A 144,179-nucleotide genomic window follows, 5' to 3' on the forward strand; every position below is an offset into this window, starting at 1 on the left:
GTTAATTCTGGGATGGGAGCAGACCTTGACAATTTTTTGTGAACTACTCCAGTTCATCAGCTTCATAGCCTAAATAAACTCTAATGTGAAAACAATCTTAATTATTATCCAACCCTGGCTTCTAGGCCATTGTCTAAACATTTATCATAAGCCATGTTTAGACAGCAGCAATAGCTGGCTCTATCTGCTGTACAGCCAAGGAACAAAATGAAGCAGAAATAAAATATTACTGAAGGTCATGAGTCTACATTACATTTATAATTTGGCAGAGTTCTCAAATACATCCTAGTATTTCAATTCCCTACATTCTAAAGGATTTATTAGTTTAGACCTATCAATTAACTGTAGAATAATTTTGTTTGTTGTCTGGAATTAATCACTCAAACTACTTAATTACTATTAATTACTACAAACTACTACCAGGGTTACGGAGCTGTTAAAAAAGTTTCCAAATTTTCTCTTACACATGGGCTTAAAAATTTAAAGAAAATATGACTCATAGACCACTCATAAGCACATCAAGTATAAAAATGAAAAATGAAATATGATGGAGAATATTTTGTGGAGGAAAAATCTGGAGAAAAATAACAAGTTAACTGTTCTTTGTAAATGTGGGAAGGGCCTACTAAAGTGCTTTAGTTAAAAGTCCAACACTTCAAAATCCACTGCTGAATGAAGAGCTGCTTGAAATATTTTGTGACTATTAATGCGTTTTCTCAACTCATTTCCAGATTTAACCAGAAATTTTAAAGATTTGTATATATGTATTCCCCTTCCCAAATCCTGCCTAGATATTCAGACTGGGTTTGAAATAGAAACTTATCAGTATGACAGTGTCTTCAGTGGATCTATTAGTTTAACTGCTTTTGTAGTCTTTATATACAGGAAGTGATCTAAAATGAAGTATGACAACTGTAAAGTTCTTTGGTTGGAATAATTTATTTCCTTAAGGGGATTTGCATAATATATATTACTAAACCTTGCCTATTATCAAAATGTTCATAGTGAAATCATGAAATAATTTTGATTGGAAGTGATCTTTGGAGCCCTCCTAGGCCAGCTTCCTGGACTAATAATATGAGGCCTTAACTTAGATCACTCAGAAACCAGAAATTCTCCAGATGCCTCTTCCAGATTTCCACCAGCCATTGTGAATACTATTTTTTTGTCATATTTACAACCAAGACTTCCCTCTCTGTATTTGGTGACCATTGCCTCTGAGAGGAGTTCAGCTGTGTCCTCTCACAACCTCCCCCCTTGCCATCAAGTGGAAGACAGTAATTCAGTTCATCCCTCTACCTCCTGTTTTTCCACTAAACAAGCTTGGAGATCCCTTAGAAACCCCCATTACAGGTTCACGACCCCCATCTGGCCTTCCATCCATTTGCACATCTCTCTGAGATCTCAGGAGACACAAAGCTTGACACAACACTGCAGAAGTACCATTGTAAACACCACCTCAACAGCCATTATCACTTCTCTTGACTTGCAGCCCAGTGTGCCATTAGTCTTTCTCCTGTAATCACATTTTAAGACCAGTGCATAAGAATATAGAAATCACTTTGAATATTAAAGAATTAACTAACAAATTATTGAAAATATCTCAAAGTTATACCTTTTCCTCTGAGAATCCGGTTTGGGAATGTCTCTATATTGTGGGAGTGTAAAGGTCTGTACTCTTTCCTCAGAGTAGTTTCATCCCTGTCAATGCACCAAAGTTTAATGTAAAATGAAAGTACTTCAGAAAGAATTCAGGGTTACCTCATCATATTTCTACAGAAATCACTGAGTGTTTTCTTATGTTTATTTTGTTATAATTTTGCTTTATTTTAAATCCGAGAATTTTAGAAATACTGAATAAGATGAACATTCTTCTGTTAGCTTTGTTTTAAATTGAACATATTTCACATTCTATTTTAAATTATTTTCAACGGCCATATCCACAGGAAAAAAAAAAAAAAAAAAAGAGGAAATTAGTCTGTTTATCCCACCAGGTATGAAACTTCCTCTCAGACGGAGGTTGAGTCCCTCCCTTCCAGAAACACCTGAGGGAATGCAGCTGAACTGCTTTGCTTAATTAGTCAGTATATCTGAATTTAGGATGGAGTAGCTGAGGACAAGCAGTATAAAAGAGAGTTGGCATTACTTAGGAGGAAAGACTGATGTACTGGAAGATTGTGTAGGGGAATGGATGAGCATCAGCCTAAATTAAGGACATAGTAAGTAAAAGACTATATTTAATATTGTAGATTTTTTTGAATCTCTATACATTTGCTTACAAGCTGAGGTATTGAATTGAGGCATACTGACTTAATCTGTGAAGGGTATGTGTAGATGACTTTTCTGTGCTCTTTTTCAGTCTTACAAGCATACAGCATGCTGGCATGGGTTGTGATCTATATAGAACTCAGATGGCCAGACTTCTTACATTCTGACTTATACTTTTTCTTTATAATGGTTAAACTATCTCTACATGTACATATACATATATACACACACACACACACACACACATAAATATATATATTTGTTTTACAGTTCAAAGATTTAATGTATGTGATTCTTTTTGATCATATCTACTACAATTGTCTTGAATTACAACAGATTCTAGGATTTACTTCCATTTGTGTGTTAAGGTAGACATATCTTAATATCCAGTACTCAAATTCATCAGGATATGCTTTCTAGATCGGAAAAGAAACATAGCTAAGAAATTATAAACACTTTCAAAGCTTATACATATAATATACACTAATGCTAGAAAATATTTATTATCCTTTATGTACTAACAGTCCATTAAATTCTGCCTTATGGAGAATAAGTCTATATGGCTGAACTGCTTGTATACTTGAGTGTATACTAAAGTTCATAGATTTTCTTTCATTATTTCAATAGGTGAAACATCCAAGTTTTAGTTCCTGGATTAAACCCTCAAGCTATTCCTCAGAGAAGCCCTCCAGGTATAGGAGGCATCAGCACTGTCTCTTGTGGTCAAAGATTAACTGAATACTTATGCTGTCTTCATCTGCAGCCTGCATCCTCCCAGCCTTTATCTAACCTCAGTTTAACTTATTCAGGGTGGATTTAACAACTTGCTAAACTTAGCTTGTTATCTTATCATAGTCAGTTTTCTGTCAGTGTTCACAGGAAAACTCTCCCTAAGATGTATTGTGGTGTAATCTATACATAGTCTATTTTTTCTTGACTGTGCATACTTCTACAGGGACTGCAGGAGCACAGTGCTGAGACTCCTGCACCAGTGTGGAAGGTGAGGTCTGAAGCTTGGTCTCTGTGCTGCGCCTTTCCTCTACCTGCAGCTCTACGGCCACTAAACTGATGTGCACAGGTGTGGCTAAATCTGCCTCATGTCCCTGAGCCAGCTTGGAGAACTCTCTGCTCTTATCTCCTATAAAACCAGCCCCAGGCTGGTGAAATGGTCACTAGGTGATTGCAGATTAGTGGGATTATATGGAGTTTATTTGGCCTATTAGGTTTAATTCACTGCAGGGTTTAGATGGAATTGGAATATTCAAAACTGATCTTATGAAAGCAGAGCTAACTTTGATTTTTAACTTCTTTCATGTTTTAGAATAGCCCTTCAGCATGGTGGCTCAGAGCGTCCCACAGGATGCGGTTTAATTTTGTCTTGTGACTAAGTGGGACTTCTCCCATTTATTGTTCTCACCGTATGTTCTTCACTCAAAATGTCTTGCACTCCCTACCAAGAAACTACTTATCTTCTGGATAGCGAAGCAGAGTTCTAATCCTGGGGCTTGTAGGCACTACTATGTAAATATTTAATATCAATTATAATGGCTCTTTGGGGGGAAAAGGGTGTATAATGCATAAGACTTACTGGCACTGCTATTACTGTGCCCTGGACCCAAGCCAGAAGATATGGTAGATGTTAGAGGAAGCACACTTAGACCCTTGCGACACTAATGTGAATACAGCATGTTCCCTATCAGTCTCTCTTCAAGTAGCGTGTAGTCATTTTGTTTGGATTGCACCACCTCAGTGGAAGTTGTCAGTCTCTGATGGTCAAATCCAAGGCTGAGCTGCAGGTAGGTGATTTGAAAGTAACTTGGAAGAGCCAACTGGATTCAGAATTCAAATTCGATTTTAATTTATTACCATCCACGTGACTGAAGCTATAAAATGCAAGATTACTTAGGTGAACTTATTCTTCAGGTACTCAGCTTGTTTCTCCTGCACAGCTCTCTGCAAGGTAAGGTCAAATTAAAAAAAATAAATAAAATAAGACAACTACAGAACAGGATATACATAGATAATAAAATAAAATATATACATGTATATTTTTATTAGTGTTTTAATGTCTATCATGGGGAATTCTTCTATATTTACTAGCTGAAAGACCTTCTAAGACAAGTGCTGTTGTCTTTCTGAGGCTTTAATTGAAGTAAAATTAATCTATTGACAGGAAAACTAATAAACAGAAAAAGTATGCATTTATTTTCTTTAAAGAATGATCTTTTTTTCTCTCATGTAATATACTACATTTAAGTGGTTAATATTAAGCCAGCTTAGGTGCTGTAAATTTCTCATTGCCTGCTGACTATGTTATTTCTTAGTTACCACTCAGCTCCTTCCGTTTCTTAGAAACTCAGTGCTAAGGTCTTGTCCTTGTGTGGGAATTAAATGGAAGTGCTGGAGAGAGGAAGACATTTCTTGAGGAACCAAGATGCATTTTATAGGGTATTTGGCTACTGTGCTTGAGGCTTTAGCATCTTTCAGCCAGTGGAGAAAGTTGGCATGCATTCCCCACCTCCATCAGCAATGCACTGACTGAAAGTTGACTTGCAGGCAGGGGTTGCTGTCTTTCCTAATCTCATCCTTTTTGCTGACTTGACCAAAGGTTTGTTTTTAAGGGAAATCTGATTCTGAGAGAAAGCTATGCGTGTAATACACCTTTTATTCAAAAGGCATTGTTCTAAAACCACTAAGCTTCTCAGAGGCAGAAGACTCTAATGCTTTTTTTTAATTGCTGCAAACATCATATCATACGATAACTTGATTTGTGGTTCTGTTGCAAATTTCTTCTGTCTCCAAGTAGAGCAAAATACTCATTATTTAAAAAAAAAAAAAAGTCAGAGGAAGTTTCACATCTTTGGCACAAAATCTGAGTCTTCATCTTGTGGTTTGGAATAAGCCTTCTAATTATTATACAGAGAAATAATCTTACAATAATATAATCTGAAGAGGAGCCAGTATGGTGATTCCTTAACGTATGTAGTAATGTGTGTAGAAATGTGCGATGCACGAACAACTCTTGTATCCTTTCTCTATTGCACTTAAGAGTGGTTTGTGTAAGTTAATGAGAATCTCTCCACTGGATCTTACGGGGTATGGTTTAAATCAAAATACATTCTTAAAACTGTGAAAGATGTTTTCTCAACTAGAAGGCAGGGTTGAACGTCTTGGTACAATATAGCCCTGACAAAGTAATTAAGACATGTCTTAGTCACAGGATCTAATTCTGTATATTTTATTGTACATATGATGAGACATTTCTTAACCAATGGGCCCAGTTCTCTATTATGTATTCTACATATGTTGAGGCTAGAAGGCGGCTTTCACAGAAGAAAGATTTTCTTGCAGATTTAAGCTGTTCTCCTTTTAGTTTAGCTTTAAAAAAAAAAAAAAAAGACTACTGAAGAGTATTGAAGGCTTAAGTTAAGGATCTGATCTTGTATTTCTTATTTGTTATCTCCTGAGTCCCATGATAGAAGAAAAACAAAGGAAGCTGCATAAAACAGCCCTTTACTTATGTACCCAGTGTATAAAGCAGGCAATGATCATTAACTGCCTGATGTCTGCCAAGAAGATCAGAAAAACAAACCCATCTTCTCAATAAATTTTGTTAATTTGCAGTAAGTTTTCATTTCAAGATTTTTAAGATGAACAGTACCCCTAGGCTATAATATGCCTTACTTCTGCAAGGGCCCTTTCTCTTCAGAGGTAGGAAGCAGTAACTCTCTACTCCAGAAGAGGAGACAGTAGGCTTGCTTATGGGCTTATTTTCAACTTCTTCTGTATTTGTTTCTACATACCTGTTTAGAAACAATCTCACCTGCTGTCCCCAGTGTTTTGGAATTCTGCATAACAGCTTCATTCCCAAAATGTTCCATTTGGAATATGTAGAAATTCCATGTGCACTCAGTCATGAAGTGCAAAGAAAGAAGGCAGGTGAAGCCCCTTAATTTAGCAGTGAGTACTTTTCCTTTCATGTTGCTAGACTGTCATAGTGAGTGTAGTTATGTGTAATAAAGTATGTGTAAAAATGTGTTTAAAATCCAAACATTTACATTAGTCTCCGACATTTGAGATGGTTGCCTGCCTTGTTCTGTACCACTGAAGCAGGACAGCCAGCTTCTGCATGCAGCTCTGTTTGCTCCTTCAGCAACAAGACCTGATGCTTTTCAGCTACCTAGTCCAGTGTTAGTTTTCCCAGTAACACCCATGTGAAGGCAACCACATTCCTTATTCACCCGTTCCTTTTCTCCCTGAATTGAAGAATAATATCGGTCTTCAGGCTATGGGTAATTTGTTCCATTCCTCCTGGCAATGAAGGAGGAGAGAAGAAAAGGAAGAAGGTGGCTGTAAGGAGAAAACCAAAGAACTGGAGAATCTGCTGCTCAGTTCTGATGATCTGGATTTGTTTGTTTTTCAAAATAAAACTCCCACAAGCAGTGCTGTGCAGAAGCATGAGATGGTTGCTCCCACCCATTGCCAGAGGATTATACCTCAGGGGTGTATGTTTCCCAGTGAGTCCTTAAAGACTGAAATCGCTTCATAGTTTATAAAACTGTAAATCAAATTGCTGAATATAAATATTCAGTCCCTCCCTATTGTAAAAACAGTGATAAATTTGAAATAGAAATGAACTCCCTACTTCTGATCCCAGGCTGTATTTCAAACTGCTTGAAAAGAATGTATTATTACTGCTGGCTTTTAACTCAAACTGAACTGGCCCATGAGCAGGAGAGGAAAGTGGACAAGTAATGAATCATTTTATCCCTTGTAGAGAAATCTTACCAAGGGGCACTGGTTCTTCTCATGGCTTTGTGTTAGTAGCCAGAAGTTGTTCCTCATTCCTAACCCCAGGGCTAAAGTGTGTGTACCAAGGAAGCTTTTGACTCATCCTTGACTTTTATTGATAATAAACTTTTTGAACAAATAATGCATACAATGGGAAGGAGGAAAAGTCGTAAAGATTTGTTTAGTTAGGGAGTAGTCAAATCCCCTTCCTATAATTGTAGACAGACTTTCAGTTGCACCATGGAGTGTGAGGAAGAAACATTCATTATTTTAATCCTGCTGCTTAATTTACAACTTGCCAAGATATAGGATTTGAGGTTTTTGTGGTCATAAAACTATTTTGCATAATTAATTTTAAATGGAAGTATAAATAGGAAATACTGGGCAACATCTGGATTTTCAGCTGAAAAATCTTCATTCTATAATAGAAAGCTGTTCCAGTACAAACTTCAACAGATAGCAAAATGTTTTACAGAAGAGCAAAGAAGTAATTTATTGGAACTCCTGAGCAAATGAAGCAGATATAGTGAGAACATAACACAGAACTCGTATTGCCAGAGTTCAGTATCAACTTCTACACTTAACAAAGGTTTGGAGTAATCTCAGACTGTTACAGATATGGAGTGGTTCTATTTCATGCAAAAACACCTAACAGTAACCTTGAGGAGGAGAATAAAATATATTAAAAACATTTTGTCTGCTGAGCTGTTGGTGTTTCAAGGTAATTCCTGTAAACATGAAAGAACGTGTAGATAAAAAAACTTAAAAGGAAGTACCAGTCAGATTCCTCCCTCCTTAGCTACTGGAAGAAGAGGTGAAGCAGTATGTGATTAATAGCTGTAAGGTCTTTTCTCAGTCTCTGTAGTTACTTGAAGCTGTCGCATTATGCCTTTCACTACTCACATCTGTAGAGTCCCTACTCTAATCACCAAGAATTTTTTAGGAACAACCTGTATTGCTAAGCAAAATAACATTAGTTTAGAAATGGTAGTGAATTAAGATGGGTTTTGATGTTCAGTGTCTAAATGCAGAGTTTTGTCTAAGTTTTTGCATACAGCCAGCTGTAACAGAGAAGTGTTGATATGGGGAATAGCACCGTATTTTATCTGCTGTCCTAGAAATCCACTGTTAGCCAAGAACTTGCATAATACAGACAAGTCTTGATTTGGGCAGAGAGAGCTGTGGCTCCTGTGGGACTTTGCGCAGGTGTGAGTCAGAACAAAGATGTGAATGTAAATTTGCTGCAATCTAACCTCATCCGAGAGATTATCTTGTCTTTGCATCTCTTATCCCACAGAGGATCTTAAGCTTTAATCAATCATTGTAGGTCAGGATAGAGGTCACTTGATGAGGTTTGAATGCCATGGAGTCTGATGTGATTAATAGTGTTTGGCATTAGTATTTCCTGTTCTAGATTTTGGGGTGAAGTGTGAGCACAGGTGATGTCTCTAAAAAAGAAATGTGAAGAACGACACGCTGTGTTCTTTACTACAACTAGGGCAGTATTTCCTATTCACAAAAAGGAACTGAAGGGTTAAAACCAGTTAAAGCTTTGAACAAAATCAAGTCTGCAACAATTGCATGCCATGGGTTGTTGTGCTTTTTCTTTGTATGTAAAGGAAAATAAGTATTAATCAAAATGACTAAATGACAAAGTCATGGAGATGTGGGGGCTGTGGGCAGAACTGAGCATCATGGCCAGTCCTGCAGAGAGGTAAGAGAAGCTGAGACTGGGTTAGCAGCTTCAGGAATGAGCTCTGTGGTTTGAGTTCAAATGGTGTGAGAGGTTGAATGGGGAAAGGCAGTAGTAGAACAGCAGCTGGAGACGAAATGGAAGAAATAACATCTTCCAAATTTCTGTTTCAAAAGAAGTATGAAATCTATCAAATCTGCAAGATAGAACATTTATGCACTGAACTACCTCAAGGAGTTACACTTATGCAGAGTATTCCACATGAAGAACATATATATACCTATGGCATCTGACATGTGTGCTCTCCTAAAGCATAAGCATTTATGATGGCAGGTATAATTTTCTTTGACACAGTAAGAATTCATACAGGTGAAACAGTGGCTACATTAAATTCTGTCCATGTTATTCTGGCATGCTAGATAGCTGTTCCTGGCAGGCTATCTAGAAGCTACATGTCTCTTTTGAAACAATGATTATTAGACAATTTAGTTTTCTACTGTTCAGGCTTGCCTGAGTTATGCTTTACAGCCCAGTGAAATAGCCAGACAATTCTCCTGCTGCTGTTAACTGTTTGAGAATTGACTGAAGTTAGGATAAAATTTGGGGATAGAGAACACAGTTCATACTAAGTAGTGAAACATGATCTTGAAGTTCAGTTTAGACAAATTAGTGATGTTTCCCTCCTTTGTGTCTTTTCTCTCTACAGTTCTTAGGATCTTGAGTACAAAGTTGGAAAATATGATTGCTGTGACATTAACATGTTTGCTTGTAGATTATCATCTTGTTCTGGCACAGCTGATAAAACAGTCTTTGGTTCTGTTTAAATGTCATACTGTTTGTTGGTAATCAGTAATTAAAACATGGAGAGGGTATTTGTTATTGGTCTTTCTTTGAAACACTCTTGCACATTTTACACTGTTTGGTTTGAAGTTTAAACACCATGCAGACAACTCAGGGATAGAATTAATAAATTGTCTTCATCTCATCAGTTGATCCATAACATTATGGAAGATCACTAAGCAGTTTTACACTTCCACATCCATTGAGCTGATTTTTGTTATTTATCAGTCTTGCTGGGGACGTGTTCAGAATTTAACTAACAGTGGAGTGGGGATGACAAGGAGAAAATGAGCATAAGATCAGAGAAGTATTGACTGTATGTATTGCTTAAAATTTTCAGAAGTTCCTGCAAGACATTTGCCATATTTGGCTGCTTACATTTCCCTGACTGGCTGAGCTGTTTTTAGACCAGACCTATTCTCACTAATTGAGATTATTTTATTATATACATCTATTGCTCTCTATAACTACCTGAAGGGAGATTCAGCAGTGAGCTGGTGGTCGGCCTCTTCTCTCGTGTAACTAGTGATAGGACAAGAGGGAATGACTTCAGGCTGCACCAGGGGAGATTTGGGCTGGACGTTAGGAAATACTACTTTTCTGAAAGAGTGGTCAGGCAGTGGAATGGGCCGCCCAAGGAGGTGGTGGAGTCACCGACCCTGGAGGTGTTCAAAGAATGTTTGGATGTTGTGTTGAGGGACATGGTTTAGTGAGAACTGTTGGTGACCGGTGGACGGTTGGACTGGCTGATCTTGAGGGTCTTTTCCAACCTTGGTGATTCTATAATTCTATATATGTGTATATGCACTCTATGGGGCTCAGGAGCATGCCTTACACACCTGATGTGCCAAAGTCATTGTTGAGCAACGTCAATAAACAAAATTACTCTGAAAGTCAACTGTACATTCAGTTCTCTCAAAGGTTTTGTCTGGGGAGGAAAACAAAGCAGGCATGATGGACACATGATATTTAACACCCTGGGTGGTATTACTCCACTACAAAAGCAGGGTAGTAAAAGAATCTATAGACTTTCACATATTTAAAATACTTTCCGTTCCCAGACTTCAAGTATAGATAGCCAAGAACTGCCAGACTCCACCTATAGCTGTTGATGAACTGCTATAACTCAACTGAAGAAGAAACAGTGTAAGAAATTGTCAAACAAAATGGGAGTGAGAAGCGAGAACTTCAATTAAAACCGTTCTGAAAAGGAAGTAAATACTTAAACAAGAATCACGATTCTAGCAATTTTGGGAAGCTGGAGATAAAGGTGAGGAAAAATAAAGGGATTTGGACCTACTTTCTATGATGTGGAGGTTGGTGGCCCTGCACATGGCAGGGTGGTTGGAGTTTAATGATCCTTGAGGTCCCTTCCAACCTAAGCCATTATGATTCTGTGAGAGGAAATATCTAGAGTGGAACATATTGCTTACTGCAGTCTGGATCTGTAACAACACAGAGGCTCTTCTTAAGATTTATTCTAATGCTCTGCTTTTCTGCTTCAGGGAACCAGAGTAGATTCAATGTCTTCCCAAATTAAAATTTCTACCAGTCAGTTTGTCACAGTGTAAATGCTGAGATTTACTTTTCTACATTTATTTGTCTGCATGAACAAATGGGCTCATCTACCACGTAAAGCAGAAAGTGTCTTTCTACAACTGTCTGCAATCAGTATTAGGTTTGACTACCCAGAGGAGTCTGTTAAGCAAAAGCTGTTCTCACATCTGCTCCGCTTTTCAAAGTAACTCAGATTAGACTGAGCAATACATGTTGCAAATAATGGTGGCATTGTGTACTGCTTCAACGTGTGTTGAAATTAACTTTGCAGAAGTAATTAAAGTCAATAATATGACCAATGCCTAGTGTTTTAGCACTTGTGTAACTTGTATCTTGTTGTACCTTCTCTTGGTCTGGAAGTTTAAATTATGCTTCATAGATCTGGTCACATAAGAACCTTGGCTTTCTTTACAGCCATGAGTTAAGGCAATCTATACTAAAAACCCAGTTAACGATTACGTATCTCAGTACTTGGGAAATAAGTCCACCACTGCATACATTCTTCCTTAAGGACTAGTGTCTACTACTTGTAGATTCCTGTTTCTGTTCTCAGGTTTGTTTTATTAATTAACAGTGTAAGTCTTGTCATGAAAGTAATGTTGCTGGAAACAACAGTATACAGTATAGTAGCCTCCTTCCTGGGTTTTCAAAATATATGGCTTTAGTCACTCAGATATAAGTCAGTCACTGTCGCATCATTTTAGTATACTCGGCAATAAAATTTGAATCCTGTGAAATGATCTGGGTCTTTCTGATAATCTAGTGAAGAACACTGATATCAGTTGAGGCAAATCATTAAATAATATTTTTCTTTCATATTAGTTTACACATTTTATTAGATAATAATACTGTAGCTTGCTCAAACTGCAAATCTTTTGCAGCAAGATTGGGCAGAGATCAAGTCTGATTGAACTTAGAAGCCAGTATTTGAAGTCAACAGCCACTGTGGGAAATATTTGAGCGTGTGTGAGGCAGAAGAGACGAAAGGAACCTGATATGATAGCTGTCAGCATCAAGCCAAAAGGCAGTTGTGGGACTATCACAGGGTGCTGTGCAGATAATAACTTGATGATTTCTTTTATCTGAGAAGCTGTACATTGGAAGTTTATTCCATTAAAAGCCAAACAATTTTCTCTCTGAAAGAGATCCATTTGCCAAATGCATTAGACATTTCAGTGGAATTTAAGAACCTCCTCTGGTGCGCTTCCTTCAACATCAGTAATCAGTGTGTGTAACAGTGCAATCTGAAACACTGTAAAAGTCCTTCTGTAGGCTTTTTTTTTCTTTTATTTTCTTCCTCCCCTTAACTATGAAGTTGTAATCTAACCGCTGCAGTAAAAGTACCACGACAGGGAGAGCAAAAGAAATAGTATATAGGGACTATTTCACTGAGGATTTGAACTGGTGAGAAGTTATTCGTGAAAAGTTACACACAACCTTGTGTTCCACTGCTGCAGATATGCTCAGCTAAACCTTGCGTGAAATAGAGCCTGTCACAGATTACACTTCCTCTCTGCAGGATAAGTATGGATGCAAAATAATGGACTTAATTCAATCCTTGTTATTCCATAAGCTGAATACAAAGATGTCTTATTCATTTGAAGTCACTGTGAAATAAATTTCAAATGTCTTCCTAGAATATTTTATCCTGTTTAGGTAATTATTTGCACAAATTACACAAGAAGTTAAGTAAATTACTTAAGGTTAAGAAGTATTACTTACCATTTTGATTGAAAACTGACATTTAAGTTTACTGCAGAAAAATTTCATTGCAACTTGCTTGCAAATAGAAGCAAATCTTTTTATAGAGAATTCTTTCTGCCCATACTAGACTTAACCAGCCAATAGAATTCCACATATGACAAATAAAAACACTATTTTAAATGTCTGTATTGTCATCCACTTTCCTTTTTAGAGATTACAGTTCAAGTGACTCTGGAAATGAAAGCATGAAGTGAAAATATTGTTAGGCTCAAGATACTGCTTATGGGTGAAGAGGAAGAACAACTTAGATGTGCTAAGAATTTATTGTTAGTACAGAATTTATGAACAATTGCATGTTTATTGTTAGTATAATTGGGATTTTAAGAGCCTTACCTTTTCCCCCACTCCTCTGGGTCCTAAGGTTGATGGTTTTACCCTGACTGGGAGGGTGGAGGACAGTCATATACATCGCCAGTCCTTGGTTCTTCCTTTGTTGGTTTGCAGGTCTTCATGACATCTGAATTACTATATATGGTGCCTTTGATGTATGTTAGGTAATATAACTTTGTTTTCATTGTTATCTTTAAAACAAGCTTTGTCCTGCTGCTGTCTGTGTTTTTCAGTTAGCAGATGATAGCTGTAATGGGAGGCCTTAAAACAAGCTGCCTTCCAAATACATACAAGGCCTACAGGAAAGCTGTGGTGGAACACTTTGTTGAGAACTGTAGTAATAGGACAAGGGGTAATGGTTTTAAACTAAGAGAAAAGATATTTACATTAGAGAGTAGAAAGAAATTATTTACCCAGAGGTTGGATAGGCACTGGCATAGCTGCCTGGAGAAGTTGTGGATGCCTCATCTCTGGAAATATCCAGGTTAGATCGGATTTCAGCAGTCTGGTCTAGTGAGAGATGTTCTTGCCTATGGCAGGGGAATTGGAACTAGATTGTTTTCAAGGTCCCTTCCAGTCCAAACCATTCTAGGATTCTTCACTGGTGTTGGATTTGGGGAAACAACTATGGAGAAAGGCATTGTCAGGGTAGAAAGGGATGAGGGCACAGAATCATGGTCAGGAGGGCCAGTAGGTTAGACTCCAGCAGCCATGGGCTGTAGATAAAGGACAGCAAGGAGCACAGAGAGCAGAAACTATCTGATGGCAGTGGCTAGGTTCAGCCAAGAGCCCAGGACAGCAGACGCCTTCTGGTGAAGTGGCAGGCCTAAGAAACTGAAGTCAACAAGTCATCAACAGGCTGATGATCACAGCATCCAGGACCAGACACAGCCCAGCAATCTACAGATGACTGCATGGTTATGAGGCTGGTCTGTAGCTTAGCTGCAAGGTTAAAACTCGCTAGTGAAGACAACAGTTGGGGTCAGCTTATCCTGGACTGAGGACAATAGCTGTTCCCATGCCATCAGGAATCACCATGCCATCAGGAATGAAGGTGGAAGGGGGAATCTCCTGTGTGGCTTCTCACTACATATCAGTTCTCAGAGGTTCTCCTCATGGATGGGTGCCTACAATGCCTGCACCCATCAACCATGCTGGCCCTGAGCCCAGAACGTATTATGTGCTCAGAGCCCTGACGGAGAATGTTTGGAAATAGTAATAACTAACAGACTTTGACCCCACTTGCCTTTGAAATGCAAAGCAGGCACTTCACTCCTGAGTTTCTCCATAATTTCACAACACGTAGAAATGTAAGGGGCTTTCACATTCATGTAATTGAGACTTACTGAGTGTGACAAAATATTTTTGCAATGTTTTTAAAGCCGCAAAAAAAGATGCTTAAATGCCTCTGGAAATCAAAGTCAAAGATAGGAGGAGGAGTGTTGGGAGGGAAGTAGGACTCAACTCACTCATTCTATCACCCACTCATTTCTCAAAGTGAGACAAAAACACTATGTTCACAACATACTAAGTTGTACTATATTTACACACAAAGTTTTACTTACATAGAGGAGAGTAATAACACTTTGAAGCCAATTCCTATAGCACGCTGTCGTCCTCTTTTAGAAGGGAATGTTTTGGTAATTGGCAAAGAGAACAAATGTTGAGCTGCTGCTTGCCAGGTTTCATGAATTTGTGCAGAGACTAACTTGTTACACAAATATCCTTGCGTTGTTTTTAGTCTCTGGACAAGGAAAAGCTAGATATGAGGCCTAAAACTACAGCTAAACAAGCTGAAAAATCTGATCACTTAAAGCCAAACTGGGATTTGGGACTACTTAAAATAACTGGGCAGGTTGGATAGGGTGAAGGCTGGCAAAGTTTATTTTCCTAGCTTGATTTCCAGGACTGACTTTCACACAAAAGCAACACAAGTAGATATTTCTACTCTGGGCTTGCTCTGCCTCCTTTTATGCACATTCAGCAGTGCAAGGAATTCTTGGACTCGGCTCCAGTAGTGGCCTGTGGCTCCCAGAGGGCTGAAGAATGAGCCCTGCAATCCAAGTTCTGAACAAGCTGAAGACTGGCTGAGGATGCAATGCATGCAAAGACATTTTGCTTTATTTCCCCTTCCACAGAGGTCATGAGTGATATTTAAGGCTGGAAGAAGTCAATCAAAAAGGATGATTTTTTTTGTGTACGTCAGAACATGGAGCTTCATCTGGAAGGACCTTGTGTTTTAGAGTATTAGTAGTTTGAACAATCTTTCAAAAAAGATCATTAGCTCTCCTCCAAAGGTCTTAAGGGGAGTAGGAAACAATTCCTAAATGTAACAAGAATTTTTACATTCCTGGTTGGAAAACTCTTTTACATAGTTGTTTGCCTGCTCTTGGGTGACTATAACGAGGCCTCAATCAAAGATGTGTAAAGTCTTCCCCTGCCTATTGGACGCATATGCTACTGCTTCCTCAGAGAGGAGGGAAGCTCAAGCCTTCAGTGCTTTGCAGAGCAGAAGTTCCCTCACTTACAGCATCAATAAAGGTAAAATAAGCTGCTCAAACATTTCAGTTTTGGGAGTTCTGAAGATATGTTCTGAAATTTAATGGAAAAACCCTCAGATGAGGGGTATTCTGTCTTCTTTAGTACTGAGCTCCAAATTCCTACCCTAGAAAGACTTTATTTTGGAGCGTAGTCCTGATTTTTTAGCAAGAGCTACATTTAGGATATTTCCTATTCACCTGGAAAGAACATACACCCAGGAGCAACACTGGTCTTAACTCAGGGCATGACCTTACAGTAGAAAAGCTTCTACTTGTCAATATTTAATTTAACATTTACTAAATGGTAGGTGGAAGCCAGGCTGACCTCATTGGAAATAACTTGGCGAAGATTTAACTAGCTTTCATTTGCATGGAAGATAATGCTGGAAATAACCGTAATGTAACAATAACATTAAACCCACTGTTCATTAGATTTTTTTCCTAAATGATGCCATAAGAGATTTGCATGTGTGAATAAGAGAAAACTGTTAAAAGAAAGCTAATGACCAACATAGCCAAGGGAAATTATTAACCGCATTTTCCTTCAAAGAACTGAGAAATACTCTGCTGTAGCTGATCCAAGTCAGTAATATGGAATAATTAGTTCAGAATCTTTCAAACTACTCCATATGTTTATATATTTATTGTTGATTTTGTTGTTCTTGCAGTTGTTGTTGTTTTAGCTAAACTGTATTCTGCTCTTTGACACATCAAGGAGAAGGACTGAAATCTGAGCATCGGTTTGGTTTACTTATCTGAGACTGAATTTGTGAATAGGCTCACCTGCATGGAAATGAATCACATTTTTACGTCTGAACAAGTATTCACGTGTAGCTACAAATATGCTATATTCTCTAGTTATTTATTTTTTGACATTTCTATTTCTAAGTTCATAACATTGAAAAAATTCTTACTGAATGTGAAATTAAAATTTTACTTCCCAGAATATTCAGTTGGTGAGCTTCTCACTTAAGCTTGTTTGTAAAGATGTCTTTTTCTTTTGTTTATAATTTCAATTTAAAATAAAAATGCCTATTTTTTGTGTGCTATCTAACAAAGCAATTCTTGTTCATTTGTCCTGTTTCTTGGTTCTATCTGTATAAATTGCCCTTGAGTTGGTTTCTTTGTGTTCTTAGCCGAGTAGACATATGCCAAATTCATAAACTCGGACCTAAAACTTGGGAAAACTTGGATCAAGTAAGTAGTTTTGTTTAGTCTGACAGGATTAGTTCTAGCACAGTGGGCTGCTCTTCCATCATAATAAAACTCATGTTTTGTCAACTGGCACGCCTTTCCAAAGCTTATAAAGCCACATGAACTGCTTTTGTAGCGTAGCAGTGCCAGCTTTATGGCCTACTTATTTTACTGTCCTTATGTGAATCATGGGACATGCTGAGCAACGCGACCTTGCCACAAATGAGGGGTGCTATTAAGAAGTAGCACATCTGGACTGTATATTGTTAAACTGCTACAGCTTAACCACTTTGGATTAGTTTAAAAGTTAAGAAGATTTCGGTTAAAATATAGACAGCATAAACTGTAAATTAGGTGTGCATAAACCTGGATGGTATCTTCTGTCACTCATATCTAAGATACAAGAGTCATTCAAACCTCATTTGCTCCCTCATTCTCATTCCAGATACTGATGAAAGGAATCTCCTATTTCCTCATAATCATCATAACATCTATGTTACAAAAGGTTAAGTTACAAGACTTTTTTTTTCCTCTTAAAATTAAGATACTGGATGCCAAGATTAATGATACTTCTAGATAAAATCTGCTAGGAAATACTTCAAAGAACTTCTTTCCTCACCCCAAAAAAATGATGTTTTCACAACAGCATCTTGTAGCTGGAGAAGGACACCCATGTTTATCTGAAGCAAAATGAATGGCACTATCTTTTGAGAAAATGTTTTTATTCCTTTTATTGAGATTTACTCAACAGGGTCAAAAGAGATCTATGAAAGCAGCCAGAATAATGATAACTGAAATAGAAACCAGATACCACCAATAACAAATTGAACAACGTTACTTCCAATCCCATCCAGAGTTCACAATTTCAGCCAACTGGTGCCTCTCTGCCTAGTGCATCTTGGATAGTTTAGCATCCGCAAGCATACTGATAACCCAATTAAACTAGCTATCAATATCCTTGAGGAAATGCTGATGAGCCTAACGTAATGTGCATAGGATTTTCAGAGTAAGCAATACACATGCTAACATGGAAAAGCCAAAACGCAGCACACCTCCTCATACTTAACAGTGTTCTTATCTACACTTATCTTTGGGATATGCGGATCTGACAGCAAAGAGCAAACTGTTACAGCCTTGTTCTCACCCATGTTTTGTTTAGCACTTAAACCAACATTGATACAAAGTTCCTATCTGTGGCACAAAGCCAGAACAATAATAAAGTTAAATCTTTTTACAAGCTACTGTATTTTTTTGTTACTGTACAGTATGTTTTGTCTCCAACCTTTGAAAACCCTGTAAAGAGATGACTCCCAGCCAGTACTATGCACTCCTACATACATAAGTACTGACCCAACACATCGCTATTAAAAGCCATTTAGAGCACATGGAATGCTGTGGGTGTTCCTGAACCAGGCCATACGTAAATAAGCAAGAGTACACAAATGCAGGTCCTAGCCTCAGGCACTTGCATTTCAAATATCTATTGGTTCAAATGTGGGAAGTAAAGCTTTTTAACGTTATGCAGCAGCAGAAACAAAGACCTCTTGTGTAGTATTGCAGCCATAAAAGGCAGCTCATTTTCTACTGGTTAGAAAAGATTTATTGCACAAATTCCAGCTTAAGCATTTTACTATTTTTTTCTAATTACTGTTAATTATTTATTCATTCTGAAAAGGTATAAAAAAGCTAAAGCTGCCACTATGGATTGTTCAATAATTTAAGTGTCCTTATTTCAGAGAGGAGGACTGCTGTAACAACCTTCTGAACAGACTGAACGCTGGAGAGCACTGAGAGGGAAGAGTACTTTGGATAAGTGGTAAGTAATGCCTAGACGTTGAAGTGGGTAGCTTGGAGCAACTTCAGTTTGGCAACGGGTTTGATGTGGGCACAGAGGGATAGCTTTATCTGCACACAAACCAATTTCTTGAAATGTCTAAACAAATGGTTTCCTGTGTTAGACAAGTATTTAGCATCTGAATGAGCAGTCATTAACTCCACAATCTGTCTTCTCCTTGGTAATAGATTTCTACAGATCATAGCTTTAAATGTTCCATTAATTTATATATTAAAAAGCCAGACTTAATTTGAAATAGAAATTAAATTTTTCGTTTTCTCAATAAAGACCATCTTACGATTAGTCTGGAATGCTGAAACCGAGATATAGAAATAACCACATTGTAAACACTTCAGGACTGACAGGGATATTGGAGATGAAAGAGCTATACGAGCTTTGTAACACTGTATCAATTAATTACTTAAGAGAACAAGTATTTCTGGAAGCTGGCGTGTCTACAGTATCTGTCCTGCAGATTAACTCTTGCTAAATGGTTCAGTACCATAGGAATGCTCTGTGCCACGTTGAAGTCATGCCACGCCTGACTCCAGATGACTCTTTAATATTGAGACCATTTGACCTTTTATGCAAACAGTACGAGAAGCACGATCTCAGTTGCACAAGAATAGATCTATCTTAACAACACTACTTGAGAAAATAAACCCTCGTTATAAATGAAATTCCATAAACGTATTTTACTCAGATAGTTGGCAGCTATGAGAATCTAACACATAAATTGTTCCTGATTTGGGTGTCAAAACCTATCATTTACCCTTGTTAACCCCTGCTGTATTCAATCAACATTTTTGATAATCAGTGGTAGATTTCTTTTGTATGAGTACGTATGTGCAATTTTCAGTAGAAAAGGAACAGACTTGTAGAAGTAGATGTCATAGACCAGTGTTGGATATGCATAGCTGGGAGCACAGGGAAGTGCTGAGTTTAAGTCCATTACTTTGCAAGGATGGCTCCTTTCTTGAGAGGTGCAAGTGCTCAGCCATAGAGGATTCTGGCTGTAAGTTGCAAGGAAAAATTAGCACCAGTAGCTTTAAAGCACACAAGGTAGGTGAAGGAGTGAGATTTAAGCTTCTCCCCTCTATGCTCTTTTACAAGAGTTTTAGATCTGAATTAAATAATAATAATAATAATAAAAATTAGTCTTCTGAATCCTCCTCTTATATTCAGTAGAGTGCATAGGGAACAAAAGCACTCAAGTTGGGAAATTTTACCTTTCAAATAAGAGAACAAGCAAAGGGGGAAGAAGAAACCCTCACAAAAAGAGATGTTTGCAAAGTGAGATACAATCATTAGACACAGTCTATCATAGAATGGCTTAGGTTGGAGGGCACCTTAAAGATCTAGTTCCCACAACTGGATTGTTACATGGTACAATAGGAGTTACTAAGTCGATTAGTGTTATTTTTATACCAACATTTTATACCAAACCTTTATGATTGGCACTGTATTTCAGTGTTCTCTCTCTGAAAGAGCTTGTTCTCCCCATTTTTAAAAGAAATCAAGATATTCTGTTCTATACCTGAAAAAGGCTTACTCTAGGAAGTCTAAAAATTCATCAGCTGTAAGCAGCTCTTCTGACTTCCACATTTTCTCTGTGTGTGGCACTACAGTGTTGACTCACACATAATATTTTAATAGAGGTTGTCTATTTTGTGCGCAGGAGACAGATGTGGAAGTGATGCATGTCCATCAAGAGGAATTTTGTTACCATAACTTTCTAACTTGCAGATGAATTGCCTGAAGCTTGCTTCTGTTGTGCCTGAAACCTAGCTTAGAGTAAGCTTATTCATACCTCTCTCTGTTTAGTTTGCTCTGCCATCCATAATGCTCCCACTCTATGAGCTGCTGAGACATCCTAGGGTCTCAGCATTCAAGGCTAACAAATCACAGAAATCAGTTTGGATTTTAATTAACTCAACATATACTTTTGTAAATTAACTGCTGGATGTGTAGGCAAACAAAATGTAGCTCTGAAGGAGCTGCAAGACCTGATGTAAGTGCACTGTCCTGATTTTTTTGGTCACCTCTCAACTAACTATACAAACTGGGGGGAGGAGAGACCTATTGTTCCATACTCCACAACAAAAAAATAAGACAATGTTTCTGGATATATATCTTAAGTAATTTCTCCTGCACTAGCAACATGAACTGCCAGAGACAGAATGCATATTTCCCCCATCTGTTAAAGCATTTCAGTGAATGTCAATCGGCAGCAGCAGTGCAACCTCCAGATATTCATTTTCCCAAGCAGAATGTCACTCCTATAGATGCTGTGAGATGCTGCAGTCAGAAGATCTTGTTTCTACTTGCTCTAACCCCACATCTCTCCCCTGCAAACAAATCAGTGAGACTGCAGAAGGAACACTTGCAAACCCACAAAGGGTTTCAGTGATCTATACTCCCTCTCCAGTCTGGATTTCTTAATTTCTATATCACATTGGATGTGTCTCACAGGCCACTGGGTATTTATGGTAAGTTGTGAAACTAGAGGTACCTAAAATACAGGAGGGACAGTTTGATCTGAACACCTCTGCAAATGGAGCATAGTCAGCTATTGCTGGCTTTCTGACAAGCCAGAAATGTTATAAATGTTATAAAGATTACTCAGAGAACAGGAGGTTAAGACAATTCAGCCATATAAATATGTGGCCATGAAAAGAAGACACAAGTTATCTATCTTTGCTGGTGGTGTAGCTGTGAGATTAACATTTCTCCTTAGATGTTTACCCGACAGATTATGACTGAGCCCATGCTGTTCCTGTTTCAGTGTTATGCCCCATATACTCTCCATCCAGTAAGCTCTTAATTTCCAGTTAGATGATGCTCTGTTGGCACTCTGTCAGAAGTGTAACATTTAACACATCATCAACTTAATTATCTGCCTTAAATGTGAAAAAAATAAATAGCATGTGGGTGCTGCAGAGAGGAATACTGATGGATTACTTTTGGTATTCTTGTTAAACATGGCATGGAACATGTGAAATATCCAGTGGTAAGATTAAGTATATCTTTTATAAAGTGAAAAGTTTTCACCATGAAAACTCTCTTAAAAAAATTTAGCAGCAACTGACTAAAGCCCTATGCAGCAGAGGGGAAAGATTTGTTTGTAGGCTTTCAATATTGATTGCACTGGGAGGTGAAGAAGGAAGACAGTAATTTTTCTGGCTTCAGTGATTAGACAATGCAGACACTTTCCTATTTCCTCTTACCTTAAAACTCAGCCTGATTTCTTGGAACCATTCAGACATAATGGCCCCAGCACTGCCTATGGTATTTCTTCTGTTAGACAGGGTCTCTTCTTAGAAAACCTCCTGTATGCACGAGGATCTGAACATAACTTCTGCTTCAACCTCCTCTTTCTCTAAATTGACTGTTAGTCCTTGTGTATCATAGCTCACTGTCTTTTAAACTCCTGTCTAACAAACACCTTGCATTCAAGACAGGATCTATCATTACCATTTATATATACATTAATATTTGAAGATCAAAGATATCCTTGAGATGTTGATGCAGAAGAATCCATAATCCATATTCAGGACAAACTGAACAGATTGATGAACTGCCCAAGACCATGACATGAAGCACAGTGTAAATAACAGATAATCCACCCTACCTGAAACTACAGAAATCAGATTAGTTTATTAATAAGTGATTATTAAAATGCCTTTTAACACTGTTGAAGCACATGTGGTGATGAGTAGAGAGAAATTTTCTTGACAGGGCACTGAATAAATAGACCCATCCTTTGCAGAAGCATTCACACAGTTTTCCCTCTTTTCCTTCTCAGCTATCAGTTTACAAAGTAACAGAATGGAGAACAAGCAACAAAGCAATGGGGGGATGAAACAAAATGATGAGGTGAAGAAAAAAATGGTAAGTGAATGCCTCAACTCCTCTATCAGCGTATTTGCCATTATGTCAGCATGTTAAGGTGAGAAATAATGAACGTGTTACACACATAAAGCCATATTATTGGCATTTGAGTGTCAACTGCAGTGAGCTGCTCCCACTGTATTGTGTTAAATGAAACTATATAAAATACAGATACTGATTCATCTCAAATGCACTCCATACATTTTAGAGGCTCAGTTCTCCTAGTTTGCCTCTTTTACTGTTTGTGACCATTCAAAAAGGTTAGAAGTGTTGTTTGTGTTATCTGTCTGTGCAAATGTTTCTCAATATGAACAATTACTTCAGATATTAATAAGGACCACCTGGCTTTCTGTTCAAGTGCTGCTTTACTCGATGTGTGGTGAGGACAAAGGATGGACAAAGACTCAGGTTGGATATTGGGAACAATTTCTCCTCAGAAATTGGTGATGCATTGGCACAGGCTGCCCAGGAATGCAGAGGAGTCACTGTCCCTGGAGGTGTTCAAGAATTGTGTAGGTGTGGCACTGAGGGGCATGGATAGTGGGCACGGTGGGGATGGGATGGTGGTTGGACCAGGTGATCTTAGTGGTCATTTCCAGATGTAACGATTCTATGACACCTCCAAGTTTCTACATTACGGTCTGCCTTCAAACCTGCTGTGCTTTATGGTATTACTTGTGTCTTTGGGAGCTACGAGGTAGTTGTGAGGTAAGTGGCACGTTAGCAGTGGAGAGAGTGCAGATTTACACCACTACAGACTGCAGACATCTGGGAATAATTCCCAGACGTACTTAGTACTAGTCTGAGGCACACGCGTTGCCAACTGGAAGGCGCAGCTTAACTCTCAGCATTTCGATGCATGTTTGCAAATAGGCACCTGCGGAACGAAGAGCTGGAAGCGCTGACCTCCCTCTGGCAGCGCACCTGACCACGGCCCCCTAAGCAGCACAGAAACCCCCCGCCTCCCCGGGGCTCACGGCTATTCGCTTAAGTTATTCAGCAGCGCGCTCTGGACCACCCCATCCCTCCCTCCGCACAGGCCAATCCCTGCGGCCTCGGAGCGGGGCTCGGGCACGGCCGCGCTGCCCCTCGCTCCCTCCCGCCCCCCACGGCCGCGCCCCGCGCGCTGCCCGGCGGAGATGCGCGGCCGCTGCGCACGTGCGGAGGAGGCGGCATGGAGCCTGCGGCGGCGCCCGAGGCGGATACGCTGGTGGCGCGGGAAGCGGGCGGCCGCCGCGCGGGGAGAAGCGCAAGTAGCGTAAGGAGCCCGAGGGGAGAGGGGACGGCGGCGGAGGGGTGCGGACCCGGCGGGGTTCGGTCTCGGGGGGTGAAGGGGAGGATTTGTGACCTTTCTCAGCTGGATAGGGAAGGAGGAGAAGAGGGCTGGGGCTCGGCGGCCGTGGGAGCCGGAGTAAGTCCCTGAGTGAGGACGGGCTCAGGTTGCAGCGCGGAGCCGTCCCCGCTCGGTGCCGGCTGGGCTGAGCTAAAAATACCGTGGCCGCCCGAGTCGGGAGCGGAGGGCGGCGGTGGGGACGGGGCAGAGCCGACCACGCGGTGGGAGAGAGCCCGCTGGACGAGCAGCTCCTGCAAGCAGGGCGAGGAGAGTGGGGCTGCACTGCGGTCAGCTGGGGAGGGCAGGGAGCAGCCTGGGGGCCGCGGGTGGGCACGCACCTGTCCGCCCGCAGCCGCCCCAGCAGCGGTGTGCAGGGTCGGGTGCGAGAAAATCGGGTGCCTACGGTCAATAAGAAGCCTTAGCAGCGTCTATTGAAAGATCCTAAAACTTCCTTCGTGTGCCTGTGTGGTGTTTACTGTTTGCAACTGTGTTTGATTTTAACCTGGAAAGGGGGCTGTCACCCACTAGCCAAAAAGCAAAATCACGAATAGTGCTTGGAAAACTGAAATGCAAACCAGTGTACTTTTAAAACAAAAGCAACTGAAGGTTCATAGTACACGAGCATTGCACTGTGTGCTAAACGAAGACGTTGAGTTGGTAAAAACATTTCCAAAGATTATCGGAGCTCTGTGATCTGTGATAAGAGCAAAAAAACATGGACTCTTGAAGGTAAGCAGCTCTCTAATGCCCGGGGGTCTTTGCTTTGGTGCAATATGAAACTTCCTTACTGCACCTTTATGCAGGGTGACAGCCTGTGCTAACAGCAGCACGCTGATAGTGGTAAAGGAAAGGAGCACCTCTGGGGAAGGCGTGACCACTTTTTGTTTCCAAGCCACTATCAAACAGATTGCTGGAGGCTTAGCTTGCTTTGCTCATTTATTCACTTATTTATTTAAAATATTGCCACAGACTTAATATTATTTTGAGCAATTTTTTTTCTTTTTTTTTTTTCTTTTTGCCTTCTTGTTTCATTTTGCTTTTATTTGGCATTGCTGAAACTTGAGCAAATATTTGAAGTAGTGCACGAGGAGAGACAGGTCATGGTGAAATTGGAGCTCATGTTCCAAGATCGGTAAAGCTTTGTATGAGGTTCTGTGTGCCTTCTGCAGCAGGTCAAATATGAGAAAACTTCATGGTGCTGAAGTATGCTCTAAACCTTGCTGTCTATAGCACTTGAAAATGAAGTGGGCATTGGGTCTTCTAATTCAATAGCATTCCCATCATTTGTACTGCCTTATTTGCTACTTAACCCTGTGTGCATTTAATTTGCTTGCACTGAAAGTTTCAGTGTTCACTGGAGTTTTTAATAAGCATAGATTATGTAGTCCAAATCACCTTATTTGCAGGATTTTTCCAAGATGTTTAATGTTTTTGGAGCAGATCTTTTAGCAATAGTACCGCATGAGAACTTGCGCTTATCATTTATGAACCCTTTGGGAACACTCCCATGTATCTTCTCAGTGTTCTAAATTCATGGAATCACAGAATCGTTTGAGTTGGAAGAGACCCCAAAAGGCCATCTAGCCCAACTCCCCTGTAGTGAATAGGGATGCATACAGCTCCATCAGGTTGCTCAGAGTCCCATGCAGCCTGAGCTTGAGTGATTGCAGGGATGGGGCACCACCTCTCCAGGCAACCTGTTTCTGTGCTTTGCTACCCTTATAAAAAATGTTTTTTATATGCAGTCTAAATCTCCTCTCTTTTAGTTTAAAACCATTTATCCTTGTCCTGTCACAACAGACTCTGCTGAAGAATCTGTTCCCTTGTTTCGCATAGCCCCATTTTTAGATATGGAAAGGCCATTCAGGTCTCTCTGGAGCCTTCTCTTTTCCAGGGCCCCACTTCTAGAGCCTGTCTAGGTCTCTTTGAATGGCTTCCTTCCCTTGGGCATGTCAACTGCACCACGCAGCTTGGTGTCATCTGCAAACTTGCTGAGGGTGCACACAATCCCACTGTTGATGTCATTGATGAAGATAACAAAGAGCCTTGGACCCAGTACTGACCGCTGAGGGACACCACTCATCCCTCATTCAGAGTAGCAGTGATTCCTAGAAGTGAAGGGATGGCTGTTCAACTCAGAGAAATAATGGGCAAGGTTTTATCAACACCTAAATAAAACCTTATGTTGAAATTTCTGCTTCTTATTACTGGAGTAATGCTGCAAAGCTGTGTGTGTGGCAGGTTCATTTTAAGAAGCTGGCTAATAATAATAAATTGTACTTGGCTTATTTAATGAACTCAATGGGATATATTTCTTATGCAAGATTTTCTTCTCCTGCTGTACACTTCCTCCTGACCTGACTGAAAATAGAGCAGTTAATGAACTGTGTAATCTCTTCAAAGGCTACCATGCCATGTGGAAGAAGTTAACCACACTGGGCTGTCCCACAGGGCACGTTTGAGCCCTTCAGACCTGCAGCTGCAGAGTACAGCAGACCCATAAGTGCTGAGCTGTGCGCTGCAGCCCCTGCCTATCAGTGGATATCTCATCATTTCTCCGTGAACCCAAGTGATAGTGACCATATGGTGGCAACGTGAACCCCAGCATGTGGTCAAAAACCACACTGCAGCCACTTTCTGTACTTTACTTGTCCTGGAGGAACTTGCTCCTATTCATCACCACTGCTGTCATGCCATGTGCTACCTGCTCAAATGTAGTTGATGCTTCAGATCTTCATTTCCTAGAGGAAAAGTACAGCTTTGTGCCACTGTCAAAATGTATAGATTCATTAACCCGTTGTCTACTCTCTGTGATTCAGATAAAGCTGAGGTTACAAGGCCTGCTTACACAGCTTTTTCTTCTTTCAAAAGCATTGAGGCTTCAACGAGCAATCAGACTGTATGTAAACCAGTAGTCACTGCTCCTGAAATTTGAGATTCTTAGCAGAGTTTTTAAAAATAAAAAAAGATGCTTTAAAATGTCATCCACTTTAATGAAATTTCTTAAGTCAAGAAAGGTGAGCTGTCTTCCATGATGTACAAAACAATAGCCAAGCAGCCACCAAAACACAGATTTCTCTTAGGAAATCTATTGAGAATTAAATTAGGACTGGCATTGGTCGTGTGTGCAGCACTCCAAAATCCAGAAGCAGAACTGAGTCTCAGAAAGTAATGCTGGATGAAATGGAAAGGACCCTGAAATCTGGAAGCTTCAAATCAACTGACTGATACTCTGGTATCTGAGCAATGTTGCTTTTTGTATGGATGAAGAAATCAGTAGTAGAGGTTGGGGCTATGAGCTAAATACAGGAGGAGGGTAGGGAGTGGAAAGAGGAAAGTTGTAGAGGGTGAATTACTGGTACAGTGCTGGGGGAAAAGAGCAGATGGCATCTCTGTCTGAGAGCGTGTGTGCGAATGGCAGCAAATTGCTGTTGAAGTAACGTCTGGGTTACAATATCTAGTTTGTGGGCACCAGTTTGTTTGTTTGTTTGCTTGTTTATTTAATGCTCACTAATCCTTATGCTTATGGGACTGGGTGGGGGGCACACCAACTTCTTAGGCTACCCCCCAAGTCAGGTCTATCCCAAATCATGTTGCATCAAGTATATGTTACTGTGTGCTTTGTGATGTTATTGTACATTGCCAAAGTTTTCTTTGCTGAGGTATGCTTCTATAAGATTTTTTGTGTGTGTTTTGGGGGCCGATGGGGAGATTGAAGCAAGAATTTGTGAGATTGAAAGACATTTAAATGTTCATTTATGCCTTGGTAAATGCTAACTGATTTGCTGTCACTTCAGATTTACTGTTTCTTGGTCTGCAGAAATAGGAGTTGCTGCAGGCCATTACTCTGCATGAAGGAGATCTGCCTGCAGGAGCTATGCAAAACAGTACAAGCAGTGTTAAAGACTGTTTTCTATTTGAAGTATACTAACAATGGCTACATCTTTTCCTTGTTTTTCAGAATTGGTCTGGAAGTCTAATTGCAGCATCTTTAACTGGTGCTTTTGGGTCATCTTTTCTTTATGGTTACAATCTCTCTGTGGTGAACGCACCTGCAGTGGTAAGTTACTGACACAACTGGAGTTAAGTACCAGTAGAGGGCAACCTTGTCTATCTAATGTGCTCTTTCCAGCGTCCCGCTCTTACATCCTGCTGATACGGTGGAAGAGGTTAAATCTTCTATGTTAACCTTTCTGTGCTTGAACAACTGTTTCTGGTGTTTGTGAGGTTTTCAACTAAGTTCAGTATTGGTCAGGAAAACAAATGCTGCTGTCGAGATGAGGAGTTGTGCAGGGTTTCTTTTACAAAAAACTTCCCAAAACAAAGAATAATGCTAAATCTTGCGCAGTTTTGAGTGATAAAGCATTTTTAATAGCCTGTCTTTCTGACTAGAGAATATTTGGTAGCTGTAGGTGCATATTCAGCAGCTTTCGTTCATTCAGTTCTGGAGGCTGACACATTTCATTCCCACAGTTCCGCTACTATAAATGTCTCCTGCTGCCACTTAAATAATGGACCACTTCTGCATTTCTTTGGTTCTGATTTTGAAACTGCTGTGTCGACAATTTGTTGCAATGTATGGATTATGTCTGATGAGAAGAGTACTGTAAAATCAGTGTACAGTATTTGAGGGATTTCATTAATATATCAGCTATCACATGGAAATCTGAATGCTTTGTTTTCGTACTGGTAGCCTCCAGAGACACTTAATTCAATCAAGCAGCACATTAAGCAATTCAGTAGAGTTGCAAGAAACATTTTTTTTTTTTTAAATAAGTAACTAGTAATTTTTTTTCAGTGAGTTGTTGATACTCTGTTCTTAAAAATTTCCTTTTCAAAATTCAGTTCCTTCTTTTATGGAAATCTGTTATTAGAATGTGTGGCTAAGCTTCACCTGAGCAGCTCAGTCACATGAAAGATGGATACAATACTCATGCAAGTAATGGAAGAAGAAATTATGAAATTTACATTTTGCATTCATGTTGTATTTGATAAAGTGACGATGTGAAGGATTAGAAATTGCCTCACCCTGTAGGAAGCTTTCGTTGTTCCCTTGACAACTTCTGGGAATTTTCCTGAAGCTCCTGGTACCATTTGTACCAATAACACTGGTTTAGACAGATTAGATGTTTATTCTAGTATGGCATGTCTGTGCATCACCTCACCCTGCAATCTTCAGGAGATAAGTATGGCTTAGACAGAATCAGCAGGAAGCTGAAATTCTGTGAACAATGGTATTGATTGTAGCGGTGATAGGCATCTTTCCTGCACTGAGTCAGTGCTGTCAGAGGAGAAGCGTGAATTGTCTGACTTCTATACTTTTAAGTGCAGCATGAAAAATGGACTATCTGGTAATCAAAGCTCTCCTGCCACTTTCTGCTCGGGTAAAAGAAATAAAGGGTGATCAGAAATGCTGTTTGCCAGTGCTCAGATTGTTAGATTTGAGCCCTGTTATTGATTATAGTGGTGATCAGACAAGAATGAAGTTGGGGTGGCTGGAGTTGCAACTATACTATGAAGAATGCTAAATTTCAAGTATCATGGATAGTAGTACTTCCAGTATTGTCTGTTTTTCCTTGAAATCTTTATCTGTGGCTATTGGACAGAAAGTTGGCATCATGTTGGTTGTTCTGGTCATGCTGTTGATAGGTATGCATTAAATCTGCCCTTTTCCAGAGTGGTGTTGCAGTATTTGAGAATTTAGTATCTTCCTTATTTGTGTCAGACTGTGCAGTAGATGGGGCCCAGGAATAATCCTCTTTATACACTCCAGTGAAAAAGAATACGTAGTTGTGTGGTTCAAGAGCAGAATACTACTAGTGTGGCCCCTGGTCCTCTCTGTAACTCCCAGGTCAAGCTGTGTCATCCATTTGTCTGGGACAGGCCACCTTCCTGTCACCATCCTGCACTGGCCAGGCTGAAGAGAAGAGTCTGAGATTTGCTCACAGCCAAGGTGAGGAGGAATGAGCTGTACCAACACTGTGATTCCTGCAGCACCAGAATTGGAACCTTTGCACCATATGTCTTCACCTGTGTGGCTGTGTGTCACCAAATGAGGTGAAGTTGGGAGTGATATGAGGTAACTGAGGGGAATGGCTTTTGCCTGTAAATAAACAGCGCTCTTCCAAGAGATCATAATGGGAGTGCATTAACTCCTAAAAGTTGTAAGTTGAATTTAATTTATAAACTTGGTAAATCAAGTAATGTGATTTGGTTGTGCGCAGCTTACAGCCAAAATTGTGGAGGGCATCTGTGTAGGATTCTGAATATCTTTTGCTCCTATTTACTTCAGTACAATTCCTGTTGACCAACTTTAGAGAAATTGCTGTAATAATGCTTTTAGGGGTATTTAGAAAGTGCTTGATAATGACTGTTGACAAAAGTATGAGAAGTTTCCAGGAAACAGGATTTGAACACATTGTCACGATCACTGAATTGTACAGGGGAAGTTCATTTAAGGCTGAAACTATGAACTCTGTGTGCAAACCCTTGTGTATGTCTTCTTTCTTTGCTGAAAGTTGGCTAGCTCATCAAACCACAGGGAAATGCCCTTGCAGTTCTCAGCTGAGAACTTTACCACAAGCCATTTCATAAGGTCCGGTACTTGATCTGACTTGCTGCAAGGGGAAACAAACTGCACCAGATCTGCCCAATGCAAAGTTGTCTGTACTGACTACTCAGTCCCCCACCTTCCTGTGGGAAGGAATAATGACCCATTGCAGGTGTGCTTTCCCCCTGCCAATCACTTCTTGTCTTCTTCCTGCTGGAAGCTGTGTTTCTGCATTCTTTTTAGAGCTGGCACGGGGGTAGCTGCAGAAATGTACAGCTGACTTTCAGCCAGTTGGATAACTGTGCGTGACCCTCAAAACTCTGTGCCAGGTCATTTTTCTTCTTGAAAGACCATCTCTTATCTCCCCTTGATGTAAGTTATTTAAAGTTAGACAAGAAAAATCACCATATATGTGTGCGTGTATACATGTGCTTATATATGCTTTAACTCTGTACTGGTGCAGCCTTACCTTGAGTACTGTGTGCAGGTTTTGGCATTACGATATAAAAAGAACATAAAATGATTAGATAGAATCCAAAGGAGGGCTACCATAATGGGAAAAGTTCTAGAGGGCGAAACATGCAAGAAGAGGTTGAAGTCCCTCAGAGCAGGGCAGCTGAGGGGAGGCCTCATGGCAGCTACAGCTCCTCACAGTGGAGAGGCAACGCTGGGCTCTGCTATGACAGGGACAGGGCCCGAGGGAACGGTATGGAGCTGTGTCAGGAGAGGGGCAGCTGGGGGTTAGGGAAAGGGTCTGCACCAGAGGATGGTTGGTTGGGCACTGGTATAGGATATGCATAATGGATTTGTTGAATCAGATTTGTTTTTTGCTTTTGGTTTTCTTTTCCACGTGCAATACCTCAAAACCTGTATGTTAATACTTTCCCACTTAGTGTCAGTGGAAATCTAGGCACAAAAAAAAAAAAAAAAAAAAGCATGATGGCATGTTTGTCTCTTATTCTTAAATGTTGTAGTTTATACTTTATTTTCTTGAATATTTACACTTGCCTAATGTCTCATTATGAATAAGAAAATAGTGCTGAGAAAATTAGTCATGACAAGGGGAAAAAATTTACATACTATTTTTAGTTATTAGAATTAGCAAGAAATGCTAATAGTGTTCTAAAAATGCTTTCTCTTAGTATTCGTCACTATCAAAAATGAATCTCAAATAAACTAGATATCAAAATCTAAATATAATCTGAGTACTGATATGAGAGATAGAATTTATTACTTGATTTAGTGATGAATTTATTTGGATATTCACAATGAAATATAGTTTGCTGCAAATTTAACCATGTGCAATTGGACATTTTTTCATCTAATAATTTGTTTCTGTTTGTATGGGAACATATAAAATGGAATGGAAATAATGAGGTATGATTGTCTTTCTTTTAAAAGTCAGGGTACAATAATCCAGCCAGAAATTTAATAGAATGAAGACAGTACACGGTATGTTCATCCCTCACCTCTCTAATGTACTTGGCATGTGCAGAGATTCTGTTTCAAGCTAAATAAAGCCCTCAGGTTGAATAGCTCGTGCACACCAGGCTCGAATACCTAAGGTTGGAAGTTCCTAGCCTAAACAGGGAGAGCTTGGTGGAAGTCTTATCCTTCTGAGTTACCCCAAGATACTTTAGTGGCTGTGTCATGCCTGATGAAATCTGAGAGGAGCCTGATGAGACTTTGAGATACTGTAGAGCTTGTGAGAGATCGTATCACACAGGTGTGCAGAACTGTTCTGCAGGAGTGATCATGTGGTACCTCATGCTTTCTGGAATACCATAACCCCAGTGGCATCAGACCTTTTCTTGGTTTCTAAATGAGAGAGGAATAAAAGTGAAGAAGTTTGATGAAAAAGAAATCAAATACACAATGTCTGTGCAGGTGATACAAAGATTATGTAAAAAATGTCCTACTGGGGATATGAAGCCTTTACATTTTAGAAAGATGAGAAAATTAGGCATAACTGAACATTAGAGTAAGAGTAGTTGTTAAAGCCACCTAGCAGAAAATGACAACTGTGCTCATATGAGGAAAGCAGAAAAATAATATAAACTCTGGCTAAAACTGTGAGCTGGTCATGGGGTCTAAGTATTTTCAAAAGGGAGAAAAGACTTCCAGAGAGCTGAGGATATAAGGCTGATAGATCAAGCTGAAAAATGATGTTCCAGAAATACAAGGACAGAACAAGAAAACTGAATTTATGTTTTGGAATGGAAAAGTCTCTGAAGGTTCCATGTCAGAATGCTTTTTATAGAGGATGTATGGGATACATTTTAAAATCAGTAGGGATGTGGAATAAAATTAGTCATAATTTTCTATCCAACTGACAAAATGCCTTGCATAAGACTGAAACAAAATACCCAAAAATACAGGTTACATATCACTTCTTATAAATAACATGAATAACAGAGAAATTGAATGAACTAATGTGAAGGAAAAAGTGATTTTGAGGGACAGACTTGGAAGATACAAGTTAAGAATTAGATATTTGCACTTGACAAACTAGCAGAAACTGTTTGATACTTCTTCCATTACTGAAAATAAATTGCATGTTTAGCTGCCTGTACTTCATTCAAAAAATATCCTATGCAAATGTGAAGGTAAGAAGCTATAAAACAAAAATTAGCGGAGCTCAGTTATGTGCAGAAATATGCCAAGTGTTCTGTTGTTAATTTTGTACTGGCAACTTAAATCATAACATACCGTCTTTAGAGAAGTTTTTCTTTTATGTCTCTCTTCTATTCATATTGCTAATGTTTTCTTTCCACAATGAACTTAAAAGTATGTATGCTTTGACTGATTGAGTTAGTCTGTAGTACAGTTGCATCTATAGGTGGGTCCCCATTTTTTGGAGGAGGAAGGTAAAAATGCAAAAGTGGTTCCTGCAAGCAAGCTGCTGTTTATTCATCCAATTGCTGTGAGCTGCATCCTTAAAGAGGAATTTTTATATGTACAATTATGCATTTTCTTTCAGTATATCAAGAAGTTCTACAATGAAACTTGGGAACGAAGATATGGCTTCTCTGTGGATGAAAGCACCCTGACTCTCCTCTGGTCTGTAACTGTTTCCATTTTTGCCATCGGTGGCCTTGTGGGCGCAATTATTGTTACCCCGATTGTGAAGTTCTTTGGACGGTAAGTGCATTGGAAAACTACTGATTTCTAAAGCACTTTCTAACCTAGCTTATCTAAAGATCTTTACTTGTATTTTATCTTTTAAAACCCTGTTCATCTCTACCAGAATGTGAAGTTATGAAATCTTATCTCTAAGAGTCGTGAATTTCAAAGAGTAAAATTAATACCTTTTCATCTGACCATACTGTGCTATATTTGAGTCAATATAAACAATTTGCCCAGAATTGATATCATGTTGAGGTGTCATAAATGTTGAATAAGCAAGTGTGCAAAAGAAAAAACAAAACAAAACAAAACAAAAAAATAGGAAATATTTTAGGAAAGATTGACAGATTCTTGTCCCACAAGTCTCCTGGGTATTTTAAAGCTACACAAATAAAACATATTTCATTTATATCTCAACAACTTTCGTTATTACACGGTAGTAAAACTTTGTTCTTTTTTTTTTTCATCTCCTTGTGTGAACTTAAAATATGGTTTGAAGAAACAGACTACAGTGAAGTTTTTATTTCTTCTTCCACTTTCTTGGTGACACATTCACCACTCTGTTCAACAAAGTATTTGATCAAATCCTGACCATAGAAAATATTAATATTTTACAAATGTTTATGCTAGTGTACTTTGCATTTTTTGCAGTAGGTAATAGCTAGATATTTCTAGCTATTTCTAGCTAGATATTTCTACCATCTTCTAAAGAGTTCTAAAATTGATTAATAATTTCTCTATATTTGGAAGGAGTTGGATTAAAAAAAACTATAACATGCATCTTAACTACTAATTTGGCTTTTCCTTAATTATAAAATTTCGATTAATTAATTCTCAAATAAGAAATTACAAATTATAAGTGATTAAAAATAATTTTATAATCTCTGCTTGATTGAATCACCAAAGAAATTCATCCAAGAGGATCAAATATAAGTCTCCATCTTCACTGTTCTTACTTGTGTTCTACATTTTCACTATTTCTACCACATACTTTGCATGGTACTCTGATCCTATATATCATCCCTCTAAACTCCCCTGCTCTCAAATCATCTACTTAGATTTTTTTTCTTGGTTTTGGATTTTTTTTCCAACTCTTCTACATTCTTTTTCTTCTTTTTACTTCAAACAATGCAATTTCACATTTTTCCATTTTGTGCTTACAAGAAGTCACTATACTCTACTTTGTAAATCTGTTATACGCTTTTCATTAACATATTTTGTCCTGCCAATTCAACATTTGATTTTGTGTTCTTTTTTTCATAGTCACTTTTTTTTTTTTTTTTTCTGATTGTTGGCAATTCCTACTGCCTATCCATCAATTTGCCTTTTAACGCATTTATTGAATATATGAATGTCTCCTTGAGTCAGACTGTTTAATTTTCTGGAATTGCCACTGAATCATCTCTACTTTAATGAATTAAGTAAAAAATGAATTCAAAGAAGACTTGTTTTTTAGTGAAGAATAGAACAGGTTTGTGTGAAAGTTTGTTAGGTGGTGGCTGATGCCAATCATAAGCATACCTCTTTGGTGTGAGCATATTGTATTTCTGGAGTAGAGTTCTAAATCTTTGGAAGCTCTATCCCTGTTTATTATATTTATCCCTATTTAGTCATGAAAACAGCGCTCTCATCGATACAGTGTAAGAGTACTTGATTGGAGATTGGAAGCAACTGTATCTCTCAGAGACATTGGGTTGGCTGCTCATCAAAATGTGGTTCTTGAGTTTTCTGATCACATTGCAGTGTATTTGTCTGGTTTAGGAAGCCAGCCTGACATATCAGTACAGTAATTGAAGAGCACACTGTGAAGTGTTGACACAACAATAAAATACTTACTTTGTTAAAAGGTTCAAGTGTAGGTTGAAGAATTTTGTGTATGATGAAAGTGTGCTCTATTTATACTGACATCAAATAATGTATTAAGGGAATCAAAAGCATTAGTAATGTGAGACTTTTAAAAGAGAACTCTTGCCTCATGTAGCTGTAAGATTAATAACATAATTTTCAGAATACTGGATTTCTAAGCACTGCTATATTTCAAGAGATTTTCAGTGCAAGGTTTTCAAAGGGCCTTCATTGACATGAGGAGAAGTCCTATGTTCAAACAAAGCAATTAAAGTAATTTATCTAGATTGTCTTGGTAACTAGAATAGTGATCAGTATTCATTCTGTTACTGGCACTGACTGTTATTTAAACACCTAGATTTCTTCCTATACTTTTTATATAATGTATCGCATCTGCCCCCTAAGATGAGCTTCTAGAATCTTTATTGCTAATGAATTTTGAGACAGTGATAATTGTTTGAGGATACTTTAATTCAATAATTTTTATAGTTGTGCGTTTCATGCAAAAAGGTTATTAATTCAAATCCCTATTTAAAAAAAAATAATTAATTTTTGCAGCAGTGGAGGTCGTGTCGTTGGTTGGATTTTGTTCTGGCTTCTGGATTTCTCCATTATCATGAGGGCAAATGACAACTTCGAAATCACAAGAGAGATGAAATTTTGGAAAAAAAACAAATGCTGATGAGGAGATTCTCAAGTCTTTTATATATATATGTAATTTTATATATATATATACATATATATATATATATAAAAATAAATAAGTATATATATATATAAATAATCTGATGGGCACATAGCTCATCTTTTATTAATATTTCCAACCGAGTATAAAATTAGAAATTACATTTCTACAGCAGAACAGATATCCAATCTTAAGAGAGAACCAAATTTTGGTACTCAGTTGTAAAGCATATTGTTTCTCTTAGAATATAGCTGCTGGTGGAAAAAATGCTCTGTGCTCAGACAACCAAACATTTTTTGATTGCTTCTTTCTTTTATAATGTTTTGTTTCTTTGGACTGGAAAAAGTTCTGAATTATTTGAACAGAAAGGGGAACAAAGACATTTACATTTAAATGAACACTTGTCTAGTATTTGTAGTGCAATATGTGACACAGAGACAGTTTGTCGTGAATTATGTAGATAAATGTATTTAAATACCCTGTTTATTTATTTATTTATTTATTTATTTGTCTCATTTGGGTCATTTTAACAAACAATGACTGTCTGCATTCCTGTACGTCAGGATAGTGCAGTACATGGTGTGCACATCAGTCCAGGTTCCTTTTCCTAGATCTGACATGCTTTGCAAGTTAGCTTTAGATTGAGTTCAGTGTGCTCCCTATTTGCCTGCTTACCTAGTTACAAAAATAGGGATACTAAAACCTTCAGCAAGACTGAAATGAAATGTGCTATGTGAGAGCTTGGTGGGCTATTTACACTTTACTAAGTTTCATGTACCATTTGAGAATTGCTTCATCAGTTTGTTGCTTTGGATGCTAAATGTATGATTAGGTTGACCAATGAATCAGTATGTGTCTTTTATTATCATGAGTTAGCATGAAGTTTGTGCACTTACACTTTGTAAGTATGTGAGCATCTATCTGACCAGATTGGCTGGAGTTTCCCAAGTGGAAGTATCTGGTACAGTGTTCTATGAAATGTTGTTTCATTATGTTGCTTATATTGCACTTCTTTGGATAAGGAACTGGCTAGAGGGCCGTGCCCAACGGGTAGTGGTTAATGGAGTTAAGTCCAGCTGGTGACCTGTTATGAGTGGTGTCCCCCAGGGGTCAGTACTGGGGCCCATCTTGTTTAATATATTTATTGATGACCTAGATGAGGGGATTGAGTGCACCCTCAGTAAGTTTGCAGATGACACCAAGTTGGAAGGTGGTGTGGATCTGCCTGAGGGTAGGGAGGCCCTACAGAGGGATCTAGATAAGCTGGATCACTGGGCTGAGGTGAATGGGATGACGTTCAACAAGGCCAAGTGCGGGGTCCTGTACTTTGGCCACAATAACCCCATGCAGTATTATAGGCTTGGGGAAGAGTGGCTAGATGATTGTGAAGAAGAGCGAGCCCTGGGGGTGCTGGTTGATGCTTGGCTGAACATGAGCTGACAATGTGCCCGGGTGGCCAAGAGGGCCAACGGCATCCTGGCCTGCATTAGAAATAGCGTGGCCAGCAGGAGCAGGGAGGTGATCATCCCCCTCTACTCAGCACTGGTGAGGCCTCACCTTGAGTACTGTGTTCAGTTTTGGGCCCCTCACTACAGGAAAGGCGTTGAGGCCCTGGAGCGTGTTCAGAGAAGGGCAATGAAACTGGTGAGGGGTCTGGAGCACAAGTCTTATGAGGAGCGGCTGAGGGAGTTGGGTTTGTTTAGTCTGGAGAAGAGGAAGCTCAGGGGAGACCTCATTGCACTCTACAACTTCCTGAAGGAAGGTTGGGGTGAAGAGGGGTTTGGCCTCTTCTCCCAGGCGATGGACAGGACCCAGGAAAATGGCCACAAGTTGTATCAGAGGAGGTTTAGGTTAGACACGAGGAAAAACTTTTCTCTCAGAGTGGTCAGGCATTGGAATGGCCTGCCCAGAGAGTTTGTGGAGTCACCATCCCTGGAAGTGTTCAAGAGGCCTCTGGACAAGGAGATGCGAGATATGATTTAGTAGCTTGTGGTAGCAATGGTAATGAGAAGACGGTTGACTAGATGATCTTATAGGTCTTTTCCAACCTTGTGATTCTGTGATTCTATTCTATGATCTATGATTAGAGTTATATAAGCAGTATAAACAAGGTATTTGATGTGTTCCTTTTTTTTGTGCCTTGTTTCTAGGGTAATACGGTTTTGCCCTGTGTGATCAGGAGAGCATGGATAATTTATGATCATAGCAATTCTGAATATAACATGACCTGATTGAAACTAAATCAGGACAGTATGTGAAGTCTGGAAAGTTTTGCTGTGTTCTTTTTCCTAGGAGATATGATGAGTGGTTACCACTGCTGGTAGCTGTGGTGGGCTGCTCCAAGTGGCAGCCAAGGCCCTCTGAGTTGCTCATCACAACCCAAATTGCAAACAGGGAAACATAAGTGAGAATACACACAGGTTATATACAGGAAGGGAAATGACTTTCAAGTTACTAACATGGGCGAGCCAGACTTAACTTGAGGAGTTTAATTTAATTTGTTGGTTAAAATAAATAATTAATTACTGATCTAGTAGTAGGGAAAGAAGGAAGGCAAAAATTGAAAAAAACCTTTCCTCCTACTTTCCCAGACTGAATGTCACTCCAGAATCCACTCCTCACCCTTGATATCACCATGGGTCACTTCAGTGATCAGGGAGTCAGAGTCTATGCAGAGCAGCTTAATTTTGCCCATGCTTGCTTTTTTTCTGTGCTCCAGCATGCTGCTCAGAATAAGTGGTCACTGGCTAATTTTTTAGAGAAGGATGCATGTTTTGTAAGCTCTTTTATTTGTTTTTATTTTTTGTTGAAAAATATAACAATAATAACTTCAGATAAATGTATAGCACTCATTTGAGTTGACTCATTTCATTTTTGACATCATTTATTATCATACAAATTATATTACCCTCTAAGGTTATATCCATTTAAACATAACAAAATCAGCACTCTTGACAACTGCATTATATAAACACAAATTTAAAATTAACTGTTTTTCTTTCACTGTTTGATTTCAAACAATCTTATTCAAACAACGTTCCAACAGTCTTAAAAGAAAAAAATTATGGGAAATATGGAAAAGTAATTTAAATATAAGTATTCAGAATACTTCCTCTTAAAAATGCACTAATCTATTGTAACCAATTAGGTGATGGCTCAATGGTGGAGATGATGAAATGCTACATATTTTCTTTAATAAAGTGTTTTGTTCTGCAGAAGTTATGAGACTCGCGAGTCACTGCTCTATGAATGAGTCCTCAAATTTGAGCAGAAGATTCAGTAAAATGAAAACTCCAAGAAATACATCCATTGGCATAGTGTAAATGAGAAATGGGGAGCTTCTGGAATTTTTAAAATATATTTTCATGTATTTCTTTTTGCTTTCTTTTTTTTCATTTAATAATGCAAATATTTTTTCATAAAGAACTGCTTTTTTTCAGTTTGGCTACTATACAGTGAAATAACTCTCAAAATTTGGAAAAAAAAAAAAAAGATTTAAACCAAGAATTTGGTTAACTTCTAGACTTTGGGAAGAGATTGTTATTTTTTCACCACTGTTGAGTCCAAGTGTCTTTTTCTAGCACTATAAGTAGTGATTTTCCTCAGTGTATATTTATACAGTATGTACAAAGCACCATTTATTAGGCCCTTTTTGGATTTACTTATAGCTATTTAAGTAAAATAGCCTCATGCTTGGAATGTGACAAGACCTGTAATGGTGCTGATTCCTACATAAAGTATCTTCTCTTCTTAGGAAATGTACGCTGTTGCTTAACAACGTCTTTGCAGTGACAGCTGCAATACTGATGTCACTCTCTCAGCTGGCAGGATCATTTGAAATGCTCATACTGGGCCGCATTATAATGGGAGTTGATGCAGGTAAGCTTTTATCAAGCTGTACCTAACTGTAATGCCTGTACTGCATATAACCTTTCTCACTTCCATCACTTAGATCTTTCTTTGCATTAAGGAGGCATCTTGGGGACTAGACTCACTGGGACAAAACAGTAGAGCAAGGGTTGAAGTATCTGGCATTCAGTGAAGACACTGCAATTGCCCCTAGCTGCTGGTGTCCATCATGATTGTTTTTCCCAATTTCCTTCCTCAACTCCCACAGCATATGCAATGAAAGTCCTTTTGCTGTGAGGATGTAGCCTACTTATTAAAGCTTCTTGCTCCTGTGTGTTTGGAAGCTGTTGGATCTGATTCTAGTAGCAGGAGGTGTAAGAAGAAGGTTTAGGCATTGTCACTGACTCCTAGCAATATTGTTTTCTCAGTTTAAAAGTGACTCAGAAGCACCTCTGCACCAGAGTAGTCCTGCAGCTGGCAATCAAGGTCTCAGCAACTTTACAGGTTGTTAAATGGTCAAAAGTTTGCCTCATGCAGAGGCAGATATGATGAATTGATTAGATTCATCATGATTCAATGATTCTAAGACGGTTTCACCCTATCTGTATAATTACATGAACCTAAGCAATGGAAAGTGTTTTTGTATTGCTAAGCCTCAGTTCTAGCAAACTTTGGCTATGCTATCCATAAGCACAAACTATAGTTCTTAAAATGTGGATGTGTGTTTCACTTACAATGTGCAAATCATGGGTAATATTGATGCTAGCTGTTGACCTTTGTCTCATATTAGCAGCAGATGATTGAATGTTTGGAGCAATTTCAGTATGAGACAGTATGTATAACCAGGGTCATGCTTTTGTTTTCTCCTGGTTTTGAGCAGCATGCTCATCCTTGTTTCATCCCTGCTGTTAAAAGTTCTTTGCAGCAGTAAGCTTGCATTAAGAGGAACATCTGGTGACACTTTTTATGGTAAAAACGCTTCATTTGACACTGTCTGCTCGCTGGGCCTGATGTTTTTTCTTCCTTACCTGCAGCAGTGTAAACTGGAATTTCCTTCTTTTGTGATGAACAAATTGAAAACATAAAATCCACTTGTGGTGATTATTGCTCCTCAGAAATCTTTGCTACTTCTCTTCAAATATTGGCTTGTAGAGATAATAATTCCCATGGCTGCTAAATGGTGCAAGAGTAGTTAGACTCCTTTCAATAGATGTTCATTTTGTACTAGGTATACTGAAAATGTGGTATGACAATTTATGCTTTTTTTCTTCCCCTTCATTTGTAGGCATTTCCTTGAGTGCCCTTCCCATGTATCTGAGTGAAATATCTCCTAAGGAAATCCGTGGTTCATTGGGTCAGGTTACAGCAATTTTCATCTGTGTTGGTGTTTTCACGGGACAAGTCTTGGGGCTGCCAGAGATATTTGGGACAGTAAGTATTCAGCAGACTTCTTATCTCCAAGTATTCTTTGAAAATGCAAAACATTCTGTGAGAGAATGCAAGTGTATGTAAAGAGTGATATTTTGATATTTTGACAGAGTTCCTTTTAAAAGCAGAAAACAGCTCAGTTGCTTTTTTGTTCTGAAGTACTTTGGAAAGTGGTTTCTTCTATGTCTTTTAAAAGTGTGTGTGTAACTGAGTTTGGTAAATATGGCAAGAAATTTTAACAGCTTGTATGTACATACGCATGTTTTCCCACCCCATGCTCTTACTTGATATACATTTATTCATGCTTATTTCTGGTTTCTCTCAATATCATGGAAATGTTTGGGAGTTTTTGCATATTTTATTTACAATTCTTCAAAGTAATAACTGAAGCTATTTGATTAGAAGTTGTACAAAAACCTGACCCTCATCCAGTGATTACAGCACTTCTTTAATGCACTCATACTTAGGAAATGAAGGAGAAGAATTCACATATACTCATATGTAAAGAGGATATCTGTTCTGATACAGAAGAATAGCCTTGCTCATATAGGCTGAAATTAATTTAGTGGCCACTGGATGTCATCATTACTCTGAAAACAAGGTCAAGATTTATTCAGGGTGGCACTTGGAAATACTTTTGAACCACAGACGAGTTTTCAAGACAAGGTGGAAGAAATGTCTGCAGCAATCAACTTACAATGAAACCTGAAAAAAGAATCCCTTCTGACAGCCTGCAAAAGTAGTAAATAGTTGAAAAGTGAGGAGAGTTTTTCCTCCCATCTCCATTCAAATTCAACTCCTTTGTAAACACACCGTAGCATCCTCCCTGACATTTTTTTTTTTTTGGTCTGATCAGTTCTCCAATTCTGTCTTTTTATCCTTGGACTCATTTCTCTTGTTGAGCACTCCTGAAGGTGAATGTTTTGATTCAATCTGTACTTAAAAAGTAAGCTATTTTCTTCTCTGCTCCTTTAAGGCAACAGATCTTAGGTAAGAACTTTAACTGGCTTTTATTTCATTGCCTGTCTTCTACAATATCCTTTTTCTTGCTTTGAAAGCCAGAGTTTTACAAAAGAGCGCATTAAATGTCAAGATGCTGATTCAGCTGCTTACTGCCAGCTCTTAAGTGGTAAATTTTATTTAAAAACTAATCAAACAAACAAAATATGAATGCACTTCTAAAGTTAAGGTGTTGTGTGAAAATTCATACTTCCTTGCTAGATCGTTGAGATATTTTGAATAGAATTTACCTATTCCTTGTTTTCATATCACTCTTGCTTTTTTTGTTTCTGTTATGCTCCTCTCTCTCTCTCTCTTTATCCCTTCCAAATTAAGAAGATTTCAATTCTGCTTCTGCAAACTGTCTCAGTATACTAGTTGTTAGTATTACATCATTGAAGTTAACAATTAGTTTATGTAAGAGGAAATATACTTCATCTGTAAAATCATTCCTTTTCAGGATTAGTAACATCTATCTGTGAAAGGAGCAAAGTTTTGGCCTGTTTGAATTAGCATTGCTCCAATGAAATTATGGCAGTTAGCTTGATTTATCTAGTTAGGTATGTGGGTGTATTTTCCTTTTAATAGAGTAATAAAATTTAGCACTGGAGGTAGGGAACATCGAGCTGTTTGAAATGATTTCCCAGTGCAATCTTATCCCACTTTGAAGGCTCTATCTAATTTTCTGTTGGTTTCAGTCAAGCCAGGATTTTGTTCCATGGCTTTGTGTGATGTTCCCCTTGATATAAGATAGGAACAAACATTTGCCAGACACTTCTATTGAAGGTGGAAGGAATCAAATATGGTATCCTCTTCAGGATTCTTTAGCTCTTGCAACACTTTCCTCCTCCTCTCCATGGCAATTGCTCTCAAACTTCTGTCACTGTATTTAATTATATTTAAAGGTACATTCAAGATGCTTATTGGCTGCTTTCTAGATATCAGCTTCTTGCTGATTAATATTATGGCTTCTCTTCAGAAATGATATGAAAGCTTATGGAATTGTTTCCAGATCACTAAATTTTTTTCTCCTCTTTCTCTTGTTAGAGAAATCTCTTATACATTTGAAGTGAAGACAGTATTTTAGATGCACAGCCACTGTATTTCAGAGAGAGCTACATGTTCGGAGTGTCTTAATGATTTCAGTTGTCACTGTAAAACAAACTCTTCCTTTCCTCAGAATTCTGAAATGATTTTCATTACAACTTAGGCCAAGGCTGTAATGTGACATTCTGTGGTATAATTCTATGTTTCTGAAATTTGTACATTTTTTAAAGCAACTAGAGAAGGAAGCTCCAATCTGTCGGAGCTTGTCATCAGTGATAACGTTAAGTATAACTGCTGACATTAGTATCCAGAAAAACACCTTGGTTGTCTATCTAGCAATGACCTAATTTTTAATCTTGTTTTAAAACTTCACATAAACTTTTACTGTTTTTATGGTTGTGGTATTGATGATGTTAATCATAGCGTCTGAACTGTGATGCTTTTGAAGAAAGGAGGGACAAAACCTGATGTGGACATCTTGTTGGAAGAGGCTGTTTGGAAGAGGAATCGATGTGAGAAGGGCTGCAAAAATGGCCAACTTCCCCTCTTACAAGAGGAGGTGATAAGAACATTGCATGCTTGTCTGAGGAAATAGAGGGAAGGAAGAGGAACTGCACCTTGTTGATTTAGAAGGAAGAGCTAGAGAGGCTTGCATTATCTCAGAAATAACACTGCTAACAAGAAGCGTTCTCTGTGAGAAACTGCTTGCTGAAATTCAACAGAATGATGTTTGGAACAGAATCCTGGCTGAAGTAGCTTGAGCAGAAAATTTAACTTTTAAATTGGAGCTTGATGCATTTATTTGGATTATATGTGATTGTTGCCTTCAGTAGTTCTATAGAAGTCTTTCCACAGAAAAGGATTTACACAGGCTTTGGGGCATAGCCTTACAAGCATTTATTAACAACCTAATTGGTAACTTCCTCACTTACTGAATGAAACAGTGTTCATTTAAATGTAGAAAAGTGATGAAAATAGATCTGAAGCTCTGAGTATTACTTGAGGCAATTCAGAAAGTGCTTACTGCTCATTGTGTCAAGTAGGTTAAGCAGCCCCATAGTGATTTTTAACAAACTTTTATTTATAAAACTAGTGCAGGTGATGCAGGAGGCATGTCCACAGATCCAGACTTGGTGCGGGGGTAAATGGCCAGGATTCATTCCTTGGCCTTGTTACTTCAGTCCATGAATGCAACTCTGATCTCTGTTTCTGGTCTGATCTCTGTTTCCAAGATCATGCAGAAAATGTCTGAAGCACTGAAGTTAAAAAGTGAGGAAGAACTGCCCTGTGCCACACAGTCCAATTTCCTACTTTCTATACTGTTTATGTCATGATTTCTCCTTCAGAAAGATTATCAAGATTTGTATTAATTTCTTTTTTCCTATCACAGTAGCCTTCCAAAGCATTCTACTGAAGTGCTAATGGTTGAGAATCTCCTCATTTCCTTCTTTATTCATAACAAATTCTCAGTTTATTTTCATTGCTCTTTTGGTCAAATATTGTTAATCCCTTCATATCTTTGTTTTTTTCCTCACCTATAGAAATGGACTCCCCCCATCACTACTAATTTTTCTGTTCATAAAATATCCCAAATATCCCAAGTTGAAAGAAACTAACAAGGATCACTAAGTCCAGCTTCTGGCTCCACACAGGACCCATTCACCAAAATTGCAGCAATGCTATTCATTCAAGGTTTTGATTCTGATATGTCATAGCCTACGGTAAACCACAACAACTATATCTCTGTGGAGGCTTGGGAAATTATATTGTGGTAAAGCTGTCTGGTGATCAGAATACAGAATGCAGCTGCAACTATAAAACACAAGGAAAAGCAGCAACTTATTTGATACCTACTTAGGACACTTAGACAGAATTACTCATCATTCTCATGATTGAATATGGTCCTCTAATTAATTAAAGGAGCTATACTCTTCTTAGTCTGGGTTCTTTTATTGGCTTAAATGATATAATAGAGCTTTTTAGAACACAGATCACATATTATTCTCCTTTAATTGTCAAACAGCTAAAGAAGGTTTTTTAAAATTTCACTCAAGTTCACACATGACTGATTTCCAGACTGCATGGACTGCATGGAATTATGCTAAGTCCTTGAGACTATATCTGGATGTTTGTTCCCATTCAATTCTTTAGCAACACTTAACAACAGTTGTGTCTGTCTTCTGAAGAGGCCACATCTGTACAGTACAAGCAAGTACACTGAGATCCTCCTTGGAGAAATTTCGTAATCAATTGCTATAGGGAAGGAAAGCTGATATTTGGAGTTCTTGTTGAGCCACGTGACTGCCTGATGCATGAAGCATGGATATCAGGAAAGGTTCTTCACCTGAGGGTGGTCAGGCGCAGGAACTGGCTCCTCAGGGCAGTGGTTGTGGTACCAAGCTGCCAGAGTTCCAGAAGCATCTGGACAACATTCTCAGACAGAGGGTCTCATTTTGGGTGGTCCTGTGTGGAGCCAGGAGTTGGACTCGATGACCTTTGTGGGTGCCTTTCACCTTGGGATACTCTATGATTCTACTGTGAGGATAATATACTCGTTTTTATTTCCTAGCATCTCATTTTAGCCTTCTGTATTCTAGAGATGTTAATTCATCAGGAAGCCATGGCAACTGCAGATGACAACCTGGTGCTGGCCCACAGGAATGGAATCATGTTATCTGCCATAACATGAGTGCTGAATTTCTGCTACTGGCTACAAGATTATTTAATCTAGGACATTTTTTGCTTATATAGCGTGTGCAGCTTTCTGCATATTGAAGGAGAAAACAGACATTTACGATAAGCAGAAAGTGTTTCAGGCTTGTCATTTGTTAAAACACTGCCCTTCAGGTGTTTCCTCTTTCTTTCTGTGATTCTGAAATTAAATCAGCCAGAGAATTTTTTTGACAGATTGTTCCCTACAGATCCCTTGCCAGTGCATTGTCAGCCTCAGTTCTAAAAGTTCAAATGTGCACTTATGATCTTGAGGGAATATTCTCTGGCCTAATTCTGGCATATTCCACATATTTTCAGGTATTTCTGTAGCTATGTTTCTCCCGCATGTAAGTCTATGTTTCACTCCAAAGCTTTTCCTTAGTGTGTTAACATCTTTTAAATGCTGTAGACTGTAGATTCAGTGTCTTTTCCATTTTTGAATAGATATAAGAAAGCTATATAAAAATATATGTATGAAATCAGGACAGGTAAAACTGGAATTGTTGCTGCAATTTCCCCTGTGGCTGCCTGGCTCTGGCTGCTGCTCAGACCAGAACAGATGTCTGCTGTAGGTAGGCCAGTGGAAAAGTAGATTTTGTTTAATTCACAAACCCCTTTTTATACATCTGAAGTCTTTATAGATCATACTTGTCTAGATAGATTACACTGTTTCATAGTGGGTAGCATGTCAACCTAAGCACATTGCTTTGCTCATCTCCTAAGGCCTATTAGGGCAACACTTTCTGAGCAATTTCTATCGCTACTGTAGGTGTTTCCAGGGGGAGGAGATAGTTAAGCAAACAGGAAAATTCCTGATATGTCCATCTCTTGAATGAAGTTAGTTTTGGTCATCCCATTTTAACAAAAGAATAGAAGGTGCAGGAGAGAACAGCAGTGAACAAAGGTAGGAAGTGTCTTGCTGAGGAGAAGAGGCTGTGTGAAGATAATGGCTCTTATCGGCAATCCCAAATTGGGTAAGCAGAGGTAAACAGAGTTCGCCTTCTGAATAGACCTTAAGTGGTACACTGTCTTCTTCCAGATTTTATATACCAGAAGTAAATAAAGTGGAGTAAAGTCTTATTGGATGCTAGTAGTGGTATACTCCAGGGATGAACGCTAGTGTACCTTAGGTATCCCCATGGGACTGGCAGATGCACAAAACCCAGGAGATCTGCATCCTGGGGCTGCAGCAGGATGCTTCAAGGCAGCTAGAAATTATAGTAGATGTGATTCTTTTTGCATATGTGTGATTATATTTTGCCAAAATAAAGTCACAAAAGTTCCTGTGAGATGGCTGTTATGCTTTTAAAGTTATGATTTTAAAATAATTTTTAAAATTATTTGTCTATTGCGATAATAGAACCTATAGAAATTATATATTTCCTCACTCAATTTTTTTTTTGTTCCTATTATGCATCTTGTATTAGGAGACTTAACTGGTTTGACAATTTTTTTTTTTGCCAAAATCAGTAGATATTTATAGGGCAACACAGCCCATCTTCCCTCTTCTACTATACAACAGATAACAATTCAATTATCTCTTTTTTAATTTTTGTATGTATGTGTATATTTTTAGCCTTTCCTGTGTTGAAAGTGTCTTATCACTTTATCAATAAAAATTTTCTAATTAACAAATATTAAACACAACTGATAATTAAATAGGCCATTGAACTGCATACAGTCCAATAGTGCAACAGTCAGCAGGGCTTATTGACATTTTCCATATCCTAATTTGTTTTCCGCTTCTTAACTTGTTCCATTTTCTACATTTTAGCCAATAATTCTCTGACATAATAACATATTGTATTCTAATATAGTTTAATCTTGTTTAATTGACAAACCCTAGCCATGATTTACACACACACACACACACACACACACGTATTTACCACCACATAATTCTGCAGATTTGTTCTTTATTATATCAACCTTTGAGTATGTGGTTGTCAAACTTGCTACTCTACTTAGCTGTCTTTTGTAAATAGATCAAAGTTGGGTTTTCAGCCTAAGCAAATATTCACGATGTGACAGTTCAAAATTGAAATCGTACCATCTTGACATATTATTTGTACCAGTTCTAAGCAGGTGATGAGTCAAGTCCTCTGTAATTAAAATATTTAATGCTCTTCTAAGTTTTTTGTGAGATAAAATGTGATGGGGTTGTTTTCTTTCCTTTCAGTAATGCCCCTATTCTTCTCCTTAGTGACAACTGAGGCAAAGCACTGAAGTCGCTTCCAAGTCATGCCTAAAATATCTTGTGTCTTCATTTAATTATTGCTTCTGAGCATTGTCCCAGAACAGGTTCTGTTCCTACTTAAAAACATCAGGGTACCTTTCCTTCTCTTCTTTCTTTAATTCCTTTTATAATGTCTAATTCAGCTTGATTTTCTGCAGTTCATATTTATGCTTTCATCCCAACAAATATAGCTCTTCTAAACTCAGTTTAGTCCTAATACTTCTTTTCTGTATAGAGATGAAGAATACGAACGTAGATAATGTAAATAAATAGAAAAAGAAGTAGAATCCTTGTTCTGTAGTAGAATTGAATAGGCTCCATTTGAAACCTTTTGAAATGGATGGAAATATTTCCACTGATTTTAGTCGATTTCCAATGTGAGATTTTTTTCTATAATGTGCACACTCTGCTAAAAATAAAATAAATTTCTTAACTTTTCCTATCAAAATGAAATGTATACCCCATACCTAAAGGGCAAAACAGCAGTGTCATCACAGTCATACTAGTTCAATTAAATTACAAAATTCAGGGATGATCAAAATTCCTTTCAGAATGTGAAAGTATATTTGATTGTTTTATCTCAAGTTCTTTTTTGAAGTTAGCATAATAAAAAGTAAATAAAAAATCCTTCATGGAGGAAATAAAGGAAGCTCAGTGTTTTATGAGGTGAAAATTCTACTGTACTGTCAGAGTGTGTTATTTACTGTGGAGTGTAAGTTCAGAAGTTCAATCTTTTTCCTACTTATTTCAAAATAACACTTTCAGAAGAGTTACCTGAGAGAAAAGTGAAGTAGAAAATCATGCAGTCTGGGAGGCTTTAAAAAGGTAGAAATATTATTCCAAGCAAGTCCCAGTAGGGTGGCAGAATATTCATCCTAATAATGCACACTTTAGAAAGTGTCCTTGGCATTGTGGAAAAAAACCTACAGGAAATAAGATGTGACAACAAAGAACAAATATTATTATTATTATTATTATTATTATTATTATTGAGGTATTGAAAAAAGTTCTTAAGACTTATAAACTTACACAGTATGTAGTAAGAGTATTTATATTACAGGAAACGATAGTGATTAAACAGGATTTTTTTTATAACTGTCTAAAATAAATATCTGCTTACAGGCAGATTTAGAATACAACTTTAAGAAACAGTGCCTGTTTTCTTAAGTTTCTTAACATCAGGAGCCTGTTTTGCATATGTGATTTATTAATGATTCTTAAAGTTTTAATTTAATTTTCTCATTTTTAAAATAAGACTGATAATCGTTCAGTCTTGATGCTTGTATATTGGGTAGAGTTCTACACTCAACTGAATCTAAAATAATAAATTCAGAATGAAGGAACAGGATCTTGAAGTCCTCGTGGTAACAAAGGCTTTGAGAAGGACTGGTAAGATTGATGTTTGAATTCTTTGAAAAATTCCTTTCTCCAGTTTTTTTTTACTCTCATGAGAGATTAAAACAAAAACAACCTGTCACTGAAAGGACAACAGAAATGACCAATTAGGAGATACCCCTCTCATTCTGCCTGCAGCTGTTAAATTACTCCATATCCCAGCTCAGGTTCTCATGGTGTGCTGTGTGTTCTGTTTGAGAAATTGTACTGCTGAAGTGGGAGAACATAAGAAAAAAACTGTCAACAGAAATTAGCTGGAGGACTTCTGAATTTTGATTTGATTGTGGAAAATTATATTGAAATAAAATGTAGCCAGATCTGTTTAGGAAAATTTGGGGTCTGAATGGATAGATTCATTTTGAGGGAGAAACTGGATCCAAACTCCCTGTGCCTTTCAGAGTTCAATCAGAGAGGATGTGGTGCAATATGCTTTTGATTGCTTTTGATCTAGCCAAGCTTTTGAAAATGTGCTAGACATTATGCCTGAGCAGTAGGTGCACTGAAGTCTCAGCAGGCTTTTCAATTAAGGACCAACTCTCAGATTAGAAAGAATTGAGTTAAATAGATGAATGATGAACTTTAAGGGGAAAACTACTAAAGAAAAATGCATCTTGGTATTAGATAACTGAAAATAAAGGTATCTTAAGAACATGGACTGATAGCAGGCCACTTTGCTGCAGAAAATTATACTTCAGGCAACTTTCTTCTCCAGCTGCTTGTTAGCATCTTCTTTTCAGAGTAAGCCAAGGTAGATATAAGCTCTCCTTACTGCCTCTCCCAAACTCTTCCTCAAATAGCTTTCCTCAGACTGCTCTCTACAGCTAGTTTTAAATAATGAATATGTTTGAGGTTGACAACTTTGTTTTAGTTGATCTAAAAAAAAAACAGTGGAAGTCAAATACTATCTGAAAACTGCCAGTGGTTGAGCAGTTTCATATGATTTTGTTTGGACAGTGCAACTCCTTACACTTGTCACCTGCACTGAGGTGGGGCTTTGGCAGTCACGTGGGAGGGATTGTAGGAAACAAATCATGTGTGCTTTGTGTTGCTGGGTATGCTGCATGTTGCTCTTGTGCTTCAGCTCCTGGCTGGAGAGGTCCTGGAGAGCGCCTGCAAGGCAAGAGGGAAGTACTTCATTTTATGGATTTGGAAACAATACAAATTGAGCTGGGAGCTGGGCTAGCTAATTCAAACTGGGAAAGAGTATAACATGTTAGTCTTCATTACATGACTATGAAAGAGAGGACTTCTTCAAGGTTCTGTGATCAGAATACATGAAACCCATTTTTTTACACTTTAATTAGCATGGAAACCAGTTAAAGAAGTAGAATAATTGGCTGCAACTTACTGCAGATCAGCTGTTATCAAGATTTTACCCATGCTACAATTGGATCATTAAGCCATTTCTTTGTTTAATTGATGAGATTAGAGTAAGAGACAGCCTGCAGCTGTATCTAACTATGCAAAGATAGCACTCTACTATTATTTAAAGATAATCACAGAATCTTAGAATACCCTGAGTTGGAAAAGATACACGAGGATCATGGAGTCCAACTCCTGGCTCCACACAAGATCACCCAAAATTCAAACTTTCTGTTTTCTTGATGAATGTGTGATATTGGTGCAATTGAGGATGACTTGTAGAATATATATTTGAGTATATATAAATATGTGTATGGTTGTTAATGCCAAAGGAAAGGAAAAATGTTTGAAGTAATGCTGTTTTCTAGTTCCCTTGCCTATCTTTCCATGCTCAGTTAGTTGATGACCTAAATTCTGTACTCCTCATCCCTTGAGGAAGGAGATCTAAGATGAAAGTGTTCAGACTCCCTACTGAGCTCAGGCAGAAGATGTTACCCTGCTCATTGGCACAATATGTCAAATGATGAACTTACAGCACTTTCCATCAAAGCTATTTTTGTTCCTATTTCATTATGAGAGAATACTACTGACTGTCATATTTGCATCTGTCTGCAGGAATCTCGGTGGCCTTTTTTGTTTGGAGTAATTGTTGTTCCTGCATTGGTACAAATTGTGATTCTGCCTTTTCTTCCTGAAAGTCCTCGTTACCTCCTACTTGAAAAACATAATACCAGTAAGGCAGAAAAAGGTATGATGTGTTACTTGGATTCTTGTAAGAAAGCTTTTTTTTTTTTTTTCTTTTTTCTTTTTTTTTTGTAGGGATGCAGTCTGGAAAGAAATTTTTATATTAGTGAAAGCAAAATATTCCAAGTGTAAATATGCTCCTGGCAATTATTTTTCCCTTGCCTTTTCCATTTGTTTTTGTATGTCACTAAAAATCACTGTTGCTTTGTTGTTTTTTTTTTTTTCTATACATGAATTTCTCCAGCAAGCTAACTTATATAATGTTATGCTTGGTGATAGAAACTCAAATCATCCTCCTGTTATGTGTCAGACACTACATGCAATGTTCACTGGGGAGTGAAAGAAGATTTCAGCATTTATGGCTGTCCTTAATGTATAGTCTTTGCCATTTTCTTAATGAAAGCACTTTTTTCTTTTTTTTTGCTCCATAGTCACTTTGTTTACCGTGTGTTCTGTGACTCAACAACCTCTGTTAGTTTGATAAAAATAGCACACACCTATTTATCTGACAATGTTCAGTGCTCCCGTATTGCTTGTTTCAGTTTCACGGACACAGACCAGAATATTTTACTGTTAACTTACATTCTATGCATAAACTTTTTTTGATGTTATTACAGATTTTGCGTACTCTGCCCTTTGAAATAACTATGCCCAGTTACGGTTTCCAGTACACCATCACACTAAATCTATTTTTGTTATTGTAGTGATGTTGTGATCCAAAATAATAAAACAGGAGGCTTTACTTTCAGAGCAACCCTCTTAGGATCAGATAGTTTACTTGCTTGTTTGTTTTTTTTTTTATTGTAAAAGAAACTTAGATTTGAGAAGAATTCTGAGCTTTGCAGAGATTTGAGGAGGCAGAAAACAGCTTTTCCGGAGGGAAACCATGGCAAGCAGCTTAGGGCAGGCAGTTGAGTATCTCAGTTCTGTAGCACAATGCCTGGGCTTGGAGAAAATGCCTTTTGGTGCCAAACTTAAACCGTCTCTGTTCAACCTGATAAAATTGTAAATGTATTTCCAGAGCTATGGATGGCAAAGAGCCTGCATCTGCAATCATGTTGCATAATGTCAGACTTGTTTTAGAGATCTATTCACAATACTTCCACAGTGCTTGGAAACCTCACTAGTGACAGTAGAGCTGGTTCTTTTGCATGTAGAGCTTAGAAACTGTCATAATTTCTCATGAAAATAACCCCACCTTCTTGGAAATTCACACCACTTACTGTTGGTAACAGGCCAATCGCAGTCCGGGATGTTTTCAGCACACATGTTCTAAAAATGTTTGAAAATGAATCTAGAAGCATTGGAGGTGGATTTTGAAGTAGAAGACGTCAGAATAGCAAAGTTACCCACACCTTATTTCCAGTGATACGGTAATTGAGATGAGACGGTCTTCAGCCAGTAGCTTAATAAGGTTTCCTGCAGATGAGAAGGTGGATTTCATGAGCCACTGTGACAAGTATAGCTGTAAAATTAGGCACCAAAAGGCAAAGGAGTCTGATATCACTAAATTTTTAAAGTTGATGGATATGAATAGAAGCTTTTGGACCTGATTAATTCCAAAATCAAGATTTAACCCTGATATGCAGTGTAGTATGTATAGAAACTCTTTTTGAATGTAATCTGCAGAGATTTCAATTCAGCTGATAACTGGTGAATCTAGATAGATATGTGTAATGAGCCTAGGACAGTAATGTCGATATATTCCAATCAATTTCCTTCCCTTTCTTTACCTACTAATAAGTCATTTGTCCAAGATTAGACCACTTGCTTCCCAGGCAAGGCAGCCTGTTAGGATATCAGATGCAAAATAGGTACGGATGGTTGTTAAGTAGGATTTAGCTGTTCACAATCCATACAATCCCCTCTGTAAGTCAGTATAGATCAAATCATCTTATATCTCTCTGCTGTAAAGTATCTACACGGCTTATTGTAAAGCACGTTAGGGAAATAAGCAGTTTTCTTACCATTGCACATCCTTTATAATCTCCCTTCTCCTAACATAGATTTGCAAATGAAAGTATCTTTGTATGCTGAGTCACCATCCCTGGAGGTGCTTAAAAATCGTTTGGATGTGGTGCTCAGGGACATGATTTAGTGGAGGGTTGTTAGAGTTAGAGTAGTACGATTAGGTTGCAGTTGGACTTGATGATCTCAAAGGTCTTTTCCAACCTGAGCAATTCTATGATTCTATGTGTGTTTAGTATACAGATAGGTGGGGAAGATGCCTGTGTGATTCGTGGAATGCCTGGGTGAAAAATGACCAGAGAGACCTGCACTTTCAGCCTGATGGATGGGATTTGGAGACTTCCTCTTCACCAGGGCACACAGAGAAATCTAGATGAGACAAGAGCTGAGCCTCTGTAATGCAGTGAAATAATGAAAACTAGTGGGAGGGATTCACAAAATAGAGATGCGAATAACTGAATCAAAAATCAAGAAAAATGGTCTGCATTTTATTTTTATCTGTAGAACTGCATAAGGAAAAGCCTGTGTATTAGGGAGACCAGAGAATTATGAAAAAACTACTGATCATAAGCCATTAATGACAATGCAGTATTCTCCATTATAATGATGACTACAGTAATGCTCTTGAATTATTTGTCTTAGGTTGGATCTGCATATTAATATGAGAAATGTGCGAGTCTGTTCTGTGACTAAATCCTTTTCTCTTTCCCCTAATGGAACAAGGCTACTTGTGCAAATTTCATGCATTTCATTGTGGATTATGTCTTTTTGGAGAAATATAAAACCATTATTTGCAAAAGGTCCGCTGTATTTAAGGCAAATGACTACATTAGTCTTTTTATAACATACTCTGTGTAAAAGTTTCTAAAATGGAAATGACAACGTTAATCTTCCTAATTATTTTAGAGCAATAAAAATCCAATGGGATAATGTAGGTCACTGAGTTTCCACAGAGTTCTGTGCCTGCTTTAATCTCTCCTTTTTTTTTTTTTTTCTGCCCTCAGGAGATAACCACATTATAACTACCAAATTACAAGTGGCCTCATTCTCTTTTTTGGCAGCAACATAAAAGAGCATGATACCTTTAAGTGGCAAATAAGAGACACAAGGAGGAAAAAGGAGCAAAGAGGTGAAAAAGAGAAAAGATGAGGCAAGAGTAGGCAGGTGTCATGTCTGAGTGTAGAACACACCTCTATGAGACAAACTATTTCATGAGCACAGGGGTAAGGAGGGTCCAGATAACTTTTGTCCTTATGGATACTATGCTAAAAGCAATGCTAGGAGCTGAGCACTGCTGGTCTTCCTGGAGTCAATACCCTGCATCTGGCCCCCTGAGACCCCCACCAGTTGAACCAAATCCTGTATTCTTATTTCACTGCTGAATGTTGGAGAACTATCTGAGGGCAGAATGATTGACTGGACTCACAGCACAATCTATAATCCTGCTTCACTTAGTAAGTTAAAAGTCTGGTAATAGAGAGAGGGAAGAACCATCCCAAGTCCCCTCTCTTTAGAATAAAAGAAGGGAGAAAAATGCCTGACATTTATCTTGTATCATCTTAATGCTCACCAGATGATGGAGGAGAAATAGATATTCAAGTGATTGAAAGACTCTGGAAGGAGATCACCATTAAATTGTAAGGAAGCTGTGGGAGCAAAGGATAACAGGATAGGATTCAGGAAAAAGAAATCAGTGACTGTAATTATATCCAATTTATTCTCTTCATTTAAGACTCAAACTCTATGACGGTGAAACAGGAATTTGGTATTTGTTGAATATTTGTTGTATGCCAAATGAATCCCTGGCCTATGACTGTGGTTAGAAGATATGTAGCAATGCAAACAAGACCAGCAGTAGTATTGTGGTAAAACAGAATAATTCTGTGACTTACAGCATTGTTTACAAATATTTGAGGAGTTGATACATTTCTTCTGAAGAATACTGTTGCAAAGAGAAAATCTGTATTTTCGAGGCAGCTACAGTAACACGTCATGTAAACCAATAATGGAAGTCATTTGGCATCCTAGCTTCCCAGAGAACCATAACATTATTCTGTCTTAAGGGTCAAATAACTTGGATATAATGTCACAGTAACATCTGCTGGTGACGTACAAAATCTGTTCATCTGCTGTGTTCAGTCACACATTTAAATTCCCATGGTTATTGAAGAGCCATTGCACCTGGTGTAAAAATATAGTGTAGTTTTAAAACTCTTTAAAGGATGTAGTTTGAGTTGATACCTCTTGACGTGATAAAAGAGCAGGGCCATTTCTGATTTTAAAAAGTAAGTCATTATTCTTATTACAAAGCCCCTCATGGAGTCTACATGTACAGGAGACATTAAAATCAGAGTTACTGCAGGAAACAAAAAAAATGCTGCAAATCTAGTGATTTAGATGAAGTTGTTATTAGTATCAGGAAGGTCACTTATGATTTATTTCTGTTTATGTGTGCTTTTTGCATATGTCTCTAAGCATTACAAGCTATACTTGCTGGTTCATGGTATAAGCTCTACCACAATGGAGCTGGCTGCCAAAAGCTGGAATTGCTACAGTGCGTCTGCCTTGTTTGCAAGCTTTTCCTAAACCTCATGTCTTTTAGACAGTTTATTTGGTTTAATGGACTTTTGGTGCAGTTCAGTTTATCGATTATTGTGCTTATTGAAGGTGGTATGTTGTTATTTTGTTTCCTCTGAACATCTTGGCTAGTTTCAGGTGAATCTGAATAGGCAGCTGACGGTCTATAAAACCAGGTGTGAGAACAGGCATAGACATGATGCCAAACTAGATGCTAACTCACAGATGTGTCGTGAGTCGTTTGCTTGCAGCTGTATTTACTGAATTGGAATATCAACTTTGGAGTTTAGTATTAAATGTTGCTGTGCTACATGGTTGTAGTTAATTAATATTTTACTACATTTAAATAGCTGTTTAAAACTCTCTTAGCAAAATACTTCCAAATGATTCTTCTGGCTATTCAGTACTCTGATAAAATCAGTGGTATGAGGAAATAGTTTTTTTCATTTTATCAAATATTTTTATAATGTAAAGTTGCTGTGAGGAAATTACTGCACATCTGATTCAAAAACACTGAAGTCAGGTGGTTTTTCTGCAAGCACTGAGGCAGTGAGGCTCCCTGTATGTCCACCATTACCCAGAACAGAAGCCAGTGTTAATGGAAGATACTTCACTGGGTCCATCCAGACCAGTACTCTGTCTTTGACAGTAGCCAAAGAAGATGCTGTTTGAGGAGAGTTTAGACAAAGCTTAGTGTTAAACACCCCAGTTTTAGGGTACTTCATTATCAGTGAAAATGAACATATCACTGGGTAACACAGGGCAACATTATTCAAATAGCTTTGTATTGCTTCGTTTTTCAAGTTTTCAAAGGTGTAAGAGATATTACCCCAGCTACTAGCAGTTACCACACCTTTTTGTTTCATCATACAGGGGGCTGGCTATGTTCTGTAAGCCACAAAATAGCGTTTTCATCTTTTGAAATATCTTGAAGTCTGTATAGTAATATGGTTTCCTTTGCACAGTCTGGAAGTACTACAGTGGAAAAAGGATTAGGAATTCCACATATAGCTGAGTCCCTCTTATGCAGCTTCAGTTAAGGACAGCCTGGTCAGTTTTAAAGAGACACATTGATTTTATTCAGACCCTTGAACCACTTTCAAAGGTTTCATCTTCACGTAGCTGAGATGAATGAAAACTAGTAGTGTAAATGGTAAGGGTTCCTATTTCCTTTTCCCTTGACTGGAAACATTCACTTCTTTTGCTGTTTATAAAGGCAATGTATCTTAGTCTGCTGAATATCTAGATCTTCTGGTCTAAGAAAATTAAAAAGAAATCTGGAGAAGTTCTAAAGATTGCTAGAACTGTTACAAGCAGGGTACAGACATGAAAGCAAGGTATCCCTATGGAGGGAAGCAGGAAACAAGCCATTGCAGTGGGATATAGGAATGACTGCTGTGATTCTCAGTGCCAGTAATTCAGGAGTATAAAATGCAAAATGAATAGAATTCAAAATAACAAATTAAAAGACCTTTGATTTTTCCCGATTAGTGCAGTTTATTTCCACATTAATTATGTATAAAAGTGTGATTCTTACTGTACTGAAAAAGTGCTAATGAAAGAACTTTAAAGATGTATTGAGTAACTGGAAAATTTGTTACTGTTGTTTACTGAAAACTATGTGTGAGTAGCATAGCATTTTCCTAACATTTCTTGACTTGTTAATTTTATGCATCTGCCAAAGTTTCCTATTGACTTTTACATCTCTGGTCCTAATACCAAGGAGGGAAGAAAAAGAAAGCAGGTGTCTATATTTTTTCCTGCCTTGTGCTTGGTAATTTTTGGTAATTGCTCTTTTGTGTGTTTTTTTTTTTTTTTTTTTTTTTTTTAACTTCCTGGTCCCTCTCAAAATGCAGCAAGCTCCCTTGTGCAGAACAGACAGATTGCTTCCATTTTACTTGACTGCACCTATATTTTTTACTTGTGTGCCCTACAGGAATGCAGAGAATTCAAAGGACAGGAAAAGAATCAAGAAAATTGTGCACTGACCTAATTTAGACCAATAAACTAGATGCTTAAAAATCTATGAGAATCATTTCAAAGAAGAATATTGTAATTATGCTGGTTATTCTCACAGTTACCTGAATTTTTCTTTGTCAGTGCTCTAGCAGTACTGACAAAAGTGTAATTTAAGTATAAGATATCAACTGTAACATGCTACGGGTTGTTCCAATATTATACATCTTTCAATTTTACATTTCCTATCACAGCCTTTAAATACATCACATTCATTCTAACCAGTGCTTTGCAAGTCATTTAATAATTAGTGGGCAGTGACACAACAACAAAACTCAGCAGCTTAAATTCTTGATTCTAAGCCCTGAATTTGTTACTTCATTTCTGATTTATAAGATCTACGTGAAAGGACAGTGCTCATGCAGTCTTAGAGAATTTAAAAATTCTGATCTCTCCTTTCCCTAAAGAGAAACAGAATATCAGAATAAATGAATGTTATGAATAAAATCAGCACACAGAGGTGGTAAGCATTCATCCTTTGAAAAATGATGCCTTCTGTTAACTAGGGTCTGCCAACCCTAGATAGAAAAAATCATGTTGATTTAAGCCAGCTTATACATGTGGCCAACCCCTCACAGCATCAAATAGCCACTACTTGGCCTTTTTATCTACTGAGTGAAGTTAAAATTTTGTAACTTCGAAACTTAAATGGAGGCCAGGTGTTTTACTCTTGATTAGTCAATGCTTTTGGCTTTCTTGACCATCCAAGTCCTTTTTGTGATCCAAAAAGAATAGGCAGAAAATGTGAAGGTTACTGATTTATATGCAGTGCTGTGCAAAGCAGTGGATAAAATAAAAATGAGTTGGGCTCTTAGGATAAGTAAATCAACTTAGTCATTTAATAAAATAACTCATTATTTCCTTTAACAGGAGCAACATTAAGTGACCTGCTGTGTAAAGAATTGTTTTTAGATAAGCTTCCTACTGGGTCACAAAGCCTTGTTACAGGAATATGTTTAATGTAATTGTTTCTCTGCAGTCATTCCAAGAAGATGAACATTTTAAATATCTCTTAAAAAGCCAACCCCTGGGCTATGTTCATAAAATTGTGATGAAATAATCATTAATTTATACCGTATCTGTATTGCAAGTTTGGTGGAGATGCACCACCTCCACCAGGAGGTATTCACTTGTAGTACCTTTTGGAGGAGATGTGAGAGGAAAAGCTTTTATCATTCAAACTGGAAGGATATCTCAGTGAGTCAACAACACGCAATAATATAATACAAACCTGTTTTTTTTGGAGGAAGATACAGGGTTGTTTGCTTATATTTATCAGGTAAATTCACTCCTAAATGTAAATTGTCAACAGATAGAAAGTTTTGAACATCTTTGGATAATCCTTTCTAGTAATAAATACATTGAAGAAGTTAATTCTTATTTGTATGCTACTGAAAATTATATACTATGAAGACAAATAGCTATTCTTTTCAGATGTTTGCCTTTCTTGTTTCATCAGGCTCATGCACATTTTTACATATTATTACTTCTCTATCCAATCTATCTGCAACAATAAAATCTGCTATACAGTTTGGCCACAAAAGTAGCTAATTTAAATAATGTTAAGAACTGCTTTTATATTAAACTTTTCTTTCTCAGTTTATGCAGGGTTTTGACTCTGACTTTATGCTGTATTATATATGAAATAATATAGGGAAAGGTTTGATATGGTGCTAAATTATTTATATTCTTGTTGCAGTTCCAGAAATAAATTGCAAGGATTATACCCAGAATAGAATCATATTTTTGGCAGAAGAATAATTATGTTGGAGCCCAAGAATGTCTCCAGCTTGTCTTACGTATCATGCATCTGTTACAAATGATTAGTGTCTAGCTTAAAGTTTGTTCTCTGTTTGTAGCATTTCAGACCTTCCTTGGGAAAGACGACGTGTCTCAAGAAGTAGAAGAAGTTCTGGCAGAGAGTCGAGTCCAAAGAAACACCAAATTAGTGTCAGTGCTTCAGCTCCTTAGAACCCGTGCTGTACGGTGGCAAGTCATCACTGTGGTCGTCACCATGGGATGCTACCAGCTTTGTGGGCTAAATGCAGTAAGTGTCCTTCAGACCGTTGCATCTTATGGCGCATTTTTGCTGCTGAAATAAACTGCAAATGTGACTCCTCTCTGTGATTTTGTGCGTTAAGGGATAATTCAGCTAGGATTGTTTTGTTTTGTTTTTCTTTTTTTTCCCCCCACAGAGTTAATCAATGATGATAAGTGTAAACGCCCTTGATTACCAAGCTAGTAGTAGGTACTAGTTACTATTACTAGTTCAGACTTGTCTCAGGTGTCTGTATAGCTTTACAAACCTTAATACAAAGTATTTTTTTCCAAGATCATTAGAAAGATTGGAACTCTAATATCAAAACATTTTTTAAAATGTGCTATGAGAGAGCCAGATTTTTCATGCTTTAAGGTGAGCTATGAAAACATTTGTATAGGTAAAGTATGTTTGTTTTGTTTGGTTTCTCTAAATGAGATTTCAGTGCTAATAAGCTATTTTATTCCTCATCGTGGATACTTTTTTGAGAAGAGAAATGAAATTAACTTCTGGAGAAGAGGAGGCTCAGGGAAGACTTTTCATTCTCTACAACTGCCTGAAAGGAAGTTGTAGTGAGGTGGAAGTTGGCCTCCTCTCCCAGGTAGCAGTGGTAGGATGAGAAGGAATGGCTTCAAGTTGCACCAGTGTAGTTTCAGGTTGAATATTAGGAAAAATTTCTTCTCAGAAAGAGTGTTGAGGTGTTGGAATTTGCTGGCTGGGGAGAAGGTGGAGTCACTGTACCTGGGGGTGTCCAAGAAACATATAGACGTGGAACTGAAAGACATGGTTTAGTGGGCATGGTGTGGATGGCTGGTCACTGGACTCAATGATCTTAGTGGTCTTTTCCAGCCTTAATTATTCTGTGATTTTAATCCAGACTCTCTAATGTTATTGATCACATAAGCTAAATAAAACGACACAGCTAAATTTCCAGGAGAAGAAGGGTTTGGGGCATTTATGGATATTAAATAAGTGACAGGTTGTCTGGTATTCCATGGCAGAGCAGAACCACATTCTCATATCTTGTGCGTGTGTGTCAGCAGTCCAGACCAAAATGAAAGCTGGAGATGTTTTAAAGTATAATTTAGTGCCTCAGAAAAACTATTTTTGTTTTGACCTGTGTTTTGAGTCGGCTATTTCAAGCCTTATCTTTGTTTTACTTCTACTTTATTTCTCCAACCATGTTACACATGATAACGTTATTCACAGTGTATGGGGCTGCTGAATCACAGCCTGAACCTCTGATTAATCACCTGAGGCGAGCAATGAGTCAGCCACGGGAGCACAGGTGAAGGAAATTCACCTGTGCTGCAGGAAGGGGTGGAGCCTGGCTCCACTTCTCCTAGACCCATTTAAGAGCTGACTGCCAGTGGGGAAGGATCTCTCTCTGGAGATCCGCTCCATCAGGAGTTCATCTCGCGAGCCCAGGACAGGGTGAGTGACTTTCTCTTATTTCTCCAATATAAATTATATTAGCCAAGCTCCTGGATATATATCTATACTCTCTGTATATCCGTTGATTAAACACACATCAAATTTACATTCTGAAATTGATTGACTGGTTCACCCAGAAACAAAAAATGAACAGCACAAAAGTGAATGATGAAAGCATTAAGAGAAGTATTGGAATGCTTGAATACAAGCTCAGGATCGTTGTCTCTTCTGCTTGGCTTTCCTGACTGACCTTGACAAGTCACCCAAAGCTCAGAAAATAAAGGAGAGGTACAGATGTATCAACCTGGTACTCGGTTTATCTATATGTGTCTGAAATCACTTACTGGGTGTGAGTCACTGTCAGCAAGGTTTCACTAACTGCAAAAGCATCTCTTAAGTCATAGCTCTCACTCTTCACTTTGTCTGTAGAGCCCCATTAGTCAGTCTGATCTTTTCAATAACCACCATCTGGGCAGGCATATGGGAAAGCTGGACCTCTTTCAGGCAAGTCTCTCAGGTCCCTCTCAGGGGAAATTACCAAATGGCAGAATTCTGTAATAGTCCTGTTGGTATCTGTGTACATTTATTCAATTTTAAGGCTTCATTTTATAATTTAAAAAAAACAAACTTCTTCAAAAACGGTACAATCACCAGCTTCATGTAGAATAGAAATCATGGTGAAGCCTTGATCATATTAATCTATTTGATTATAACAGAATACCAGACAACACGACCTCAATTGACAGCAGTAAATGAATTCATATTAGTGTCTTTTCACCTGATAAAATGTATCTCTGATGCATAACATTCGTAACATTTATATTCCACCATTGTATCTTGGTTCTAAAGCAGAATAAAACCACAGAGAAGTTGTAATTCATTGGTAGACTTCAAATATTTTCATATAAAAAAATATATTGTACTGCATGTTACTTTGACAGAATATTTCCAAATGGGATCTTAGGCTTCCGGTGGGTCCCTCCTGCCACCAAAGGACTATATTACCAATGCCAAGAAATCTTGCTAGGGATGTAGGCCATGCAGCAATGTGTTTTCTGTAAGCAAAAGACCTACTGTAGTGTGCTCATCAAGCTTGCTATAGAAAAGACCTGTCATCAGGCAGCTGTAGGAAGAGACCTGTATGCATACAGCATGCAATGTAATATGCATTAATGTTGTTGCATCAATTGCCTTTTTGCTGCTTTCTTTTCACAGAATTATAGAATGTTTGGCATGAAAGGGATCTGTAAAGGTCACCTTCCCTGCAAGGGGCCAATTCCCTTGCAATGAACAGGGGTACCTACAGTTCAGTCAGGTGCTCAGAGCCCTGTCCAGCCCGACCTTGAAAGTCTCCAGGAACAGAGCAGCCACCACCTCTCTGGGCAACCTGTTGAAGAGAATTGTTGAAATTACTGGGAAGGAATATATTTAGAGTGCTGACAGGTGTTTGCAGTCCGTGATTCATTTCACCCTAAAAACTATTGTTGACTCTTCACCAAACAACCTTCAATCTAAAAGTATCCTTCTTCTCTGTTGTTAATAAACAAAGGTCAGGCCAGTTGTTTGGCTGCAGATTTCCACATTGCAGTGAAGTACAAGACAAATCTCACACCTTCTGTCCAGAAAGCAGCAGTTTATGTTGTGTCTCTCAGTGTCTTCTTTCTGGTCTTTCCTCTGTTGTTAAGAATCTCTGAAGTGTTCTCTAACACCATGTAAATTTGCTTTTTTAAGTGGTGTGACTCTGTATTCTTGTATCCTGTTGTTCAAAGTGAGTTTCTTTGATTTATTCCTAAAGTGAATTAAGGCAAATTGAGTTAGAGCTCCTTGAAATTTTGTCTGAGTCCAAGCAGAAGTGTAACGGTGTTGTGACAAATCCACTGAAATTCATACCTTCCCTTCACTTGCCATCCTGCCCAGCTCTCAATACCTCAGGAGCAGTGAGTATTTTAATATCTGGTGTCTGGCAGATGAGATACTTGAACTGAATGAGAAAGGCTTGTATTCCAAACTACAGTGATTAATAACTCATTCTCTTCTCTCCCATATAGATCTGGTACTACACGAACAACATCTTTAGTGAAGCTGGAATCAATAGCGAAACAATCCCATATGTTACTCTAAGCACTGGTGCTGTTGAGACCCTTGCTGCTGTTTCTTCTGTAAGTAAGGTTAAAGAATTAATTAACATGCTTAGCACTTAAATTACCGATTTTATTTCCTTATATAGGTTAAAACATGGCCAGAATAGTATATTGAAGATTAAGTATAGTAATTAATAAAAACAATTGAAAATGCTGTTTCTGGATTTAATTCTAAATCCAGTTGTCCTCTGTATGAGTGAAGAGAAGGAAGGTTGGAAGTGCAAGGCCTAAAGCACCATAAGTGAAACTCGTTACTGACTTGACCAGAGTGGCTGCTGTAGTAGTTTATCTTAGAGCCCTCCCATGTTCCTGCCGGAAAGGAGGCAGTGTTGTTGGTGAAGTCTTGTTCAAAATACAGGAGGATGCATCCAGTGTGGACTGCAGAAACAGAAGTATGTCTTCCTGGCATGTTTTAATGACACTTTTCCTATAGCAATTTATGAACTATGAGGGGAATTCTTCAGCCATTTAAAATAAGGGAATAAATGTTTGTCACTCAGACCATTGGAAAGAACAAAATTATTCCTGGTGTTAAATTCTGCTATATCACTTACTGGGAAGAAGCACCATACTTTCATAATAGATGAGCTCATCAAGAGGTAATGTAATTTTACTGTGTGCTGAACATAAAAGAAGGTGTTAATAGCTAAAATTACCCACAAATATTTGTTTTTTTCTTTCCTGTTTCAAAATGGGAGAGATAGTTAAGAAAACAGACTAAATGAGCAAATTAACACTGAAAATTTCACTAGGTGACAACACCACTAGTTGCTGAAGGAAATTCATTTCTGTTTACATTGCAATAAATAAGAAAAAAATAGGCAGGTATTCGGAATGGAAAGTTGCAAAGGAGCAAATATTCTTTCCTTTCCTTGTTAGATTTCTTTTTATCATCTTCATATATCTTACACCAAGTGTATTTGCAAAATATTGGACACAGCAGACAAGCATTTTTAAATGTCAGAAGGATGGCATTGGCAAAAATCCTTTCCAGTGGCACAGCAATTGTTTATGACCTACAAAATGTTAAACTAAATATATCTATCAAGTTTATTTTCTTGTAGTCACAAGGCTCTTTTTATTCTGATTTTTGTGAATTTCCACATTTTTTTTCATAAATCATCACTTATTTATGTGTGTGTGTGTTTGTTTGTTTAAGAGACATACTTTTTAATATGGGGAGATAGTACAATATGGAAATCTCTATCTCACACAAGTTCATGATACTCTGCTTTAAGATATGTATAAAAATTATTATTATTATTATTATTATTATTATGGCAGCCATTTGAGAGAAGAATATGTGGAAAGAGATGACAATTGAATGGGAATGATTTCACAATATTAAGACTGCTCTATTAATGGGGCCTATCATCTTCAGTTCCTCCTTGCTACCCGTTTGTGGGGCTCATGCAGAGCACAGAGCATGGCTCATTCAGAGGGAGGCTGTTGTGGTTGTCTACTTTGTTTCATTATATATTTAGTAACTTTATGTATGAGAGGAATACATTTAATACTTCTTTCTGTGCCTCTGGAAATGTTCATATATTGGTATCTCTACCTTCTTAAAATTTACTCTTTCAGCTCAAGAGAAATGCTGCTTTGAAGCCTTATCTTTATTTCAGCAATCTTTATAAATGTTCCACTGCTGCTGCTTAAAAGAACAAGAGCATGAATTCAGTGTTTTAACTGAAAGTTGTACTGCTTCTCGTTTCTATGAATAAATTCCTTTTTTTCATGCCTAGAAGAAAGAATGAGATATTTCCTTCTTCTTGCAATGTCTCAACTACAATTTTTGCTTTTCTTAAAAAGTGTATTTGGCAGTGTTAGATATGGATTCAGGTGCATACACCTTACAGACATTATTCAGAGGTGAAAAGGGAAGAAGCAGAAGAAAGCAAGGGGAGAACTTAACTTTCTTTGTATTTTTTTATGGTTCTTCTAGCAGAAACCAGACTTGCTAACAAATTCCAGGGTTTCAGTAAATATTCCTATAAGTAATAGAACCAGATCTCTTCAGTAAATGGTCCACAATGCAATCAGTACCACCTCTAATCATCATGCAGCTGCTAGATGTTCAAATGCATGGACTTTGAACCTCAGTGAGAATAATGGGGATTCATCTGTTGATGAATCTTTGTTGATATTTGATAGCCTTGATGGAATTTCGTTCTTTGAATTTGTCTAGTTACTTTTTGACTTTTAAATGTTTTTGGAATCCACAGCATCCTAAAACAATACATTTCACAATTTAAAAAGATAGTGTATGAGAAAGAACTTTGCATTGAGACTGTTGAATATAAGATACACCAGGTGTGGTTTATAAGAAATGGTATTAACTAATTGCAAAACTATTCTTAGAGAGATAGTTGTCCCTATGGATTTCTGTCTCTCTTTGTCTAGAGTCCATTGGTCCTAAAAAAAACTCATTAGGTAAGAAAGATCCTTTTTACAATCACCTGTGTCATCTAAACTTACTAAAGTTCAGAAACTCAAAAATATTTGCAGAACTGAAGATCTTAAAAAATTGGACTTGTGGCCTGAAATTCATAAGATGAAATTCAGTAATGAAAGGTTCCCAGTGCTGTACTTTAGGAACGAAAAGCTTCATATGCACAAATATAAAGTGTCGTGTGGAACTCTGTCAAAAGGCTTACTGAAGTCACAATCCATCATGTTTTTCATTTTCTTTCTATCTGCTTAGCTTTCTCCCCGACAGCAAAAGGAGTCGTACTGATCTGCACTGAACAAATCTGTTTTGACTGCTCTTATCACCTTACTATCTTCTAGCTGCTGTCAGACTGATTGGTTAATAATTTATCCTAGTGTCTAGGGAAGACAAGGGATTCTGCCTTCCTTCTCCATGTGCAATAAAAGATAGGTGCTCACTCTGCCTAGATCCAGTGCTCTCAGAAATTATCATTGACTCACAAGATTTTGGGGATTTTTGTGATTGTGAAAGCCTCATTTTTATTAATAAATTTAGAGGTAGAAAAAGGTAGTCTCTAATCAATATGCTACTGCATGCAGATTCGAGGGGAAAAAGTGACCCGGCAATGAAAATAGTTTCTTTTATCCAAGCAAAATATTTATGCAGCTCATCTTCTATAATTGTAGAAAGCCATAAATAGTTGCCTACATGAGCAAACTGTTGACTTCTAAAATTGCCTACTATGCTAATTTGTTTTGTCTGTATAAAATTTCAATTTGTGAATTTGTAAATGATTTACAGATGCTTTGCTCAGTCCCAAGAAACCATTACTAAGCATCTAAGAAGTGAAATAAAAAAAATACCTAGTGATTCATTTAGAATATAAAATACTGAATTATTTTAGATGCAACGAGACACTAATTACTTGTTACAAATTTCATCCTCATTTCACAGTTTCAAATGTAAATGTGTGGAATCTTTATAGAGCAAATCCATGAGACATGCTTAGATTTATATATCTGAGAAAAGTAATGAGAAAGAACAAGCAGTAGAAAAGAGATATTGACCAAGAAACTTCCCAGACATGCTGGAGTGCATGTGGGCATATTTTCACTGCAGGGTGAATTGCAAATTGTGATCCTGTTAATGCACGCTGCCTTAATCCACAAATGGTCAATGTGATCATTTTTAGGCAAGGACATTATTCCTTCTAAATTGTTGTATTACAGTAGAGTTTTAGGATGGACAAAATTACATGCAAGGAATTAATGATGTAATGCCCTCCAGGAAAAAAAAAATATCTTATGAAACACCACTTCGTAGATTTGAGCAACAGTCTGTTAGAGACTGCATTTCTTTAGAACAAATCTTTCTGGAGGATATATTCAGAAAATGAAAGTTCTGTAGACACAACTCCATGCTTTCAAGTATTAAAAATGTTTTTTGAGTTATTTGCGTTCCTTTTTTTTTTTTTTTCAGTCTGTTCTATCTTCAGGGTATTCAAAAGCTAACATTAGAAAATAACACACCAGCCATGATAGTCTATCATAGATCAAGGTCAATATCTAATCTATCTTTTATAATTGTGTGCCTGACACAAGACAGACATGATATTTTTAATAAATAAATCATCAGCACTAGGAACTTTGCTCCAAAAATACCACAGCTTATTGAAGTCACACAACAGGAATTAGATAGCGGGTTTTTTGTGTGCCCTAAGAGTTGATCCAGGCACTACCAAGATGAAGACTGGAACGAATGTGTGTGTGGGCTGCATCTTGGTCAGGCTAGCCCAGCAGACATTCAATATGGAAACCATATTCTTTGAGTGGAAAAGTTTCTCTATCAGGTGAGATTGATTATGGATAGTTTACTGCAAAATAGAAACTTAGAAATCAATTTCTTTGCTGATAGTAATCCCTACACTGGTAGCTACCAAGAGGGAGGCTTGGCATTCAAACAGGTTCTTCAGGGCAGTAGTAAAGGGCTGGATTGAAGGAGTGTTTGGACTTGCCCTCAGAAATATGGTTTGAATTTTGGGTGGTCCTGTGAGAGCCTAGAATTGGAGTCGATAATCCTTGTGGGTTGTTTCCAACTTGGGATATTCCGTGATTCTGTGATCTTATCCAGCCATGGCGTTAATACAGATTCAGGTGAACTGATATGCCCAGGAAGGCACTTAAGACTTGTACTTATGTGATCAAACGTAGTGCTGTATCTTTAAAGTCCAGTTTAGGTACTGTTTCTTTGTTTTGCAATTATATAATTCATACCAGAGTCAAAAGGATATAAAAATAGAAATCAAAAACCCATTTGTAACTCACAGTCTTCTGTTACTCTACTTTTCTTGAATGAGTGATACTACACATTATGTCATAAATAGACATGTCAGTGGTATAAATATGATTATCCACTTCAGCTATTTAAAATGGAAATAACATGGAGTTGGCATGTCACATTAAACCTGAATCTAGACATAAAGTCTTTCTCATATCTACTTGCAAAATACATGGAAAAGAAAGTATGGTTAACTCTCAGTGTTAACATATAGATCAGACTTCTGTATAGAGCTGAGAAATGAAAAAAATCTAATAGGGTTATTAGTACGATTTGGGGCCAGGAAGTGAGTAGGGAATAGTATTCATTGCCTTCCCATTTGGGCTACAGAACTTGCTTACATATTCATCTTTCTCCCCATCTTGTCTGATCTTTTATAACGTGATCTGCTTTCAACATGTCAGGCCCCCAATATCAGCAGCTGACTCAAGTGAAAAGATCGACATTTGCTTTTTAAGCTTTATTCACAGGTGTTTCCTGTCAGACAAAAGAAAGTATCAGTTGCCTTATTACCAACAAATGTTTTGGTTGGAAGGATTTTGGTTGTAATTTTTTTTTTAAAACACATTTTCAGTAATTTAAGCTATGTTAATCACAATGACTCAGGGCATAGGTTTCTACAAATGTGTGTTTATGATCACACTTACGTAAGTATCAACCTACTCAATTTGGCAAATAACTCAGTGTGTTATCACTCATAAAATTCATTTTATGACTTTACTACAGCATATGCTGAATTCTTTATTATTTCATTTACTCTGCCAAGTAGTATATTTTTGTTACAAGTCTTCAATAGGTAAGAATTGCCAGTGGAGCATGCAGACTTATAAATACTTGAAAACTGGTGAATCATTTTCAACTTCCTATGAGTCATGGGCCTCTTGGTGGGTTTTGCAAGTTAACAAGTTTTGGAGTTGTATAGTCATAACCAAAAATGAAATTATTGTCAGTTTACAGTCCTATTTATGGCATGTTTTATTTTTTTTGTTGTTTCTTTTTTTAACTAAGGAAACTTCAGATTTCATCTGAGGTTTTTTTTCCATCAAGAAATTGAGAACAAACAGCAGGGAAATTTGAAATATTGATGCTTTATCATAAGATTCCTTAAGAAATTCTAAAAAATAAATTAATTTATTTATTAAAATTTAGTGAAAAATGCTTGATGGAATGGCTGTTGAAGCATCTGTGTACTTAATTCAAACAATATTTTAAGCCCCAATAAAAAATAGGGCCTTCTGAGAGGCTTTTCTGATACGGACTGGTTTTTCATGTTTGAACAACTGTGACCTGTTAATATTTCGTGGGGTGGTTCTGCACCTGTCTGCCTGATCCCCACAAAGACATTGCTTTCCAAGCACACATGCTGCCTGCTACCACAGTCTTGTAATTTTTGACCAGATAGGGAGCATGCATCAAACTGTTGCTCTTGCCTTTCATGAGCCTGACTCAGTTTAGTATTCATTTCAGTTGAGACTGCTATGCCTCACTTGAATCTGTTCCACAAGTAGTTGTGTTTTGATGGGTTATGTGTATTTTGTTGGGTTAGAACTACTGATTCAAGAAGTATGATGTGCATTTGAGCAAAGTAGAAGAGTCCTTATCTTTAAACTGGAAATACAGTGCTTCTACCCATAATTGTTCAGGTTGATTATGTCTAACAGAGAAGCCTTCTGAGTCAGTATACAGCAGGTTTTGTAATGCTGTCAGTGTGATTTACTTAGTATCACGTAATGAGTTAACAATTCCCAGCAAGCTGGGTACATCATAGTGTCCCAGTGAGTAAGTACAAAAATTGCTTTTTACTTCCTCTAGGAGATGAAGTTGGTCCATTCCATAAATCACAAGACATACCACTAGGATTTGTAATGATAAATTCTTTGAGGCAAAAACTGTAGGAAGTGTCCAGAAGCTGAAACATTCAAGTTCCTAAGAGCCATTGTATTAAATAAATGACAGTGACTCTGAGCATGATGAATGCTTGGGAAGCTTGGCTTCAGCTCGGGGAAAATTACCTCTGAATGAGAAAAAAAAAAATAAAAATTAGAATTCATTAGAAAGTATTGTTCTCTTCTGCAGATAGCACATGCAGCCTGCTATAACTTTGTGCTTGGCTGCTCACAGTTAAAACTGGGAGCTCCTCAGACCCACCTAGATTTGCCTAAATGCGCCCAAAATACTTACTTCAACGTATGCAGGCATGAGTGTATGTACAAAACTCTTTGGAGTCTTCCGTTGCTGGGATTTGCTTTTCTTTGAGCTTGACAACCAGAAACTGTCTAGCACTTTTTTTTCTTCATTTTGCTTTGTACATGAATCCTCTGTGAACTATTTTTCCTCTGAGAGAAATGTTCAGCACTCACTCCTTTTTAATACAAAACTCCACCAGCTGGTGTAACACCAAGATTTTTTAATAGCAAACACCAATCTATAATTGAAAAAGGGAACGTCATTTTTATGCCAAATTGTCTGTGCATCATCTATTGCTGCACACACTGCAGAAGTCTCCATCTTCTGATGAACTCATCAGACCATTTCACGTCCTTCATTTTTATAAAAACTTTCTCTTGGTTACATTTATACGTGGTCACATGTATTTTCAGGATGGATTCATTAATCATAGTTGAAAATACTTGGCATCTTGTAGGATTTTGACAGTGCAGCAGTTGCAGTTTTAGAACATTTGGGCTCTGTGAGTGCAGTGTAAAATCTTAATAACATCAGAGGGAGTCTATTTTAAACACTGCTCGGAAATAAATTCTATTATGGAATCTGTGGAAACTGTCAAAATGAGTATATTTCCTCATTTAAGGAAATAATGCTAGAGCTGGCTGCTCACTGCGTTCTGCAGCATCACAATGCTCTGCGGTGTGGAAGACCACCTCTGTGGGGTGTGGGGGTGCCAAATCCTAAAGCTTTTTCTATCAACTGCTGCTAAGGCCGCCACTGTGAGAGAGGAATTTCTTCCCTGATTGACTGTGCTTCCCTATACCCTGTTTCTTCTAGATCTTCACAGTGTAATGGTGTGCGTTGTTACAATAAATAAATAAATAAATAGAAGGGTGTTGTTCCAGATTTCATTTTATTTACTCAATTTATCTTCTGCTTGAGAGATGTCTGAAAGTGGGATTTCAGTCTCCAGTACTTAACTGTGACAAACAGTTGTGAAATTCTAACTCTAGATTATTTGAAGTGAGAAATATTGGGCTTCATCAAATCATTTTATCATTTTCATTTTGTAATTTGTAATTATAGTAGTTGTCAGTGAAAGCAGTATATTAGAAAAATATTATGGTAGATATTAGTCTAATGACTTAGACTAAAAAAAAAAAAGTTTCATGTTGCAGCTTTTAAAAAATCTCTGTTTTCTTCTCTAACAGAAAAGTATTCAGATTTTGTGACTTTTTAAGAAGGGAATTTATTTTCAGGTGTTAAATTTAAATTCAGAATGTGAATAAAATGCCTCTTCTATAATCCCTTTTCTTTTATCTGGGTATTCAAATTAAAACTCCATCACAGCTAACTTCCTTTTTTAATTCAGACAAACCAGAAATTAAAAAACAAATTGTAGATGAAGGAAAAATGATTTAATCTGTGCTTAAGAATATGTTATTCTACAGACATATTTTAATACATAATTTTTAAACCATTAAAGTTCATTTTGAAAGACATATTGAATTCACCATTGAAATTAAGAAATAATTGTTATACAAAACTGAGATGCATTTTGTTTCAACGTTTTGATGTTTAGAAAACATTAAGAACACTATTATATGAATTTGGTGCAAATTTGTAGGTGATTCCATCAAAACAGAATGAGTTTTCTCCTAAAAATGTGAATAGTAAGAAAAAATTGAGCTTGACATCCTTATCATCATATTATTTTTATTTGGCTAAGGTACATCCTCTTTATTAAGAAATTGTTACACAATAAATAAAGGATAGTAGTAACTTTGAAATCTGCCAAACTAATAATACTAATGTGGAATTAACCTGTTGCATATTTTTCCATCTACGTGGTTACATTTGCTCAGTAGGAGAAATGCATTCGTAAAACTTTTATCAAGTTTCACTGTTTTTTTTTCTGACCTCTTAAAATGATGCCATGCTGATTTGTTTTTCCAAACAGGTAAGACTATGTAAACATAATTATGAAGACAATTATGAACACAGCATAGCTGATATGTACAAAATAATCTCTGTTGCTTTTATTTTTCATCTTCACATGTACTGGAACAGCATATTACATTCTCTGATTTCTCAGTGGCTTATCAAGAAACCCATATGCCTCTTGTTGCTTTCCAGGGCTTAGTTATTGAACGGCTCGGACGCAGGCCTCTTCTCATCGGGGGTTTTGGGTTGATGATTGTCTTCTTTGCGGTTCTTACTGTGTCTCTGACTTTGCAGGTACGGTTCCTATGTATTTTTTGCTCTCTTTTGTCTGTTTTAAACAGTATTCTTACATAAGCATTTTTAACTGTTTTGATGTAAGGACTTAAAGGTCTGTCTTTCACTTGGCTTTAAATTTGGTGGTTTCAAAATGCCGTGATCAGGTTTTGCATCAATTTGTATAATTCATTTCGTGGCATAACACAAACTACTCTGAAGACAGTTTTACCCATAGTTGAGAAATGTTATCTTCTGTTTTATTTTTATCTTGTAAAGCAGTCTTCTTCAAGTTTCCTTTCATACTGTGTATTTTAACCTTATTCTTCTGCTTGGATGATTTTTTTGTTGTTTTTGTTTTTCCAATTGTGAAAAGTTTCTACATTTAATCTTTTTATTAATTTACATTTCTGATATTTTCATTGAAAACATGAAGACCTAAGAGCAGATGTTCTGCAAAGGCTAAGTTTTCAGATGTTATTAGGAGTCATGTCCCTAAATATTTCAAATGGTCAAAGGAGGATTGATTAACCAATCTAAATTCATTTTCCACTGTTTATCTTCTACAATGCACTTAATATTAATGTCTTTTTTTCTACCAGAATAATGTGACTTGGCTTCCTTACCTCAGTATATTTTGCATTCTTGCAATTATTGCGTCTTTCTGCATTGGACCAGGTATGTGCATATTCTTTTGTGTTAATTTGTATATCAAAGCCCAGGTATTCTTGCACTGGTAGTTAGGTTTACATATTGCTTTTTGGAAACAGTAATTTATTCTTGTCTAAAGACATCAAGTAAAGGTAATAGCAATACAGAGTGTTAGTAACATTCTTATAAAAACCCATGCACATATACTTCTACTTAGCATTCAGCAGTCAGAAATAATCTGATGATCAGTCTGCAATCAGTACCAAGTTAAAATGTTGGCTATTACCGATCACCACTATTTTCTATTTTTCAATTTTCTATAGAAAAGCACTCAAACTAAAAGCTAGGAGTTTCATTTAATGCTTTGATTAACAGATCAGTGCCAGTAGGACACTGGCGGGGGGTGGAGGAGGCAGTTGTATGTAGTTCCTTTCTTTTCTGCCTTTCCATAGATGTGCAAGGGACTTTCCACATAGCCTCTTCAGTAAGATGATGGAAAAGTCCTGATGATAGAGCTGCCTCTTGTTTGGCAGTTCTCTAGTGGTTACACCCACTTCAAATCTGAGTCCCTTAGGTAACTATTTCTATAAATTATAATGAGTTTATCAAAGCTTTTTCCCCAGTCCATTTTGATTTCTTAGAAGAGTTGGATACCAATTTACAGACAATCCAGTATTCCCAGGCAGTAATATTTGTATTTTGTTTTCCTTAAAAAGAACATGTTTAAGGAATAAAAGAGTAATAAAACTAGACCATTCTCAGAAGTGGAGAATGAAAGAATAAGAGCAGCAGACACAAGTCTCAGGAGGAGCATTTCTTACTGGATAGAAGATTAAAAAACTTACACAGAGCATGATCATTATTGTCTAAGTGTAATACTGCCTTACATGATGTTGCTCTGGAGTTCAGTTATTTGATCAGATTTGGATCCTGCAGTTAACAAATAATGAAATGTTAACAGAAGTATTTTGCAGATAGATAGAAGAATTTAATCCAAACTCTGTTCACAGAATGTCAAAATATGATTAAATTTTCAAATTCTCCCTTACAAACTGTTCTCTACAAAAAGGGATTAAATCACCCCTGTTCATACGACTTTTTTTGCATCTTCTGCTGTAAACCTGAAAGACTTCTGTTCCTTTGAAATCTTGTTTTCTTGAACCATTTATTGGTGCCTCTTCCTTATAAAGAATGTGACATTAAACATTAATCAACTTCTTGTACATCTTCACCCCTGAAGTTATCTAATTAATTGATTATCATTTATTTGAGGGAAAAAATAGTTGCTGATATTTTTTTTGTAATTTTAATGAAAGATAGCTGTAATATTTTGGATCCTCATTTGGAAAAACTGAGAAAAAATTATGCTACATTAGTAGAAAAAATAAGCATTCTTTGTTTGTATTGATTAAACAGGTAATATTATCATGATATTGTTCATGCCTAGTATCTTATGAAATCCATCTGTAGTTATTTAGGGTATTTCAGCATTCTTCAGACTGACTCCCATATGGTTTGTAATGATTCTGCAGATACAAATCCTCATCAAGGATGAATTCTTTTTACAGTTGAGCTATTGGTAGTTGGAAGAATTATCACATCTGAAAAAAGTAAATAATGCGAAGAACTGAGCTCAGAAAACACTCGTAGAGCTTTCTAGATAATAAAATTGCCTTTCAAATACAGTATTTTCTCTCTTGTTAGAACATCTGATACTTGCTTAATAGCTTATATGTTGTGTGGTCTCTACTTTCAGAATAGCATATGGATGAGTACCATCTGCTCCTTACAGCTAGAATCAACTGTTACTATAAACTGCATCTTTTATTTGTTTCAATTTTCTGAACTCAAGTTTTCAGCTTACAGATGTTTTCTAGGCATATTGCTTAGCAGTGAAACATTAATGCTAACAGCAGGTACATTCAGGCACGTGAGAGATTTGGTATTTCATCATTTTTATCAGAAGATGATTAACAGAAGGCAATCTTTCATGTATTTGCTCAAAAATTAAAGGGGCTCTTGTGTTCCAAATAGACTACCTATTATCTGAAAGAGAGAAAAAAAACCTTCAAAAGTTGCTTAGTTCTACAAATTAGGGAACTGTGCTTTTTCAGACGTTTGGTTAATTATACACAAGTGAAGGCACTTGATTAAAGAGAAACATATTGCTTTCCAGTATTATTTTTGGTTTTGTGGACAAAATTGGTAAATAGTTTTATAGTTTTTACCTCAAAATGTGGAAGCTGCATGGAAATGTTTTTCTTGGCCATGTATTCAACCTGCCAGAAATATATGTTTCATTTGAGGAAGTGTCATCCAATAAAGAGTAAACAGAAAGGGACTGATCATAGGATCATAGAATCCTTAGAGTTGGAAGGGACCTCTGACAGCCACCTAATCCAGCTTCTCTGCAATAAGCAGGGACACCACAGCTAGATCAGATTATCCAGGGCCTGATCCAGCCTCACCTTGAAAGTCTCCAGGGACAGAGCATCAACCACATTGCTGGGCAACCCGTCCCAGTGCTTCACCACCCTCACTGTAAATCATAGAATCATAGAATCACAAGGTTGGAAACTACCTATAAGATCATCTAGACCAACTGTTTTCTCATTACCACTGCTACCACAAGCTACTAAACCATATCTCGCAGCTCCTCATCCAGATGCCTCTTGAACACGAAACACTTTTTTCTTATATCTAACCTAAGTCTCTGAATCTTAAGTACATAACAAGTAAAAACAAATAAAGAAAAATTAAAAACATAATTCAAAGAAATTTAATAAGAGTATGTATTCAAAGCATTCATGCCTTTGTTCAGGTTCAATGTCATGAAAAAATGCACTGATTAGAGATATTTTGACTGAGTAAATAATGTGCAACTTGTTGGAAATTTAGTTTGTGATAGATTGGCTTAGGTATACGCAAAGCATCTTCTATCTTTGACCTTGTGTTCGAGTGTCACTTTAAGGAAGTGAAAACGCTAACACCAGTTATCCTCGTGTTCTCGATTAACAGCTGCTTCTTCACAGATACAGAATTAATGTGTTGAACTATGCCTGCAGAATCTATGTAACTTTCTTAAGAACCACACTAAAATCTGACTCAAACAGGAGAAATGTAGGTTCTTCTTATTTGTATCTGTTTTGGTGAATTCCCAATCCACCCACTGTGCCTTTGCAACAGTTGTTGTGCAAGAAAATGATTTTTTATTTTGTTGGGTGAATTGAAAAATATTTATATGGTTGTGCATGCAGGGGGAATTTGAGGTAATTTTATGCAATGCTAAAAATTGAGCCCTTTTACCTGCTAGTCAAGTAATTAGAAAAAAAAGACAAGAAATCCTACAAAACAAACCCCCCAAAAAAACAACAACAAATTGAATGTCCCAGGATACATCCAATTCAGAGACAGTTTCCTGCAGAAATATAGCACCACCTGTCAGGGAGGTTGTCAGGTATGCTGGGATAAGGATCTTTCACTGCTTGTTTTTGATGCTGTTTCAGCTTGTATAAAATGCTTAAATACTCATTCTCTGAAACAGAGAATGACTCTTGTGCTATGTGTCAAGAGATTCACCCCAGATGGTGGGATGTGGTGGAAAAGAAAACCAACAGATTAGTTGAGGGTTACAGCAACACTGGTGTGGACTTCCAGGCAACTTTCCCAATAGAAAAAAGCATAACAAACTATAAGAACTTTCCATGCATCTTTGTATGAAGAGATTTATTAATTTTTTTATTTTATTTTTAGAATATTATTTTAAGTGTGGCATCCTACTTTCCATTTTTGAGAAACGGAGGAAGCAATGCTGCACTGAGATGTTGGTCTTAAGACCCACCTTTAAAAACTAGAGAGAAGAGCGGGAGGTGGATTGTTTAAAAATATTGCTAGCTTTGATGCAAACTTTCCGTTATTCTTTTGGAAACGGAAGAAGTATTGGCTCTTTCATATCAAAACTTTGCAAATTCAGTGATACTGGAGACATAGTAAACTGAAGCACTGGATTTATTTTAATCTTTGGTAATAGGTATTGTATAATCAATGGATTATATATATATATACACACACACATACACACACATACATACATACATATATATATATATATCTAGGAGCTTGGCTAATATAATTTATATTGGATTAACAAGAGAAAGTCACTCACCCTGTCCTGGGCTTGCAAGATGAACTCCAATGGAGCAGATCTCCAGAGAGATCCTTCCCCACTGGCAGTCAGCTCTTAAATGGGTCTAGGAGAGGTGGAGCCAGGCTCCACCCCTTCCTGCAGCACAGGTGATTTGCCTTCACCTGTGCTCCCGTGGCTGACTCATTGCTCGCCTCAGGTGATCAATCAAAGGTTCAGGCCGTGATTCAGCAGCCCCATACAAGTATAAATAACCCAAGATAGTTTTGTTGCAGTAAGAGCAACAAAAGCTGTTTGTGTTGTTCTTCCTTTGACATTCAGCTCATGGGGAAGTTAGTCACCTGTGGGCAGTGACATCTTTTCTTCCTTGGGACATTCCTCAAGATTTCCTTGGAGTGCTCTGAAAAGAAAAAAATCAGCTTTTATTGCCACAAACATTAGGGGAAGGTTCCTATATCTGAATAGTCTTTTTTTATATCCAATGCTCAAGCTATCTTTGTGCTTGGTTTGGTAGCCCTTCAAGTATACTGATATGGTTGAAGTCTCACTTCATCATCTTCATTTCTTGTAACAGATGATGCAGAAGTGTAGGCAGTTAGAGTGAAAAAGAGACTTAGAAACTAAGGAGCAGATTTAAGGATATCTGAAAATGTCCATGAGAATGATATCTCTAAGTGTCACATGGAAAGCTTCTCTGTAACTGATCCTATTTTATATGTAAGTCATTTGAAAGACAGTATTATATTAACACCTTTATGCATGTTCTTTTATGTCTTTTCCTAGAGACCTAATGCATCATATCGCTACATATAATCTCTCCACATTGCAATGTGAAAAATACTCACTGTATTGTCAAATGTGACATCATCGTTGTTGTGATGAAGGCTTAGAGCAGACTGTTAGAATACAGCGGTGCTCATTCAGCAGTTTACATAGGAAGGCTGCAAAGAAGGGCTGTTGCGAAGGTGAAGTAGAGTTTTACGAGAAAAGATGCAGAGTATCTTCTTAATGCCTAACAAAAGAGAAGATTTAGAGTATGTTTTCTGTTTCTAAATACATGTTCAAAAGGGAGAATAACACAGAAAAGAGAGCAAGTTGACAGCAAATGTCACTGCAGAAAATAACTACAAATCCCAAGTCTAAGTGCTAGGTAGCCTGGAATGAATTCAGAGTCAAAATTGGAAGTCAGCTCCTAATCACTGGAGTTTAGTTCTGTATTAGCTTCTCAGTGGAAAAAATGAAAGGAGAAACTAAGCAAACAACTCTTATAAATTTATGAAAGGACTGTATGAAATACTGCCTAAAGAGCTAAGGATGGGATTTGACCCAGATTCAGACTAATTCTGTGCTCCCTTATGTCCAAGTCCTGTGTTCTCCCTTTGTCCCCAAGTGAGATGCTAGATCTAAAGATTTTGTACAATCTGTGCTTCCATTTGTCAAAAAGCTCAAATGCCTGAAAAGACGAACATGTTCTTAGAGAGGAATTTCTAGCTGTCATTATATGTAGCATGTAGCCCATGATTTAAATTTAACTTACAACAATAGTACATCTGACTTTATTGTCTTATATTCTGGAACACCTCAGAAGTGTTTATTGTTTAGGTATTCCTGCGGGTGATAACACTCCCCTTGAGAAGAAATCCTGAGCTTGGTTGTATTTGCGTAGGTTGAATTTAGCATGAATAGGATCAGAAGTGAATCAGTGTCAATTTCCATCTATTCCTATTTTCAAAGCTAGTTCCTATTCAGTATGAATAAGGATGGCAAAATCATATCAGCAGTATGTTTCCAGGCACAAACTTATCACAGAAAATGGAAATAAAAGTCACTCTTTGATGGAATTAAAAAAAAAATTATGGTTGTGAGATCTTCCAATTGTTGCTTTTAATACTGATAGTATTTTCAGGCATGGATAAGAAACATTAGCAAACCAGGCCATTTCAGTAAAATATTTCACTTAATTTTTTTCTCTGTTTTGAGGGTTTTGTCTTATAACTGAGTTTTATAAGATATACTTGTCATGGTTTATTGAATGCGAGCAGTCTTTCCTAACACAGCTGAATATGGATAGAGGGGGAACATGGTAATGGTATATTCAGCATATGTTAAACTGACATTATAGAGTAAACAAAAGAAACTTGGAGGAAATAAATGCTATGCCCTGAGGCATATCAAAGACATTTTGGTATTTAAAGTTTAAAACAGTCTGTGCTCTTATTCTGAATGCCAGCATACAGCTGTAATGACAGCAGAGCAGTTGTGATAGAAGGGTCACTGTGAAAGCCATGAGGTTTGTTCAGTCTGAAATGTCAGCAGAGAAGAAAAAAAATCTCAGATGTGAAACACAAAGAAAGGTGTGATAGCACGCATGTAGACATAAAAGTACTGAAATAAATTGCAGTGTCATTATTATCACCTGAAATAGGCATTTACTGAAGCTCTGTGTGATTTCTCTAGCTTCTCTACTTAGAATGGGATGTAAGACTTTCTAGTGCTTGTGGCATCCCACAGAGCCACTCTTTCAGTACAGTTCAGGAGAATGTTTGGAGTTTGCTCAAAGTGGAAAAGCATTCTTTTTTACTAGAAAAATACATTGTGTTAAAAAGAAGCAAATAAATCAGTGTTGTTGTATATCTAATTAAAAAATGGTAGATTTGAAAGTTTATGTTAATTCCCAAAGGATCTTTTATTCTGTAACTATAAGCCTTTGCAGTCATTCCAGCAGGTAAGCATCCTTTGATAAAGTTGAATAGTTCCTGCATCAGATGCACTGAAACAACCTTTAGTTTCCCTGGTTATTTAATAAGTTTTGGTTTGTTAACAGTTATAAGGCCTTTGGGGACACAACAGTAGATTTTAAATGCTTCCCTAAGAGAAGCTAAATATTCCAAACATGAGCTGCAATTGCATTCAGGGATAACTCATCTCTGACCCAGAGATATATAAGTATAGCGTAATATGTACCTTAAATTGTCTCAGTTGAAGATTTTCTGAGGGATCTCTAGCCCTGTCCCCTGCCCTGTCGTTCCTCTCCATTGCAGCAGACAGCCATCCATCCAACACAAGTTGCCCTATGGGTGCCATTTCAGTCACCAAGCTGCCAGCAATCAGAGCCCGCCATATTAATGCAGAGTGCCATTTCTTTAATTTATGTGGGCTGCGAAACACAGCAACAGGAGATCTGATTTACCAATCCCTTTCCATTTAGCGATGGAAAAAGCTACTGCCTACACTTGAGGAAGGAGAATTTTCAACTACTGCTACTAAATCAAGGAGATAAAAGAATCAGAATTTGAAGGGATTCACATAATAACTTGCCTTTTGATTGCTTTCAACAAACAGAGTTTTTGAGCTGTTAAGGAAAAAATATAACAGAATTGCTTTCAACATGGTTGCATCACCACTGAATTTTGGGGAGGGTAAAATTACGTGTCCCTTGATTATATTAAAGACAGTGTCTTTCAACACATATTTGGGATATTTGTTTTGCTTGAAAACTTTTTTCTATAGAGATCAGTGTAAAGTAAGCATGTACTTTTTAACAGTTCTATTACATAAGTAATTTAAATCTTTACAATTAGTGGAATTTCTGAAGTAAAATGATCCTCTAGTATTCTTAAGGTAACTATCTGTTGGAATTGCTGAAGATGATGCATAGAGTTCTTAGCAGCAGGCAAATTTATTAACTTCCTCCCTTTAACAATAGATTTAAAAATTATTTTAATTGAAGCCTTCAAAAAAAGAACACTTTGACACTTGAGAGCACTCCTTTTACCTGAACTAGCAGGCTTGCCTGAATGATAGCTAATTACATGCTGATGGCTCACAACTCCAAATCTTAAGAAGTTTACTGCTGAAAAAATGCATCCATGTGCTCTAGGGCTTCATGAAAAAAAACTGATTTATTCAAATATTGCGTAAGTAATTTATGTACATGATTCAGATTAGTGGGGAGTTGAAATGAAAAGCCTAGTAAAAAATACTGAAGGCTTTAAAATTCATGATTTACAAGCTGTATAGGTATTTAATCAAAAAGCCTTTTTCTTCTGTGAGTTAGTATAAAATATTTATATTTACAAAAGTGAAAATAAATATGCAGAACGGCAGATATAGAACTGCTGTTAGTACTAGTAAATGCAAGACAATAAAAATATTTCATTTTCCTCCTGAGCAGGTGCAATGCACACAAAAGGAAAGTACTTAGTTCATTTCATCTACTTTCTGCTAAGCTCCATGGCCAACATTTAAATGCAAATGTTCACTAGTTTTGAGAAAGAATGAGAAGTTGCTAGAGGGATCAGACAGTGGGTCTTAATAGCCAGACCAAAATACTGAAGGTTACAGCAGTGGAATCTTTCAGGGGAAAAAAATAGTTCAGAAGGTCAAATGAATGATCAAAGATTATATTAAACATAGCTTGATAGTGTGTATTTGAAAAAGCAAGCAGTTTTTCCTTTGGAATCTCCAGATGCTATCTGTCCTGCATCGGAAACTCCACTTTTGTGGGGAACATTCAGTTTGCTGAAAACAGCTATCCTGGCTTTGACAACTGGGAGGTGTTTCCTGTCCAGTCACCAAACTGTCTGCTAAGTATTTGTCAAAGCTAGCACTAAATGTACTGCATTATTCATCCCCTTGCTTCCCCTGTAAGGGGAATTCATGTCTAAGGAAAGGAAACTTTTAGTTCTGCTGATGTTCTTCCATTCTGTTGAAAAAAATAAATCATACTCTAACGTATGTATACAACTAAAGGTTGGGGCTCATATGAACACATAAACTGCTACACAGTGTTAGACCACAGCTTTATGTGCATTGTTGCCTTGTAATACCAGCTGTAGATGCTTCAAGGGAAACATGAGAACAGGTCCCTTCTTTCCCCAGAATGCATCCAACAGAGGTTGGGAGTTTTCTTGGGGACAAGGCTGAATCTGGATCCACATCTTTAGGATCCAGACACTGATTTGCTTTGTAGGGCTTAAACTCAACTTGTTAAGCATAAGAAGGTTATTATTTACCCTGGATACAAAAAGTATAGATATTATTGATAAGGCTTCAGCAGTACAAAGATACTATTGATAAGGCTTCAGCAGTACAAAGAGGTGTGTGAACATTTATCACGTCTTAAAGACATGTTATTTATACCTCAGTTGTTTTATCACACCTGGAACTATCTTGACATTTTTTTGCATTTATTTGCTTTCATCCAGCAATCCAAATGGTACAGCAGTTGACATTGCCTGTGTAGCTCTGTTCACCTTTTTAAGGTGTATTACCGCTAACATTAGGATCATAAAGCTGTAGTCAACTGCTGCGTAATTTCAAAAGTGGAGTTTGAAATGTTCTAGGACTATTAGGCTTGGGTTAGCAATGTGAGGCACTAGCTGAAAAAAAAGTAAAGGTTTTGTTTGACCATTTAAGTTTTGTCCAGATCTTTTCAGTTTTTAAGATGCTCTTCTTTCTACTTCATCAGACAGCTTTAAATCTCTCAGTGCAGCAAAACTGTTATTGTCATTCTTCGAGTTGACACTTGAAAAGCCATCTGTAGGCTCTATTCATTTGACTTTCTGTGTGAAAGTTGAAAATATCTGTTGAAAACAGATATTGCTATTTGCTATTGGGCACAGTAACTGCATGTCTACTACTCTTCACAAACTTTCTAGTCAGAAACAGTAGCAGCTGTAGCAACAGCTGAATTATTTAATTGGTGATGTTTGAGACACCACATCCTAAAGACTTCAACATTTCCCAGAAAACATAAACAGTGAAAACAGTCTGTTACTCATCTTAAACAGGAGGAACAAGGAGAGACTCTTCTGCCCCAACTTCTCTGATTATGCACAGCTTTCTAACTCTTGGGATCCTTCAGGAGGAAGACAGCTTTACAATGGCATAATTGTGTATGAATACTCTGTTTGTTAAAACATTTCATGAGAAAAGCCTGACATGCCATCCTGAGTTTTTGAGTTTGTTTTAGCTTGCACAGGTTCACAACAACCAGCATTTTGTGCTAATAGGCCATTATCTTGAATTCATCGCAGATAAATCATGCCTGATGTCTCTCTTTTTTTTTTTCTCCAGTAGATTATTACAGAAGCCAAAAACCTCAACTTGATAGGGCTTTTTTCTTTTTTGTCCTGTATCTAGAACTGACCACACCTATGAGTCTTTATTTCAGGCATTTCCTTGGTACTACTGTCCCTACATTGAATGAAAACATGACAGTTCTCTACATTTATTAAAGTAAAAACTCCTTTTCTAAAGATCATTTAAAAAAAATAAATTTATAGTAACAGAAGTAATTTTAATCAGGATCTGATTATCATTTTAATGATAGTGAGCATAATTATAGAATGAATAATATCATAAAGACTTTTAGTCATAGCTTAATAAAGAATTTTATTTCTTCATGTTCAAACAGAAGAATAGGAAGTCAGGCTATAATTAAGATTCTGATATGATAAATGTGTCTGAAAATACAACAGATGTTTAAAAGACTATTTACAGGCAGCTAAAAGTTGAGTGTATTTTTGAATTGTATTTTTTTAGTAGTTACGGAGAATTATTATGGTGAAGAAAAAAGAAGTATTGCTAGTACTGCAGTAGAAATGTAATGTTGATCTTCATTTTCCAAGTGTTCCATGATAAATACTGCACTTAGTTCTAGGCTTTCACATCATGAAAAAATAACACAAGAAAACCATCATGAATGTGCAAAAATGACCCTGAACAAAGTGAAAGTGTTAGCAAAACACCAAAAAAATTATGTATTTGGATTTGTGCATCAGTTGGCAGAATGGCTCATGTCTGGACTGCCGGTTCTACTACAATAAAAAAGAAAAAATTGGCTCTACAAAAACAAGAAATAAGCAAACAAAAAAACCCCATCAACTACTGCTTAATAGAAATTAAGATCAAGAAGACTATATGATCATCTAGCCTGTTTTCATGTGTATTACCACTCACTACATTTCATTCAGTCTCTAAAGCTTTTCCAGTAGAACAGGAACATCAATTTGTTAAAAGTACCCAAGACCAAAGTAACAACAAATATTTGATATGAAAGAGGTATCTTTAGATAATACTAAAATATAAACCTACAAAAGGAGCAGGAAAAAATTCGTAAAGATCCTCTACTCAGTGTTGAGAATGAGGTGCACTGGGCCAGTACAGGCAGATAGGTCTTCATGACTGATTGTTCTTACCACGGTGCAATAATATGCAGTGAAAAATGGCTCATATTGAGCATATTCAGATATCTTCAGATTGGGAAGACCTGAATCTAATAAACTAGAATAGTAGAGAAATTGTCTAGTTGAATCATTTTGGTAAATGACTATATGACAAAGCACTGTTTTTTTGTGTCTGCCTGGATTTGCATAGTTCTGGGTTGCATTATTTATAGATTACTTTGCTTTAATTTTCACCAGATACTTGTATAAGTTGGAGGGAGATTTTTCAAGATGTGTTGCTGTGCATCAGTTTCAAATACAGTTCATCTTTGCAGACTGGAGACTTCATTTAGGAAATTAGGACTAAACAATTGTTAGAAACAATGTAGGTAAGGGATGAGTGTAAAATGGAATAGATAATCAATCATGAGCAAATCTGCGAAAAGCAAAATGCAGAAGTTAAGTTTTGATGCTGTGACAAAGCTGGATTGGGTGGACTGTGCTAAAAAGGGTGATAAAATTGACTGACTGATGAGGAAGATGACAATAGGAGTGGTATTTGGACTTATGAAGTTGAATGCAGTGGTAAGGCACACCAGGTAGAAATAGCTAAGGATAATGGAAACAAGCTGTGATGACTTGCATATAACTGGAACATTTATGAATGAACTAATAACAGATAGTGGACATTTTGTGCTGGAAGTGCAAGCAGACTCAGAGGTGAGCATTAGGCTTAAATGAGGTAGAGAACAGTGTAAAAAACTGCATTCTGCTCTTGGTTTTCAGGTCTAGGTTTCATTAAAAAGATCATACTGTTAAAACTGACTGAGTTCAGAGTATTTGGGAAATAGGGAAAAGGAAAAGCTATGAAAAATTAGTACTTGGGCTTCCAAGAGCAGAGCTGCATTTAAAAGAAGATATAACTCAAGTAAAGGAAACTGTCTTAAAAAGATTGAACTTACTAGGTCTCTTCAATTATGTAGTATGCTTTTTGCCTTCATTAAACAATTTTTCAGATAAAAATGATTCAGTAGTGCATTAATTGTTATTCAAGAGGAGGAGAACTTCACTGAAGAAGAAATTATCAGATAGTTCAGATAAGGGAATACTTAGGTCGTTTGCACTGAAAAATTACATGGAACATCTACTTTAAAAATAATTACCAAACTGAACATAGAAGGAATATTATGTTGTTTCGGTTTGTCAATGGCCTTACTGCTGTATGTCATACATGTTAGTGTCAATAATTGAGATCTGAGATTTTCTTTTAACCAATGATGTTGTAGCAGAGTATATCAATATGTTCCCGTGTCATACTTGGTTGCTTTGTTACTTTAATTGATATAATGTGATGTGGTTTACCTTGCACCAGCAAAGATCCAAATGCCTCCAGGACTGATTTTTCTACAGGCTGTTGGAATAGCAAATTTATAGATGCTAAACCAAACGTTAGTTATTAAACACAAAAGCCTTTTCCACACAACATTATATTAAAAGCAAGAATGTTAATAAGTGTGAGGTACTTGTTACTATATTATTAGTTTTGCCAGATTCTGTATTTTTTATGTTTTCTAATTTGGTGCTATGGTTTGCACTGCTGGTTTGTCTTAGACTGATGAAGCTTTAAACATCCTTTGTTCAAGTGGCCTTTAATCCAAAGCAGAAGAGCTCCAGCTCTTCAGATGGTACAAATTAATGTTGTTAACCATCTATACTGTTTTATACAATCCAAGTGCCTGTTTTCCTTAACTCTGTAGTAGATCAATAGTTCTCCTGTGGAGAGCTGGGGACATTTAAGAGAGACTGTAGCATGAAGCTGTGACTCAGCCCACCCCTATCACACATTCTGCTCCCAGTTCTCTAATCGGGGTTAGCTAGCAAGACAGTTGTCCTGTCTGAAAATGTAACACCTTTCTTGGGAAGGAGGGGTATATTGTTCCACCAAGTAGAATGTGCAATTTAAAATAATCTGGCAGCTACACAGAATCTCTGTGAGAACCAATATATACTATCTATAGGCTCACAGAGACAGAAAGCACTTGCTGGTTGTGCTGGGTGCCTCACCAGCAGATCTCCTATAGTGTATTTTTCAGGTGCATCTGTTTGTTTGGGTTTTTGGTTTTTTTGGCAGCTAAGGCTTGCGTACAGGCTAACATCCTTTTGCTGTCTCTCTGAAGAATATTGGGTTTCTTTGCCAGCAGCTTTCCTCTAGGAGTTTCATCTCACTTCCATTGCCTCTCCCCCACAGCTGTCCTCCAGAATTGTCTTCTCTCAGTTGAACTGCACACGCTGAAGCCTGTCATTGAGCTATTATTCTGGTTTCCAGCCCTATTAGGTTATATCAGTCCTTGCCTTGTGATCAAAAGCTGTTTGGCTTGATCTGATCTAGAGCTACACAGACATCTTTTAGCAAAACAGAATATTGTTGCAAAGTGCTTGCCTGCTCTGCAAAAACATCTCATCTTGAAGACTCCTCCTCTCATAGTGCAGGGCTGGAAGATCTGGCAGGTTTTGCCCTAATCAGGCTTTCCAGGATTTCCAAGCCCTCCTTTTGGGAAGGCATTCAGCTGTCTCTCGAGCTGTGGAGCTGGAAACCCCACAGTTTTTGTGGAGCTGCCAGCTGGGGCTGAACACATGGAGCTGTGTCTTGAGCCTGAGCTAAGAGATGAGCAGGGAACTTGGAATTCCTTTCTCTTCCCTGCCTTGTAGGATGCCGTTTCCATTGCCTCTAGAAGCAGTTTACCAATCTAATAAATCTCTCTGACCTGTACTAGGCAGTTATTCTCTCAACAGTCTTATTTCATAAATCATGTATATAACTAGGACCAACTACCAGTTAGGTACTGGATAGAAACAAAATTAGGATCTCCGTATTTCCTTCAATTTTCATGCTTTCTGCATTTAGATGTTTGTGCTGAAACAAGTAACTTTTGCTAATCAGTATTTTTTTGTAACTGCTTACTGAACAAACAGTCAATATGTGCATTTAATATTTTGAAAGGAAAACGTATTGATATTCATGCAAATCTAAATAACTTGTACAGCAAGAATATTATTTCTGTTCTATCATTCCAATTTCATACATAAAAGTCCATTGGTTTGAGACTCTAGATGTTTGCCATCAAGTGGCATTGAATCTATGTGTAACTGCACTAATTATGGAAGAAAATGAATAAAATACACAGATATAAATGTTTTGGTGCACATCAAATTCTGTCATACAGGCTTAATCTAGTTTCATTAAGCAGATCATTGGTATACAAGGCCTGCAGTAGCAATGTGCAATTTCCAATAGAAGTACCATGTTAATAGGTGGAACAATCTTTAGTGGCACTGTAATATGTCAAGAGCTTCCATTATGTTCACTGTAATGCTGAAAACAGGAATGTATTAGAAATGAATTGCTATAAGTATCGTGGTCAATGCATTACCTCTCTAAGTTAATGTTCAGAACATTCTTACAGGAAATCATAATATATGTTTTCATTTTTTGATCAGTGCTAAAATAAAGCTGTTCCACTGAAAAATGCTTGGAAATTCTCCTAATGTAAACACTATTTCCAGATTCCTCACCCATGAGGAAGAATATTAGTTAGCTTTATGGTGAAACCATTTTACCCAAATTCAAGCTTATGAGGCTGCAAAACTCATGACAAAATTTTTAAAGACTGTTTCAAAAAGACACTGGATTGGTTAGACTGCATTTGGCTCTGGTTTCCAAGCAACATTGAGCAGCAGCCAGCATGAACCAATTAATTCATTGGGTATCTTACACTGAAACTAACTGTAAGGAGCGGTTGGTAAGATGCCATATTGTTGTGATGACTCAACCACTCAAAAACTGTGTGGAAAATCCTGAGATTCTGTAAAGATAGAAAATGAGGATCAAACCTGCATCAGAGACAGTAGTGACATATTCTACAAAATGGCTTGACCAGTTCAAAGCATATTGCAGCTTTCTTCCAAGTCATGCACTCTTCTCAAAGAGACCAAGTTAAGGAGAAAAGAGATCTTTAAGTAGCTCTGCACCTTGAAATGGCTGGTGATGGGTGGATGCCTGGGGTTATGAATTTAGCTGGTTTCAGGTGCCTTCACTGTTAGCATCTTAAGGATTTACATTTTTCCTTCAGCTTATCCTAATTTATCTACTCGTTTCACTTCATTAAGGAGTGAAATGGTTCTTGGTAGGCTTTCATATCCCCTACTCTAGGTCCCAGTAAGGTCAAGTTTCTGCTCTTCCTGGCATGTAGCAATATACAGCTATGATACACTTTCATTGACTTTTTCATTTGTCTTTAGGTCTGTCCTGTTTTTCAGTTAATTCACCAATTACTTTTCAGGCTCCTTGATTGTTTCATATATTTCTCTTAAGTCATCCTTCTATATAAACTGGCTTTCTCTGCTTTGTGAGCTGTGGAAATTCTTGTCTATGTCATGAGAAAGTCTGAGGATTTGCTCTGCCTGTGGGTTGTGCACCTTTCCTCTTTCTATGCTGTAGACATTTGAGAGCTCCAAGGAACTGCTAAATTATTTTTTATTAGACTTTTCAATATGCTAATTTTACCATCATGAGTATAATTGATTAATTTTCAAATTAGATTGAAGAGCTTTTGTGATAAGTAGGACTTATAATAATCTGCAGTGATGATTAATATGTATCTAGATACTACTATCTGAATTTCAAGGAACCTTTTTTTACTAACAATGCTTATGCATTTTCATTTCCACAACATTTATTCTTTCTGATATGTTTCTGTCCTGAACTTTTTTTTTTTCATTTTTGCCTTTGGCTTTTTTCCTCTCTTGTACAATGTGTATTTTCTCAAATGGATCTAGAACATCATTTTTATTATACTGACAAGAACGGTAACACTTCTCAAGACTGTCCTACAGCAAAGGCATGACAGAATAAATGATCATAAATAAATAACTTCCATGGTTTCTATGTATCCAGTCATTCAGTTCTTCTCCACGAGAGGCAGGTGCTCTGCAAACCACTGCCTCGTGACATTTGAGACCTAAAACAGATACTGGCAGGACAGATGTGATTGTTATTTTGCCTGCCATAGTATGGGATTTGAACCCCAATCCCAAGTACATGACAAAATAGGCACTGTAAACCACAGAGGACTGATAGATCGTCATTACCTGAATTTCAGTGAGTTATGCCCGTTTGGCTGTTTGTTCTACACAAAGTACTATTGGCAGTGGTCACTCTTTTGGTCGAAGAATTTGGATACTACTTGTGACTTGTGGAAAGACTTTAAACTGGGGCATGGATGACCCAAACACTTAGTATTTCTGTTTCCTATTATAAAATAGGAATAATTATTTATTTGCTCTGTATTTTTTTTATGTGTAATTTATACTGACAGTCTTTGGGAAAGTTGAGTTTGCTACAGTCGTAAATATATTCTCACAAAAAGTCATACTAGTTGATAATGGAGTGCTGCCTACTACTAATTTAGCCTTTTTCTGCATTACTTTGCCTTCCTTTTATGCGCATGATCGTGGTCTCTGAAAGATCTGAAATGGAGGAATATCTGACAATGTGTCAACTGCATATCCTGTTCTATATTTACAAGTCACTATCTCATACTTGGTAGAACAGTTTCTAGTGTACGTGTTTAAGTGCAGTGGCTCTGAACACAAGGGGCTGCATGACAATGCATCACCATACAGCACTTACATATGTTCACAGCTGTCCTTTGGGAAGGGAATATGCAGTCTGCATTCAAAGAGTAAAACAAAATATAAACACACAGATGAAACAAAAACATGTAAGAGGAAGACCCAGTGCGTGTACAAAGTCTTCTACAATGTTTTCACTTTAATTTATGTGTATTTTGGAAAAAGGATTGTCGTAGGGGTTTTTGAGAGAAAATATGTCCTGATCAACCTGATTTTTCTGAAATTAACCTGATTTTAATTGTTTATATTAACTTGTTAAAGTGTCTAGAACAGCAAAAGGAATTACATAAGGGATGACTAATGGATCTTAGGGAACAGATTCTTTAGCAGGGTCTGTGGTCACAGAACAAGGGGGAAATGGAAATGGTTTCAAACTCTAAGAGGGAGATTTAGGTTAGGTATAAGGAAAAGGTATTTTACAGTGAGGGTGGTGAAACACTGGAGCAGCTTGCCCAGAGAGATGTGGTTGATGTCCTGTCCCTGGAGACTTTCAAGGGGAGATTGGATAACGCCCTGGGTGACCTGATTTGGCTGTGGTGTCCCTGTTCATTGCAGGGGAGTTGAACTACATGGCCTTTAGAGGTCCCTTCCAACTCTAAGGATTCTATGATCTTATCTAATAAGCTAAGTGGTAATGCAGAAAATGAGGCATAATAACAAAGGCAGACATGAAGTTCTTGCATTAGGAATTGGTAGCAACAGATTACTGAAAACATGACTAATGTCATGAGATTAACTTTTTTCTAAACTGCTACAAAATAATCCTGCAAGCAAATGTGTCTAATTAACTGTAATAAGTATCCAATCAGCAATTACAATTCATGTTTTATTCTGTGAAAACAGAGATATTTCTACAGAAATATGCTACTAAAAATGAAAGAAGCCAAAGAAAAATCGGGACTAGACAGCCATTCCCCAAGGGTTATTGTCGGCCCAACAACATGTCAGTGCTGTGCAAAATAGCCCACTGTCTAAGTGGAAGGAAACGCGAGTGACAAATGTACTATTCAGCAGAGCTTGGTATTATGGAGGTCAGAGTCCTTGGGTGATGGGAGGAATAGACCTTGCCAGAAGTGCCAACTAGTAAAGGAACGTGTTAAATAAACATCAATGAAAAATGTGCCTACAGAATAGCAAATGTTTTGCTTTTTTATTACTGAAATTAAGTGGGCAGTAACTATCAAAAAATACTATTTAATCTCTTCAGAGCTATCTTTCTAGTTTTTAATGCCTAAAAGTATTTTGGAATATTTCTCAAATTTCAGAATTTCAAGCATGTTAGTAGAAATGGTGATTCTTATTTTAATAACCAGCTCATCACGTGGCACTCTGGAAGTTGTGTGAATTCTCTGTTTCTTGTCACTAAGATGCAGTGGCATTAAACATCAAAATGTCACATTCCTTTAAAACATGGTTTTGATAAATCATATTATCTGCTCAGAAATGCTTGCTGCTGAAATGTGCAACACAGAGTGTGTTTGCCTCTGTTATTAAAGAAGCTGTTGGCAGAGGACGTTACTAAAACCAGAACCTTCTTGGACCCTGTTCCAGGTGGAATCCCGTTTGTCCTCACAGGAGAGTTTTTCCAGCAGTCTCAGAGGCCGGCCGCATTCATGGTAGCTGGGACAGTCAACTGGCTCTCCAACTTTGCAGTTGGACTGCTCTTCCCTTTCATTCAGGTACTCGACATGCTTGATCCTTGATGCGCTACAGTTGTTACACTGTTAGTAATTTTCTGGTAATAGCAAATGTCTTTTCATTGAACTGAATGAAATTCCTACTATGCTTATGATGCATTTTAATTGTGCTACTTATATCTCATCCGAATGTTTCAAGAAAAATTGTCCTGTGGAAAAAATTAATAGCAGTGTAGCAGTGAACAACCCTAAGTGGCAAATTACCAACAGGAGTGCTATAGCAATGCAATCTGATGTGATGGCTGTGTCCATAAGTCACATTGTCCTTGTCGTCTGCAGCCATAATGACATCCATCTTTGGGTTTATCCTATGCTTTGAGAATTCTTATTTGGTGAATAAAGAGTCTCATTGTGAATAAATACAAAGAAGGTGTTGCTGCTGTTTGTGACTTCTTAAAACTGAAAATTATATGACACACTGTTATATGCAGTACTGTGCACCAGTATTTGCAGGTACTGTAAAATTGTATCTTACTCTAAGCCTGTATAAGTTAACTATCATTTGAGAGTGAAACTGCTTTAATTAAGTAGTTCTGTTGGAAATTATCTGTCTGAAAGAATTTATGGGAGAACTTGAAAGAATTATAAAATCTGACCCTTGGTCTACATTTGACACAATTTAAAATTTCTTTTAAAAGGAAAATGGCTTTAATCATTTTGATGACTTGGATCACCTTCAAAAGTTAACATGAGTATAAATGCTGTCATTCTTCCAAACTTGCTACTGTTAACATTAACTTCAATTCCACCACTCTGAGCTGTAGTGTTAAGGTTTGTTTTAATGCTTAGTGAAATCTGTGAGTGTTCTCCACCAGTTTTTTTAGCTCAGACAACGGACTTGATGGTTCAGACTTTTCAGGTGTGATATTCAAAAGCAGGTAGAGTTGTCATTAATTTCCCACTGAGGTCATTGGAACATCTACCAAATTCAGCAGAGAAACAATTAGACAAATCCGATGTGTTTTTGAAAACTTCACCTTAGTCATCAGCATCAACATGAATTTATTCAGCTCAGGATTCTCCCTGTAATATAACCTTTTTGTTCTGCTAGCCCCCTCAATAGGTCTCCTATTTAAAAAGAACCTCGGTAAATACAAATATAAAGGCAAACTGTATTTTCTATTTCTTTCACATGCACGTTAATGCTTTGTGAGTGTTTTAATATGTATTCATATGAAGTTTGCTATTGCCTTGGGAAATCTACGATTTTGCATGGTATAAAATTCCCTTTATGTGTTTACAGGATTACCAGTTCAGTTTTAATGAAGAAAATTATGTTTCCCTATTACAGAAATTTTGGCTTTTAAGAAGTAATTTTAAAAAGGCACCTAAAGATGTTCACATCTTTATACATCTGTGTTTCTGTCTTTCCATGATTTTATTGACGTTGAAGCCTTCGTAAGAGGAAGCATCTCATTAATTGTATGCAGCAAGTGGCTCTACTTTTTCAACTTTTTTTTTTCTTTTTTACATCAGTAGCCGCTACTGTAGTTTATGGTGGCAGAATCCCAAATCCAAAGCAGTGAGCTGACAACAGCAATTGTTCCTTCCCTGCTAATTATGAGGGAATCGTAGGAATAACATAATGATGCTTTGAGTTGCATAATCTTGAAAAATGTAGAGAATTAGAAGAGAAAACAGGAAACATGGCAATTATGTGAAAGAAAGCAAAACTAAAACAATTCCACCTGGAAAAAAAATGTGAGGTAGGAAAGACTGACTGTGAATGGTAGACAGAGAAAAGATCGGTTATTTTCTTTATGTCAAAAAGATCAGAAGGTGTTAAACTTCTCTGACTTATCAGAGGAAACCCTATGAATTTCATAACAACTTGAGCAGGAAAATTTTGAGGGATCTCTAACCTGAAGGCCTTCAAGGTTATATTAGTCATCCTTCTGCAAGCTTATTGCTGCTTAATATATTCTCTCTTTTATGGATAATGAAAGGAAACAGAATTCCCTGTGGCAGTAGTGATTCATTGCAAAAAAAACAAAACCAAAACCAAAACCAACAAACAAACAAACAAAAAAATCAACAAACCTGACCAGAGGAACTCGTGCATTCTTTTTTTGTCTTAAACTACCAGCATTCAAACTGACCGATTGACTTTTGCATCTCTATTCTCTAATTGCACTAGTGTGTGTTTTGTGTTTGCAATTCTGAATTATTGCTGAAGGTTTGATGTAGCTTTCAAATTTATCAGTTAGTTATACAGTGATAAATATAAAATTGCATCTATTTCTATATTAAATTTAACTGGTTTCACCCTCCACCTATCAGATGCTTTGTTGCAAATTGTTTAATCTTCTGCTGAACAGAAGAGAGTGAAGGTTTAATAGGTATTTAACTGTTGACTGAAAAGCACAAGTGAATGTATTTCAGTTGTTGACATTTCTGTAAGTTATTCACGAGCCATAAGGAGCTCATCCTTCTGTGTGATATTTATTCTAATCCTTGAGTTAATGAAGAACTTCTTAAACAGAGGAGTGATGGATGGCTAAATAACATAATACAAACATGCTTGCCCATGAGCCTCCTTCTTTCTTTCTCACAGGCACATCTATAAACAGAAACTATTTCCCAGACACTCAGATGAATAAAACCCAAATCTTGTACACGCACAAGTAGATACAGGCACACACTTATTAATGTAACCAGACTCAAATTTATTACTTGTGGGCATTTTTTGGCATCACCTCTCTAAATCTGCAGTTCTATTTTGTGCTGCTGGATAGAAAATCTGAGATCTTTCCTGACTTCTCTGGAGGCTGTTCAAGAATATGTTGTAAAGAATGAGTGATAGCTGGTAGGAATAACTATGCTAAGGAGGTCTGGATAGTGAAGGACAGGGCAACATAGTAAATAAGAAATCTGAGTGTTTATGTGTGTGGAAATAGATGCGATGAGCTGAAGCTAGCAGATGGGACAACAAGCTACAGCAGAAGAAAAATGCTTGAAAGGCTCTAGTAGTTTTCAGCAAGTGTTCACCTGTTGCTCTTCAAAAAGGATTGCAGTAGCAGCCTTCTGAACCAAGATAGGTCAGCAGCACATTAAATCACATGTTATCTAGGGAAAGTTGTTGTTTTTCTAAAGCATTGTAAAAATACATAGAATTACTAAGAATTAGCAGTTAATTTCAGGACATGACAACTGACTATGCTCTTTTCATAATGTTCTGATGCATCCTAATTTCATTTTTCAGTTTCTTCTCTTTGAATGTTGTGGGGCATTTAAAGACTACATGGTAAAGCAATATTCTGCTGAAGAAGTTTTCTGTCATAATAATTTCCCATTCTAGAAGAAAGACTGCAGAGTTTGTTTTTTAAGGTGCTAAGGTCATGGTATATATGGAGTGCATATTCAAAAAATACTCATTAAAATATCTCTGTGTATTTTATTGAAATTGGAATCTTTCAATGGATATACTAATTTACACTGTAGAACACACTTTCTTTTCCCAGTAACACAGTGGAAACAGAAGTAAGCCAGAGGGGAATGAAAGAAAACCGTCGTTTTTATCTGCCATGAATGTACTTGATGTTTCCTACTTGATTCTGTTAATACCCCATGCTAACTGCTTTGTAATGAGTATGTTAAAGGACTAAAGATAAGGAGATGGGGGAAGAGGAGTCACCAGGGATCACAGAGGAGTATTCAGATGTGCTTACAACTCCACTAGGTGCAAAGCTGACTGCTCCTCAGTTGTGTTTGGCTTTTGCCTGTGGTACTGTGGGGCTGCGTGCCTACAGCAAGGAAAGATAGATTTTGAAATCTTTAGAAATGCTGGGGAAGCAACTGATGGAGGTCTTCAAATCTCTTCACATGGTTGTACTAGGAAATGATGTAGATTCCTGTCTAAATGACAAAGAAGAACTTTGCTGCTGCTGCAGCTGCCTAGAAAAAAGAAAGAGAACTTGAATGGGATTCATTTACCATTTTTCCATCTTTTCCATCTTTCCAGGCCTACATACAGTCCTTGAGGACTGCAGTGATTTTTCCCCTTTTACTTCTGCCCCAAGAGAAGCTTGCATTATCTCAAAATAGATAACATTTCTCATTCTCTTGCAGCATTTTTGCAGCAACTCTGTGGCAATACTTCTACAAGCTGCCATTTGATTGAGAAATAGCATAAAATATCTCATTTTTTAGGGACTAATAAAATCATTGTTCAGTTTGAGTATTTTGTCTGGTTATAAAAAACATTGTTTTTACAAAGTCGTGATATTTGTGTTTGTCTACCACCTTGTACTTTTTTGTGCTGTTTCTTTGTAACTGTAGATTGAGGCATGTTGATAAGCAAATATATGTTGTGTTGTAGATCTGAGAGATGAACGCTCACACCTTATCAAAGGCTTGCATATAAGACTTAGATTATAGTTGAGTGCTTATACTTCAGGTTGGAGAAACAAGCAACTGTCAGATACTGTCAGAAACAACCTCTGCAGCTCCTTTCTGGCTCACTGGCAATGGAAAGGGCTGTGCTTTTTTTACTGTGGATAAGTCACTAGATGTGGGGCAGGCTTCAGTAAAAAATGAGAAACTGATCATCTGGTGTAGGATGTCAGGGCTGGTGCTCCAGATGCTGATGCTGAAAGGCAGAGGCAACTACTGAGGTGACAGGAGAGTAAAGCAAATGGCAGTGTGGAAGGTCATTTTCCTGAAAGAGTGAACGTTTTTACTAGCTGGCTTTTTAAGCACAGGATTCAAAGACGGTACTGTTTAAATTTTCATATTTATTCTTCACATGTAGGCTTTTTACTTATTATATTAGAAAAGAGAGATCTGAAAGAGACAAAGTACAAATTATCACTAGCTTGAGACTGAGTAAACTTCAAATTTATTTTATTTTTACACTGAACACAGTGTCTTGAAAAAACGTCATGGCTTGATATGTGATCCAGATGGGGCTCAGTGTAATACGGAGTACTGCTGTCACACAGCTTGTTCAGATTGCTTTCTACTGTGATACAGAGACCTATATCTGTGTTTATTTTCCCCCTTTCAGAAGCTAATTTATTTCCCTCAGTGAAGTAATACTGATGAGTTCTTACTGGAGGATCTTCTGAACTTCTGCTCTTTTTCTTCCTTATTTTTACACTGGAGATTTCTATTCATTTATCTAGAAAGATTTTCCTAGCTGTGTAATAATTTATATTGACTTTTTCTGTTAAGAAGTACAAAAATTTCAATAACAAATGTATACACAGATAAGTCCATATGCAGGTTCTCTCTGTCAAGTTATTTTAAGCTATTTTATATCTGACATGCAAACTACAGTATATGCATCCATGGGGAAGTGGCTGAAGTACCCCTCAAAGACAAGAAAATGAAATGTAGGCTATTAGGAGGTTAATGAGAAAAAAAATGCTCTTAATTAGAAGCAAGCTGCTGCAAGTATAGAATACAAAGATCTGTTATCATTATGAGGAGGTAATAAATGTATGAGAGTTTGGGATGAAATTGAAGTACGTGACTTTGAAAATTGCTCTATTTTTTACTTAATGAAATATATTTAATGTAGGAGCTCTGTCATTCTTCATTGTCCTGCACCTTCAATGGAACTTTAAATTACGTCTGAATCTCAAGGACAAGGGGTAAAGGACACAAATTCTCTCAACCATTTGCTTTCATTCAAACATGAATTTGAACAAGAGCAAGTAAAGTCAAACATCCACATGAATAACTGTTTTGCTGACGACTTTTTTAATACGGCATCAAACCATTATTATTTGATAATTATCTCAAATATCCAATTTGACTGCTACTGACTCTAATCTTCATGGTAACCACCAAATGCAAGCATCCATCGCCAGTGCCAAACATGCAGTGACATTTCAAGTTGAGAATTTAGAGACTGGAAAGGCAAAGGGGTTCATTTGCCTTCCACTTAAAGTTTTGATGGCACTGAAGGAATCTCTCCTGCTTTTTTCAGCCTTGCAGTTGAACTTTTAGGGCAGGTTTTATGTGTTTTCTTGGATTGCCCTCACTCCACTATATTGAAAATTATTTTGTGATTGACTTCAGTGTTATGAAATGCAAAAGCAAATAAGAAAGCAAAAATGGAGAACAGGAAGTCCCTATGTAAGACTCAGCAGCAACTGATGGAGAAATCAGGCGGAGTTCATAAATAAAGACTCAAATGGAAATTGATAGACATAGTATAGATACACATTTGTTTGTTTCTGGATTATGTTTCCAAGACTAGTGAAAGCCTATAAAGGTAGTTCAGTAGGAAGGAATCATGTTGGTATCATATTTGGAAAGAAAATCTGACATTTACTGGGAGTCAGAACTTCTGTTTTAAAAACATTTGTTCGGTAACTTGCTAAATCTGATTTAGAATTTGTTCATTTGTGCATTTCTTTTCTGTATATGCTCAGGAATATAAATTTTCCAAATTTCAATGTAGCAGTTGTGCCTGGAAATTGATTTTTACCATAAAGTGAGTTAAACCAGTAAATAGCTATCTATTGCCTGAGGAGCAAATCTGGGGGATTTTCTTGGTTTGTTTGTTTGTTTTATGAATCCTAGAGATCTTACAATTTTAATTCTAGGATTTCCATTTGCTTCTGTTTACTTTCTAGCTTGGGGGGGGAAAAAAAGCTCTTTTTTTCATCCACTCTGAGCATTTTAGATCACAATGGTAAAAATTAAGTGTTCTTTAGCACTATGTTTAAAGAGAGACTAGACCTATACATTTTGCATAATGCCAATAGCAGCCCTATACAATCTGAGAATATGTTAAACTTTATGTTTAAAAAGATGTTGCTGTGCTGCACTGCCTTATCTATATACCTCAATTACAGAGCTACAAGCCACTGTCTGAGTCAGGTTTGATTTGCTGTGCTGGAGATCTGATTTGGCAGAATTGTTTAAGTGCTTTGACGTTAACTCCTTTTTGTGGTAATCAAATGCATGTCTTAAATGAATAGTTTCCTGATTTCCCACTTTTCAGAGAATACAGAGCCCTGATCAGCTGCTGAAATATAAAGAGGATAAAAAAATGAGTAATTCAAGATTCAAGTAGCAGGACATTTATAGAAACATTGGGTTTTAAATAGCCTCCTTAGAAAGCCAATATGAAAATGGAAGGTGATGAGTTTAAAAGTTTGTTCTTAACTTTAAAATATCCTTAAAAAATTCACTCTAAGTCTACTTTGAAGAAGGTTTAGTAGCCTACTGACTAAGTAGGAATACTCAAGGTGCTCTCTTGAAGAGATGGCAGTGTATCTGACCTCGACTCTGAATGAATAACTATAAGCCTCTCAGGAGATGGGACCCTGGTTATTCAGGAAACCACCTGAAATATTTGGCAACTTTGAACATCTGATGTTTATGCAAGAGGATACAATGAAGAAACAATGGAAAACAGATGGAAATACATGCTTCTATTCCATGTAATTAGTGAAATAATGTTCAAGAGTATAGAAAAATATTTAACTTTTCAAATTTTATCATGTGTGTTATCATTAGTCTTATGTCATTAAGAATGCACATATCAATAGAGGATCTTGAGACCACACCTAGTGGGCTAAGTGCACAGAGTTGCAGAGTATCTGTACTTCATATGGCCACCAAAGGCTTTCATTGAAATTCTCTGTTTTTTACTCCCAATCCAGCCCAACAGACCTCCCTCTCAGTGCAGTAACTCAGTGCTCACACTCTTCCTAGAGCACTGCCCTACCTTCAGCATCTCTTGACAGGAACATCGGATATACTCATCCATTCACTGATTCCTCCCTCTGGCACCAATCAATTCAGAATACATCAGAAAAAGATAAAAATGAATTAAAAATCTAGGCTGAGCTGTATTCCTTTCATACCCCATTAAAGGTTTCTTTTGAGTTAGGATTCAAGATTTGATATTTACCTTCTGCTTTATGCAACACTTCTGTCCTAATTCCTTTACCAGTGTGAATAGCAGATAGAAGATTTCATGATTATAATGGGTAATGTAATTTATATTCTTCTGTTGCAGACATGGATTCAGAAGATACTAGCTGAATTCTGAGTTACAAAGGCTTGTGAACATATTTGTCTTTACTCTGTGTGTAAAACGATAACCTGCTTTAAAGAAGTAGTATGACTAAATACTAACTGATGAGAAAAGTTACAATCATCTTGTGATTGCCCTGTGGTGTTCCTCTCCAGGAATTAGGGCTCCATCCTGCTGAACATGAGTGCAAAGTAATGGTCTTTTCCTACAGAACTCATTTGCAGTATTTATAAGAAGGAATACTTTTTATCTTGTTCTCTGTGAAATTTCATCTGGAGGCCCTTGGGGGCTATATCTAAAAGGAAAAGCAGAAATTAAGGACAGCAAGTTTATTACCAGTAATCGTAAACATATTATGTAAAATAATTGCAAATAAATCGTGCAGTCATGACAGTATTCATTGCAATTAGAAAAGGCTTCAGTTAGCACAAATCAAAGAAGTTAATAAACACTAATTCAAATAATGGTCAGCAAAGAAATAATCAGGAGTGACAAAGTTGGGAGAAAGCTGTGACAGCATTACCAAGATACACAGTGAACTGGTGGTCAGGCTAAGTAAAACTGGGCATTTATGGTTGGTTTGCCTCAAGGAGAAAGTCTAGTTCAATGAACATCTTAAAATGGGAAAAACATAATTCTAGATTGGAACTGTACCATTGCAGTGAACAGTAATTACACATGCAGAGAAGCCAGATGCAAAATTTGGATTTTTTAACATGACAGAATGATTTATGAGGCACTGTAAAGTTATTTTTTCCTGTCTACTAAATTCATTTGCTTCTGCCTCTATATAAGCTTGAAAGACATATCAGTTTCCTTCCCAGAATATTTTTCCTCCTCATCACCCATGCTCACTGGCTTGTGATTGTCAGGTTGTTCAGGAGTTTGTGCTTCTAAGATTTAACAAAAAACGTGTCAATGATTTCAAGAGTCCACGGGCAGTTTTTCAGACGATGCACTTCCAAGCCTTTCCTATTACAGTCAGGAGCTGAGGGTCTGAACTAGATAATGAATTATCCATGGAAAAAATTGTGACCAGGCAGCCATGAAGCTGGAGAAGTTTATTTTTTTTCTTCCTCATTCCATGCATGACTTCATATTCTTCATCCATGCTATATATTATGTATACTGAGCTAGTGAAACACAAAAATAGTCCCAGGATTTGCATAACCCTTTAGGATTCCTTACCTACCTGTTTAATCAATGGATATACAGATGGCATGTGTGTATGTGTGTGGGGTGTATGTGTGTGTGTGTATGTGTGTGTGTATGTGTGTGTGTATGTGTGTGTGTGTGTGTGTGTGGTGTGTGTGTTGTGTGTGTGTGTGTGTGTGGTGTGTGTGTGTGTGTGTGTGTGTGTGTGTATGTGTGTGTGTATGTGTGTGTGTATGTGTGTGTGTATGTGTGTGTGTATGTGTGTGTGTATGTGTGTGTGTATGTGTGTGTGTATGTGTGTGTGTATGTGTGTGTGTATGTGTGTGTGTATGTGTGTGTGTATGTGTGTGTGTAGTGTGTGTGTATGTGTGTGTTGTGTGTGTGTATGTGTGTGTGTATGTGTGTGTGTAGTGTGTGTATGTGGTGTGTATGTTGTGTGTGTGGTGTGTGTATGTGTGTGTGTTGTAGTATATATATATATAGTTTATATATATGTATATGTATATATATATGTATTATAGTATATATATATATTATATATATATATATATATATATATATATCCAGGAGCTTGGCTAATATAATTTATATTGGAGAAATAAGAGAAAGTCACTCACCCTGTCCTGGGCTCGTGAGATGAACTCCTGATGGAGCAGATCTCCAGAGGGATCCTTCCCCACTGGCAGTCAGCTCTTAAATGGGTCTAGGAGAAGTGGAGCCAGGCTCCACCCTTTCCTGCAGCACAGGTGATTTGCCTTCACCTGTGCTCCAGTGGCTGACTCATTGCTCGCCTCAGGTGATCAATCAAAGGTTCAGGCCGTGATTCAGCAGCCCCATACACCACCCTACAATATAGAAATGAGATATCTAATTGTAGTGGACGTATAGCAGAAAATCTGTGGAAAGTTGGTGTTACGTCATGGTTTAGTGCTGTCATAATTGTTTCATATACATACATTTAATGGCAATTGTAAATACGTATGTCTAGGAACTCACAGCCACGAGTTTTAACCAGTGTCAGATTTTTCCATTCAAACACCTCACATTGAGTCTGAGACATCAATTTCTCCCCGTGCTCACTATTCACGACCTCACACAAGGCATTGTGGAAAGACTGCCTTATTTGTGGATCTGGAGATACCACTTTTTGTTAATTAAAGCAAGTAAAAATGTTCGTTAGACATTTGCTTTAAGAGCTCAAAAACAACTACAGGAAGCCTGGACCCTTTGAATTTCTTCAGGAGTTAGGCATAGTAGTTCTTGCACTCCTCTCTAGCAAGAAAGTACATTTTATGGATTTTTTTCTTCTTGAAGCTCTTGTAACCTTGGAAATGATAGAAATGTCTGCCTTTTTTCCTCCTTGTTTATTTTGCAAATCTCAGAGCTGTAACATCTGTGACGCCGCTGCCTCTGGCTATGACAGGTTTCTCGTCTGTCATGTACAGCTGCAAGATATCACAAAACCATGCCTTCTTTTTGTACCTAGAAATTGAGAGGTTGTATTCAGAGCAGCCTGGTGAAAAACCTGCCTTATCTCCAGCAGTATTGCACAAGTGCAAGGCTGGGTCAAGCTATGCAGGCAGCAGAAGCCCTGCTTCCCCCTGCTCCTAGTGCACGCAGCCCCAGCCTGGTGCTTTCCGCACCTCTGCCTGCAGCCTGTTGCTCTGTCTTTGGGCCACTGGTGCTGGAAGAGCTGCAGATTCATGCATTTTTATGAACTTCTAAGGCACTCTGACTTGCAGTGAATGCCAGCACTTACTGTACTTGCTTAAAAATTGCTCCACACCACCCACTTGGACTTTCACTCCATTCCTGATGTTGATTTTCTTATGACTTTTTTTTGCCTTGATGCATGCAATGACCAAATCTCACTTGTTTTCTGTTCACAGAGCGGTTTACAGAACTACTGCTTCCTTGTGTTTGCTGCCATCTGCTTTGCAGGAGCGACCTACCTGTTTTTTGTCCTGCCTGAAACCAAGAACAAAACACTGAGTGAGATCAGCCATGCATTTGCCAAAAGAAATAAAGTCTCCTTGGAAATGCAAGAAATGAACCATTACCCAGAAGAGAGGAAATCAAGTGCTGAGCAAGAATCAAACTTCACTTCTTCAGTGGACAATGGGGAAACAAAACAAGCAATTGTCTAAAATAGGGATGTTCTTTTGGGGTGGCTGGGGGAAAATGCATTCTTTTCATTGAGTATGTTTATAGCAATTGTACTTTAATGTGACAACATGAACTATTTCCTCCTCAGTTATGTTTTAAAGTGAGTACGGGTGAACTCGTTAGCAGCTAGGGTGATGTAGGGGAAGCTGGAGGCAGAGTAGCAGCAGCTGTTTAAATAAATAAGAGCCAGACTTTTCTTGGACACCTGCAAAGTAGTGGGGTGGAGGAATATAGAACTGGGGAAGCATACTGGCAGTGGGGAGCAGTAGTTGGCCAGGCACTGTTGTGTGCTGATGGTGAGGTGTGTGTGCACCTGGCAGGAGATGAATGGGAAGGAATGCCAGCAGGGATGGGGTTGCTAGGAATCAACATGAGCCAACCTGAAATGGGACCAGCTTGCCTTGCTCCCAGTTGATAAGCCTACAGATGAGAAGTGAGGAAAAAGAAGACAGGTGATGCTCCTCCAACCTTCCAGTCCTTCTCCAGCTATTTTGGCTTTTCTCTGCTTCTTATGAAGACCTCCCAGCTTTCCATAACTGGGGAGCTGCAGGGCCTAATGGGTTTCTTTATCTGACCTGCAAATCATGATCTAACATTTTCCTATAGTTTCTGAGTTTTCTGGCACTGCATTTCTGTGAGATAGATATACATATTTTTATAAGACTGTTTCTAGAATTTTTAGTATGAAAGGAAATCTAACCCTCATATTGAAGGGAAAGAACTTTGATAGTAGTTGTAGGGTGTAGCGTTGAAAGAAAATCAAATACCAAGTTTCCCAAGGCTGTTTTTTTGTTGTTAATTTTTCTTTGGGGTTGGCTTTCTTTTCTTATGCTCTGTTTGTGTAAAATGATAACCAATTCCTCTCTTTCAAGTTCCTTTTAAAACAAGTCTTAGCAGCCAAAATTTCCCTAAGACCCGATAAACACCATTTCTTAACACTCAGATTTCCAAAGGAACTTGGAAAACTATTTCTTATTTAGACATTAATTTAGGCTTAATTCTTAAGCTTGGGACCTTCTCCATGTTTATAAGTTTCTAAGCTATTTAATGCTCTTAAAACTAGCCTTAAGGTCTGCATAATGTCATGATAGCAAGACTCAGCAGGTTGCCAATGGTAGGTGGTCCATTGCCTTTCATTTAGGATATTTTTAATGAACTCTTATTCCCAGTTTGTAATTATGATAATGTTTCTTCTTGTCTTTTTGAATAAGTTGGATGCTAAGGGTGTAAATAAGCACTTGAATAGCTGTTTTTCATATGAAAAGTCAGTGCTACTCTCAGTGAGGAGTATGGCGCAAGAAGCAAGTGCAGCATTTAGGCAGAGCCAGCTGCTTCCATAAGTTATATTTACTAATGTGTAAATTCATAAATTTGGGATTTAAATATATATATATGTATATATGTATATACTCATATATATCTAAAATATAAATGTATGTATGACTATACATATATTCATATATAGAGCAAGAAATAAATGGAGAATTGCTTTCTAGTATTTGTTCTATTCAGACTTCCCTGACTACTAAGCTGCTTATTGTTTTGTTTTATACTGTAAATTAAGATCAAAGATCCTGATAGCTATTACTTCTAAATGATGTATAGGGTATACTGTGATTTATTTATTTGTGATATATTTGCTGCACACACCGTAAGCATAGATTATCTAATAGGGCAATTTCACCATTGGGTCACAGAAGAAAATTGTTCTGAGACTTTATGCCTGGATTCATGCTGTTTTACTAGGATAGAGATTCAGCAACAAGTAAGATGAAAAAAAAAAGATACATGTAAGGAAGAGAGTTAAGAATGAAGATTCAGATTTATGATACTGGTGCTACTTTTAAGAAACTGAATGAATCAGAACTATACCAACTGATTATGAGATATACAAGCTAATCAAATACTATAGAGTAAAAGTAAGAAAGGTGTCTTCAATAACCCCTTCTAAAGTTGTATACCTAGCAAATGGATATGTCTTTTGGTGACTGTTGTTGCCTACCCACGTGAGGCTTTCTAAGTGGTGGCTAGGTAAAAAATGAACTTGAACACTGCCCCTGCATACCATTTCCAGAAGAAATTCTTCTACTGCCTGTAGAGCAAGGCTGGCAAGTTCAGACCCTCTCATTCAGGTTTGCAATTAGGGCTGCTGACATGAAATGATGTGATCTTACTGAGGATGGACTAGAATCCACTATAATTATTAAAATTAGAAAAATGTAGCACTCAGTGCTATTCACTGATGTGCATTACAGCAAAATTATCAACAAATAATGCCTACCAGATAACTTCAATAAAATATCATGTTGGCCTGATAGAGCAGTGCAGTTGGACTTCTGCAACAGGATAAAATTTTCTTACAATTGTTTAAAGTGGCATCTGGAGCCCAGCTATAAACATGTTGATAAAAGGATGTTCAATAGAATTTCATATCGCAGCTTGGGGGATTGTGCATTATTAAGAACAGGGGTTGTGTCCCCCTTGCCCATCTCTCGCCATAGCCCAGACAGACACACTCCATATACACACTTTCTGCAGACAGTGACTGCGGACAAGGACAGCAGTTGCCTCTCCTCTGCCCTTTGCTCCAACCCATGGCTCAATTGCAAATAGTTCCATCCTCCAGATGTGCACTGGTGCAGGTGCTCTGCTTGCTGACTAAGGCAGTGGCTGCTGTCTCCTCTGCTTGGGGCTGTGGAAGTTTCTGAGGAAGCCGCAGATGTGCGGGTACTGTGTAACTTCTCATCTCTGACCCTGAAGAGAGTTTTGTGTTGTTAAATTTGTTTGGTAATTTTTTTTTTTTATTCCAATGTTATGCTGCTATAGCTTCTCCAACAACAAGAGGACAACACGGAAAATATCACCAATGTGTTGTTTAGTTTTTTTGTTGAATGTGTCAAACTGTCTGCAGCCATGTGTTTGTCAGTGGTGCCGTGTGGGGCCAGTTTCAGTTCTCCAGTTTCAGGGAGATACCATTACTTGGCTTTTCTTTCTAAAAGCATTGTTGGTGGGTTGTGTGTGCTTGATCAGCCATGTCCATGCACAAAGACTGCAAAATAAATCTTTGCAATTAAATATGTGATTGAAATTTTCTTCTGGTTAAATCTGAATCTCCTCAGCTGTCCATGTTCAGCTCTCTGGACGTTCTGTATGTCCCAGTACAAGGCTGTTTGTCCCTTCATATGGATGACTCAACTCAATTTGGATTCTGCCTTTGGCTAGTTGGGAGTTATGGGGAAGAAATATCAGCCCTGAAACTGTATGTTTTATGGAGTATTACTTATATTCTTCTTCCTAAGACAGATTCCACACTTCATTCTTTCATATGTTTATATTATTAGGCTGTGGAAATAAAAATAGAGGTATCGATGAGGGGTAGATGATTAAAACTGGCTAGTGGTAGAAATAAAAGTGTGTAAGAGGTGTGTTATTGAACCCAGGGGGCCTTTTTTGCAGAAAGCTGCCATTTGCTATCAGTGATTTTGAGTTGCTAAAGTTCTTTCTGATGTGAAATTCAGTCAAATGACTTTCTGGTATAGAAATATGCAAAACTTGAGATCTCAAATACGCATAAAACTTGAATTTCATACTTTGGGTTCTGAAGCCAATTTTCACTCCACAAGGATCTGCTTTCTAGTGGGGGAAGATGTATTTCAGCCATATGGGAGAATTTTCATCTTCAGACTCAAATGCAGGAAAAAAAAAAAACAACAAAAAAACCACCAAAACAACAGAAATTTTCTTTCTTCCTTTTGACTATTTTTATGTTATGGAGATCACCATGCAAAATATTACAGCTCCCATCACCTCACACAACAGGAAGAACAAATCAGAGTAAAGCATGATTAGGAGACACCTGCCGTGTTTTTCTTTCAGCCCAAGTTCAGAAAAAGCATCTGAAACGCAGTCTAAAAATCTGAACTATATAGACAAAAATGGTGAAGCACGTTTGTAAATTCCAAGATTCCAGCTGTTATGTTAACTGAGCCCATACTTAATCCTCTCTGGAAGTAATGTTATTACAGAGTGAACCCTGTGAAGAGGTGAATTTCATGGCAAAGGCTTGGTGCCTGGGCTCGTAATTGAGTTATCACAGCTCAGTAAGCAATCAAGCAAAACCTGAGTCACTACAACTCTCTTGCTTGGTAAGCTAAGCTGCATTAACGTCACTTTTGCTGTGACCTAAGAGAAACACAGAGCTCAGAGGATAATCAGGGCTCCTTTACGTGTTTCTGCTACAATTCTGCTAAATTTCCTCCTACTCCAGTTAGTACAATAAACAAAGCAATCATGAGGTTACAGGAATTTGTGATTGTCTTAAGATAATTCCAAAAAAGTAAAAAGTAAAATATAACCCTGCTAGGCCCTCTGAAATACAACCTGTTAAGAGATGAATAAGAATGAATTTGTCTGCTGTTTGTAAGCTGCCATTGTAAGACATCATGATAAGATCTAAACTAAAAAAGGGGAGATTTAGATTAGATGTTAGGATGACATTCTTTACATGTGAGGCACTGGCACAGGCTGCACAGAGAAGCTGTGAGTGCCCCATCCCAGTAGGCACTCAAGGCCAGGTTGGATGGGGCTCTGAGCAGCCTGAGCTGGTGGGGGCAGCCCTGCACATGGCAGGAAGTTGGAACTGGTTGAGCAGTACAACCCCAAATTTCATATGGATTCATCTCTTTGAACTAAACTTTACTCTCTTTTTATATGCATATGTGTACAGAGAGAGATTGGTTTATGGTATCCCATCATAGAAGATTGGCTATCTTAATTCTCATACTTTTTTTAAAAAATAGGCCATTTGGATATTATTCTTCAGAGGAAGAATGGAATTTTTTCTTAATTATGTGGAACTATATATCTTAAACAAATGTGAGGTAAATACCAGTATAAGAAATTATAGTTACTTTAAAACAACACCACAATAAACCAAGGTTAGACAATTCATGTTCTGTCATTGAGTTGCTGAAACCTTATCTTCCTAGCTAAAAATCTCTACGAGCTGTGATAGACCAATCATTTGGATATTAACAGTAAAGTTAGTTAGTTCAAGACTTTTCCTGAGCGGTGATGCTCAAATGACTGCTAATATATAGTAAGAGAATCAGTTTCCTTTTGTCAAATATGCTTTAAAATGAGTATACGAATAGAAAAGTTATCCTTAATAGCAACATTTGAGCTTTCTTTCAAGGCATCAAAAGTGCTCTTAAGACTCTTTTTATCCAACTAGAGAACAGGTTTGTATTTAAGTCCCTCAGACAGCAGGATGTATTTACATATGCTTTAGCTTGGGTTAAGCCAAATAAAGTCTTCCAGCATCTAGTATAAAACATGCTGGAAGGAGTTTCAGGTATCACTCTGAGTTGACAGTGAAACCACTGATCAGTTTGCACCAGTAATCAAAAGAAAAAAGGGACAAAGGAATGGCAATAGGAAACATGAGAATAATGTAATATTACATGTCTGCTCTCCCCTATTTTAAAAAAAAGCATAGAAGGGTTTAGGCGATTCGGGTCTTTTTAATGTTTTAGGAAGGTTAAGGAAAGTTAAATAGGTAAACAGGATGAAATATGGCTGAGGAAAAAAGAATACAAGACAGCTTGTTTTTACAGTGAATGGCTCAGGAATGAGCAATTAAAAGTAAATATAAGACTAATAGAAAAAAAATTATTATTTTTAAAAATAAAATTAATTAAAATAAAATTAAAATAAAACTAAAATTATTAGTTTTAAAATGCATAACTAAAATTTTAGAATTCATTGGAACAAACTCAAATTAATCAATGTTATTAGGATTAAATATTTAAATTCACGGTAACATTACAATTGAAATTAGGCAAGAGAAAAAAGAAAAGCTACAACTAACAAGAGAAAAGAAAATTCTCTAAGGAGCTCAGTAGTCTGTAATTGGCTATTACATCCATCTTTCACCTTCTTTTGAGATGCGTACATAATTCATAGAGGTAAGATGATATTCCATGTGGATCATTGTTCAGTCACATTGTCATAAATTTACAGCTTGCCGTGAGAATTATGGGCTGACCCAGAATCCAATAGAATTGGGAAAATCCCAACACTAGTAGGAAAAAAAAATCAGACATTCAGTTTTATACGTTTCCAGAAAAATACCAAAGCCCGTAAGTTTTCTCCATACAAAAGAACTTTTCAGATGCAAATTGGAACATTATGCCTAGTGATAATCATTGGAAAACTGTGTACTGAAGTTTCTTTCTTTGCTCTTTCTAAGAGCTTCTTAAATCAATTTTGCAAAGATATTACATGGTACAAGCCTTTTTTGGTTATTCACATTGGCTGATAAATATTAGAAATAGAAATGAGTATTAGTAAGAAAGAAAAAGATGGAACAATACAGCAATAGTAGGAGGTGAATCATTATGTCTGGCAAGTTTCTGTATTTTCTGTGACAGCTGTATGGATCACTTAAAATTTAAAAAGCCTATTAGTTTTTGGTGGTGGTTTTTTTTTTTTTTTTTTAATATTCTCAAACTGTATTTGTAGGTGGGGTCAGCCTTGTGGTACAAGCTAATGGGTTAACGAAATGGAATCCAAATGGAGTGGGTGGTGTCAGCACACAGGATGTAGGAGGTGGTAAAGCGATGATCACTCTGGAATGCAAAATTGTTCCAAGTACTAAGATAACTTTTTTTCAAATTTAGAAGTGACAGAAAATTGTAACACATCATACATGCTTTCACTGTCATTACGCTACTTGGAACGACTTTAAAAACGTAATTTGAAGGCAAAGACATTTCTTTTGTCTTTCAAATGAAAGATCATAAAATCAGAATCATAGAACATCCTGAGTTGGAAGGGTCCCACAAGGATCATCAAGTCCAACTCCTGGCTCCATACAGCACTACCCAAAACCGAAACCCTGTGTCTGAGAGCAGTGTCCAAATGCTCCTCAAACTCCAGCAGCTCGGGGCCGTGCCCTGGGCAGCCCGTTCCATGCCCACTGTCTGGTGCAAATCCTTTCCCTAACCCCCAGTTGCTCCTCCCCTGGCACAGCTCCATATGTTCCCTCGGGCCCTGTTGCTGTCACAGAGAGCAGAGCTCAGCGTTGCTCCTGCGCTCCATGTGAGGATCTGCAGCTGCCATGAGGCCTCTCCTCAGCTGCTCTGCTCTGGACAAACTCAGCTGCTGCTCATCCTTCTTGTCCTCTAGACCTTTTCCCATCTTTGTAGCCCTCCTCTGGAGGCTCTGCAATAATTTTATGTCCTTCTTTATGTGCCTCAAACTGCACACAGTGGCTGGTGACAATAGTTTCTTCTGTATCTCATACTAGATTATAGATTCCTTTTGACAGTGACTGTTGACAAATTATACCATGAATGGTGCCATCAGACCAAATTTTTTTCCTAGCACTACATTTAAAATGGGATGTCTTCTAGGTTGCTTTTGCTTCATAATCGAAACCAAAATGAAAAAAATAGCAAAGTATAAAACCAATGCAGCTCTGGATCTGCATGCTATGCATCCCAGAGAGGTTTTACCATTAAATACTTGAGATGGAATCTGGGATGTCTACTGGGATAAACTGTAGACATTTTCCTGAGCAATGCTAATGGACACTTTACCTTTGTTTCCATTGTAGACTGGGATTTCACTCAAAAACTTTTTGCAGCACTGAAAATATGCTCACAGTGGTGTAAGAGTGATTGATTACCAACATGAATGAAAGTCAAAACATGAAAATGTTGCAGGACTGACTCCTTGTCCAGTCAAGAGTAGACTGTACAGATGTTGCCAATCTTGCTGCCCTGCGGTTTATTATCCAGTTAATTAGAATACTACTGCTTCTTAGGAAGAGTGAAATTTAAAAGAACTCTACAATTTGCTTTGTACTTTGCGAGCTGCTCTGTAGAAATTAGTACAATGAAGGGATTTGCCCTAGGCATCTGTAATATTTGTCTGACCTACATACACAACTCAAACAATGTGCCCTCCTTACAAAGGGTAAAGTCAGGCTGAGTTTCCACATATTGTCACTGCCGACAGCAGAATCCCTCTTTAATTTAGCATTTGCTTAAAGAACAAACTTTTACAACTTATTAAGATGATATTTGATATGCTTAATCTGCTCTATGGCCTTCTGTGTTTCATATTTATGATTTTAAGAGTTGCTTCATTCTGTATTTTTTAGTGGTCTCATCATTTGTAAATGTCTTTCATAGCAAAAAACTCCAGCCCTTGCCTGTATCTAAGCTGCAAACACTTAAGAGAGCAGATTCTCTTGCATTATAAAACCAAAAAATAGCCCTGCATTGCATTTATTTAATTCCTCCTCATGTAACATCTTCACAATACCTGTCACAGTCTACATTTTTGTTGGTTGAATTTACATGTAAGAGAACAAGGATGAATCATAGAATCACAGAATCACTTGAGTTGGAAGAGATCCTTAAAAGTCATCTAGTCCAAGACCCCTGCAATGAACAGAGACACCTACAGCTTCATCAGGTTGCTCAGAGGGCCATCCAGCCTGACCTTGAATGTCTCCAAGGATGGGGTTTCTACCACCTCTCTGGTCAACTTGTTCCAGTGCCTCACCACTGTTACTGAATAAAAACATCACAGGAACAAAAACCATAAAAGTCCAAGAAGGTGACAAGGCTGGAGGAGTCCCTCTTTTCTCTCTTTTCTCACGGAGCCAGCTCTCCTCTCACAGCTCTGGGGCTGTGGAGCACCCTTCATGTCAGAAGAAGGACCAGCACCTCTCCACTTAAGTGCATTTTTGCATGTAGATAAAAACTAAACTGTGAAGAGAATGTGAGAAGCAGAAATAACAGACAAATGCTGAGCACTGACCAGTCTGGCTCTGCCAACTGACCCTCTGACCTGAGGTGCATCCTCACCACATTCAGCTTAACACATTGCATAAACTCCCACAAACATTTCCACCTTGAGGGAAAATCACTGCTTAAAAATAAAGTGTAACTGTCAAAAGTTTGCTTATTTTCAGGTGTGGTTGTCCACTGGCAATGACAATGCTGTTATGCACCAATTTGGTTTGACATTACTTTTTTTTGATGGGTCAAATACAGTTCTGTCACAGTGGTGACTAATCACTCTGAATCAGATAATGTACTTCACTACAAAAAAGAGAGCAAAACATATGAGACAGCAAGCTATTAGATAGTTATTCCTTCTATGCATTCAATATAGGCATGAAGAACGCTTATCAATTTTAAAAGCCTTTTGTAGTTATGAAGGCAGTCAGGGGAAAAAAGGTTTGGGGTATTTTTTATAGTAGTTATTTTAGGATAATTGCTGCTTTCAGATGTTTCTTCTACAGTATATTCAAATAATATGCACAGAGAAATATGCATCTCAAACTCATGAAAATTCTTGCTGCAGGGTTAATAGTGCAGTGTGATTAATTTTTAATGTAATTTAAAAATGTAGAGATTTTCTTATTCAAAACAGAGACTGTATACAAAAATGGTCTGCCATGGTAATAAATGCATTCTGTTATCAAAACTGTTACTGCAATTGTGGATATCATATCCATACTAGGGAAAGAATTATATATATATTTTCATGTGCAGAGCTTTTTTAATGCATATCTACTTATATGTATTCATGTATATATTTATGTATTAATAGGTATATAATGACTTTATGTGGCTTACAAGATTTCAGCAGAAGGAATTCCATACCCTAATAGCAGTAATCCATAAAATCCAGTACACTCTGTTTTTCTTACACAGGTTGAATTAAGTATGACTTTATTAAATCACACATATTGAAGTACTTCTCTTGAACAGTTTACAGATACTTAAATCAAATGATTTATATACCTGTGAAGAGTTCAATGATTTACTTTCTTTAGTTAGAAGGAAGTAGTTATAGAAATCATCACTGAGGTGGCTCTATCCATTAGAATATAAATGCAGCTGTGCACAAGTAGCAAAGAGGGATCACATTTTCCTGCCAACTTGGATTTTAGACATTAATTCCCATTCACTGATGCAAAGGTTGTATTAGCTATCAGTATTCTTCTATGCAAACTGTCTGTGCAAATCTAGGGCCAAATAGCACTACACTTCAAATTACAGTTGATGAACTTAGGAAGCTTAAAATATCACCAAAAATATGTTTTCAAGAGTTATTTTTAGTTTGGGCCTATATAAAGTCTATTCCAAAATTTTCACATGGCTTAACTAGGAACTTGAATGTCTTGTGACTTTTTATGATCTTCTTAATACTGAAATAGTGAATTACCATATGCATTTCTCAGTTTATATTGACAGTACTATGGAGAGTTGTATTAGTCTATTGATGCTTGCATCTTTTTATATACTCTAGCACAATGGGTATAGAAAAAATATGTGATTAAATAGGTTCAAACTCTTGAATGCTAGACCATACGCCATTAGAATGAATAGAATCATAGAATCACCAAGGTTGGAAAAGACCTCTAAGATCATCCAGTCCAGCCCTCCATCTAGCACCAATATTGTCCACTAAACTATGCCCTGAAGTACCACATCTACACATCTCTTGAACACCTCCAAGGACAGCAACTTTATCACCTCCCTGGGCAGCCTGTGCCAGTTCTTCTGACAAGAGTAAATTAAACTTCTGGAATAGGACACTGACAATATGATGCAAGGCACAATAAAGCCAACAGGATCACAACACAAGAGTGAACAGCCAGAAGCTGTGTGGAGAGTAGGGATACAACAATTTCTCTGACTGCTTTGAACTGCCCCTGAATCCCCATGGCCCTATTTGGGAAAGAACTGCAAGCTGGGAACCCCCAAGCCACAGACCAGGCACAGCTGTTTCCTTCTCTGTATGGAATAACCTGTATTTCTGTGCCTTTAATTTTTCATGCTTTTTTTTTTTTTTTTTTTTTTTTCCACACTGCAATCAAATCTTTTCAGTGAAATTTTCTTAACTGACAGGATATGAGAAACAATTGTTGAATTTTTGAGTGACTTCACCCAGAAAAGCCTTTCCTCCTCTTAACCGATGTATTTTTGTCTCTAACAAGAAAGCTAGAGCAATTGAACATTTTTTTCATGATTAAAACTTACTTTACTCTTAAATTGTTTCACACAGCAGCAGAGGAGCCAGCCATAGCCATGCCATTTGTATTGTTTTTAGCTAACACTCTAAAACATGGCAAACTGAGCTTGACAGTATTTGTCGCACAGAGACAGGGTACAACAGTTCCTTTTGACTGTAACGGAAAAAGAAAAATTAAAAAAAAAAAAGGAAATCAATGGGAATAGAAAAAATGCTTTAATTAGCATCTAGAATTTATAATGCTGAATGTATCGATCTGGAAAGTCTCCTAGTAATTACAGCTGAAACCTCCAACATATAAAAGATATAGTACTGAACTACACTGCGCTCTAACATCATTTGGTGGGTAAAACCCACACACCAAAAATTGCTGCTGAACAATTCTATTCTCTTGGCTTGACCTTAGTGGCAGCAGCAATTTTTGTTTTATATTCTGGAGTGGGAGACTCCAGTTTGTGTCATCAGGACTGGGTACTGTGAATGAGTGCCTCATTAAGGCAGTGCAGTATAAAGGAGTCAACACCACCGTTAACCACAGAAAACTTACAAAGCACCTTGCTGTGCACTAGGAATCTGGTAGGCACAAGCTCAATTTTCCCAAATGACTCAAGCAACAAATACTGTGCTGAAAACAAACAGAAAGTGTTTTTTTCTATATATATTCCAAAGCTCAACATCTGCTCCACAGTAAACATGACACAGAGCTGTAGAATATTAGTACTTTCACAGCAAAGGTAATTAAGTTCTTGGATTAGCTCTCCATCTGTTTTCAGTAGTTACATAGTATGTGCAGTTGGGGGAAGAGAAACACTGTAAAATATGCTCTAAACATCAGCATGTTCACATAACTTAGTGGCTTTTCTAGTGCGTACACTAGATCTATGGCACATTAGCTATGTGACTTTCTCCCAGCATCCCAAATATCACAACACATGTCAAGCAATGGAGTAGCACTGATGTGAGAGCCATAGGCACATTGGAGCATTTCCTATCTGCAGACCTTGTTTGAGAGCAGATGCTACCAAGGAGGTACTCTTATTTCTGCTCGTTATCCTCTCAAGGTCTTTTTTACACTTTGGTGTTAGAATATTTGGAGGCACATGGGAGATCTGATAACTCTTTGCCTCAGAAAGATTGCAATATGAAACTGGCTGAAGGCCAGGGAAGCTGGTCATCTTTATCAGAGTTAAGCAAATCACCATGCTTCTAAGCAGCAGGATAAAATTGAATTCACCAGAGACTGCTCTGTGCTGCCCATGGGTGGCAGTGGCTTGAAGGAAGAATGTCCTAAGCAAGTGTAGAGCTTTGTCCCACTCTAAATAGGGAATGCAGATCTGCATGGGACATATGAACAGGGAGAGGGTTAGAACTTTAACAGCCCACCTTCATTTGTCAGATAAATCCCATCACAATTTGTTTGCTCTCAGGCCCTGGAAACTGAAAATGAAGATACAGCTCTCTGTGCTCAACGTGATAATGCTGTTCAGCGTCGTAATCCACTTCAGTATCCACTACCCTGGGGTTAGAAGGGACCTTCTCTCAAAATCATGTAATTTCTCTTTTTTATTACTGTTATAAAAAGCCATTTGCAATGTGGATGTGGCCAATCCATACTTCATGGGTCATCTCTTACTCTTGGGCAGATAAAACATATCTCCTATACTTGGACTACATCACCTCACCAGTAGCAAGGCTCTTCTGGTTCAAGAGCTTACATGTACATGATCACCTGGCCGTGGGAGGAAGCCATCCAGGCACATCTCCTATGGGATGAGCCTACCTAGCTCATCCTACAGCCAACCACATCACAAACCAAACTCGTCCACAGCAGCTGCAGGAACCCTGGGCAGATATCACTATCTCCTGCTTGTCAAACATTGTTAGGTATTTTTTTCATGGGCTACCTAATTTGTACCCAGTGTACTGGCCATTTATAAGTATTTACAATGTTGATGAGTCAATAGAGATTCCAATCCCTGCCTCAAAGAATTTGGCTGGAGTATAGTCATTCAGAAGTACTTCTGAAGAGTGCTGAAAATGTCAATGAAGACTGGATGTGTCCAAGGTGTGTCAGCTATCATAGAAACCTCCATCTTCATGTTACAGCATTTGTCTTATATACTGATCTACTAGTCAGTAAATTTATCTTCATCTTGTCCACAGAATTTCTCTTTATCTATGAGAGGGCTGTTCAAAAAGCCCTCATGTTAATGAAAATGTTGCTGAATAGCTGGCAAATATTAAGAATAATCTTCACTCACCAGCATCACTTTGCCAGCTGCTGAAATAGCAGAATAAGCAAAGGATTTAAGAAAATTTTTTTGAAAAGACTTTGATAGTATAAAGAAGAGGAATTAAATGTACCCCTAAAAATAATGCATCACCCTCAATTTTGCTGCTCATAACAACTAAAGCTTTCTTCTCCTGCAGCAAGAAAAAATCAGGGCTAGTTTTAAATTTGTTCCCACTTCTACTGTTGGTCATATTTCTTGTGCTTACTTCATTCGCTGTTCACAACCCAACACTAGGGAATGGCAATGCTTAGTTTATTGAATTTTTCTTTTTTAAAATGCTCGTGGCAACAGGCAGTTCTTTTCAAGAGAGTTTGCAATGAATCTGAGCAATAGCAGAAATGATTAGATTTTGAAATGAAATGAGTACAGCCAGTTGGGCAATGAGCATCTTTGAAAAAAGGCTTTTTTACCAACACCTGAGCACTGGGGAAAAGTCAAGCCCCAGTGCTGAATGCAGAGAGATTCCAAAATCTAGCTATTGCAAATTATTCAAAATAATTTAAAAGTGTCTTTGCTTGAGCTGGTATTGAAGAAGCATAAGCAAAGTGCTTTTTGTAATGTGATTCACACATTACAAGAGAGATCAAATTTGCTTCAGTCAGATTTCTGTCCAACTGCTTAATATTCTAACAATCACTTTCTTATTCTAGATGTTACAGGAATTAATTTGAAAAAGAAAGAGATGACACACAGGGGTAGAAATTAACCTAAAAATTATCCAAATTATTCTTTTACTGTCTATCTTGACATTGCCTATTCATCAGAGCTATTAGGGTTGCTGGAATCGCTCTGCACCAGATATATGAGGCTGCACAGCTGAGAAACCGGGCACTGGCACAAAGACAGATGAATAAGTAACATCTGAATATCATGGTGATAAGTGACTGGCAGCACTGCATTGCTTCCCACCAAAGGTACTGCCCATCTGTAAGACAGCTCGGGTACAAGGCTCTTTTCCAGGATCACATAATTCAATTTTAGATCAAGAAGCTGAAAAAACAGTATTTTCCTAAAACAAATATCATCCTTCGAATTCCAGAGAAATTCTGGCTTTTATTGTGCCTGTGTAACTTTGCATAAGTTAGTCCAGGGTTTATGTTACTGTAATGGGGATAAAACTTCAGTCACATATGCAGAATCAAGATACCGTACCTCCAGTTCATTGCCTAATCTGCCTAAAGACAGTGAACAGTTTTTTTCTCAAGCATAGATAATGGTGTGAAAAACTATGATTAATAATAAAAAAAGCCATTACTTCATTTTCCCCCTTTGCAATTTTTTTTTAATTACTATTTGTTTCATGGCTGGAAATGCTGTGTAAATGCTATTACTGCTATTCATAGTACACAATCAATCCACATACATGGTTTCTTCTGATGGTAATGTACAAATAGCATGTCTCATGTTTTGAAAATCACTTAACTTAATTTGCACAATGCTTTCAGAACCTCCTAGTCAGAAAAGATGGAAACAATAATTTATACTTATACCATGTGTTGCTTTTTTCAAATACATATAGGCTCTAATCTTTTTTTTTCCCAGATCATTCTGTTGGTTCTTAGTACAAAGGCAGACACTAAAATGCAATGTTAATTATTTCCATTACAAATAGAATGATCCAACCATTAAGTGCACAGCTTTTGTGCTTTAGAAAAAAAATCATTCTAGTTATGAATTTATCTAAATATGCTTTTAAAACAGTGTGTCTATGGAATAATTACTACTGTTCTCCCAGTTAGCAAAATCCATTTTCTATTATCAGTATGCTTTTCAGTGAGAACTCGTAAGTAATAATAAAATAATGTAAGCACATGAGTGAAGTAGGTTAGAACATGTGAATGTGCCTAGCAAATAGAGTAGAAATATGTGGGATTGGTCCTTGTTACTGTGTTTGGACAAGTGAATGCCCACAATCCATTTTCCTTCCCTCTTGTGTCTTCACAGGAAATTTCTTGTAAGTCTTTTTTCTGATAATCCCTTAAAAATTAAGAAATCAAATATCTGTAATCTATTCAGCCATTGCAGAACTATATTATTTGCAAGTGCTTCAGCCATTGATGATGCTTTGGTCTCCAGCTATGGAGGAATGGGTGCACTGTTTGTAAATAGTTCATCTGGAAGATGAGGACTCTCAGATTTCTGAGAGTAAGTCAACCTAAATCTGGACTCCTGTTTATTGTTATTATCATTAGAAACTACCTATCAGATCACTCTAGAGAAGATATGGTCTATTTTGTCAGAAAAGGAGATTAATGCCTTTTGCCCCCGATCAGATTCCCAAAAATCTCCCAGGCAGAGTCCAGGAGCTGGGATAAGACAAGGGCAGTTCCTGGTAAGAAATTTCTCATTTCTATCAAACATTGTGATAAGTTGGTGCATCCTGATAATAGGATCTATTTCCCACTTTTTGAAGTGAATGCTTACACAAATCACACCATGCCTCAGGAAATGTTACACAAAACTTTCTGGTTATGTTCCTATTTTCAAACGAGGAAGAAGGAAAGAAAGAAAATATTCCAGTTTGTCTTTTGTCAGTGTTTTCCTATTTACTGGACCTAAAAAGTTTTCACTGGATACACAGACTTTTATATAAGGCAGAGCCTATTGAGAAACAAGCTACTTTACCTGCACTCTTCCATGTACCTTCTGAACTAACTTACAACACCCATTGATCAGACAGAAGTCAAAGACATTGTACCAACTACAGTGCAGCACCTTCAGGCTGAGGACAGCCACCCTTTGGTTTACCATGTTTTTCATCTTGATCTCTCTGAAAGAACTACCTAAAAGAAAATAGCTTTCTTCATTCATTGTGATTGTTAAGTGGTAGGGCTTCAGGGGATGACTCATTTTGAACCAGCAAAAAAAACCCCAAAAGAGTAAGAAAATATTTAAGTTCCCAAGTTCAGCACTCTAAAAATGTCTTTCAATTTGACAAGCATGGGTGGAAAGAGCTCTGAACTGCAGCTCTGCTTAGCTCAGGAGCTGCAAAGCACAGGTCAGATCAGAGAGATATGCAACGGAGAGCAAAACAGAGAACACTGACAAGTCATTTGCCTCAATAGAAAAAAAAAGAGAGGAATCATTCTGACATAAATCCTAAAGCTTAATGAGCATTTTATCCTTAGCTGGAATAAAATATATAAAAAAGGGTGCAGAGCCCGAGGTTGAATCTGAGAGGCTCTTAGAGGATCTGTACATGAAAAACACAGAACACTAAAGCAACTACAATATTATTAAAGAAGTTCCCTGGGGATCTCTCAAATACGTAATTCAGGTTGCTCCCTACAAATAGAGCAGTTGCCATTCTTCATGGAATCGCCAGTGGGCATAAATCAAAAGTCTGAAAACTGAAAGAGACAATCCATCTCATAAACAGGTACCTGTCTTGCCTGGAATGATTCAGGATCACTGGCTAAACCCCTAAAGAAGGTGATCAAAGGAAACACTGATTTCTAAGTAACCTATCATCAGATAAAGGCACTACCTTGTGACACTAACTGTCTTTACATGTTGCAACATGCTGTATAGGTTCAAGCTCTTAATCAAACTATTACACATTTTTAAAAATTGTGACATGAACTCTTGTCACACTTCTCTTCAGACAAAGGAATATAATGTTTATTTTCAATTACTCAGTTGATTCACTTTTTTCTTAGTTTCTTACCTGCTCTGTACAACCCTTCTTTACATATTTCCCTCTCATTTTCTCCTTACTTCTCCTTGCCTGCATGCAAGCCCATTCTCACAAGACCACCCTTCAGAGAGTCCAACTGAGGGTCATGCTCTGCTCCTCTTTCAGTCCTGCCTCCTGCCTTGGACCATGTCTCTTGCCTGCTCTCACTGCCTGTGAATGCATCACTAATTCACACAGAAGTTATGTCAGTGAAAGAAATCATACTGATCCCCAAAGCAATAAACAGTCCTCTCCAGTCCCAAACTGCCCTTGTGCCTGCAGCCACAGGACCAAGGTCAATGTGGTGGCATTTGTATAAAATGACCAATGCTCTGGAGCATTTGCTAACCTCAAGTTTAGGCCAACGTCCTACAATCACTACTATTTTTTAGAATTTCTTGGCATGGAATATGACATTTTCTTTTTCCCTCCACATAATCCTGAAAAAGTTGACATGAATGAGAAATGAATGAATTTTTCTATCTTGGCTGCTCCTTCTCAGGACTATATCTATGCAGAACTATGTAGAACTACCTCTATCTATAATGAAGTTACCTCATCTTCTGTTGCACAAAACTGTCCACAGCAATGGCTACAGACTGACCAACAGCCAGGGGGAAAACAGGGGTAAAACCAGGGATTAGTAAAAGCAGGATGACAAACAGTACCTGAAAATTTTTCTACTTCTGTCAGTTTGCATCATTTTTAGCTGAATTGGAAAAAAAATGTTAAAAGAACTTTTGGTTTGAATTGAAAACAGGTACCCGAAAATTAGCTTCTAAATAAGAACAAATGAAGCTTAGTAGAGTGGCGAGTCAAGTTGTTGGAAGAAAAAGAGAAAAGATTTCTTTTTATAGCAGTAATGATAATTCCACTAGTGTAAGTATCTTTGAATGCATGATTGAAGATAATAATCAAACAGACAAACATCTGCATCAGTAGAGACATAATCACATACATTTGGGATGTATTCAAAAAATTGAATTTCATCAGATCATTCATGCAAACAGTGAATTCCTCAAATCAGCCTGCCTTCATCTTGCTCTCTATCCACTTACAGAAGGCAACAGTCAACTCTCCAACTTCTCAGGTTTTTTTCTCTTTTAAGGCAATTTTACAGCTATAGCCAGCCACATATTAGACATGCTGTGGTACAAGGGGAAGAGGGTGGAGCTATTATGGCCCACAAAAAAACAGCAATATACAATAAGAGGCCCTGCCTGCTTCCTACCCAGCCAGTGCCCAGAGCTTGGGGTGGAGGATCTGCAATCCCCATCATTAGCTCCCAGAACATGGGACTATTCTGCCCAGCTGCAGATGCAGCTTCAACACAGTTTTATCAGGTTTTCTTTCATCTTTGTTCTTTGGTTTACAACAGAGAGAGGATAGCAGGAAAGGTTGTGCCTATGTGTGCAAAGGTATACTGTATTGCCCTCTATTACTGTTGCTTTTGTTGTAACTTTTTCTATTTTACAGGCTTAATCTTTACTAGAGTAATTCTTCCTTTTTTATTTAAGAGCATCTGCAGCACGTGGTTACTCAATCCAGCACAGTAAAATAAGAAGGTCTGTGAGCAATGTGCTGCTGACAGTCCTTGGGTCTCCTGGTGACCTAACAGTGAAGTGAGCAGTGGGATGTTTTCATATCTACAGGTCACACAGCGAAGCACAAATAAAACAGATCTGAAATTGCTGCTGAGGAGAGATAAACAGGAAAAACAAGAAACAAGGATCAAAATGGCATCGTTATCTTGCAAAGTGCTGCCTTGAAGTGAATTTGGGAATCTATGAGAAAGAGATTGACAGAACAAATAATGCAAGGGGACTTCCTTTCCTGATAAAATATTTAATAAACTTTATCAAGAAGACAAAACTAAGAAAGCTGACAAAAGGAAAAAGGAAATAAAATATGCAATTGTTATTTTCAGTTCAAAGTAATAAGTAATTAACAGAGCGACGAGAGGATCAGATATCTTTGCAGTTTTGGTTTAGTGCCATCTCCTTCCTAAAGAGCACCAAAATTGGCTGTAAAACTCACACAGGTTTCTAGGGAAAACGAATATGTCCAGTAAGGCCTTCCCTTTCTCTGACCCACAGATTCTCTGAAACTTGAAAACTCTTTAAGAAATATGAAGTGAATTTTGAAAAACTGAGTAATATTTTTTTCAGATAAAAATGCATTGTGTTAAAATGCAGCTATCTGTTCACTCAGATTCCTCTTCTGTTCTCCTCCCTCTTTTCTGGAGAAAAGGAGCACCAGATCAAGGCCACCTGCATAATCTTAGATGACCAGAACGATGTTAACATTTTGGTCATCCCCACCTTCACCTCCATGGCTACATCCAAGCTCAGGCCCTTGACTTGCTCCTTGACTGAGCTACGCTACACGTATACTGGTGCACTCATGTACTTCTCTCATCCTGAACCCAACCTGCTGACCTGACTTCTCAGCATGACCTTGGACCTGCCTCACCTCAGTGAACTGACTGGTGGCCACTGGACTCTCAGATGAATCTGATTACTGTCACCAGATCTGCCCTGTTCTTCTTGTTGGGGTACAGAGAGACCATGCCCTTGTTGGCTGCCACCTTTGGCTCCCACACAGAGCAGCCTGCATTTGCAGTTTCCCCATGCAGCAGTTTCACACCATTCAGTAGTGTACCAGCCACCAAATAGTTCACTTTGGGTTCAGTTTGCTGCATATATTTATTGACCTTTTCTAGCCCACCTTGCCTCTCAAAGCAGAGCTAATTTCAATACTATATAGAGTTGTTCAGGACATCATTCAATTGAATTTTGATATCTCTGAGGAGGGAAATTTCACAGTCTCTCTGGGCAACCCTGCCCAGTGCTTAATCATCCTCATGGGGAGTTTTTTCCTTATATTCACCTGGAATTTCCTTTGTTAAAGCTTCTGACTGTTGCCTTTTGTCCTTTCTCTGTGCATCATTCTGTAAGACTCTGGTTCCATCTCCTTTATAACCTCCTTTCCGATCTACTCCCACTTTGTGGTATCATTAACTGACTCACCTTTTTTAAAGGGTCAGAATGAGTTGGCTGTTTATTTGTTACTTCTCTGCTGATCTCAGAGCAGAAGAATGCTGTGTGTACAGGTCCCTACACACTACAGGCATTTCAGAATACATCAGACATAAAAAATATGCCATCATAAGAATTATTTTTCGCTTCTGTCGCAAGATTTCAAACTTTGTCTTCCGGTAATGTTAGGAGGGTTACTAAACAGGACTGGTCATGCCTTGGATATGTAGCGAAGAGATGAAACCAACTCACTTGCTTTGTCATGAGGCTGAAGCAACAGCTTTGCAGTCAAATATATAATCACACTGTGTAAAGGTCCTATTGGTTCTGTCAAGTGGAGACAAGAATTGATTACCCCAGAAGCTACAACAATTATTTGTACTATATTCGTCTTTTCCTTCTTCAGTTAAGAAAGTCAGCATTACAAGACTGCATTCTACAGTTACTGTAGTGTTTCTTAGGAACGCATACTAATTTTGATGTCAGAATTGTTTATGGAGCATAAACTGGAATTTTCATTTGAATGAGGGTTTGCTTGCATTTTACAGAAAAATACTTCCCTTAAATTGCCCCTATCAGCCTTGACTTTAGCGTAATTTTTGTGGGGGAGGAAAAGAGCTGGGGGAATAAAGTATTGCTGATAGAACTTCCTAGCAATTTGGCAATCAATTGGGGAAACACAAATTACTTTAAATGCATCTGAATGAAATATTTTGACTTGAATTCACATTTCAACTTCTTGTTGGGAGTCTGAATTACCATGTCTTAGGTTGGAAAGGGAAAGAATCAACCCTAGTGAACTTCTAGACTGTAAGATTGTGTACTGTCAGCTGCACCTTGAAAGCTGGTATCTGATGCATAACAAGTCTGCTTTCATTATATGTCATTAGATTGGAATCAGATTTGGCCTCTGAAAGATAAAATGACAAACCCACTTATTCACAAACCTACTCAGTTACTCCTACTAGTACTGACTGTTGTAGTTACTATTTTTTTTAAGTTCCCTCCAAATTTTAACAGTAAAATAGATATGCACTGAAACAGATATATAGTATTTTGGCTGTGGGAAGGAAAACAACAGTTGGCCTCTGCATGCAGACCAGCTCCTTCTCTGCTGTCATTCACATATGGCTCCTGCCACAACCATCACCCACACACCCGCAAATGCAAGACTGGGTCTCCCACGGTCCACAACATGTTCTATCACTGAAGAGCATTTAATTTGCTCGCTCAGCCTAATATATATACCTTTCTTGTACTATAACCTATGAAAATAGCTAGTATATGAGAATAGGTATGTCTTCCAGTCAAGAAAATAACATTGTCTGAAGGAAATTTTTAATGCCATGTTAGCTGCACAGCACTCACTCAAATGGTTAATGATGTATGGCAGTGTTAAGTAAAACTTGATTCATTTTCCTTTATCCAGCCATTAACACCTTGGATATATAACTGAAAAAATAACTTCATTGTTTTCTCACCTTTATATATGGCAAGACAACTGGTCTCAAAACTTTTCCTTAATAGACTGAATAAAGAAAAAACACACAGGAAAGAAAGAGGAGGCATTCTCAGGTTGTTGTTGTTTTGCTGTTTATTTTTTGGGGGTGTTTTTTTGTTTGCTTGTTTGTTTTTGGCTTTTCTTCCTGCTGCTCTGTTATCAAGTAATAATTCCTATTCCATTTTTTACAACACTATGCAGTTACTGAGACAGTGTATTAAACCAGGGTAAAACATCATAATTTCATTCTGAATGAAGCCAACAGTGGTTACAGGATGCTTCAAATAAATTAAACAGAACTGTAGCAGGCAGAGGTGTAACTCAAGAGATATGAAGGACATAAACAAGTCCTCTGTAAAGTGCAATTAGAAAGTCTGAACCCATTTACCTTAAAGCATATAGCTCACCAATAAACTGAACTGGTAGTTACTGTTCTCTTTGACATGTAATACAAGAAATAAGGGCCATCAGATGAAACAGAGAAGCAGCAAGCCAAAAGCTGCTCACAGGAGCCAATTTTTCAACCCCTGTTTGACATCCCAGGACTTTAAAGTGAAACAATAGTGAACTTCCAAGAGCAAGTAGGTTATTTGCACAATCTTCAGAAAAATCTAAAGTAAAAAAATTGTAGAGGAATCACAGCTTGTCAAGGCTAGAAAAACAGCAGTGCTTGTAGCAGGTGGTAATAACTTTTACTACCCTGTATGATAAACAAGCAGGCTTTCAGACACATACATTTGGCTTCCTAAGATAAAGAGGCAAGCTACTTCAGACCTGAAAAAGAGCTTTTTTTCCCCCACAAAAGTTCAACCATTTGTTTGTATTAGTTAGATATAAGATATTATAGTTTTCTCGGGATTTATAATAGTCAACTACAATAACAGTAAAGGACAGAATATAAAATGTGACTCCCCAGTCACTGATATTTCAAGCATAATTTAACATGGAGCAGCCATAGAAAAATAAATGCCTTCATTTTGAGTTGCAATTTTAGAAGGACAAACTATGCACATCTTACCAGCTGCAACCATTTCTTTCTTCTGGGATTTCAGTGCAAGATCCTCCTGAAGACCTCAGCAATCTCCCTTCAGGAAAGATTTATTGGCTCACTTTTAAGTAACCTCCATACTAGACTGGTAAACAGGGCATGAGTTTTCTTAACCTTGGAAGAAGTAAAAATGAACACTTCATCAAACCCACAACAGAACTTATTAAAAGTTTGACAAGAAGAATTTCAGTGCTCTTCCTTCATTGCTTCCCATAGGAGAGGCCGTATAGTAGGAGTAAAACCTATCTTACAAAGGCCATTGATCCTGTCTTTACTAATCAGTTCTAAATTTCTGCCAGAAAGCAAATACAGAGAAATATCACATCACCCCTTCTACGTGTGTATCATCTTCACTTGTATCAAATATTTGCTAAGAGGTAGAAGCGGGAGGAAGCCACTGAGACTGAAAAGAAGCCAGAAATCAATCAACTTACTGCTTCCTGACCCTAGAAAGTTTAATTATTTTTTTTTTTCTTTAACCTTGCTGAGCCTTGAGTTTCGAGGCTGGACATCTCATCTTTGCCTCTAAAAAAATGCAGTGGTTTACCACCAGGGAACTAACTGAGTCAGTGTTGTGGCAAAACATGAGCTATACAGCACAAAAGCCAAGAGAGCAGAAAAGCATTTCCAACTCCTTTTAGTTCTCACTTTTGGAAAATTCTAAAATTAGCGATAACTATGGGGTGAGAATACCAGGTCACTAGTTTTACAAGGGCTTTTGATTTCCACTGGGCCTTTAAATAAATGGGAACCGTATCCAGGGTAAGCTTCCAAAGCACATTCTTTACACTAAGGCCAGTTCTTCTGAGCTCTGCCCACTGGGAGAAGAGAATCAGGTTGAGAAATGCTACCAGTATGACCCTGGCTGTGAGCTGCCTTCAAATCTGGAGGAGGAAAATACACAGCTGTAGCCAATTCATGAAAACTCAGCCTCATATTGGATGCCAGGGCTGTAAGCAGTAGGTCTTTTACTGCTCACTTCTCCTTGCACCTGATCCTCCTCTTTCTTTCCTATATTATCTTTCTGTGTGTGGATATTCTAACTCAGTGATGGGACTGATCACTGTATGTAGCTCATCCTGTAGAGAAATCAAGAAAGAAGAAGGGAAGACTCTACTGGTCAAACTGAAGAGAAATGTGAGAGCCACCAGTTAGGAGGCTGCTCACACAAAGAGGTTGTGGTGTGCAGGAAAGCAAGGGCTGGCAGAAAGGAGCAGTTATCCTGGAAGTGAAGATCTTGGCTAGATGAACAATCTGTAAAGTTGGTGTCCTTCTGCTATTGATTAGTAACTCCCTATGGAGATTATCAGAAACTTTCAGTTTATTGTATCTAGTCAATGTGAATTTTTTTTTCCTATACAAAATAATTTTCTCTAGTATTCCAACCAATATGCTAGAAACTGAAGGAGAGAAGAGACAAAAGAAAAAAAAGAAAAACAATTTTAGAATGGCAAAGTCATCTCTTTACATTGCCTTCACCACTGAATGAACTGTCCTAGCAGATTAAAGTTATGCAGTCTGTACTGCTGCCATCCCTGAATTCATCACATTTGCTCTTATACACAAGGCACTGAAGCATGCCATCTTTTTAAAAAGCAGTAGAAGGTGGGCTGTGCCTCTTTGAGCACCAAAGAAATCTCTCAGCTTTGCTCAGGAGAAGTTTAGGATAGCTTTAAGCCTCCCTGAGGCTGCCCAAACTTGCAAACAGGCACAGATGTAGCACGAGCACTACTCCTGCCCGTTCGAACTGCTTGTGGGGGCACATCCTATAGGATTGTCCTCATTGTGCATTGATCGATCTTCATGCTGAAAAACCATGCCCCAGGGCATATCAGCAGTCCCTTGTGTATGAATGGGCACAGCACTCTGTAGTGCCAGAGCTTCACTTCAGCTCTCGGTGAGAGAAGGGATAACGCTGCTGTGACACTGAAGGATTTCTCCCCTGCTGGGTGACACAGAGCAGATGCTCAGTGCTCGCAAGAGAGAAGGGGTGGGAGCTCATACTCCTGGTTAATCTATGTGTTCAAAGATACCCGGATTGCACAGGTTTGTGTTGCATTTCAAAGTCTGTCCAGCTGGCCTCTGGTTTCATTTGCAACATTGCAAGGTGCACATAAGTAGATACAAGTAACCTTGGGAGATAGTGAATATATGTATGCACACAATGCAGAACACCAGATTTTGTCTAAGTTCAATATTTTATTTACACAGATAAAAGAAATTATAGTACTGACTAGAGATTTCAAAGGGAATTATGAGTATTCAGGATGTTTCTGGAAGAAAGACTTGGTTTTCTAGCAAGCCAACGGGACTGGGAGAAACCTTTAAAATGTCTGACCATTGCACAGCAAAAACAGCACCATCCAGTGCAGCAGAAAGATGGTTTCAAAGTGCTCTTTACTCTCCACTCCTTGACCAAGTATTCCTTACAATATGATGCAGGTTCTTGCTGAGGAAGTAATTGTTAAAGTTCAGTGTAAGTTAGAAATACGACAGCTGTTGATCTGCTGCTCTGATGGACTGATACTTTAGTACCTGCTTAATGACCTGCTCGTTCACTGAACTCTGATCATGCCTGCCTCAGTAACTTGGGAACTTGGAGATTCCTCCTGATCCCTCACCTTCTTCAACCAAATTTCTAGCTTCCTTTTTTATGGAAATAGCATGATCCCTCAGCTAATTTCACTCTTTCCTCACAAAAATTCTCCTGTCCTCCTATCCTGTTTTCTCCCCTGTCCTCCGACACAGCTCTGCTATTGACAGGACAGTCAGTCTTTCTACTTTATTCAGTGCTGCTGAGCTGGACCTTCAGTTTGCACTTTTCTATCCCATTTGACCTATGAAATACTGTTTGCAGGTATTATTTTTTAGAAAAAGGTATTACTTGAATTATCAAGGTAGAGGTTGGTTAATACAGAAAAGACTTCTGTCTAAGCTGCCATTTAAATTTTTGACACTGTGTTACCTGAACTAGATGTTTTCGAAAGTCATGCAGATACATTTTGCACTCTGTCCAAAAGCTCTCATCTATGTTTCACCCTATCAGCAAGACAATGACACTGTTTAATATCTGTTGTTGAGAGACATGAAAGAGGTGCTTCTAAATCATCTCATCTTCTTTGCCATCTGTCTCAAAATGCTTACAGATAAGGATCAATTAGCAAATCATGAGAGAAATTGTCTAAACATAAAATAGTTGGGGGAAAAAAAATTGCGTGCTCTTCACTGCATAATTCAAGTCTAGATTTTCAAAGATTCTCAACTGTAAGCAGCCAAGATGCCTTTTCAAAATGTGAGAAGACTGTGTACTTGTATCTAATTGTTGTGACAAAATTGTAACAGCAAAATTTTAAGATCTGACTTTCTTCTTCTGTATGAATTTGAGCATCTTATTTAGAAAGAAAACTATTTTATTACCCTACAAATGTGATTAAATGTGTTCACATATAAAGAATATAAGCATGCATGTGTGTAAGTGTATATAATCAAATCTATACACTGATCAGAGTAAAAACATTCTGCCCTTATTTCTATTAAAAGCCAAATTGAACTTCTTGTAGAAAAAAACACTGTTTATGCCATGAGTGTGCAACCTTTTGTCTTGCCTGAGCTGCACAGAGTGAAGAGGAATTGTCTAGGGCTGCATATACATTTGTCACTCCAAAATTAATGCCTCCCACTTATTTCCATAGAAACCACAATAGATACAAAGAGCACAATAGCACTGCTTGATAGTGCAAGGTTTCAGCTACAAAACACGGTCACCACCATTAGCTAAGCATTTTCACTGGTCATGAACAAGAGCCCACATGCCATGTTTGTAACAACTTGCACCAGCAGAGGTGACCCTTTGTCACCACTGCTGAAATGCATCACCCACCACCTCACTGTGCTCAAGTCCACTCCTTGATTTCCATAAATATTCAGCAAGCATCAGTGAATGTCAGTGAGTGCCATTTTTTCTACATGGAAAAATTCAATGCCACACCTTTGCTTCATATGCATTTCCATGTCAGACACCATTTTGTCAGACTGCCCCTCTGCTGCCATGTGCCATGGCAACAACATGTAATGGAATATCGGCAGGAAGGTTCAGCCTTTACTGCCTGCCATACCACCAACATTCGCCTGTCATGGGCCAGGATCATAAAATATGAGGCATTACTTCCAGAGCAGCCCTCATTAAATACATATTATCATTAATGTGCATAAATAGCAAAGCTTATTTTAATTTTTTTTTTTTTTTAATTAAAACTGCCAGGGCAGATGGCACGGGGCGACTGCACTGTGGGCTGTGCTGTGTCACATGCAGTCCACAGGTGCAAGTTGATCTTTCCTGGTTTATTCCTAACCAATTCATTCTCACTTTCTGTAATTGAGCAAAATCTCCACAAGTTTTTTTAAAAGTCTATTTACGCTCGTCCTCTGAACTATGTTTCTGGTGAATAATCTTGTGGAAGGAAATAATATTGCTTGGGAAAAAAAAAAAGGAAAAAAGAAAAAAAAAGTTCTTAAAGAATTCCTTTGGGCTGGAGACATAATGTAATTTAAATACAGCTTGAGGTTGTTCCAGATTTGGTGATGTTAAGGTACTCAAGCAGCAAACCATGCCAAGAGCTTCTGTTCACTGAAGGAGACTAATTATATGAAGTTAACAGAGAAAGCAAAAGGTCAAGGCCAAAGGCTGAAAATGTAGATTTTTAATTTTACTAAAAACCTTTCCAACTAGAAAAATGAGGTCAAAAGGTAAAAGAGGGCACTGTCAACTTCCTTGTTAATATTTTACTCATGAGACATTTCGAAAGTGTAGTAGGTGGATCGCAGACAAGAATTCTCTGATGTCTGTGGGAGGAACCACACTTTGACTGTGGTTGTTGATCACCTTGGCCGTAGTATAATTAGGTTTTATTTTGCACTGCATTCATGGAAAACTGTATGAATTTAGGATTCCTTCTACTCAGTATGAGACCTCTAAACTGGGACTTCTATGTAGTTCAGATATCTAAACCCAAACAACTATTGTAGCTATGTCAAATGAAGCAATAGCCTGGCAGCTGCTAAACTTCATAGGCCACTCCTCTCGATGAAGTTCTCAATTTAGTGGACATTCTCCAAGCATTTCTAAGCCTTACCATTTGCAACCCCTTATTTCTGAGTGTTGCTTTGAATAAGAGAAATGTTATTTGTCTTTTTTTTATGTAGACAGTAGTCAGAGCACATGTCAAAAATTCACATATCCTGAGAATTATACACACATCTGGGATTGCTCTGAGCTAAGGGCAGCACCTTGCTCTTGGTCTCACTGAACCCCATTAGGTTTTCATGGGCCCACTTTTCAAGCTTTCAAGAAGGGATGGCATCCCTTCTTTCTGTTGTATCAACTGTACCACTCAGTTTGGGGTCACCAGCAAACTTGATCCCACTATCGACATCATTGATAAAGATGTTGATGAGTACCAGTCTCAAGACAGATGCCTGGAAGACACCACTCTCCACCAGCCTCCACCTGGGCATGAGATGTTGACCTCAGTGTCTAATGGCTGCAACAATCCAACCAGTTCTTTATTCAGTCTGCATTGCAGTTGGAGACTCGTGTGACACAGGGAATAGCTCATTGCAGTGCCATCACAGGTATACACTGGCTTGCTGTCATGCAAAGTGATTAAATTGCTGTCCATTTCATATTTTTCAGATCTATCTCGTGTATCAGCAGATTGCAAGCAGTGTATGCAGAGCATTCCAGCCTATTCTGGTAGTAATGAGAGTGCAGTATAAGATTCAAATTATTGTTGTTAGAGGTGGGGGTATAAATCATAGGAAGATATATTTTTCATGGATTGGAAATTTTTATTTATGTTGTGGGGTTTTTTGTTTGTTTGTTTGTTTGTTTGTTTGTTTCTGATTGCTGCATTGCATTTTGCTAACTTCATAAATATGACCATTATGACTATGATACAAATGATTAAGTTAATAAAAAATTCTGTTCTCCTTAAACAGCCATCTTTCCACAATATATCATAAAGAATGTTATCTCCAGTTGCAGCTGAGAATGGATTTAGACAAATAACAAGATAAAATAATCTTCTAAATTTTCTATTAAACTAAACTATCCTGGGAGGGCTGGCAGACTTCCCAAAACGAGCAATCCATCATCTGCTTCAAATGATATTATTATTTGTATTTCAGTCTTTACTTCCCTAATCCCATTATTTTTCACTGCAATCTTTTCACTGATAAAATAATAATAATTAAAAAAAAGGATGAGGGAAGAGGCACATGTTTGGTGCCCCATTAATATTGGAAATAGTCTTCATTTCTAGGTATTTTTGTGCATATCAGTGCTTTTAGATCAAAAGTATATCTTCATCTTTAAAAACATCAGCTCATGGTGCATGTTTCTGAGGCATGAACCTGTCCAAAAAAAGGCATTATGCACTATATGGTTTCTAGTATACCAAAAATGGACCCAATCATTGCTGATCTAAGATATGATCAAAGAGGAGATGCCCTGTGTTGACTTTGTGCAGCTCCTGAGAATAGTTTGAAAAGTCTTCTACAGTTTGAAAACACATAAGAAAATATGTGTAATTATTTCCACATAATCTGGCAAAATACTTTGTTCAGCATGCCAGCTTTAACATGCCATCATCCACAAGCAGAGAATACCAGTAGTAATATTCATAAGAAGCCAAGACAAATAATTTCATTGCTCTGTGACCCAAGCCCACATCCATCACTGAGGTTTTAGACTAATTTAAATAGGCACTGAATCATTCTAAAGATCTGATGCATCTAATTAAAACAGTTGCAAAGATGGCCTCAGAGGAAAGAAAGATCTCTGCACTTTTATTACCCCCACCACAGGTGTAGACAGTGGGTACTGTGTGACAGGGAATCAAATGCCCTCCTTGTCAAGAGTGGCAATTTTGGCACACACAAACAGCTGAAGGACATATGACCTCTCATACCTGCAGTTTGATGCACGGTCTGAATACTGCCTTGTCAGCCTCTTGAATGCTGGGTTTATACAATTGACTTCTGAATGGTGTAAGATTGGGCTTAGTTTTACTTCTACCAGAAACCCTCTTAATTTTGAAGAGGTTTTTTTGTTATGGGTTACAAAAATGCAGGAGTTGTTCTCCCTGCAGAAACATATTGCACTTGGCTGGCACAATGAAAGCAAAGGGATAAAGTACTAAACATTAAAAAAAAAAAAAAAAAAAAAAAGAGGAGTATTTTCTTCTCCTTTTGAAAAGTGTTTTGTTTGTGTTCACCTCTGAGAAAGTCATCCATATTTCTTTTGCTCGCGGAACAAACAAACAAACCACAAAGCACAAAACTGCCCCAACTATAAAAGCCTATGCTATTAAAAGCTCTATAGAGGTCTGAATAATGAAAGAATCTTTATGATGTCTGCAGCATTTCAGATAAAGCACTGTTACTTCCATGTCTTTCATGTCCCAGCTTCCTAAAAATGAACTAAAATAGTTTCATATATTATTGGGCTGGGATTTTTTTTTGTTTCATTGTTTTTCATTGAGATGAACTCCTCTGCTATTAACTTAAACAGAAAACATGAAGACTACTGATACACTGACCTTCCTTTGGTATGGGGTTTTCCAGGACTAACAGAATATGTCATATCTGAAGACCTGACTGGCTCAGGGGTAATTTAACAGTGACAAGTATCGCAACCTATGATGTATAAGCAATAACACAAAGTAGAAACAGCAAATAATCATGGATCCTAAAGGTTAGCCATCATTCAGAACCAGATTAAGTACAGACAAACTGTACTGTGTATTCAAACTACTAAAGTGCAAAGGACAAAAAGGAAAAATCCCCGAAAACTGAGCCAGCAATAAGTGGTTATGCTTAACTACGGAGAAAAATGCATGACAGAAGCATAGAAAAAAAGATGCCGATGGGAGGTACAAAACCATTCAAAGAAGTGAGTTCCAGAGTGACACCATAAGGCTATAATTGTTATAAACACTTATTTGTGGTTCCAATGAAATCTGCTCACTTGACAGGCAAATGTATTAGATCTTAAGAAGGAAATCATAAAAAAAGTAGAGCAGCCATTTCATCTGAAAGAAATCAGTTTAAAAATTTTGGGGGATGATCACATCAGAACAGTCTGCCCTTTTTATACTTCAAGGCAAGAAACATACTTAAAAATCTTATCTCTAGCTTTGTCAAAGATAAGAAATTAACACACATTAAGAAGCATGACATTGTCTCATGTTACAAGCCAAAGTCAAGAAAAAGGCTTTCCTTCAGATCCTCAAGGTCAATCTGTGCTTCTAGCAAAAAAAAGGTAAAAAAAGAATAAAGAAAAGAAGTATCTCCTCTCTGCCTTTAGAAGCAGAAATGTTCCCTTTATGATGCTTCTGGGTTCTCAGGGATGAAGTCAGGGATACGCACCTACTCCAAGGAGAGAGATCACCTCATAGAGCAGCCATTAGAAATCATTTACCAGCTGAAGTTTCAAACTACAAGTTAATAATGAAAAGTGGCAATGTGAATGATTTTCTGCACTGTCCTAATTATGCTCCCAAGTCTGATGGCAGGCAAAAATTACCTTTCTTCAGACCTGAGTCAAGTTAAAATGCAATGTTTCTAATATATCATGAAGGGCTGTTATCTTATGCACTCACTGATGGACATGTCATTTTCTTCACCAATCACACCCTGCTGGCACACAGGTACTCTGGAAGGGGTCTTTTCCCTTCCCCATTTCCTTGGGCTGTATTTTATCCAATTTTAAATCAGAAACAGACATTGCCCTGGGAGCTGGAACCAACAACAGGTGCACACACCTCTTGCACTGCCTACAGACTTTTTACGTGGACCCAGAAAGTTTAATATGCAGTACTGGCCACAAAACTTGAGCAGTAACTAGAAAATCATAGGATCATAGAATCATTTAAGTTGTAAGGGACCCCATAAGGTCATCTAATCCAACTCTCCTGCAATGAACAGGGGCAAAATGCAGAATTTATCACCTTCATTTTCACTTGGGGAAATAGTTTTTACTCCAGGCAAGTACTACCCAACCAGAAAGGCCAGAACTGCAGTTAACTCCTGGCAATACATGATTGTATTATCAGAGAAACAACAACTTACTCACCCCTGTTCTCAAGTCATTAGTAGGCTGAGCCTGGTTATGGGCATAGGATTTCTGTTCTTCGAGCACTCCTAAGCACAAGCACAACACCCTTTTTTGAGAACAGCTGTGAGGGGATATTACACTGAAATAGCAGATGCAACCACAAAGGCACTTCAGTTAGATGCCTCAGAGATTTTTTCCATCTGATATCCCAAGCAGAGATAAGGCAACCCCTTATTGCTCATTATTAGAGGCATAGCTTCCGAAGAGGCTCAATCCTAAGTGCATAACATTCACAAATGCTACTTATACTTCTTCCCCTGAAGCATGCTGACCGGTGTAAATCCTACTATTCCCCCATTCATAGCACAGGGACCTTCAGTTCCCAATTTGCTGGGCTGGGGGGGGGAGGGTGAGAGGGGGAGGTCAGGATGTCCCTATAGAGAGTGCTACTGAACCAGCACAAACTGCTCAATGTACATCTGTACAGCTCACGGCATGGAGATTCATTCCTAAGGGGTGAATTAATTCAAATCTTATTCATGAATAACTTGCTTTTACTACCTTTGATCATTTGTCTTGAAAATAGCATTGCTTCTGACTTCTGAGTCAAAAGCGTGCAAACATTTCTAAGTAGTCTATTCCATCTGATGCAAATGTTTCAACAGATACCAAGTTTAAAATACTCTTTTACAATTTGTTTAGACTGTTCTAAAACATTCTGTAGAGTCAAAGTAATACAAGGACATTCACACATTTAAAAAACATAATTAACTTCCAGCAATAAAGTAAATCACTAAAAAAATGTCGTCTTCTCTTAGTTTCATTGAGTTCTCCAATGTACTATGTCTACACTGGGAGCTGCTAATTACTAACAGCATTTTCAAGCATAATTAATGTTTTTAGACACATCCAGCTGCTAATTCCATTACCAAATTCTTCTCATTAATGGTATCTATAAAGGCAATTTCAAATATAGAATTAAATGGAAGGGCTTAACAGCTTGTAAGTGTGCGTGCTTGATATTCTTAGCTGCAGAAAGGAAATTGCTGATAGGGACATCAGTTAAACTGGAAAAAAATAAAATAAAAAAAAATGCACCTAACTGTCTGTTAGCAGAGCCATATAAAAAAGCTCCTTTAAGTCAATGGTCCCTATGATCCTTCCTTTCATTCAAAAATTGTATTTTTGTGCAGACCGTTTTGCTTTTACAATAACAGGGTTTAGCAGTTAGTCATGTAACCATTCAAATAAGAATGCTACAGTTTGAACACTGGTTGTAAATCTTTCAGAGTGATAAATGAAAGATAATAACCCCTTGATCAATGTAACATTTATTTATTCATCTGGGAACATGGCGAGGATACCACAGGCAACAACGCCGCCTGGAGAACATGGATTTCACGTAAACTGTTCTGGCAGAAACACGCATTTAAATAATCAACCAAATCATCACCTTGCTATCTCTATCTTAAAAGAAAAACAATAAACAAACAAAAAGAGAACTGAAACCATAAGACATGAAGAAATGAGCAGTCCGGAAGTTAAGCTATTGGATGTCTATACCAGCCTTGACATCAGTCCCCGTTTGCAAAAGTAGCAACATTCAGCACTGACAATGCAACGTCCATCTACAACTGGACTGACTGTACTTGTACCATGAAACCTCCCCATGGCTGCAGTCAGTTTGTCCCATCAGCGACAGTGTAACAACATCCTGCAAAGCGCTACACAGAGAAATGAAGTTAGCATGAAGTGACTGACCAAACTACAGCATAAATCAAGCAGGTTTTTCCATTTAGTGTTAATATTTTGGTTTATAATCCAAGCAGAAGTGACCAGGGCAGGATGCAATTTAATGTAAACCATTTGGAGTGAAAGGTGTGATTTTGCCTAGTGAGATCTCCCCCTCACAGTCCAGCTCACAGACAGAGTCGGTGGCAACCTCGGGGTCGGGGCAGATCTGGGACATCCTATCAAAAGGGTCCTCCCGGTTCTCCTCACAGTCAACCACATTTGGAATCATGTTCACATACGCAGTCACTATCTCCTTATGGAAAACGGTGTCCTGGTTGTACGAGATGAGCTCATTGCTTATATTAACGGTCTCCACTGGAGTGCTCGAGCAAAACTGGCCACATCCCAGGAGGTTGGAGAAGACCTTCCTGAAGTCAGCATTGAAGGCATAGATGATAGGGTTGAGGGAGGAGTTGGCCCATCCAAACCAGACGAAGATGTTGAAGGTGGTCTCGCTGACGCAGGGGAGCCCAGCCCGGGGGTCGCTGGGTGGGCTCTCGCAGAAGGGCACCATGCAGTTCAGAATGAAGAAGGGCAGCCAGCAGCAGACAAAAACGCCCATGATGATGGAGAGAGTCTTCAGCACTTTGGTTTCTTTCCTGATGGAGGACTTGAGGCTGGTGTGATGGTGGCAGTCAACGTGGTTGCTACGGCAGCTCTGCGCATGCTCAGCCGCCCGCTCCAGTGAGGAGATGCGACGGATCTGCACCTGGGCGATGCGGTAGATCCGCGTGTAGGTGACAATCATGATAGCCACTGGGATGTAAAAACTGATCAGGGAGGAGGAAATAGCATAAGTCCTGTTGAGGCTGGAGTCACAGCTCTCCGATGACCCAGGGACAGTGTTGTTGCTGCCATAGGTGCTGTCGGAGGGCGTCATTGCTGCCAGTGCCACCCATGTGGTGCTCATGTCCTCTGCCCAGGTGGTGAAAGCACCCGCTGCCTCCCAGCCAGTACTGAGCCCATCCTCAATGACCCCAGCGGCAGAAGCAGCATCCCCACTTCTGTGCCAGTTGAGCTGGACTGGGATGAAGGAGATAAGCACAGACAGTGCCCAGGCCACTCCGATCATCACTAGGGCCAACCGCTGGGTCATCTTCCTCTCGTACCGGAAAGGGCTGGAAATAGCCCAGTACCTGTCCACGCTAATCACACACAGGTTAAGGATGGAGGCCGTGGAGCACATGATATCGAAGGCCACCCAGATGTTGCAGAAAGCCCCGAAGGGCCAGTAGCCGGCCACCTCAGCCACCGCCTTCCAGGGCATGACCAGCAGAGCCACCAGCAGGTCGGAGACGGCCAGCGACACGATGAAGATGTTGGTGACCTTGCTCCGCAGGTGCCGGTAGCGGACGATGGCCGCGCACACCAGCACGTTCCCAAAGAGCGTCCAGAGGATGAGCAAGGCGAGCAGGCTGCCCGCCGCCACCTGCGCAGCTCCGGGGGCTCCCGCCTGCCCCCTCGCCCCGCCGGGGGTTCCCGCCGGGGGCGGTAGGGGGCTGCGGCCGCCCCGCAGCATGGCTTGCGGCTCCCGGCGGCGGCGGCGGGGCGGCGGCGGCGGCCGGGGAGCGCCGAGCAGCCAGCGCCGCCCCGCCGCCCGGCCCCATGGGGCCACTGCCCCCCCGCCCCGCCGCCACCCCTGCTCGCTGCCCCCCGCCCCGGCGGTCCGCAGCTCCCTGCCCGCGCTCACCGCTCGGCGCGCCCCTGCCCGGCCGCTCCACTCTGCTCCGCTCCACTCGGCGCTGCTCGACGTGGCCGCTTCGACGCCGGCTCCGCCCGCCCCGCGCTCGGCGGAGCTCCTCCGTCCCCGCTCCTCTCTCCTCGCTTGTCTCACCTCGCTCCTCGCTCCTCGCTCCCCGTGCCGGCCCCCTCCGCCCTCTGAGCATGCTCGCTGCCGGGGACGCCCCGTCCGGTCCGGCGGAGGACGGAGTAGCAAAACGAGCGGTAAATCGTGTACGGGTCGTCCGTGCAGGTGTTGCCTCGCTGTACGCGGTTCCACCGAAGGGAACGGGGAAACGTGTCCCGGTCCCGGGGACGGTGGGGCTGGAAGGGGCCGTGGAGAGCGGGACGGGGCGGGTTTCTTCGGGCGTCCGAGGTTTGGCACAGGGAAAGAAGCCGGCAAAGGACTCCCGAATGTCCCTCGTCGCCGCTCTTCCGTGGTTCGTCTCCGTAGGGCTCGACGCAGCCAGCAAATCTACCCTCAGCAGGAAAGAAGCAGGCACGGTGCGATTGGACTCACCGTGAGCTGGTATAACGCCCGTGTTTCAAACATAGTGCAGTGACTTTTATTTAAAATACCTTTATTTTCTTTTATTTTTTAACCCTTTGATAGGACCGGACCCGTCCCCGACTGAGCATACCGTTTGGGATGCACGGGGCAGTAGCAGCTGCGAGTGGGATCGGGCAGAACCCTCAAAGACCTCCTGGATGTGGAGTGACACGAGCCAGGATGCAGAGACAGTGTTGCTAAATGCTGAAATAACAGAAGCTCGGCAACCTTTTAGGCAATTTTCTAAAAAAAAAAAAAACAACAACTGGAGCTCCACTTTAGCTCTTGCTGAAGAAATTGGCCCTGCTTTTGCATGTTTAAGCCGAGTTATATTTAATATTGGAGGGAGCCTATAGCTTTTGTCACCGAGCTCTGAGCAGCATGACTAAAGCGGGGATGCTGAGGCACTGTGCTGCTCGCACAACCCAAGCGGTCCTCCTGAGATGGATGTAAGGAAGGAACAAATCCCACAGGTATTTGTGTATATGGCCCCTGAAGCCACTGATCCCGAAATGTGGACATTTTGTACAACAAAAATTAGTGACCTGATTTGCTTGTTTAGCATGCATGCATTGCTTTGGAGGTGCAGAGGTGTGCATAGACATGTAAACGCATTTATGTATAATAGTGATAACATGCATGCATTTCCATGCATACAGTGTCACTATGTGTTAGCTATTTGAACACACACACACCTAGCTTTTGTGCATGACAACAACAGTAGCCTGATTATAACAGGACAGCACAGGGCTTGGTGGTTCAGTACCAATGAGCAGCAGGCTGGCTGCCCTCCTCCTAGGGAGGTCAGGCGAGGTGCTCTGACCTATCAGAACAAGATGGTCTGAGCTCTAAATGGTCATCATCTAAAGAATGGAGTTGTATTCTGCTTTCTGCAGGACCTCCAGAGAGTGACACAAAGTCGAGAGGAATTTTTGAAGTGTATTTGCATGGCAATATCTGGATGTCTCTGACTCCTGTGTAGATGAGAATTCAGATATGATCCTTTCTCACCTAATTTTTTAGCAAATGCTCCTGAGCTCCAGCTACTGTGAGCTGGAGTGAGACACCAAGGTCAGGCTCTGAGCAGCCTCATTCAGCTCTAGCTATCCCTATTCATTGCAAGAGAGTTGGACCAGATGGTCATTGATGGCCCCTTCCAACTCTAATGATCCTATGATTCTATGATGATTCTATGAAGTTGCCATCAGAGATTCTATGGAAGAAGTTGGTTCACTTACTGGATCCATGGGCTCCTGGAAGTGCAGTCTGTAGTGGTGACCCAGCACTATGTGCACTCTGAACTCATTCCAAGCCACAGCAGTGCAGCAGGCATTCACAATCCCTTTAGTGCGGCAGACAAAGCTGCTTGTTTGTGTGCCATGGCAATTGGTTCAGCAGAGGGGGCAAGGGGGAAAAAAACAGCAGTTGCACTATATGTAGTGCAACACTGGAAGCAGAACTGGGCCCAGGGCCATGGTTTAATGGGGACAGTTACAGATGTTGTAGTATTTCACCCATTTCATCAATATCTTTTAAGCCTGTGATAAAATCCTTTAACATTTATAGGATACAAGCATCCTTTTTTTACTTTCTGTAGGCAGTTTGCATATAAATATCATTTTAAGAGCGTCCATTAAAGCCACAGCTGTCACTTGCTGAGAGATTTGGGGTGGTTTTTTTCATCCTGATATCATCTCTGTAATGGCTTTGTGCTTTTCCTACAGAGCTTCGTCTCATTTCTCTCTTTTTATTTTATTCACCTGTTAGAATCCTCTCACAGCTGGCAGATTCAAAGTAATGGAATTTAACTGCTATTGCAATGCTTCTGAGGGAAAAAACAGTTTGCAGTTCCTGATTCTTGAGATGTGTGTTTTACTGCCACTCTTTCCTTTCCTTGCAGCTCAGTCTATTTCCATTTCAAAATACAGAAATGCACTGTTCTGAAAAAAAGACATTCATTCAAAAGCAGGTGATGTTTCCAAATTAGCACACTCTCACCTAAGAGGTACTTAGTGCAAAGAGATAAAAAATAATTAATGCCAGAAGGATGGTCAAAGCTATAGACATAGATGAACTACTAAGGGCTGGGCTACAAAAACTCCTCACCAGACAGCTCTGATCAATTAGGTTCCAACTCAGGTAAGGTTCCTAGAAGTCACAGAATCATAGAATCATTAAGGTTGGAAAAGACCACTAAGATCATCCAGTCCAACCATCAGCCCATCCCCACCATGCCCACTGACCACGTCCCTCAGTGCCACATTACCACATTTCTTTAACGCCTCCAGGGATGTTGACTCCACCAGCTCCCTGGACAGCCTGTGCTAGTGCCCAATTACTCTTTCTGAGAAGAAATTTTTCCTGACATCCAACCTGAAGTCACTGCACGTGATGCCATATTGGTGAGGCAGCTGTGCTGCTCTTAGCTTTGGAGGTATGCTCAAGTGGAGCTCTGTTTAGCTTAAGCTCCATTGGTTTCATCCACTGAAGCTGAAATGCTGCAGAGGAATGGACAAAGCTGTGTATATATATAGAAAGAGAAGATGTTGAGTAAGGAAGGAAGAGGAGAGGACTGATGTCATCAATTTGTTCAGCACAGAAAAATCCTTTAGACTTGGTTCTGTTCTGCTGTATATATATATATATGTGTGTGTGTAGGCAAATGAGTGTAGAAATTGTTTGGGAAACTTCCTGAGCTGAGCAGAGAGCACCAGAAGGGTTCAAAAGAGCTGGAAATGTCTGATGAGTGAGGGATGTTTCCTGGTAATAGGGCTCTTTTTATCTTTCAGGTAAGGTTTTAAAACTGCAGTGGCTGGAAACTGAATTGATGGGAAATCAGGGCATAGATAAGGTGCACGGTTTGAACAGTGAGGACAATTAGTAGCTGACACCATTGATTTGAGATTGTAATGGATTTGCTGTGTTTGAGATCTGAAATTCAAGGCTGAGTGCATTTCTTAACCGTGGTGCCTCCACTCCCCAGCAGCTCATCCTAGCACCAGGCAGGGGTCTGGAGGCTGTGCAGGGAGGAAAGCAATTGCAGATGATTACAGTTATCCCTTCTGGCTTTAAAACCCATCAGTGTTTTTGTTGACTTGAGACTGTGATGGATAGTGTTAATTAACCAGGTGAGAGAATAAACAGCCCTCCCAGTACTTCTGTTGATTTTTTTTTGGGGGGTGGGGGAGGGAGGGGGGGGGAGGGTGATATAGTTCCCACACAAGTTGTTGATTATTCTTGCTTGAAGTCATGAAGTAATTGATGTCATCAAAGGAGATTTCACAGATGTCCTTTTCCTGTTGTTCATGCTGGCCCTGACAACTTAAACTCATGGTAAAAGATGAAACACAAATGTCAATCACAACCAAAGGCAAAGGAAATAGTGCTTTTGTTAATGTTTTCCTGGTCAACTTAGTTCTTTCTGTAATTTCTATTGCATAGAATATGATTTTTTTTATAACATCTATAACTGTATTCTAAAAACTCATATTGATATTTTTCAGGGGCTACAGAAGGTGTAGATAATACAGCAAGAGATCATATGATGAACTACTAAAGATCACAGAATCACAGAATCACAGAATTGTAGGGGTTGGAAGGGACCTCTAGAGATAGAGATCAGAGAGTTTTGAAGCAAGATGAAGAAAAAAGAAGATATATTTATTTGTGCAATGATAAAATATGTATTCTCATTGCATGCATACCCACATCCTATGTGAGCATCTGTTCTCAGAAAATTATTAAGATAAAAAAGCTATTTTGTTTATCTAATACTAATCATTTCAATATTTTTGGATCAATAACTGGATCTGTTGAATGGCATGTGTAAATTATAGGTTTTTCTTGTTAGTTACTTCTATTGGAACATTTGCTATCAACATCTCTGGATCGTACTCTGCCCATTAACTCTGAGATGGTCTTGCACAAAATGAGTAGTAAAATCCAGTCATTTTTGAGTAGCATGGAATAGAAATAGCAATTTCAGTGGTGAAAATGGGCTATGTTCATAAAAATTCTGGTAGAAAACAAGGACTCGGAGGACAGAGGACCAGTCACTCTGTGTGCTTTTATCAGAGTCACAGCATTGCAGGGTAGGAAGAGACCTCAAGAGATATCAAGTCCACCCCCCCGATAAAGCAGGTACCCTACAATAGGTCACACAGATAGGCATCCATACAGGTCTTGAATATCTCCATATCCCTCTTTTACAAGTCAACAAAAATGTATCAGCACCTTAGGGCAGCCATGACTGGGCTGTTAAGGTGAAAACATGAGCATCATCCCAGCCAGAAAGAATCTGGGGGCAGGGAAAGTCAGCAGCTGGGTCTCGACCTCCCAAGAAACACAGGTGGCATCTCCTGGGGCTGGATGGGGAATGG

The 144,179-nt window shown here is 38.2% G+C and overlaps 2 protein-coding genes across 9 annotated transcripts; one reads left to right on the top strand and one right to left on the bottom strand.

The window, feature by feature from the left end:
* Positions 1 to 2,151: 2,151 nt before the first annotated feature.
* Positions 2,152 to 107,082, top strand: SLC2A9 (solute carrier family 2 member 9). Of its 8 annotated transcripts, none has more exons than XM_085223479.1 (14): positions 2,152 to 2,219; positions 18,714 to 18,793; positions 22,617 to 22,702; positions 27,997 to 28,095; positions 33,566 to 33,726; positions 39,996 to 40,120; positions 41,376 to 41,521; positions 51,885 to 52,017; positions 60,434 to 60,621; positions 64,095 to 64,205; positions 73,258 to 73,359; positions 73,941 to 74,016; positions 92,545 to 92,672; positions 103,731 to 107,082. In XM_085223479.1, the coding sequence occupies exons 3-14, from the start codon at positions 22,640 to 22,642 to the stop codon at positions 103,986 to 103,988; spliced, it is 1,590 nt and encodes a 529-aa protein (XP_085079605.1). In that variant the 5' UTR covers positions 2,152 to 2,219; positions 18,714 to 18,793; positions 22,617 to 22,639; the 3' UTR covers positions 103,989 to 107,082. The 8 variants fall into 8 exon arrangements, with proteins under 8 accessions (XP_085079605.1, XP_085079603.1, XP_085079606.1 ...); XM_085223477.1 differs by lacking the exon at positions 2,152 to 2,219 and adding an exon at positions 4,165 to 4,228; XM_085223480.1 differs by lacking the exon at positions 2,152 to 2,219 and adding an exon at positions 10,845 to 10,862.
* A 29,974-nt stretch (positions 107,083 to 137,056) lies between these two features.
* Positions 137,057 to 139,181, bottom strand: DRD5 (dopamine receptor D5). Its single transcript, XM_003205909.5, has one exon. The coding sequence runs from the start codon at positions 139,048 to 139,050 to the stop codon at positions 137,590 to 137,592; it is 1,461 nt and encodes a 486-aa protein (XP_003205957.3). The 5' UTR covers positions 139,051 to 139,181; the 3' UTR covers positions 137,057 to 137,589.
* Between the last annotated feature and the right edge of the window lie 4,998 nt (positions 139,182 to 144,179).

The sequence above is a fragment of the Meleagris gallopavo genome, chromosome 4 (assembly GCF_905368555.1).
Source record: "Meleagris gallopavo chromosome 4, MGAL_WU_HG_1.1, whole genome shotgun sequence".
NCBI lineage: Eukaryota > Metazoa > Chordata > Aves > Galliformes > Phasianidae > Meleagris > Meleagris gallopavo.

Excerpts from the sequence above, each read along its gene's own strand:
- SLC2A9 (XM_085223482.1), top strand. The coding sequence starts at position 23,877 with ATGGAGCCTGCGGCGGCGCCCGAGGCGGATACGCTGGTGGCGCGGGAA. Across the intron at positions 33,727-39,995 it reads ATTGTGAAGTTCTTTGGACG|GAAATGTACGCTGTTGCTTA; the intron begins GTAAGTGCATTG and ends TTCTCTTCTTAG. Across the intron at positions 92,673-103,730 it reads TGCTCTTCCCTTTCATTCAG|AGCGGTTTACAGAACTACTG; the intron begins GTACTCGACATG and ends TTCTGTTCACAG.
- DRD5 (XM_003205909.5), bottom strand. The coding sequence starts at position 139,050 with ATGCTGCGGGGCGGCCGCAGCCCCCTACCGCCCCCGGCGGGAACCCCC.